Raw genomic sequence first — 111,112 nt, forward strand, 5'->3', positions numbered from 1 at the left:
CCCCGCACTGTATATACCCCGCATTATCCTCTATACCCCCGCACTGTATACACCCCGCGTTATCCTCTATACCCCCTGCACTGTATATACCCCGCGTTATCCTCTATACCCCCCGCACTGTATACACCCCGCGTTATCCTCTATACCCCCTGCTCTGTATATACCCCGCGTTATCCTCTATACCTCCCGCACTGTATATACCCGCGTTATCCTCTATACACTCCGCACTGTATATACCCCGCGTTATCCTCTATACCCCCTGCACTGTATATACCCCGCGTTATCCTCTATACCCCCGCACTGTATATACCCCACGTTATCCTCTATACCCCCCGCACTGTATATACCCCGCGTTATCCTCTATACCCCCCGCACTGTATACACCCCGCGTTATCCTCTATACTCCCCGCACTGTATACACCCCGCGTTATCCTCTATACCCCCCGCACTGTATATACCCCGCATTATCCTCTATACCGCCCGCACTGTATATACCCCGCGTTATCCTCTATACCCCCGCACTGTATACACCCCGCGTTATCCTCTATACCCCCCGCACTGTATATACCCCGCGTTATCCTCTATACCCCCGCACTGTATATACCCCGCGTTATCCTCTATACCCCCCGCACTGTATATACCCAGCATTATCCTCTATACCCCCGCACTGTATACACCCTGCGTTATCCTCCATACCCCCCGCACTGTATACACCCCGCGTTATCCTCTATACCCCCCGCACTGTGTATACCCCCCGCACTGTATATACCCCGCGTTATCCTCTATACCCCCCGCACTGTGTATACCCCCCGCACTGTATATACCCCGCGTTATCCTCTATACCCCCCGCACTGTATACACCCCGCGTTATCCTCTATACCCCCGCACTGTATACACCCCGCGTTATCCTCTATACCCCCCGCACTGTATACAACCCGCGTTATCCTCTATACCCCCCGCACTGTATACACCCCGCGTTATCCTCTATACCCCCCGCACTGTGTATACCCCCCGCACTGTATATACCCCGCATTATCTTCTATACCCCCCGCACTGTGTATACCCCCCGCACTGTGTATACCCCCCGCACTGTATATACCCCGCGTTATCCTCTATACCCCCCGCACTGTGTATACCCCCCGCACTGTATATACCCCGCGTTATCCTCTATACCCCCCGCACTGTATACACCCCGCGTTATCCTCTATACCCCCGCACTGTATATACCCCGCGTTATCCTCTATACCCCCCGCACTGTATACACCCCGCGTTATCCTCTATAACCCCCGCACTGTATACACCCCGCGTTATCCTCTATACCTCCCGCACTGTATACACCCCGCGTTATCCTCTATACCCCCGCACTGTATATACCCCGCGTTATCCTCTATACACCAAGCACTGTATATACCCCGCGTTATCCTCTATATCCCCCGCACTGTATACACCCCGCGTTATCCTCTATACCCCCCGCACTGTATATACCCCGCGTTATCCTCTATACCCCACGCACTGTATATACCCCGCGTTATCCTCTATACCCCCTGCACTGTATACACCCCGCGTTATCCTCTATACCCCCCGCACTGTATATACCCCGCGTTATCCTCTATACCCCCGCACTGTATATACCCCGCGTTATCCTCTATACCCCCCGCACTGTATATACCCCGCGTTATCCTCTATACCCCCTCACTCTATATACCCCGCGTTATGCTCTATACCCCCCGCACTGTATACACCCCGCGTTATCCTCTATACCTCCCGCACTGTATATACCCCGCGTTATCCTCTATACCCCCGCACTGTATATACCCCGCGTTATCCTCTATACCTCCCGCACTGTATATACCCCGCGTTATCCTCTATACCCCCCGCACTGTATACACCCCGCGTTATCCTCTATACCCCCCGCACTGTATATACCCAGCGTTATCCTCTATACCCCCCGCACTGTGTATACCCCGCGTTATCCTCTATACCCCCCGCACTGTATATACCCCGCGTTATCCTCTATACACCCCGCACTGTATATACCCGCGTTATCCTCTATACCCCCGCACTGTATATACCCCGCGTTATCCTCTATACCCCCCGCACTGTATACACCCCGCGTTATCCTCTATACCCCCCGCACTGTATATACCCCGCGTTATCCTCTATACCCCCGCACTGTATATACCCCGCGTTATCCTCTATACCCCCCGCACTGTATATATCCCGCGTTATCCTCTATACCCCCCGCACTGTATATACCCCGCGTTATCCTCTATACCCCCCGCACTGTGTATACCCCGCGTTATCCTCTATACCCCCCGCACTGTATATACCCCGCGTTATCCTCTATACACCCCGCACTGTATACACCCCGCGTTATCCTCTATACCCCCCGCACTGTATATACCCCGCGTTATCCTCTATACCCCCCGCACTGTGTATACCCCGCGTTATCCTCTATACCCCCGCACTGTATATACCCCGCGTTATCCTCTATACCCCCGCACTGTATACACCCCGCGTTATCTTCTATACCCCCCGCACTGTATATACCCGCGTTATCCTCTATACCCCCGCACTGTATATACCCCGCGTTATCCTCTATACCCCCTGCACTGTATACACCCCGCGTTATGCTCTATACCCCCCGCACTGTATATACCCCGCGTTATCCTCTATACCCCCGCACTGTATACACCCCGCGTTATCCTCTATACCCCCCGCACTGTATATACCCCGCGTTATCCTCTATACCCCCGCACTGTATATACCCCCGCACTGTATATACCCCGCGTTATCCTCTATACCCCCCGCACTGTATATACCCCGCGTTATCCTCTATACCCCCCGCACTGTATATACCCCGCGTTATCCTCTATACCCCCCGCACTATGTATACCCCGCGTTATCCTCTATACCCCCCGCACTGTATATACCCCGCGTTATCCTCTATACACCCCGCACTGTATACACCCCGCGTTATCCTCTATACCCCCCGCACTGTATATACCCCGCGTTATCCTCTATACCCCCCGCACTGTGTATACCCCGCGTTATCCTCTATACCCCCGCACTGTATATACCCCGCGTTATCCTCTATACCCCCCGCACTGTATACACCCCGCGTTATCCTCTATACCCCCCGCACTGTATATACCCCGCGTTATCCTCTATACCCCCCGCACTGTATACACCCCGCGTTATCCTCTATACCCCCCGCACTGTATACACCCCGCGTTATCCTCTATACCCCCCGCAGTGTATACACCCCGCGTTATCTTCTATACCCCCGCACTGTATACACCCCGCGTTATCCTCTATACCCCCCGCAGTGTATACACCCCGCGTTATCTTCTATACCCCCCGCATTGTATATACCCGCGTTATCCTCTATACCCCCGCACTGTATATACCCCGCGTTATCCTCTATACCCCCTGCACTGTATACACCCTGCGTTATCCTCTATACCCCCCGCACTGTATATACCCCGCGTTATCCTCTATACCCCCCGCAGTGTATACACCCCGCGTTATCTTCTATACCCCCGCACTGTATACACCCCGCGTTATCCCCTATACCCCCTGCACTGTATACACCCCGCGTTATCATCTATACCCCCCGCACTGTATATACCCCGCGTTATCCTCTATACCCCCCGCACTGTATACACCCCGCGTTATCCTCTATACCCCCCGCAGTGTATACACCCCGCGTTATCTTCTATACCCCCGCACTGTATACACCCCGCGTTATCCTCTATACCCCCCGCACTGTATATACCCCGCGTTATCCTCTATACCCCCCGCACTGTATACACCCCGCGTCATCCTCTATACCCCCGCACTGTATATACCCCGCGTTATCCTCTATACACCCCGCAGTGTATACACCCCGCGTTATCTTCTATACCCCCGCACTGTATACACCCCGCGTTATCCTCTATACCCCCCGCACTGTATATACTCCGCGTTATCCTCTATACCCCCCGCACTGTATACACCCCGCGTTATCCTCTATACTCCCCGCACTGTATATACCCCGCGTTATCCTCTATACCCCCCGCACTGTATACACCCCGCGTTATCCTCTATACCCCCAGCACTGTATATACCCCGCGTTATCCTCTATACCCCCTCACTGTATATACCCCGCGTTATCCTCTATACCCCCGCACTGTATACACCCCACGTTATCCTCTATACCCCCCGCACTGTATATACCCCGCGTTATCCTCTATACCCCCGCACTGTATATACCCCGCGTTATCTTCTATACCCCCGCACTGTATACACCCCGCGTTATCCTCTATACCCCCCGCACTGTATATACCCCGCGTTATCCTCTATACCCCCGCACTGTATATACCCCGCGTTATCCTCTATACCCCCGTACTGTATATACCCCGCGTTATCCTCTATACCCCCCGCAGTGTATACACCCCGCGTTATCTTCTATACCCCCGCACTGTATACACCCCGCGTTATCCTCTATACCCCCCGCACTGTATATACCCCGCGTTATCCTCTATACCCCCGCACTGTATATACCCCGCGTTATCCTCTATACCCCCGCACTGTATATACCCCGCGTTATCCTCTATACCCCCCGCACTGTATATACCCCGCGTTATCCTCTATACCCCCCGCACTGTATATACCCCGCATTATCCTCTATACCCCCGCACTGTATATACCCCGCGTTATCCTCTATACCCCTCCGCACTGTATATACCCCGCGTTATCCTCTATACCCCCCGCACTGTATACACCCCGCGTTATCCTCTATACCCCCAGCACTGTATATACCCCGCGTTATCCTCTATACCCCCCGCAGTGTATACACCCCGCGTTATCTTCTATACCCCCGCACTGTATACACCCCGCGTTATCCTCTATACCCCCCGCACTGTATATACCCCGCGTTATCCTCTATACCCCCCACACTGTATACACCCCGCGTTATCCTCTATACCCCCCGCACTGTATACACCCCGCGTTATCCTCTATACCCCCCGCACTGTACATACCCCGCATTATCCTCTATACCCCCGCACTGTATATACCCCGCGTTATCCTCTATACCCCCCGCACTGTATATACCCAGCGTTATCCTCTATACCCCCGCACTGTATATACCCCGCGTTATCCTCTATACCCCCCGCACTGTATATACCCCGCGTTATCCTCTATACCCCCCGCAGTGTATACACCCCGCGTTATCCTCTATACCCCCCCCGCACTGTATACACCCTGCGTTATCCTCTATACCCCCCGCACTGTATACACCCCGCGTTATCCTCTATACCCCCCCGCACTGTATACACCCCGCGTTATCCTCTATACCCCCCGCACTGTATATACCCCGCGTTATCCTCTATACCCCCCGCAGTGTATACACCCCGCGTTATCCTCTATACCCCCCCCGCACTGTATACACCCCGCGTTATCCTCTATACCCCCCGCACTGTATACACCCCGCGTTATCCTCTATACCCCCGCACTGTATATACCTCGCGTTATCCTCTATACCCCCCGCACTGTATATACCCCGCGTTATCCTCTATACCCCCCGCACTGTATACACCCCGCGTTATCCTCTATACCCCCCGCACTGTATATACCCCGCGTTATCCTCTATACCCCCCGCACTGTATATACCCCACGTTATCCTCTATACCCCCGCACTGTATATACCCCGCGTTATCCTCTATACACCCGCACTGTATATACCCCGCGTTATCCTCTATACCCCCCCGCACTGTATACACCCCGCGTTATCCTCTATACCCCCCGCACTGTATATACCCCGCGTTATCCTCTATACTCCCCGCACTGTATATACCCCGCGTTATCCTCTATACCCCCCGCACTGTATATACCCCGCGTTATCCTCTATACCCCCCGCACTGTATACACCCCGCGTTATCCTCTATACCCCCGCACTGTATATACCCCGTGTTATCCTCTATACCCCCCGCACTGTATACACCCCACATTATCCTCTATACCCCCCGCACTGTAAACACCCCGCGTTATCCTCTATACCCCCCGCACTGTATACACCCCGCGTTATCCTCTATACCCCCCGCACTGTATACACCCCGCGTTATCCTCTATACCCCCCGCACTGTATATACCCCGCGTTATCCTCTATACTCCCCGCACTGTATACACCCCGCGTTATCCTCTATACCCCCCGCACTGTATACACCCCGCGTTATCCTCTATACTCCCCGCACTGTATATACCCCGCGTTATCCTCTATACCCCCGCACTGTATATACCCCGCGTTATCCTCTATACCCCCCGCACTGTATACACCCCACATTATCCTCTATACCCCCCGCACTGTAAACACCCCGCGTTATCCTCTATACCCCCCGCACTGTATACACCCCGCGTTATCCTCTATACCCCCCGCACTGTATATACCCCGCGTTATCCTCTATACTCCCCGCACTGTATACACCCCGCGTTATCCTCTATACCCCCCGCACTGTATACACCCCGCGTTATCCTCTATACTCCCCGCACTGTATATACCCCGCGTTATCCTCTATACTCCCCGCACTGTATACACCCCGCGTTATCCTCTATACCCCCCGCACTGTATACACCCCGCAGTGTCGGAGGATGGTAAGAGGTGACGTCATGAATTAGTGGGCGTGGTCAGACAGCGACGCGCTGGTTACTATAGAAACAAGACAGCATCTCCGGAGCACAGGACCCCGGAACCGGCTTGTATTACCGGGGGACGCGGGTAACGACTGACTGAGCCGACGGCGACCGGGAGCCACAGTCACCCCCCCTCCTGAGCTGTGGTAATTACCCCTCCCCCCTCCTGAGCTGTGGTAATTACCCCTCCACCCTCCTGAGCTGTGGTAATTACCCCTCCCCCTCCTGTGCTGTGGTAATTACCCCTCCCCCTCCTGTGCTGTGGTAATTACCCCTCCTGAGCTGTGGTAATTACCCCTCCCCCTCCTGTGCTGTGGTAATTACCCCTCCTGAGCTGTGGTAATTACCCCTCCCCCCTCCTGTGCTGTGGTAATTACCCCTCCCCCCTCCTGAGCTGTGGTAATTACCCCTCCCCCCTCCTGAGCTGTGGTAATTACCCCTCCCCCCTCCTGAGCTGTGGTAATTACCCCTCCCCCCTCCTGTGCTGTGGTAATTACCCCTCCCCCCTCCTGAGCTGTGGTAATTACCCCTCCCCCCTCCTGAGCTGTGGTAATTACCCCTCCCCCTCCTGTGCTGTGGTAATTACCCCTCCCCCCTCCTGAGCTGTGGTAATTACCCCTCCCCCCTCCTGAGCTGTGGTAATTACCTCTCCCCCCTCCTGAGCTGTGGTAATTACCCCTCCCCCCTCCTGAGCTGTGGTAATTACCCCTCCCCCCTCCTGAGCTGTGGTAATTACCCCTCCCCCCTCCTGTGCTGTGGTAATTACCCCTCCTGAGCTGTGGTAATTACCCCTCCCCCCTCCTGTGCTGTGGTAATTACCCCTCCCTCCTCCTGAGCTGTGGTAATTACCCCTCCCCCCTCCTGAGCTGTGGTAATTACCTCTCCCCCCTCCTGAGCTGTGGTAATTACCTCTCCCCCCTCCTGAGCTGTGGTAATTACCTCTCCCCCCTCCTGAGCTGTGGTAATTACCTCTCCCCCCTCCTGAGCTGTGGTAATTACCCCTCCCCCCCCCTGAGCTCTGGTAATTACCCCTCCTGAGCTGTGGTAATTACCCCTCCCCCCTCCTGAGCTGTGGTAATTACCCCTCCCCCCTCCTGAGCTGTGGTAACTACCCCTCCCCCCTCCTGAGCTGTGGTAATTACCCCTCCTGAGCTGTGGTAATTACCCCTCCCCTCCTGTGCTGTGGTAATTACCCCTCCCCCTCCTGTGCTGTGGTAATTACCCCTCCCCCCTCCTGAGCTGTGGTAATTACCCCTCCCCCCTCCTGTGCTGTCATAATTACCCCTCCCCCCTCCTGAGCTGTGGTAATTACCCCTCCCCCCTCCTGAGCTGTGGTAATTACCCCTACCCCTCCTGTGCTGTGGTAATTACCCCTCCCCCTCCTGTGCTGTGGTAATTTCCCCTCCCCCCTCCTGTGCTGTAGTAATTACCCCTCCCCCTCCTGTGCTGTGGTAATTACCCCTCCCCCTCCTGAGCTGTGGTAATTACCCCTCCCCCCTCCTGAGCTGTGATAATTACCCCTCCTGAGCTGTGGTAATTACCCCTCCCCCTCCTGTGCTGTGGTAATTACCCCCCCCCTCTTGAGCTGTGGTAATGACCTCCCCCCCTCCTGAGCTGTGGTAATTACCCTTCCCCCCTCCTGTGCTGTGGTAATTACCTCCTCCCTTCCTAAGCTGTGGTAATTCCCCCCCTCACCCCTCTCTTGAGCTGTGGTAATTACCCCCTCCCCTCCTGAGCTGTGGTAATTACCCCTCCCCCCTCCTGTGCTGTGGTAATTACCCCTCTCCCCCTCCTGAGCTGTGGTAATGACCTCCCCCCCTTTCCTGAGCTGTGGTAATTACCCCCCTCCCGAGCTGTGGTAATTACCCCCCTCCCTCTCTCTTGAGCTGTGGTAATTACCTCCTCCCTTCCTAAGCTGTGGTAATTACCCCCCTCACCCCTCTCTTGAGCTCTGGTAATTACCTCCTCCCCCCCTGAGCTGTGGTAATTACCCCTCCCCCCTCCTGTGCTGTGGTAATTACCCCTCCCCCCTCCTGAGCTGTTGTAATTACCTCCTCCCCTCCTGAGCTTTTGTAATTACCTCCTCCCCCCTCCTGAGCTGTGGTAATTACCCCTCCCCTCTCCTGAGCTGGGGTAATTACTCCCCCCCCTCCAGAGCTCTGGTAATTACCCCCCCCCCTTTGAGCTGCGGTAATTACCTCCTCCCTTCCTGAGCTGTGGTAATTACCCGCCTCTCTTGAGCTGTGGTAATTACCTCCCTCTCCCCCTTCCTCAGCCGTAGTAATTTTCTCCCCCACACCTTCCTCAGCTATGGTAATTATCCCCCCCCCCTGCTGTGGTAATTACCCCCCCTGCTGTGGTAATCACTCCCCCCCCCCCGTGCTGCGGTAATTACCACTGGGCTGTTGTAATTACCCCCCCCCCTCTTGAGCTGTGGTAATTATCTCCCCCACCGTGATGTGGTAATTACCCCCCCTCCTGAGCTGTGGCGATTACCTCCCCCCTTCCTGAGCTGTGGTAATTACCTCCCTCTCCCTCCTGTGCTGTGGTAATTACCTCCTTCCCCCTCCTGTGCTGTGGTAATTACCTCCCTCCCCCTCATGTGCTGTGGTAATTACCTCCCCCCTCCTGAGCTGTGGTAATTACTCCCCCCTCCTGTGCTGTGGTAATTACCTCCCCCCTCCTGAGCTGTGGTAATTACTCCCCCCTCCTGTGCTGTGGTAATTACCTCCCCCCTCCTGAGCTGTGGTAATTACTCCCCCCTCCTGTGCTGTGGTAATTACCTCCCTCCCCTCCTGAGCTGTGTTAATTGCCTCCCCTTCCTGAACTGTGGTAATTATCTCCCCCTCCTGTGCTGTGGTAATTACCCCTCCCCCTCCTGAGCTGTGGTAATGATCTCCTCCCCCTCCTGAGCTGTGGTAATTACCCCCCCCTTTCCTGAGCTGTGGTAATTATACCCCCCCTCCTTAGCTGTGGTAATTACCTCCCCCCTCCTGAGCTGTGGTAATTACCCCCTCCCCTCCTGAGCTGTGGTAATTGTCTCCCCCCTCCTGAGCTGTGGTAATGACCCCCCCCCCTCCTGAGCTGTGGTAATTACCCTTCCCCCCTCCTGTGCTGTGGTAATTACCTCCTCCCCTCCTGAGCTGTGGTAATTACCCCCCCCCCTCCTGAGCTGTGGTAATTACCCCCCTCTCTCTTGAGCTGTGGTAATTACCCCCCTCTCTTGAGCTGTAGTAATTACCTCCTCCCTTCCTAAGCTGTGGTAATTACCCCCCTCACCCCTCTCTTGAGTTGTGGTAATTACCCCCTCCCCTCCTGAGCTGTGGTAATTACCCCTCCCCCCTCCTGTGCTGTGGTAATTACCCCTCCCCCCTCCTGAGCTGTGGTAATGACCTCCCCCCCTTTCCTGAGCTGTGGTAATTACCCCCCCCTCCTGAGCTGTGGTAATTACCTCCTCCCCTCCTGAGCTGTGGTAATTACCCCCCTCTCTGTTGAGATGTGGTAATTACCCCCCCTCTCTTGAGCTGTGGTAATTAACTCCTCCCTTCCTAAGCTGTGGTAATTACCCCCCTCACCCCTCTCTTGAGCTGTGGTAATTACCCCCTCCCCTCCAGAGCTGTGGTAATTACCCCTCCCCCGTCCTGTGCTGTGGTAATTACCCCTCCCCCCCTCCTGAGCTGTGGTAATGACCCCCCCCTTTCCTGAGCTGTGGTAATTACCCCCCCCTCCTGAGCTGTGGTAATTACCTCCTCCCCTCCTGTGCTGTGGTAATTACCCCTCCCCCCCTCCTGTGCTGTGGTAATTACCCCTCCCCCCCTCCTGAGCTGTGGTAATGACCTCCCCCCCTTTCCTGAGCTGTGGTAATTACTCCCCTCCCTCTCTCTTGAGCTGTGGTAATTACCTCCTCCCTTCCTAAGCTGTGGTAATTACCCCCCTCACCCCTCTCGAGCTGTGGTAATTACCTCCTCCCCTCCTGAGCTGTGGTAATTACCCCCCTCACCCCTCTCTTGAGCTCTGGTAATTACCTCCTCCCCTCCTGAGCTGTTGTAATTACCTCCTCCCCCCTCCTGTGCTGTGGTAATTACCCCTCCCCCCCTCCTGAGCTGTGGTAATTACCCCTCCCCCCCTCCTGAGCTGTGGTAATTACCCCTCCCCCTCCTGAGCTGTGGTAATTACCCCTCCCCCCTCCTGAGCTGTGGTAATTACCCCCCCTTCCTGAGCTGTGGTAATTACTTCCCCCCTCCAGAGCTGTGGTAATCCTCCCCCTCCTGAGCTGTGGTAATTACCCCTCCCCCCCTTTAGCTGTGGTAATTACCTCCTCCCTTCCTGAGCTGTGGTAATTACCCCCCTCCCCCCTCTCTTGAGCTGTGATAATTACCTTCTCCTCTCCTGAGCTGTTGTAATTACCCCCCCCCTCTCTTGAGCTGTGGTAATTACCCCCCTCCGCCCTCTCTTGAGCTGTGGTAATTACCCCCCTCCGCCCTCTCTTGAGCTGTGGTAATTAGCTCCTCCTCCTCTTGAGCTGTGGTAATTACCCCCCTCCCTCCTGTGCTGTGGTAATTACCTCCCACCTCTCTTGAGCTGTGGTAATTACCTCCCACCTCTCTTGAGCTGTGGTAATTACCTCCCCCCTCTCTTGAGCTGTGGTAATTACCCCCCCCCCTTGAGCTGTGGTAATTACCTCCCACCTCTCTTGAGCTGTGGTAATTAGCCCCCCCCCTCTTGAGCTGTGGTAATTAGCTCCTCCTCCTCTTGAGCTGTGGTAATTACCCCCCTCCCTCCTGAGCTGTGGTATCTTCCTCCTTCTCTTCTCTTTGTCGCCTCTGTCCAGATGTCACGTTCTTGGCATGCAGTTATACAGTCGTGGCCGAAAGTGTTGGCACCCCCAATATTTGGTTGCACAGCCTTTGGAATAAATAACTGCAATCAGTGACTTCCTATAACCATCAGCTTCTTACTCCTCTCAGCTGGGATCTTGGACTCTTCTTACAAACGTCTCCAGGTCTCTCACATATGAAGGCGACTGTCACGCTGGGAATGGGGAGAACCCAGCGTATAACGACAGGAAGAGGGAAGGGTGGAGTGGAGACCCCTAAACAGCTCAAGCGACAAACCCTGATTCCCCTATTGACCCTATATAGGTTCTGCACCTATCGCCGAGCAGGAAACCCGGCCCTAGCTGACCCTAAAGCAAGACCCTAGATGGGGAGGGGTGAGCACTAGTCAGCCCCACTTCAAACTAAAGTACACACAAAGGAAACAAGGGAATACACTTAGCTTTAAGATGACACCGGAGAGAACACGACAACAATCCACAAAGGAACTCCAAGGAAATTCTAGCAGACTACTAGAATTCCAGGCCTGAATAGAAGAAGAACAATCTATCACCAGCAACTCTCTGGAGAAACTGAGTGTATTTAAGGATACAGCAAGGGTGTGGTAATTAGCAGCAGAAGGTGAGGATCACCACAGGGTCCTAAAGGTATAATACCCAAGCAAGGTGAGGATCACCACTGGGTCATAGAGAGAGGGCTCATGAAAGGATTAGGAAGATGTTTGCAAGGCCATACGCAGCGACCTTCTACTGCCGGACCCCATATGCCCGTCTATCAAACCTGACACACCCGTGACAGTAATACCCCTTCTATGAGTGGTCTCCGGACACTCAGGACCAGGTTTCTCTGGATGAGAGGCATGGAATGAACAAACCAACCTAGGGGCATTCACCTCCGATGCTGAAACCCACATCCTTTCCTCTGAACTATAACCCCTCCAGTGCACTATGTACAGAAGAGAACGACGCTGAAGACAAGAATCCACAAACTTAAAATTTAAAACTCTAAATTGCCATCAACCATGATTGCGGGCGGCAGCAAGATGGAAGACTCAAGAGTTACCACATGCTTCTTGAGCAGAGACCTGTGAAGCACATTGTGGATCCTAAGAGCCTGAAGTAACTTCAGACGAAACGCTGCTGAGTTAATGACACAAAGTCATTCACACTTAGGTCCGGACCTGGCGAGCATTTCCGGTCAGCCATACGTTTCTACCTGTCTCCCATGATCTTCAAATAACCTTGAACCCCCGGCCACACCGAGGAGAGCAACGAAGCAATACATTCCTCCTCAGGAACTCCCGAAGCCCCTTCACCACTAAAGATACCAAACAGTGGATGAAAACCGTACGCACCAAAGAAAAGTGACCTGCCAGTAGACTATAGGCGATGATGGTTTATAGCAAACTCAGCCAACAGTAAGTAAGATGCCCAATCCTCCTGGTTCTCGGAGACAAAATACCTGAGGTAAGTTTTCAAATTCTGATTAGTTCGCTCAGTCTGTCCATTCGACTGAGGATGAAAGCCAGAAGAAAAAGACAACTGCACCCCAGGTTGAGAACAGAAAGCGGTCCAGAATTTAGAAACTAACTGGTTCCCCCGATCTGACACCACATCGGAAGGAACCCCGCAAAGCTTCACGATCTCATTAATGAATACCTGAGCAAGAGTCTTGGCATTTGGAAATGCCGGTAATGCGATGAAATGTACCATCTTACTGAACCTATCTACAACCACCAGAACCACAGTCTTGCTTGCAGATACCGTTAGGTCAGTAATAAAATCCATGGACAAGTGTGTCCATGGTCTTCTAGAAATAGGCAGCGGCAGAAGAGAACCAGAGGGACAGGTATGCAATACTTTACAACGCGCGCAAATACATGTTCAACCACATCCTGATGCAACCCCGGACACCAAAAAACGATGGGAAAGGAGGTCCGCGGTTGTCTTACTACCTGGATGACCAGCAAGCACAGAGTTGTGATGTTCCCTACTTTACAGCGCAGATTAGATGGTACAAATAACCTCCCTGAAGGGCAGGAGACAGGAGTGTCCCCCTGAGCCTCCAACACCTCCCCCTCCAGGTCAGGGCACAAGGCCGAAATGACTACCCCATTCTGCAAAATAGGGGCAGGGTTCTCATGGTCACTACCACCAGGGAAGCACCGGGATAAAGCATCAGCCTTAATGTTTTTCCTGGACGGAAAGTGACAACAAAATTGAACCTAGTAAAAAAACAGAGTCCACCTAGCCTGCTTAGGGTTTGAGACGTTTAGCAGACTGACGATAGGACAGGTTCTTATGGTCTTATGGTCCATGATAACAGCAATAGGATGGACAGCCTCCTCCAACCAATGTCACCATTCCTCGAAAACCAATTTAATCGCCAAAAGCTCCCATGTCATAATTTCTCTCGTCCGAAGACACCTTTTTGGAAAAGAAAGAGCATGGACTCCATTTACCTGGGGATGGACCCTGAGACAACACAGCCCCAACCCCCACCTCCGACGCATCAACTTCTACGATAAAAGGTTCAGAAACATCGGGTTGACTGAGTATAGGTGCTGTGGCAAAACATCTCTTTATAGAGGAGAAAGCCTGCTGGGCGGCATTTGACCATTTAGGGAAATCTGACCTCTTTCTTGTCATGTCAGTGAGGGGTTTCACAATTACTGAATAATTTTGGATAAATTTCCGGTAAAAATTTGTAAAGCCCAGAAAGCGCTGTAATTCCTTCAGGTTCTCGGGACGGTCCCAATCAAGTACAGCACGGATCTTCTCTGGATCCATCTGAAAACCCGAAGATGACAACAGGTACCCCAAAAACTGCACCTCCTGAACAGGAAAATAGATTTCTCTAGTTTAGCATATAGTTTCTCTTACAATTTTTAGTACCTGTTTAACATGACCCTGATGTGTCTCTAAATCAGGTGAGTAAACCAAAATATCATCCAGATAGACCACCACAAACCTCCCCACTAAATGGTGGAAAATATAGTTTATGAAATGCTAGAAAACCACAGGTGCATTGATGAGACCAAAAGGCATAACCAGACTCTCGAAATGCTCCTCAGGAGTATTGAAAGCTGTTTTCCATTCATCCCCCTCTCTGATTCTAACCAGATTATAGGTGTTACGAAACTGCAACTCCACACTAGGGCAGAAGAGGGAAAAGCTGTCCCTGCACTAGGTCTAGACTGAAGCCCTACGGTGGAGTGGGCAACTTATTCCTAGCGAATAGACCCACCGACGTTTCCTAGACGAAACTAAAAAGAAGACCTAAAGGAAGAGGGGAAGGAGACCCGGAAAGAACTAAGGACTGGGAAAAAAAAACAAACAGGATACCTCCTAACAGGAAACTAGAGGAAGCTGCAGAAACAAAATAGGGAATACAGGAATCTCAGCAGGCAGAACTAGAGGATCCAAGAACTGCACAAAACTAAGAACAGAAAGTACTACTACCAAACCTCCTAGCCAGAACTCTCGCGGATTAACACTGATGTCCGGCAAGGACTAGGAGGCAGGTGCTGGGTAATAAAGGGTGATACAATCACCTGACCTTAGTCCAAACCAACACCAGGGGAAAAAGACTAACAGCCAGAAAACCACAACAAAATGGTGGGTGGTTCCAAAGAAACAGATTCTAACAATAGGCTCCGCTTAAATCCAACTTGGAGAATACTTTAGCTCCCACAACCTGGTTGAATAAATCCGGAATCAGAGGAAGAGGATAAGGATCTCGGACGGTAATTTGATTCAATTCCTGGAAATCTGGACAGGGACGGAGACCCCCATCATTTTTCTTAACGAAGAAGAACCCTGCTCCACGTGCGAAGAGGAGGGTCTGATATGTCCATTCTCCAGACTCTCAGCAATGAAATCCTTCATGGCTTGTCTCTCAGGGCTAGAAAGATTATACAGTCTGGACTTGGGTAGTTTAGCTTCGAGAATCAGGTTAACAGGACAGTCATAAGCACAATGAGGAGGCAAATCCTGACACCCATTCTCAGAAAATACGTCCTCAAAACGAGACAAAAATGCAGGAAAGGTCTCTGTAGAGACAGCAGCAATGGGAAATCTTTAAGCAGTTTTCATGACAGTAATCTCCCCATTCCACAACTTCCCTTCATTTCCAATCCACTACCAGATTATGTTTCACCAAACAGGGTAGACCCAGTACAACCGGAGTGGGAAGGCCCTCCAGGACATAAAAAGGAATTACTTCATAATGAAAAGGCCCCACCCTCAGTCTTATATTATGTACAATCTGAGTCAGAGATCTCTGTGAAAGTGGCGCTGAGTCGATGGCATAAATAGGGATGGGCTTAGTTAACGTACAGCAAGCAAGCCCATGAGTTCTCACAAACCCAGCATCAACCATGCTGACTCCAGCTCCCCTGTCCAAAAACATAGAAATATTCTCAGTCCTCCTCTCTAGCACCACCTCTGCCATCAGGACAAACTGAGAACTTCATGTTGAAGACAAACACACACCCTGATTATCCAACCCCACCCTACCAAGGGTCAATCGATTTCCAGATGTTCCTTTTTTCTTAGGGACAGACCTCAATAAAATGTCCTTTTTACCACAAAAAAAACATACCCCTTTTCTCTTGTGGATTTCAGGGGAAATATGCTCCCCCTAACTACATGGGTTCCTCAGAATCCATAAGTATAGGTTCACCCCCAGACTGAGATGTTGCCCTGGAGAAGGTGGTCACACCCACCTATCCCGCGTATAGCTAATAACATGGCAGCCTCCAAGGACCCAGGGGTTTCGTAAACTGCCAAGGCATCTTTCAACCTTTCTGAAAGATCTTGACAAAATTGGCTTCTAAGAGCCGGGTCATTCCACTTGGTATCGGTTGCCCATCTACGGAATTTTGGAACTATAAGTCTCCACTGACTGATCACCCTGCTGAAGGCGACGCAGCCTGGATTCAGCCAAGGAGATTCGGTCAGGATCATCATAGATGAGGGTCAGAGCCCTGAAAAATCCTTCAACTGATCAGAGGCAAGCAGAGCCCTGTGGCAAAGAGAGAGCCCAGGATTGAGGCTCTCCTTGTAACAGTGAGATGACAATCCCCACTCGCTGCTCCTCATCTCCAGAGGAGTCGGGTTGAAGCTTAAAGTACAATTTACAAGATTCTTTAAACACAAAAAACTTGTCTACCTCCTGAAAACCTGTCTGGAGGGCAATTTTGGGCTCAAGCTGGACCGGCCTACCGCAGAGTCCCCGACATTAGGAGTCTGCGGCCGCTACAATTGCTGCTGAACAGCTGATCGAAGGTCAGTCACCTTCAGTGATAAAAAAACACACAAAAAATAAACAAAAGTTTTTTTGTTTTTTTTTAAACCAGTGGTGATAATGGCTCACTGGGTATGGGAAAAACCCAGCGTATAACGACAGGAAAAGGGAAGGGTGCGCTACAAGTATGGAAAGGAGGAGTTAATACCCCTAAACAGCTCAAACGACAAACCCTGACTCTCCTATGGACCCTAAATAGGTTCTGCACCTATCGCCAAGCAGGAAACCTGACCCTAGCTAACCCTAAAGCAAGGCCCTAGATGGGGAGGGGTGAGCACTAGTCAGCCCCACTGCAAACTAAAGTACACACAAGGGAAACAAATAAGGGAATACACTTAGCTTTAAGATGACACCGGAGAGAACACGGCAACAAAGGAACTCCAAGGAAATTCTAGCCGACTACTAGAATTCCAGGCCTAGAATAGAAGGCCTATTCCAGGAATAGAAGAACAACTGTCTTCCAGTAACTGTCTAGAAAAACTGAGTGTATTTAAGGATACAGCAAGGGTGTGGTAATTAGCAGCAGAAGGTGAGGATCACCGCTGGGTCATAGAGAAAAGGGATCATGGAAGGATCAGGAAGATGTTTGCAAGGCAAAACGCAGCGACCTTCTACAGCCAGACCCCGTAAGACTCTCTGTCAAACCTCACACACCCGTGACAATCTCTCCACAGGTGATCAATAGGATTTAGAACCGGACTCATTGCTGCCACTTCAGGACTCTCCAGCGCTTTGTTTCCATTTCAGGGGGCTTCTTGAAGTCTGTTTGGAGTCATTGTCCTGCTGGAAGACCCATGACCTGGGACACAAACCCAGCTTTCTGACACTGGGCACTACATTGCCACCCAAAATCCTTTGGTAATCTTCAGATTTCATGATGCCTTGCACACAGTCAAGGCCCCCAGTGCCAGAGGAAGCAAAACAACTCCAAAGCATCTGTGACCCTCCACCATATTTGCTTGTAGGTCCTGTGTTTTTTTTTTTGTAGGCCTCATTCAATATTCAGTAAAAAGTAGAATGATGTGCTTTACCAAAAAGCTCTATCTTGGTCTCATCTTTCCAAGAAGGATTTGGGTTTTCTCACGTACATTTTAGCAGACTGCAGTCTAGCTTTTTTATGTCTGTGTCAGCAGTGGAGTCCTCCTCAGTCTCCTGCCATAGTGTATGATTTCATTTACATGTGGACAAATAGTTTGCGCTGACACTGATGCACCCTTAGCCTGCAAGACAGCTTGAATTTCTTTGGATCTTTATTGAAGCTGCTTATCCGCCATCTGGACTATCCTGCGTTACAGCCTTTCATCAATTTTTCTCTGCTGTCCACGTCCAGGGAGATTAGCTACAGTACTATGGGTTGTAAACTTCTTGATTGTGTTGCGCAGCGTGGACAAAAGAACATCAAAATCTCTGGAGATGGACTTGTAACCTTGAGATTGCTGATATTGTTCAACAATTTTGGTTCTCAGGTCCTCAGACAGTTCTCTTCTCCTCGTTCTGTTCTCCATGCTTAGTGGGCACACACAGACACACAATGCAAAGATTGAGTCAGCTTCTCCCTTTCTGGTTTCAGGTGTGATTTTCATATTGCCCACACCTGTTACTTGCCACAGGTGAGTGTGAACGAGCATCACATGCTGGAAACAAAGTTGTTTACCCAATAATTTTGTTCAACATATTTGGGGTTTTGTGTGAAATGTCCAGTTTGCCTTTTTTTTCCAGTTTTTTTGTGTTGTTCCAATACACACAGAGGAAATAAAAATGTGTATAACAAAACATGTGGAATTGTGATAATGTTCTGGTACAAATACTTCATTTTCTGGAACAATTTAAAGGGTAACACTTTTGGCTATGACTGTATTTGTGCAGAGGTCATACATCCTCCGTGTCATCCCTGGAGTGCCGTTGTACGTGTGCAGAAGTCACAGATCCTCCGTGTGGTTGTCCTGGGAGTGTGGTTGTATCTGTGTAGGGGACACACATACTATGTGACTTTCTCGTAGTGTGGTTGTATCTGTGTAGGGGACACACATCCTATGTGACTTTCTTGTAGTCTGGTTGTATCTGTGGAGAGGTCACCATCCTCTGTGACTTTCTCTTAGTGTGGTTGTATCTGTGGAGAGGTCACCATCCTCTGTGACTTTCTCTTAGTGTGGTTGTATCTGTGCAGGGGACACGCATCCTACGTGACTTTCTTGTAGTGTGGTTGTATCTGTGGAGAGGTCACCATCCTCTGTGACTTTCTCTTAGTGTGGTTGTATCTGTGGAGAGGTCACCATCCTCTGTGACTTTCTCTTAGTGTGGTTGTATCTGTGCAGGGGACACGCATCCTATGTGACTTTCTCGTAGTGTGGTTGTATCTGTGTAGGGGACACACATCCTCCGTGACTTTCTCGTAGTGTGATTATAGCTGTGCAGAGGTCACCATCCTCTGTGATTTTCTCGTAGTGTGGTTGTATCTGTGCAGGGGACACACATCCTCCGTGACTTTCTCTTAGTGTGGTTGTATCTGTGAAGAGGTCACACATCCTCTGTGATTTTCTCGTAGTGTGGTTGTATCTGTGCAGAGGTCACACATCCTCTGTGACTTTCTCGTAATGTGGTTGTATCTGTGCAGGGGACACGCATCCTACGTGACTTTCTCGTAGTGTGGTTGTATCTGTGGAGAGGTCACCATCCTCTGTGACTTTCTCTTAGTGTGGTTGTATCTGTGGAGAGGTCACACATCCTCTGTGACTTTCTCGTGGTGTGGTTGTATCTGTGCAGGGGACACACATCCTCTGTGAGTTTCTCTTAGTGTGATTGTATCTGTGTAGGGGAGACACATCCTCTGTGACTTTCTCGTAGTGTGGTTGTATCTGTGCAGAGGTCACCATCCCCTGTGACTTTCTCGTAGTGTGGTTGTATCTGTGCAGGGGACACACATCCTCTGTGACTTTCTCTTAGTGTGATTGTATCTGTGTAGGGGACACACATCCTACGTGACTTTCTTGTAGTGTGGTTGTATCTGTGGAGAGGTCACACATCCTATGTGACTTTCTCGTAGTGGTTGTATCTGTGTAGGGGACACACATCCTACGTGACTTTCTTGTAGTGTGGTTGTATCTGTGGAGAGGTCACACATCCTCTGTGACTTTCTCGTAGTGTGATTGTATCTGTGCAGAGATCACACATCCTCTGTAACTTTCTCGTAGTGGTTGAATCTGTGTAGGGGACACACATCCTATGTGACTTTCTCGTAGTGTGGTTGTATCTGTGCAGAGGTCACACATCCTCTGTGACTTTCTTGTAGTGTGGTTATATCTGTGGAGAGGTCACCATCCTCTGTGACTTTCTCGTATTGTGGTTGTATCTGTGGAGAGGTCACCATCCTCTGTGACTTTCTTGTAGTGTGGTTGTATCTGTGCAGAGGTCACCATCCTCTATGACTTTCTCGTAGTGTGGTTGTATCTGTGGAGAGGTCACCATCCTCTGTGACTTTCTCGTTGTGTGGTTGTATCTGTGGAGAGGTCACCATCCTCTGTGACTTTCTCGTAGTGTGGTTGTATCTGTGCAGGGGACACACATCCTCTGTGACTTTCTCTTAGTGTGATTGTATCTGTGCAGAGGTCACACATCCTCTGTGACTTTCTCGTAGTGTGGTTGTATCTGTGCAGGGGACACACATCCTACGTGACTTTCTTGTAGTGTGGTTGTATCTGTGGAGAGGTCACCATCCTCTGTGACTTTCTCGTAGTGTGGTTGTATCTGTGCAGAGGTCACACATCCTCCGTGACTTTCTCGTAGTGTGGTTGTATCTGTGCAGAGGTCACACATCCTCCGTGACTTTCTTGTAGTGTGGTTGTATCGATGGAGAGGTCACACATCCTCTGTGACTTTCTCGTAGTGTGGTTGTATCTGTTCAGAGGTCACACATCCTCTGTGACTTTCTCGTAGTGTGGTTGTATCTGTGCAGAGATCACACATCCTCTGTGACTTTCTCATAGTGTGGTTGTATCTGTGGAGAGGTCACACATCCTCTGTGACTTTCTCGTAGTGTGGTTGTATCTGTGCAGAGGTCACACATCCTCTGTGACTTTCTCATAGTGTGGTTGTATGTGTGCTGAGGTCACACATCCTCTGTAACTTTCTTGTAGTGTGGTTGTATCTGTGCAGGGGACACACATCCTCTGTGACTTTCTTGTAGTGTGGTTGTATCTGTGCAGAGGTCACACATCCTCTGTGACTTTCTCGTGTGGTTGTATCTGTGCAGGGGACACGCATCCTCCGTGACTTTCTCTTAGTGTGGTTGTATCTGTGCAGAGGTCACACATCCTCTGTGACTTTCTCTTAGTGTGGTTGTATCTGTGCAGGGGACACACATCCTCCGTGACTTTCTCTTAGTGTGGTTGTATCTGTGCAAAGGTCACACATCCTCTGTGACTTTCTCGTAGTGTGGTTGTATCTGTGCAGAGGTCACACATCCTACGTGACTTTCTCGTAGTGTGGTTGTATCTGTGCAGAGGTCACACATCCTCTGTGACTTTCTCGTAGTGTGGTTGTATCTGTGCAGAGGTCACCATTCTCTGTGACTTTTTCGTAGTGTGGTTGTATCTGTGCAGAGGTCACCATCCTCTGTGACTTTCTCTTAGTGTGGTTGTATCTGTGCAGAGGTCACACATCCTCTGTGACTTTCTTGTAGTGTGGTTGTATCTGTGCAGAGGTCACCATCCTCTGTGACTTTCTCTTAGTGTGGTTGTATCTGTGTAGGGGACACACATCCTCTGTGACTTTCTTGTAGTGTGGTTGTATCTGTGCAGAGGTTACACATCCTCTGTGACTTTCTCTTAGTGTGGTTGTATCTGTGCAGAGGTCACACATCCTCTGTGACTTTCTCGTAGTGTAGTTGTATCTGTGCAGAGGTCACCATCCTCTGTGACTTTCTCGTAGTGTGGTTGTATCTGTGCAGAGATCACACATCCTCTGTGACTTTCTCATAGTGTGGTTGTATCTGTGGAGAGGTCACACATCCTCTGTGACTTTCTCGTAGTGTGGTTGTATCTGTGCAGAGGTCACATATCCTCTGTGACTTTCTCGTAGTGTGGTTGTATCTGTGCTGAGGTCACACATCCTCTGTGACTTTCTTGTAGTGTGGTTGTATCTGTGCTGAGGTCACACATCCTCTGTGACTTTCTTGTAGTGTGGTTGTATCTGTGCAGGGGACACACATCCTCTGTGACTTTCTTGTAGTGTGGTTGTATCTGTGCAGAGGTCACACATCCTCTGTGACTTTCTCGTAGTGTGGTTGTATCTGTGCAGGGGACACGCATCCTACGTGACTTTCTTGTAGTGTGGTTGTATCTGTGGAGAGGTCACCATCCTCTGTGACTTTCTCGTAGTGTGGTTGTATCTGTGCAGAGGTCACACATCCTCCGTGACTTTCTCGTAGTGTGGTTGTATCTGTGCAGAGGTCACACATCCTCCGTGACTTTCTTGTAGTGTGGTTGTATTGATGGAGAGGTCACACATCCTCTGTGACTTTCTCGTAGTGTGGTTGTATCTGTGCAGAGATCACACATCCTCTGTGACTTTCTCATAGTGTGGTTGTATCTGTGGAGAGGTCACACATCCTCTGTGACTTTCTCGTAGTGTGGTTGTATCTGTGCAGAGGTCACACATCCTCTGTGACTTTCTCATAGTGTGGTTGTATGTGTGCTGAGGTCACACATCCTCTGTAACTTTCTTGTAGTGTGGTTGTATCTGTGCAGGGGACACACATCCTCTGTGACTTTCTTGTAGTGTGGTTGTATCTGTGCAGAGGTCACACATCCTCTGTGACTTTCTCGTAGTGTGGTTGTATCTGTGCAGGGGACACGCATCCTCCGTGACTTTCTCTTAGTGTGGTTGTATCTGTGCAGAGGTCACACATCCTCTGTGACTTTCTCTTAGTGTGGTTGTATCTGTGCAGGGGACACACATCCTCCGTGACTTTCTCTTAGTGTGGTTGTATCTGTCCAAAGGTCACACATCCTCTGTGACTTTCTCGTAGTGTGGTTGTATCTGTGCAGAGGTCACACATCCTCTGTGACTTTCTCGTAGTGTGGTTGTATCTGTGCAGAGGTCACCATTCTCTGTGACTTTTTCGTAGTGTGGTTGTATCTGTGCAGAGGTCACCATCCTCTGTGACTTTCTCTTAGTGTGGTTGTATCTGTGCAGAGGTCACACATCCTCTGTGACTTTCTTGTAGTGTGGTTGTATCTGTGCAGAGGTCACCATCCTCTGTGACTTTCTCTTAGTGTGGTTGTATCTGTGTAGGGGACACACATCCTCTGTGACTTTCTTGTAGTGTGGTTGTATCTGTGCAGAGGTTACACATCCTCTGTGACTTTCTCTTAGTGTGGTTGTATCTGTGCAGAGGTCACACATCCTCTGTGACTTTCTCGTAGTGTACTTGTATCTGTGCAGAGGTCACCATCCTCTGTGACTTTCTCGTAGTGTGGTTGTATCTGTGCAGAGGTCACACATCCTCTGTGACTTTCTTGTAGTGTGGTTGTATCTGTGCAGAGATCACACATCCTCTGTGACTTTCTCATAGTGTGGTTGTATCTGTGGAGAGGTCACACATCCTCTGTGACTTTCTCGTAGTGTGGTTGTATCTGTGCAGAGGTCACACATCCTCTGTGACTTTCTCGTAGTGTGGTTGTATCTGTGCTGAGGTCACACATCCTCTGTGACTTTCTTGTAGTGTGGTTGTATCTGTGCAGGGGACACACATCCTCTGTGACTTTCTTGTAGTGTGGTTGTATCTGTGCAGAGGTCACACATCCTCTGTGACTTTCTCGTAGTGTGGTTGTATCTGTGCAGGGGACACGCATCCTCCGTGACTTTCTCTTAGTGTGGTTGTATCTGTGCAGAGGTCACACATCCTCTGTGACTTTCTCTTAGTGTGGTTGTATCTGTGCAGGGGACACACATCCTCCGTGACTTTCTCTTAGTGTGGTTGTATCTGTGCAGAGGTCACACATCCTCTGTGACTTTCTCGTAGTGTGGTTGTATCTGTGTAGAGGTCACACATCCTACGTGACTTTCTCGTAGTGTGGTTGTATCTGTGCAGAGGTCACACATCCTCTGTGACTTTCTCGTAGTGTGGTTGTATCTGTGCAGAGGTCACCATTCTCTGTGACTTTTTCGTAGTGTGGTTGTATCTGTGCAGAGGTCACCATCCTCTGTGACTTTCTCTTAGTGTGGTTGTATCTGTGCAGAGGTCACACATCCTCTGTGACTTTCTTGTAGTGTGGTTGTATCTGTGCAGAGGTCACCATCCTCTGTGACTTTCTCTTAGTGTGGTTGTATCTGTGTAGGGGACACACATCCTCTGTGACTTTCTTGTAGTGTGGTTGTATCTGTGCAGAGGTTACACATCCTCTGTGACTTTCTCTTAGTGTGGTTGTATCTCTGCAGAGGTCACACATCCTCTGTGACTTTCTCGTAGTGTAGTTGTATCTGTGCAGAGGTCACCATCCTCTGTGACTTTCTCGTAGTGTGGTTGTATCTGTGCAGAGGTCACCATCCTCTGTGACTTTCTCGTAGTGTGGTTGTATCTGTGCAGAGGTCACACATCCTCTGTGACTTTCTCGTAGTGTGGTTGTATCTGTGCAGAGGTCACCATCCTCTGTGACTTTCTCATAGTGTGGTTGTATCTGTGCGCAGGTCACACATCCTCTGTGACTTTCTTGTAGTGTGGTTGTATCTGTGCAGAGGTCACACATCCTCTGTGACTTTTTCGTAGTGTGGTTGTATCTGTGCAGGGGACACACATCCTCTGTGACTTTCTCTTAGTGTGGTTGTATCTGTGGAGAGGTCACCATCCTACGTGACTTTCCTGTAGTGTGGTTGTATCTGTGGAGAGGTCACCATCCTCTGTGACTTTCTCTTAGTGTGATTGTATCTGTGCAGAGGTCACACATCCTCCGTGACTTTCTCGTAGTGTGATTATAGCTGTGCAGAGGTCACACATCCTCTGTGACTTTCTTTTAGTGTGGTTGTATCTGTGCAGAGGTCACACATCCTTTGTGACTTTCTTGTAGTGTGGTTGTATCTGTGCAGAGGTCACACATCCTCTGTGACTTTCTCGTAATGTGGTTGTATCTGTGCAGGGGACACGCATCCTACGTGACTTTCTCGTAGTGTGGTTGTATCTGTGGAGAGGTCACCATCCTCTGTGACTTTCTCTTAGTGTGGTTGTATCTGTGGAGAGGTCACACATCCTCTGTGACTTTCTCGTGGTGTGGTTGTATCTGTGCAGGGGACACACATCCTCTGTGAGTTTCTCTTAGTGTGATTGTATCTGTGTAGGGGACACACATCCTCTGTGACTTTCTCGTAGTGTGGTTGTATCTGTGCAGAGGTCACCATCCCCTGTGACTTTCTCGTAGTGTGGTTGTATCTGTGCAGGGGACACACATCCTCTGTGACTTTCTCTTAGTGTGATTGTATCTGTGTAGGGGACACACATCCTACGTGACTTTCTTGTAGTGTGGTTGTATCTGTGGAGAGGTCACACATCCTATGTGACTTTCTCGTAGTGGTTGTATCTGTGTAGGGGACACACATCCTACGTGACTTTCTTGTAGTGTGGTTGTATCTGTGGAGAGGTCACACATCCTCTGTGACTTTCTCGTAGTGTGATTGTATCTGTGCAGAGATCACACATCCTCTGTAACTTTCTCGTAGTGGTTGAATCTGTGTAGGGGACACACATCCTATGTGACTTTCTCGTAGTGTGGTTGTATCTGTGCAGAGGTCACACATCCTCTGTGACTTTCTTGTAGTGTGGTTGTATCTGTGGAGAGGTCACCATCCTCTGTGACTTTCCCGTATTGTGGTTGTATCTGTGGAGAGGTCACCATCCTCTGTGACTTTCTTGTAGTGTGGTTGTATCTGTGCAGAGGTCACCATCCTCTGTGACTTTCTCGTAGTGTGGTTGTATCTGTGGAGAGGTCACCATCCTCTGTGACTTTCTCGTTGTGTGGTTGTATCTGTGGAGAGGTCACCATCCTCTGTGACTTTCTCGTAGTGTGGTTGTATCTGTGCAGGGGACACACATCCTCTGTGACTTTCTCTTAGTGTGATTGAATCTGTGCAGAGGTCACACATCCTCTGTGACTTTCTCGTAGTGTGGTTGTATCTGTGCAGGGGACACACATCCTACGTGACTTTCTTGTAGTGTGGTTGTATCTGTGGAGAGGTCACCATCCTCTGTGACTTTCTCGTAGTGTGGTTGTATCTGTGCAGAGGTCACACATCCTCCGTGACTTTCTCGTAGTGTGGTTGTATCTGTGCAGAGGTCACACATCCTCCGTGACTTTCTTGTAGTGTGGTTGTATCGATGGAGAGGTCACACATCCTCTGTGACTTTCTCGTAGTGTGGTTGTATCTGTGCAGAGGTCACACATCCTCTGTGACTTTCTCGTAGTGTGGTTGTATCTGTGCAGAGATCACACATCCTCTGTGACTTTCTCATAGTGTGGTTGTATCTGTGGAGAGGTCACACATCCTCTGTGACTTTCTCGTAGTGTGGTTGTATCTGTGCAGAGGTCACACATCCTCTGTGACTTTCTAATAGTGTGGTTGTATGTGTGCTGAGGTCACACATCCTCTGTGACTTTCTTGTAGTGTGGTTGTATCTGTGCAGGGGACACACATCCTCTCTGACTTTCTTGTAGTGTGGTTGTATCTGTGCAGAGGTCACACATCCTCTGTGACTTTCTCTTAGTGTGGTTGTATCTGTGCAGGGGACACACATCCTCCGTGACTTTCTCTTAGTGTGGTTTATCTGTGCAGAGGTCACACATCCTCTGTGACTTTCTCGTAGTGTGGTTGTATCTGTGCAGAGGTCACACATCCTCTGTGACTTTCTCGTAGTGTGGTTGTATCTGTGCAGAGGTCACCATTCTCTGTGACTTTTTCGTAGTGTGGTTGTATCTGTGCAGAGGTCACCATCCTCTGTGACTTTCTTATAGTGTGGTTCTATCTGTGCAGAGGTCACCATCCTCTGTGACTTTCTCGTTGTGTGGTTGTATCTGTGGAGAGGTCACCATCCTCTGTGACTTTCTCGTAGTGTGGTTGTATCTGTGCAGGGGACACACATCCTCTGTGACTTTCTCTTAGTGTGACTTTATCTGTGCAGAGGTCACACATCCTTTGTGACTTTCTCGTAGTGTGGTTGTATCTGTGCAGGGGACACACATCCTACGTGACTTTCTTGTAGTGTGGTTGTATCTGTGGAGAGGTCACCATCCTCTGTGAATTTCTCTTAGTGTGATTGTATCTGTGCAGAGATCACACATCCCCCATGACTTTCTCGTAGTGTGGTTGTATCTGTGGAGAGGTCACCATCCTCTGTGACTTTCTCGTAGTGTGGTTGTATCTGTGCAGAGGTCACACATCCTCCGTGACTTTCTCGTAGTGTGGTTGTATCTGTGCAGAGGTCACACATCCTCCGTGACTTTCTTGTAGTGTGGTTGTATCAATGGAGAGGTCACACATCCTCTGTGACTTTCTCGTAGTGTGGTTGTATCTGTGCAGAGGTCACACATCCTCTGTGACTTTCTTGTAGTGTGGTTGTATCTGTGCAGAGATCACACATCCTCTGTGACTTTCTCGTAGTGTGGTTGTATCTGTGCAGAGGTCACACATCCTCTGTGACTTTCTCGTAGTGTGGTTGTATCTGTGCTGAGGTCACACATCCTCTGTGACTTTCTTGTAGTGTGGTTGTATCTGTGCAGGGGACACACATCCTCTGTGACTTTCTTGTAGTGTGGTTGTATCTGTGCAGAGGTCACCATCCTCTGTGACTTTCTCGTAGTGTGGTTGTATCTGTGCAGGGGACACGCATCCTCCGTGACTTTCTCTTAGTGTGGTTGTATCTGTGCAGAGGTCACACATCCTCTGTGACTTTCTCTTAGTGTGGTTGTATCTGTGCAGGGGACACACATCCTCCGTGACTTTCTCTTAGTGTGGTTGTATCTGTGCAGAGGTCACACATTCTCTGTGACTTTCTCGTAGTGTGGTTGTATCTGTGCAGAGGTCACACATCCTACGTGACTTTCTCGTAGTGTGGTTGTATCTGTGCAGAGGTCACACATCCTCTGTGACTTTCTCGTAGTGTGGTTGTATCTGTGCAGAGGTCACCATTCTCTGTGACTTTTTCGTAGTGTGGTTGTATCTGTGCAGAGGTCACCATCCTCTGTGACTTTCTCTTAGTGTGGTTGTATCTGTGCAGAGGTCACACATCCTCTGTGACTTTCTTGTAGTGTGGTTGTATCTGTGCAGAGGTCACCATCCTCTGTGACTTTCTCTTAGTGTGGTTGTATCTGTGTAGGGGACACACATCCTCTGTGACTTTCTTGTAGTGTGGTTGTATCTGTGCAGAGGTTACACATCCTCTGTGACTTTCTCTTAGTGTGGTTGTATCTGTGCAGAGGTCACACATCCTCTGTGACTTTCTCGTAGTGTGGTTGTATCTGTGCAGAGGTCACACATCCTCTGTGACTTTCTCGTAGTGTGGTGGTATCTGTGCTGAGGTCACACATCCTCTGTGACTTTCTTGTAGTGTGGTTGTATCTGTGCAGGGGACACACATCCTCTGTGACTTTCTTGTAGTGTGGTTGTATCTGTGCAGAGGTCACACATCCTCTGTGACTTTCTCGTAGTGTGGTTGTATCTGTGCAGGGGACACGCATCCTCCGTGACTTTCTCTTAGTGTGGTTGTATCTGTGCAGAGGTCACACATCCTCTGTGACTTTCTCTTAGTGTGGTTGTATCTGTGCAGGGGACACACATCCTCCGTGACTTTCTCTTAGTGTGGTTGTATCTGTGCAGAGGTCACACATCCTCTGTGACTTTCTCGTAGTGTGGTTGTATCTGTGTAGAGGTCACACATCCTACGTGACTTTCTCGTAGTGTGGTTGTATCTGTGCAGAGGTCACACATCCTCTGTGACTTTCTCGTAGTGTGGTTGTATCTGTGCAGAGGTCACCATCCTCTGTGACTTTCTCTTAGTGTGGTTGTATCTGTGCAGAGGTCACACATCCTCTGTGACTTTCTTGTAGTGTGGTTGTATCTGTGCAGAGGTCACCATCCTCTGTGACTTTCTCTTAGTGTGGTTGTATCTGTGTAGGGGACACACATCCTCTGTGACTTTCTTGTAGTGTGGTTGTATCTGTGCAGAGGTTACACATCCTCTGTGACTTTCTCTTAGTGTGGTTGTATCTGTGCAGAGGTCACACATCCTCTGTGACTTTCTCGTAGTGTAGTTGTATCTGTGCAGAGGTCACCATCCTCTGTGACTTTCTCGTAGTGTGGTTGTATCTGTGCAGAGGTCACCATCCTCTGTGACTTTCTCGTAGTGTGGTTGTATCTGTGCAGAGGTCACACATCCTCTGTGACTTTCTCGTAGTGTGGTTGTATCTGTGCAGAGGTCACCATCCTCTGTGACTTTCTCATAGTGTGGTTGTATCTGTGCGCAGGTCACACATCCTCTGTGACTTTCTTGTAGTGTGGTTGTATCTGTGCAGAGGTCACACATCCTCTGTGACTTTTTCGTAGTGTGGTTGTATCTGTGCAGGGGACACACATCCTCTGTGACTTTCTCTTAGTGTGGTTGTATCTGTGGAGAGGTCACCATCCTACGTGACTTTCCTGTAGTGTGGTTGTATCTGTGGAGAGGTCACCATCCTCTGTGACTTTCTCTTAGTGTGATTGTATCTGTGCAGAGGTCACACATCCTCCGTGACTTTCTCGTAGTGTGATTATAGTTGTGCAGAGGTCACACATCCTCTGTGACTTTCTTTTAGTGTGGTTGTATCTGTGCAGAGGTCACACATCCTCTGTGACTTTCTCGTAGTGTAGTTGTATCTGTGCAGAGGTCACCATCCTCTGTGACTTTCTCGTAGTGTGGTTGTATCTGTGCAGAGGTCACCATCCTCTGTGACTTTCTCGTAGTGTGGTTGTATCTGTGCAGAGGTCACCATCCTCTGTGACTTTCTCATAGTGTGGTTGTATCTGTGCGCAGGTCACACATCCTCTGTGACTTTCTTGTAGTGTGGTTGTATCTGTGCAGAGGTCACACATCCTCTGTGACTTTTTCGTAGTGTGGTTGTATCTGTGCAGGGGACACACATCCTCTGTGACTTTCTCTTAATGTGGTTGTATCTGTGGAGAGGTCACCATCCTACGTGACTTTCCTGTAGTGTGGTTGTATCTGTGGAGAGGTCACCATCCTCTGTGACTTTCTCTTAGTGTGATTGTATCTGTGCAGAGGTCACACATCCTCCGTGACTTTCTCGTAGTGTGATTATAGCTGTGCAGAGGTCACACATCCTCTGTGACTTTCTTTTAGTGTGGTTGTATCTGTGCAGAGGTCACACATCCTTTGTGACTTTCTTGTAGTGTGGTTGTATCTGTGCAGAGGTCACACATCCTCCGTGACTTTCACTTAGTGTGGTTGTATCTGTGCAGAGGTCACACATCCTCTGTGACTTTCTCTTAGTGTGGTTGTATCTGTGCAGAGGTCACACATCCTCTGTGACTTTCTTGTAGTGTGGTTGTATCTGTGGAGAGGTCACACATCCTCTGTGACTTTCTTGTAGTGTGGTTGTATCTGTGCAGAGGTCACCATCCTCTGTGACTTTCTCGTAGTGTGGTTGTATCTGTGCAGAGGTCACACATCCTCTGTGACTTTCTCGTAGTGTGGTTGTATCTGTGCAGAGGTCACACATCCTCTGTGACTTTCTCGTAGTGTGGTTGTATCTGTGGAGAGGTCACACATCCTCTGTGACTTTCTCGTAGTGTGGTTGTATCTGTGCAGGGGACACACATCCTCTGTGACTTTCTCATAGTGTGGTTGTATCTGTGCAGAGGTCACACATCCTCTGTGACTTTCTCGTAGTGTGGTTGTATCTGTGCAGGGGACACGCATCCTCCGTGACTTTCTCTTAGTGTGGTTGTATCTGTGCAGAGGTCACACATCCTCTGTGACTTTCTCTTAGTGTGGTTGTATCTGTGCAGGGGACACACATCCTCCGTGACTTTCTCTTAGTGTGGTTGTATCTGTGCAGAGGTCACACATCCTCTGTGACTTTCTCGTAGTGTGGTTGTATCTGTGTAGAGGTCACACATCCTACGTGACTTTCTCGTAGTGTGGTTGTATCTGTGCAGAGGTCACACATCCTCTGTGACTTTCTCGTAGTGTGGTTGTATCTGTGCAGAGGTCACCATCCTCTGTGACTTTCTCTTAGTGTGGTTGTATCTGTGCAGAGGTCACACATCCTCTGTGACTTTCTTGTAGTGTGGTTGTATCTGTGCAGAGGTCACCATCCTCTGTGACTTTCTCTTAGTGTGGTTTTATCTGTGTAGGGGACACACATCCTCTGTGACTTTCTTGTAGTGTGGTTGTATCTGTGCAGAGGTTACACATCCTCTGTGACTTTCTCTTAGTGTGGTTGTATCTGTGCAGAGGTCACACATCCTCTGTGACTTTCTCGTAGTGTAGTTGTATCTGTGCAGAGGTCACCATCCTCTGTGACTTTCTCTTAGTGTGATTGTATCTGTGCAGAGGTCACACATCCTCCGTGACTTTCTCGTAGTGTGATTATAGTTGTGCAGAGGTCACACATCCTCTGTAACTTTCTTTTAGTGTGGTTGTATCTGTGCAGAGGTCACACATCCTCTGTGACTTTCTCGTAGTGTAGTTGTATCTGTGCAGAGGTCACCATCCTCTGTGACTTTCTCGTAGTGTGGTTGTATCTGTGCAGAGGTCACCATCCTCTGTGACTTTCTCGTAGTGTGGTTGTATCTGTGCAGAGGTCACACATCCTCTGTGACTTTCTCGTAGTGTGGTTGTATCTGTGCAGAGGTCACCATCCTCTGTGACTTTCTCATAGTGTGGTTGTATCTGTGCGCAGGTCACACATCCTCTGTGACTTTCTTGTAGTGTGGTTGTATCTGTGCAGAGGTCACACATCCTCTGTGACTTTTTCGTAGTGTGGTTGTATCTGTGCAGGGGACACACATCCTCTGTGACTTTCTCTTAATGTGGTTGTATCTGTGGAGAGGTCACCATCCTACGTGACTTTCCTGTAGTGTGGTTGTATCTGTGGAGAGGTCACCATCCTCTGTGACTTTCTCTTAGTGTGATTGTATCTGTGCAGAGGTCACACATCCTTCGTGACTTTCTCGTAGTGTGATTATAGCTGTGCAGAGGTCACACATCCTCTGTGACTTTCTTTTAGTGTGGTTGTATCTGTGCAGAGGTCACACATCCTTTGTGACTTTCTTGTAGTGTGGTTGTATCTGTGCAGAGGTCACACATCCTCCGTGACTTTCACTTAGTGTGGTTGTATCTGTGCAGAGGTCACACATCCTCTGTGACTTTCTCTTAGTGTGGTTGTATCTGTGTAGGGGACACACATCCTCTGTGACTTTCTTGTAGTGTGGTTGTATCTGTGCAGAGGTTACACATCCTCTGTGACTTTCTCTTAGTGTGGTTGTATCTGTGCAGAGGTCACACATCCTCTGTGACTTTCTCGTAGTGTAGTTGTATCTGTGCAGAGGTCACCATCCTCTGTGACTTTCTCGTAGTGTGGTTGTATCTGTGCAGAGGTCACCATCCTCTGTGACTTTCTCGTAGTGTGGTTGTATCTGTGCAGAGGTCACACATCCTCTGTGACTTTCTCGTAGTGTGGTTGTATCTGTGCAGAGGTCACCATCCTCTGTGACTTTCTCATAGTGTGGTTGTATCTGTGCGCAGGTCACACATCCTCTGTGACTTTCTTGTAGTGTGGTTGTATCTGTGCAGAGGTCACACATCCTCTGTGACTTTTTCGTAGTGTGGTTGTATCTGTGCAGGGGACACACATCCTCTGTGACTTTCTCTTAGTGTGGTTGTATCTGTGGAGAGGTCACCATCCTACGTGACTTTCCTGTAGTGTGGTTGTATCTGTGGAGAGGTCACCATCCTCTGTGACTTTCTCTTAGTGTGATTGTATCTGTGCAGAGGTCACACATCCTCCGTGACTTTCTCGTAGTGTGATTATAGTTGTGCAGAGGTCACACATCCTCTGTGACTTTCTTTTAGTGTGGTTGTATCTGTGCAGAGGTCACACATCCTCTGTGACTTTCTCGTAGTGTAGTTGTATCTGTGCAGAGGTCACCATCCTCTGTGACTTTCTCGTAGTGTGGTTGTATCTGTGCAGAGGTCACCATCCTCTGTGACTTTCTCGTAGTGTGGTTGTATCTGTGCAGAGGTCACCATCCTCTGTGACTTTCTCATAGTGTGGTTGTATCTGTGCGCAGGTCACACATCCTCTGTGACTTTCTTGTAGTGTGGTTGTATCTGTGCAGAGGTCACACATCCTCTGTGACTTTTTCGTAGTGTGGTTGTATCTGTGCAGGGGACACACATCCTCTGTGACTTTCTCTTAATGTGGTTGTATCTGTGGAGAGGTCACCATCCTACGTGACTTTCCTGTAGTGTGGTTGTATCTGTGGAGAGGTCACCATCCTCTGTGACTTTCTCTTAGTGTGATTGTATCTGTGCAGAGGTCACACATCCTCCGTGACTTTCTCGTAGTGTGATTATAGCTGTGCAGAGGTCACACATCCTCTGTGACTTTCTTTTAGTGTGGTTGTATCTGTGCAGAGGTCACACATCCTTTGTGACTTTCTTGTAGTGTGGTTGTATCTGTGCAGAGGTCACACATCCTCCGTGACTTTCACTTAGTGTGGTTGTATCTGTGCAGAGGTCACACATCCTCTGTGACTTTCTCTTAGTGTGGTTGTATCTGTGCAGAGGTCACACATCCTCTGTGACTTTCTTGTAGTGTGGTTGTATCTGTGGAGAGGTCACACATCCTCTGTGACTTTCTTGTAGTGTGGTTGTATCTGTGCAGAGGTCACCATCCTCTGTGACTTTCTCGTAGTGTGGTTGTATCTGTGCAGAGGTCACACATCCTCTGTGACTTTCTCGTAGTGTGGTTGTATCTGTGCAGAGGTCACACATCCTCTGTGACTTTCTCGTAGTGTGGTTGTATCTGTGGAGAGGTCACACATCCTCTGTGACTTTCTCGTAGTGTGGTTGTATCTGTGCAGGGGACACACATCCTCTGTGACTTTCTCATAGTGTGGTTGTATCTGTGCAGAGGTCACACATCCTCTGTGACTTTCTCGTAGTGTGGTTGTATCTGTGCAGGGGACACGCATCCTCCGTGACTTTCTCTTAGTGTGGTTGTATCTGTGCAGAGGTCACACATCCTCTGTGACTTTCTCTTAGTGTGGTTGTATCTGTGCAGGGGACACACATCCTCCGTGACTTTCTCTTAGTGTGGTTGTATCTGTGCAGAGGTCACACATCCTCTGTGACTTTCTCGTAGTGTGGTTGTATCTGTGTAGAGGTCACACATCCTACGTGACTTTCTCGTAGTGTGGTTGTATCTGTGCAGAGGTCACACATCCTCTGTGACTTTCTCGTAGTGTGGTTGTATCTGTGCAGAGGTCACCATCCTCTGTGACTTTCTCTTAGTGTGGTTGTATCTGTGCAGAGGTCACACATCCTCTGTGACTTTCTTGTAGTGTGGTTGTATCTGTGCAGAGGTCACCATCCTCTGTGACTTTCTCTTAGTGTGGTTTTATCTGTGTAGGGGACACACATCCTCTGTGACTTTCTTGTAGTGTGGTTGTATCTGTGCAGAGGTTACACATCCTCTGTGACTTTCTCTTAGTGTGGTTGTATCTGTGCAGAGGTCACACATCCTCTGTGACTTTCTCGTAGTGTAGTTGTATCTGTGCAGAGGTCACCATCCTCTGTGACTTTCTCTTAGTGTGATTGTATCTGTGCAGAGGTCACACATCCTCCGTGACTTTCTCGTAGTGTGATTATAGTTGTGCAGAGGTCACACATCCTCTGTAACTTTCTTTTAGTGTGGTTGTATCTGTGCAGAGGTCACACATCCTCTGTGACTTTCTCGTAGTGTAGTTGTATCTGTGCAGAGGTCACCATCCTCTGTGACTTTCTCGTAGTGTGGTTGTATCTGTGCAGAGGTCACCATCCTCTGTGACTTTCTCGTAGTGTGGTTGTATCTGTGCAGAGGTCACACATCCTCTGTGACTTTCTCGTAGTGTGGTTGTATCTGTGCAGAGGTCACCATCCTCTGTGACTTTCTCATAGTGTGGTTGTATCTGTGCGCAGGTCACACATCCTCTGTGACTTTCTTGTAGTGTGGTTGTATCTGTGCAGAGGTCACACATCCTCTGTGACTTTTTCGTAGTGTGGTTGTATCTGTGCAGGGGACACACATCCTCTGTGACTTTCTCTTAATGTGGTTGTATCTGTGGAGAGGTCACCATCCTACGTGACTTTCCTGTAGTGTGGTTGTATCTGTGGAGAGGTCACCATCCTCTGTGACTTTCTCTTAGTGTGATTGTATCTGTGCAGAGGTCACACATCCTTCGTGACTTTCTCGTAGTGTGATTATAGCTGTGCAGAGGTCACACATCCTCTGTGACTTTCTTTTAGTGTGGTTGTATCTGTGCAGAGGTCACACATCCTTTGTGACTTTCTTGTAGTGTGGTTGTATCTGTGCAGAGGTCACACATCCTCCGTGACTTTCACTTAGTGTGGTTGTATCTGTGCAGAGGTCACACATCCTCTGTGACTTTCTCTTAGTGTGGTTGTATCTGTGCAGAGGTCACACATCCTCTGTGACTTTCTTGTAGTGTGGTTGTATCTGTGGAGAGGTCACACATCCTCTGTGACTTTCTTGTAGTGTGGTTGTATCTGTGCAGAGGTCACCATCCTCTGTGACTTTGTCGTAGTGTGGTTGTATCTGTGCAGAGGTCACACATCCTCTGTGACTTTCTCGTAGTGTGGTTGTATCTGTGCAGAGGTCACACATCCTCTGTGACTTTCTCGTAGTGTGGTTGTATCTGTGGAGAGGTCACACATCCTCTGTGACTTTCTCGTAGTGTGGTTGTATCTGTGCAGGGGACACACATCCTCTGTGACTTTCTCATAGTGTGGTTGTATCTGTGCAGAGGTCACACATCCTCTGTGACTTTCTCTTAGTGTGGTTGTATCTGTGCAGGGGACACACATCCTCCGTGACTTTCTCTTAGTGTGGTTGTATCTGTGCAGAGGTCACACATCCTCTGTGACTTTCTCGTAGTGTGGTTGTATCTGTGTAGAGGTCACACATCCTACGTGACTTTCTCGTAGTGTGGTTGTATCTGTGCAGAGGTCACACATCCTCTGTGACTTTCTCGTAGTGTGGTTGTATCTGTGTAGAGGTCACACATCCTACGTGACTTTCTCGTAGTGTGGTTGTATCTGTGCAGAGGTCACACATCCTCTGTGACTTTCTCGTAGTGTGGTTGTATCTGTGCAGAGGTCACCATCCTCTGTGACTTTCTCTTAGTGTGGTTGTATCTGTGCAGAGGTCACACATCCTCTGTGACTTTCTTGTAGTGTGGTTGTATCTGTGCAGAGGTCACCATCCTCTGTGACTTTCTCTTAGTGTGGTTGTATCTGTGTAGGGGACACACATCCTCTGTGACTTTCTTGTAGTGTGGTTGTATCTGTGCAGAGGTTACACATCCTCTGTGACTTTCTCTTAGTGTGGTTGTATCTGTGCAGAGGTCACACATCCTCTGTGACTTTCTCGTAGTGTAGTTGTATCTGTGCAGAGGTCACCATCCTCTGTGACTTTCTCGTAGTGTGGTTGTATCTGTGCAGAGGTCACCATCCTCTGTGACTTTCTCGTAGTGTGGTTGTATCTGTGCAGAGGTCACACATCCTCTGTGACTTTCTCGTAGTGTGGTTGTATCTGTGCAGAGGTCACCATCCTCTGTGACTTTCTCATAGTGTGGTTGTATCTGTGCGCAGGTCACACATCCTCTGTGACTTTCTTGTAGTGTGGTTGTATCTGTGCAGAGGTCACACATCCTCTGTGACTTTTTCGTAGTGTGGTTGTATCTGTGCAGGGGACACACATCCTCTGTGACTTTCTCTTAATGTGGTTGTATCTGTGGAGAGGTCACCATCCTACGTGACTTTCCTGTAGTGTGGTTGTATCTGTGGAGAGGTCACCATCCTCTGTGACTTTCTCTTAGTGTGATTGTATCTGTGCAGAGGTCACACATCCTTCGTGACTTTCTCGTAGTGTGATTATAGCTGTGCAGAGGTCACACATCCTCTGTGACTTTCTTTTAGTGTGGTTGTATCTGTGCAGAGGTCACACATCCTTTGTGACTTTCTTGTAGTGTGGTTGTATCTGTGCAGAGGTCACACATCCTCCGTGACTTTCACTTAGTGTGGTTGTATCTGTGCAGAGGTCACACATCCTCTGTGACTTTCTCTTAGTGTGGTTGTATCTGTGCAGAGGTCACACATCCTCTGTGACTTTCTTGTAGTGTGGTTGTATCTGTGGAGAGGTCACACATCCTCTGTGACTTTCTTGTAGTGTGGTTGTATCTGTGCAGAGGTCACCATCCTCTGTGACTTTGTCGTAGTGTGGTTGTATCTGTGCAGAGGTCACACATCCTCTGTGACTTTCTCGTAGTGTGGTTGTATCTGTGCAGAGGTCACACATCCTCTGTGACTTTCTCGTAGTGTGGTTGTATCTGTGGAGAGGTCACACATCCTCTGTGACTTTCTCGTAGTGTGGTTGTATCTGTGCAGGGGACACACATCCTCTGTGACTTTCTCATAGTGTGGTTGTATCTGTGCAGAGGTCACACATCCTCTGTGACTTTCTCTTAGTGTGGTTGTATCTGTGCAGGGGACACACATCCTCCGTGACTTTCTCTTAGTGTGGTTGTATCTGTGCAGAGGTCACACATCCTCTGTGACTTTCTCGTAGTGTGGTTGTATCTGTGTAGAGGTCACACATCCTACGTGACTTTCTCGTAGTGTGGTTGTATCTGTGCAGAGGTCACACATCCTCTGTGACTTTCTCGTAGTGTGGTTGTATCTGTGTAGAGGTCACACATCCTACGTGACTTTCTCGTAGTGTGGTTGTATCTGTGCAGAGGTCACACATCCTCTGTGACTTTCTCGTAGTGTGGTTGTATCTGTGCAGAGGTCACCATCCTCTGTGACTTTCTCTTAGTGTGGTTGTATCTGTGCAGAGGTCACACATCCTCTGTGACTTTCTTGTAGTGTGGTTGTATCTGTGCAGAGGTCACCATCCTCTGTGACTTTCTCTTAGTGTGGTTGTATCTGTGTAGGGGACACACATCCTCTGTGACTTTCTTGTAGTGTGGTTGTATCTGTGCAGAGGTTACACATCCTCTGTGACTTTCTCTTAGTGTGGTTGTATCTGTGCAGAGGTCACACATCCTCTGTGACTTTCTCGTAGTGTAGTTGTATCTGTGCAGAGGTCACCATCCTCTGTGACTTTCTCGTAGTGTGGTTGTATCTGTGCAGAGGTCACCATCCTCTGTGACTTTCTCGTAGTGTGGTTGTATCTGTGCAGAGGTCACACATCCTCTGTGACTTTCTCGTAGTGTGGTTGTATCTGTGCAGAGGTCACCATCCTCTGTGACTTTCTCATAGTGTGGTTGTATCTGTGCGCAGGTCACACATCCTCTGTGACTTTCTTGTAGTGTGGTTGTATCTGTGCAGAGGTCACACATCCTCTGTGACTTTTTCGTAGTGTGGTTGTATCTGTGCAGGGGACACACATCCTCTGTGACTTTCTCTTAGTGTGGTTGTATCTGTGGAGAGGTCACCATCCTATGTGACTTTCCTGTAGTGTGGTTGTATCTGTGGAGAGGTCACCATCCTCTGTGACTTTCTCTTAGTGTGATTGTATCTGTGCAGAGGTCACACATCCTCCGTGACTTTCTCGTAGTGTGATTATAGTTGTGCAGAGGTCACACATCCTCTGTGACTTTCTTTTAGTGTGGTTGTATCTGTGCAGAGGTCACACATCCTCTGTGACTTTCTCGTAGTGTAGTTGTATCTGTGCAGAGGTCACCATCCTCTGTGACTTTCTCGTAGTGTGGTTGTATCTGTGCAGAGGTCACCATCCTCTGTGACTTTCTCGTAGTGTGGTTGTATCTGTGCAGAGGTCACCATCCTCTGTGACTTTCTCGTAGTGTGGTTGTATCTGTGCAGAGGTCACCATCCTCTGTGACTTTCTCATAGTGTGGTTGTATCTGTGCAGAGGTCACCATCCTCTGTGACTTTCTCATAGTGTGGTTGTATCTGTGCGCAGGTCACACATCCTCTGTGACTTTCTTGTAGTGTGGTTGTATCTGTGCAGAGGTCACACATCCTCTGTGACTTTTTCGTAGTGTGGTTGTATCTGTGCAGGGGACACACATCCTCTGTGACTTTCTCTTAATGTGGTTGTATCTGTGGAGAGGTCACCATCCTACGTGACTTTCCTGTAGTGTGGTTGTATCTGTGGAGAGGTCACCATCCTCTGTGACTTTCTCTTAGTGTGATTGTATCTGTGCAGAGGTCACACATCCTTCGTGACTTTCTCGTAGTGTGATTATAGCTGTGCAGAGGTCACACATCCTCTGTGACTTTCTTTTAGTGTGGTTGTATCTGTGCAGAGGTCACACATCCTTTGTGACTTTCTTGTAGTGTGGTTGTATCTGTGCAGAGGTCACACATCCTCCGTGACTTTCACTTAGTGTGGTTGTATCTGTGCAGAGGTCACACATCCTCTGTGACTTTCTCTTAGTGTGGTTGTATCTGTGCAGAGGTCACACATCCTCTGTGACTTTCTTGTAGTGTGGTTGTATCTGTGGAGAGGTCACACATCCTCTGTGACTTTCTTGTAGTGTGGTTGTATCTGTGCAGAGGTCACCATCCTCTGCGACTTTGTCGTAGTGTGGTTGTATCTGTGCAGAGGTCACACATCCTCTGTGACTTTCTCGTAGTGTGGTTGTATCTGTGCAGAGGTCACACATCCTCTGTGACTTTCTCGTAGTGTGGTTGTATCTGTGGAGAGGTCACACATCCTCTGTGACTTTCTCGTAGTGTGGTTGTATCTGTGCAGGGGACACACATCCTCTGTGACTTTCTCATAGTGTGGTTGTATCTGTGCAGAGGTCACACATCCTCTGTGACTTTCTCTTAGTGTGGTTGTATCTGTGCAGGGGACACACATCCTCCGTGACTTTCTCTTAGTGTGGTTGTATCTGTGCAGAGGTCACACATCCTCTGTGACTTTCTCGTAGTGTGGTTGTATCTGTGTAGAGGTCACACATCCTACGTGACTTTCTCGTAGTGTGGTTGTATCTGTGCAGAGGTCACACATCCTCTGTGACTTTCTCGTAGTGTGGTTGTATCTGTGTAGAGGTCACACATCCTACGTGACTTTCTCGTAGTGTGGTTGTATCTGTGCAGAGGTCACACATCCTCTGTGACTTTCTCGTAGTGTGGTTGTATCTGTGCAGAGGTCACCATCCTCTGTGACTTTCTCTTAGTGTGGTTGTATCTGTGCAGAGGTCACACATCCTCTGTGACTTTCTTGTAGTGTGGTTGTATCTGTGCAGAGGTCACCATCCTCTGTGACTTTCTCTTAGTGTGGTTGTATCTGTGTAGGGGACACACATCCTCTGTGACTTTCTTGTAGTGTGGTTGTATCTGTGCAGAGGTTACACATCCTCTGTGACTTTCTCTTAGTGTGGTTGTATCTGTGCAGAGGTCACACATCCTCTGTGACTTTCTCGTAGTGTAGTTGTATCTGTGCAGAGGTCACCATCCTCTGTGACTTTCTCGTAGTGTGGTTGTATCTGTGCAGAGGTCACCATCCTCTGTGACTTTCTCGTAGTGTGGTTGTATCTGTGCAGAGGTCACACATCCTCTGTGACTTTCTCGTAGTGTGGTTGTATCTGTGCAGAGGTCACCATCCTCTGTGACTTTCTCATAGTGTGGTTGTATCTGTGCGCAGGTCACACATCCTCTGTGACTTTCTTGTAGTGTGGTTGTATCTGTGCAGAGGTCACACATCCTCTGTGACTTTTTCGTAGTGTGGTTGTATCTGTGCAGGGGACACACATCCTCTGTGACTTTCTCTTAGTGTGGTTGTATCTGTGGAGAGGTCACCATCCTATGTGACTTTCCTGTAGTGTGGTTGTATCTGTGGAGAGGTCACCATCCTCTGTGACTTTCTCTTAGTGTGATTGTATCTGTGCAGAGGTCACACATCCTCCGTGACTTTCTCGTAGTGTGATTATAGTTGTGCAGAGGTCACACATCCTCTGTGACTTTCTTTTAGTGTGGTTGTATCTGTGCAGAGGTCACACATCCTCTGTGACTTTCTCGTAGTGTAGTTGTATCTGTGCAGAGGTCACCATCCTCTGTGACTTTCTCGTAGTGTGGTTGTATCTGTGCAGAGGTCACCATCCTCTGTGACTTTCTCGTAGTGTGGTTGTATCTGTGCAGAGGTCACCATCCTCTGTGACTTTCTCGTAGTGTGGTTGTATCTGTGCAGAGGTCACACATCCTCTGTGACTTTCTCGTAGTGTGGTTGTATCTGTGCAGAGGTCACCATCCTCTGTGACTTTCTCATAGTGTGGTTGTATCTGTGCGCAGGTCACACATCCTCTGTGACTTTCTTGTAGTGTGGTTGTATCTGTGCAGAGGTCACACATCCTCTGTGACTTTTTCGTAGTGTGGTTGTATCTGTGCAGGGGACACACATCCTCTGTGACTTTCTCTTAATGTGGTTGTATCTGTGGAGAGGTCACCATCCTACGTGACTTTCCTGTAGTGTGGTTGTATCTGTGGAGAGGTCACCATCCTCTGTGACTTTCTCTTAGTGTGATTGTATCTGTGCAGAGGTCACACATCCTTCGTGACTTTCTCGTAGTGTGATTATAGCTGTGCAGAGGTCACACATCCTCTGTGACTTTCTTTTAGTGTGTTTGTATCTGTGCAGAGGTCACACATCCTTTGTGACTTTCTTGTAGTGTGGTTGTATCTGTGCAGAGGTCACACATCCTCCGTGACTTTCACTTAGTGTGGTTGTATCTGTGCAGAGGTCACACATCCTCTGTGACTTTCTCTTAGTGTGGTTGTATCTGTGCAGAGGTCACACATCCTCTGTGACTTTCTTGTAGTGTGGTTGTATCTGTGGAGAGGTCACACATCCTCTGTGACTTTCTTGTAGTGTGGTTGTATCTGTGCAGAGGTCACCATCCTCTGTGACTTTGTCGTAGTGTGGTTGTATCTGTGCAGAGGTCACACATCCTCTGTGACTTTCTCGTAGTGTGGTTGTATCTGTGCAGAGGTCACACATCCTCTGTGACTTTCTCGTAGTGTGGTTGTATCTGTGGAGAGGTCACACATCCTCTGTGACTTTCTCGTAGTGTGGTTGTATCTGTGCAGGGGACACACATCCTCTGTGACTTTCTCATAGTGTGGTTGTATCTGTGCAGAGGTCACACATCCTCTGTGACTTTCTCTTAGTGTGGTTGTATCTGTGCAGGGGACACACATCCTCCGTGACTTTCTCTTAGTGTGGTTGTATCTGTGCAGAGGTCACACATCCTCTGTGACTTTCTCGTAGTGTGGTTGTATCTGTGTAGAGGTCACACATCCTACGTGACTTTCTCGTAGTGTGGTTGTATCTGTGCAGAGGTCACACATCCTCTGTGACTTTCTCGTAGTGTGGTTGTATCTGTGTAGAGGTCACACATCCTATGTGACTTTCTCGTAGTGTGGTTGTATCTGTGCAGAGGTCACACATCCTCTGTGACTTTCTCGTAGTGTGGTTGTATCTGTGCAGAGGTCACCATCCTCTGTGACTTTCTCTTAGTGTGGTTGTATCTGTGCAGAGGTCACACATCCTCTGTGACTTTCTTGTAGTGTGGTTGTATCTGTGCAGAGGTCACCATCCTCTGTGACTTTCTCTTAGTGTGGTTGTATCTGTGTAGGGGACACACATCCTCTGTGACTTTCTTGTAGTGTGGTTGTATCTGTGCAGAGGTTACACATCCTCTGTGACTTTCTCTTAGTGTGGTTGTATCTGTGCAGAGGTCACACATCCTCTGTGACTTTCTCGTAGTGTAGTTGTATCTGTGCAGAGGTCACCATCCTCTGTGACTTTCTCGTAGTGTGGTTGTATCTGTGCAGAGGTCACCATCCTCTGTGACTTTCTCGTAGTGTGGTTGTATCTGTGCAGAGGTCACACATCCTCTGTGACTTTCTCGTAGTGTGGTTGTATCTGTGCAGAGGTCACCATCCTCTGTGACTTTCTCATAGTGTGGTTGTATCTGTGCGCAGGTCACACATCCTCTGTGACTTTCTTGTAGTGTGGTTGTATCTGTGCAGAGGTCACACATCCTCTGTGACTTTTTCGTAGTGTGGTTGTATCTGTGCAGGGGACACACATCCTCTGTGACTTTCTCTTAGTGTGGTTGTATCTGTGGAGAGGTCACCATCCTATGTGACTTTCCTGTAGTGTGGTTGTATCTGTGGAGAGGTCACCATCCTCTGTGACTTTCTCTTAGTGTGATTGTATCTGTGCAGAGGTCACACATCCTCCGTGACTTTCTCGTAGTGTGATTATAGTTGTGCAGAGGTCACACATCCTCTGTGACTTTCTTTTAGTGTGGTTGTATCTGTGCAGAGGTCACACATCCTCTGTGACTTTCTCGTAGTGTAGTTGTATCTGTGCAGAGGTCACCATCCTCTGTGACTTTCTCGTAGTGTGGTTGTATCTGTGCAGAGGTCACCATCCTCTGTGACTTTCTCGTAGTGTGGTTGTATCTGTGCAGAGGTCACACATCCTCTGTGACTTTCTCGTAGTGTGGTTGTATCTGTGCAGAGGTCACCATCCTCTGTGACTTTCTCATAGTGTGGTTGTATCTGTGCGCAGGTCACACATCCTCTGTGACTTTCTTGTAGTGTGGTTGTATCTGTGCAGAGGTCACACATCCTCTGTGACTTTTTCGTAGTGTGGTTGTATCTGTGCAGGGGACACACATCCTCTGTGACTTTCTCTTAATGTGGTTGTATCTGTGGAGAGGTCACCATCCTACGTGACTTTCCTGTAGTGTGGTTGTATCTGTGGAGAGGTCACCATCCTCTGTGACTTTCTCTTAGTGTGATTGTATCTGTGCAGAGGTCACACATCCTCCGTGACTTTCTCGTAGTGTGATTATAGCTGTGCAGAGGTCACACATCCTCTGTGACTTTCTTTTAGTGTGGTTGTATCTGTGCAGAGGTCACACATCCTTTGTGACTTTCTTGTAGTGTGGTTGTATCTGTGCAGAGGTCACACATCCTCCGTGACTTTCACTTAGTGTGGTTGTATCTGTGCAGAGGTCACACATCCTCTGTGACTTTCTCTTAGTGTGGTTGTATCTGTGCAGAGGTCACACATCCTCTGTGACTTTCTTGTAGTGTGGTTGTATCTGTGGAGAGGTCACACATCCTCTGTGACTTTCTTGTAGTGTGGTTGTATCTGTGCAGAGGTCACCATCCTCTGTGACTTTCTCGTAGTGTGGTTGTATCTGTGGAGAGGTCACACATCCTCTGTGACTTTCTCGTAGTGTGGTTGTATCTGTGCAGAGGTCACACATCCTCTGTGACTTTCTCGTAGTGTGGTTGTATCTGTGGAGAGGTCACACATCCTCTGTGACTTTCTCGTAGTGTGGTTGTATCTGTGCAGGGGACACACATCCTCTGTGACTTTCTCATAGTGTGGTTGTATCTGTGCAGAGGTCACACATCCTCTGTGACTTTCTCGTAGTGTGGTTGTATCTGTGCAGGGGACACACATCCTCTGTGACTTTCTTTTAGTGTGGTTGTATCTGTGCAGAGGTCACACATCCTCCGTGACTTTCTCGTAGTGTGGTTGTATCTGTGCAGAGGTCACACATCCTCTGTGACTTTCTCTTAGTGTGGTTGTATCTGTGTAGGGGACACACATCCTCTGTGACTTTCTTGTAGTGTGGTTGTATCTGTGCAGAGGTTACACATCCTCTGTGACTTTCTCTTAGTGTGGTTGTATCTGTGCAGAGGTCACACATCCTCTGTGACTTTCTCGTAGTGTAGTTGTATCTGTGCAGAGGTCACCATCCTCTGTGACTTTCTCGTAGTGTGGTTGTATCTGTGCAGAGGTCACCATCCTCTGTGACTTTCTCGTAGTGTGGTTGTATCTGTGCAGAGGTCACACATCCTCTGTGACTTTCTCGTAGTGTGGTTGTATCTGTGCAGAGGTCACCATCCTCTGTGACTTTCTCATAGTGTGGTTGTATCTGTGCGCAGGTCACACATCCTCTGTGACTTTCTCGTAGTGTGGTTGTATCTGTGCAGAGGTCACCATTCTCTGTGACTTTTTCGTAGTGTGGTTGTATCTGTGCAGAGGTCACCATCCTCTGTGACTTTCTCTTAGTGTGGTTGTATCTGTGCAGAGGTCACACATCCTCTGTGACTTTCTTGTAGTGTGGTTGTATCTGTGCAGAGGTCACCATCCTCTGTGACTTTCTCTTAGTGTGGTTGTATCTGTGTAGGGGACACACATCCTCTGTGACTTTCTTGTAGTGTGGTTGTATCTGTGCAGATGTTACACATCCTCTGTGACTTTCTCTTAGTGTGGTTGTATCTGTGCAGAGGTCACACATCCTCTGTGACTTTCTCGTAGTGTAGTTGTATCTGTGCAGAGGTCACCATCCTCTGTGACTTTCTCGTAGTGTGGTTGTATCTGTGCAGAGGTCACCATCCTCTGTGACTTTCTCGTAGTGTGGTTGTATCTGTGCAGAGGTCACTATCCTCTGTGACTTTCTCATAGTGTGGTTGTATCTGTGCGCAGGTCACACATCCTCTGTGACTTTCTTGTAGTGTGGTTGTATCTGTGCAGAGGTCACACATCCTCTGTGACTTTTTCGTAGTGTGGTTGTATCTGTGCAGGGGACACACATCCTCTGTGACTTTCTCTTAGTGTGGTTGTATCTGTGGAGAGGTCACCATCCTACGTGACTTTCCTGTAGTGTGGTTGTATCTGTGGAGAGGTCACCATCCTCTGTGACTTTCTCTTAGTGTGATTGTATCTGTGCAGAGGTCACACATCCTCCGTGACTTTCTCGTAGTGTGATTATAGCTGTGCAGAGGTCACACATCCTCTGTGACTTTCTTTTAGTGTGGTTGTATCTGTGCAGAGGTCACACATCCTTTGTGACTTTCTTGTAGTGTGGTTGTATCTGTGCAGAGGTCACACATCCTCCGTGACTTTCACTTAGTGTGGTTGTATCTGTGCAGAGGTCACACATCCTCTGTGACTTTCTCTTAGTGTGGTTGTATCTGTGCAGAGGTCACACATCCTCTGTGACTTTCTTGTAGTGTGGTTGTATCTGTGGAGAGGTCACACATCCTCTGTGACTTTCTTGTAGTGTGGTTGTATCTGTGCAGAGGTCACCATCCTCTGTGACTTTCTCGTAGTGTGGTTGTATCTGTGCAGAGGTCACACATCCTCTGTGACTCTCTCGTAGTGTAGTTGTATCTGTGCAGAGGTCACCATCCTCTGTGACTTTCTCGTAGTGTGGTTGTATCTGTGCAGAGGTCACCATCCTCTGTGACTTTCTCGTAGTGTGGTTGTATCTGTGCAGAGGTCACTATCCTCTGTGACTTTCTCATAGTGTGGTTGTATCTGTGCGCAGGTCACACATCCTCTGTGACTTTCTTGTAGTGTGGTTGTATCTGTGCAGAGGTCACACATCCTCTGTGACTTTTTCGTAGTGTGGTTGTATCTGTGCAGGGGACACACATCCTCTGTGACTTTATCTTAGTGTGGTTGTATCTGTGGAGAGGTCACCATCCTACGTGACTTTCTTGTAGTGTGGTTGTATCTGTGGAGAGGTCACCATCCTCTGTGACTTTCTCTTAGTGTGATTGTATCTGTGCAGAGGTCACACATCCTCCGTGACTTTCTCGTAGTGTGATTATAGCTGTGCAGAGGTCACACATCCTCTGTGACTTTCTTTTAGTGTGGTTGTATCTGTGCAGAGGTCACACATCCTTTGTGACTTTCTTGTAGTGTGGTTGTATCTGTGCAGAGGTCACACATCCTCCGTGACTTTCACTTAGTGTGGTTGTATCTGTGCAGAGGTCACACATCCTCTGTGACTTTCTCTTAGTGTGGTTGTATCTGTGCAGAGGTCACACATCCTCTGTGACTTTCTTGTAGTGTGGTTGTATCTGTGGAGAGGTCACACATCCTCTGTGACTTTCTTGTAGTGTGGTTGTATCTGTGCAGAGGTCACCATCCTCTGTGACTTTCTCGTAGTGTGGTTGTATCTGTGCAGAGGTTACCATCCTCTGTGACTTTCTCGTAGTGTGGTTGTATCTGTGCAGAGGTCACACATCCTCTGTGACTTTCTCGTAGTGTGGTTGTATCTGTGCAGAGGTCACCATCCTCTGTGACTTTCTCGTAGTGTGGTTGTATCTGTGCGCAGGTCACACATCCTCTGTGACTTTCTCGTAGTGTGGTTGTATCCGTGCAGAGGTCACCATCCTCTGTGACTTTTTCGTAGTGTGGTTGTATCTGTGCAGAGATCACACATCCTCTGTGACTTTTTCTTAGTGTGGTTGTATCTGTGCTGAGGTCACCATCCTCTGTGACTTTCTTGTAGTGTGGTTGTATCTGTGCAGAGGTCACACATCCTCTGTGACTTTCTTGTAGTGTGGTTGTATCTGTGCAGAGGTCACACATCCTCTGTGACTTTCTCATTGTGTGGTTGTATCTGTGGAGAGGTCACCATCCTCTGTGACTTTCTCGTAGTGTGGTTGTATCTGTGCAGGGGACACACATCCTCTGTGACTTTCTCTTAGTGTGATTGTATCTGTGCAGAGGTCACACATCCTCTGTGACTTTCTCGTAGTGTGGTTGTATCTGTGCAGGGGACACACATCCTCTGTGACTTTCTCTTAGTGTGGTTGTATCTGTGGAGAGGTCATCATCCTACGTGACTTTCCTGTAGTGTGGTTGTATCTGTGGAGAGGTCACCATCCTCTGTGACTTTCTCTTAGTGTGATTGTATCTGTGCAGAGGTCACACATCCTCCGTGACTTTCTCGTAGTGTGATTATAGCTGTGCAGAGGTCACACATCCTCTGTGACTTTCTTTTAGTGTGGTTGTATCTGTGCAGAGGTCACACATCCTCTGTGACTTTCTTGTAGTGTGTTTGTATCTGTGCAGAGGTCACACATCCTCCGTGACTTTCACTTAGTGAGGTTGTATCTGTGCAGAGGTCACACATCCTCCGTGACTTTCTCGTAGTGTGATTATAGCTGTGCAGAGGTCACACATCCTCTGTGACTTTCTTGTAGTCTGGTTGTATCTGTGGAGAGGTCACACATCCTCTGTGACTTTCTTGTAGTGTGGTTGTATCTGTGCAGAGGTCACCATCCTCTGTGACTTTCTCGTAGTGTGGTTGTATCTATGCAGAGGTCACACATCCTCTGTGACTTTCTCGTAGTGTGGTTGTATCTGTGCAGGGGACACACATCCTCTGTGACTTTCTCGTAGTGTGGTTGTATCTGTGCAGAGGTCACACATCCTCTGTGACTTTCTCGTAGTGTGGTTGTATCTGTGGAGAGGTCACACATCCTCTGTGACTTTCTCGTATTGTGGTTGTATCTGTGCAGAGGTCACACATCCTCTGTGACTTTCTCGTAGTGTGGTTGTATCTGTGCAGGGGACACACATCCTCTGTGACTTTCTTTTAGTGTGGTTGTATCTGTGCAGAGGTCACACATCCTCCGTGACTTTCTCGTAGTGTGGTTGTATCTGTGCAGAGGTCACACATCCTCTGTGACTTTCTCGTAGTGTGGTTGTATCTGTGGAGAGGTCACCATCCTCTGTGACTTTCTTGTAGTGTGGTTGTATCTGTGCAGGGGACACCCATCCTCTGTGACTTTCTCTTAGTGTGGTTGTATCTGTGCAGGGGACACACATCCTCTGTGACTTTCTCTTAGTGTGGTTGTATCTGTGCAGGGGACACACATCCTCCGTGACTTTCTCGTAGTGTGGTTGTATCTGTGCAGGGGACACACATCCTACGTGACTTTCTCATAGTGTGGTTGTATCTGTGCAGAGGTCACACATCCTCTGTGACTTTCTCGTAGTGTAGTTGTATCTGTGCTGGGGACACACATCCTCCGTGACTTTCTCTTAGTGTGGTTGTATCTGTGCAGAGGTCACACATCCTCTGTGACTTTCTCGTAGTGTGGTTGTATCTGTGCAGAGGTCACACATCCTCCGTGACTTTCTCGTAGTGTGGTTGTATCTGTGCAGGGGACACACATCCTATGTGACTTTCTCATAGTGTGGTTGTATCTGTGCAGGGGACTCACATCCTCCATGACTTTCTCGTAGTGTGATTATAGCTGTGCGGAGGTCACACATCCTCTGTGTCGTCGTCCCCGGAGTGTGGTTCCTTTGTCCCTCCATCCCTGCGCTCTGGCATTTACATCCTGTCTGTTCTCAGAGTTTTTCAGATCTCTGTGCCCATAGTTTGGGGTATGTACAGGTGAATCGCTGGAACATCTACCCCTTTTGGGGCACCTTCTTGTACATAATACTGAATTCAGTGTCATTCTTCTCTTCCTGTAGGGAGTTTGACTCTCTCTTCAGGTACCCCGCAGTCATCGGCCTCGTGGGGTTCCCTTCACCTACCCAAGATGTTACCGGGCTCCATTCAGATGTCAGGAGAGACCCTCTCCAGTGCAGAGGTGAAGGGGGTGTGCGAGGGGCTGGCGGAGGGCACAGTTCGTCTCCTCTCCCTGCGCGGATGTCACCTCTCGGACAGAGACTTTACTCGGCTGTGTCAGGGTGTGTCCGAGTCCCCTTCCCTGGTGCAGCTGAATCTTAACCTCGGGGTGGTGTCCAGCACAGCCCGGGTCCAGCAGCTGGCACAAAGTCTCCAGCGGAATCGTTCCCTGCAGTCCCTCTTGTAAGTATTAGGCTCTAGTAAGGAGTGTCAGGACGCTCGCCTAATAATTATTTCCATTTTCTGTCTTCTCTGTAGCCTGCATGGCAACCCCCTTACAGACACTGGTCTGTGCCTCCTTAACCCTGCTCTGGCCAGCCACCCTGCTCTGTTGTCTTTGGACCTTGGGGATTGCATGCTTGGTGATGAGGGAATCAGCCTGATCTGTGGCCTCCTTCCCCCTGATGGGGCTAAGCCAGGTGAGATGTCCTCTCTCAGTAGATCTTCGGTGGTGCCACAGTCCTATATTATTGCAAGGTTTATAACTGGACATTGATATGACATATTCTGTCCGTGGTTTTAGGTCTTCGGGAGCTGACTCTTTCTGCCAACCCTGGGATTTCATGCACTGGTTGGGCTCGTCTGGCCGTGGCTGTGGCTCACAGTTCACAAGTCCGGACCCTAAATCTGGATTATAATCCACTGGGTGAGAGAGAGAGATGAATCTTGCTGTTCAGTTTTCTGTACGTGGGTCAACTTCCTCTACATCGTCCTCCATGTGTGGTTATATCTGTACGGGCATCCCGTCCTCTACATCGTCCTCCATGTGTGGTTATATCTGTACGGGCATCACGTCCTCTACATCGTCCTCCATGTGTGGTTATATTTGTACGGGCATCACGTCCTCTACATCGTCATCCATGTGTGGTTATATCTGTACGGGCATCACGTCCTCTACATCGTCCTCCATGTGTGGTTATATCTGTACGGGCATCACGTCCTCTACATCGTCCTCCATGTGTGGTTATATCTGTACAGGCATCACGTCCTCTACATCGTCCTCCATGTGTGGTTATATGTGTACGGGCATCACGTCCTCTACATCGTCCTCCATGTGCAGTTACAGTAGCAGTCAAAATAATAGCAGTCCAATATGACTGACCAGATTAATCCCTGTTTTTGGTATAAATTCTATCACCACATGTCAGACAATTTACCAGTTGGTGCAGTAGATTGTAAGAAAACCCCCCAGGCTCCGCATTCATGATCTGCAGGTTTCTAGTCTGTGTATTTGAATAATTAATTGTACAGGGTGTTCAAGATAATAGCAGTGTGGAGGTCAATGAGAAGGTCAATCATTCTGTGAGGAAACAGGTGTGAATCAGGTGGCCCTTATTTAAGGGTGAAGCAGCACATGTTGTACATGCATTTCTCCTTGAAAGCCTGAGAAATATGGGTCGTTCCAGACATTGTTCAGAAGAGCAGCGTACTTAGATTAGTGATGGGAGAGGGTAAAACTTATAAAGAAGTGCAGACAATGATCGGCTGTTCAGCTAAAATGATCTCCAATGCTTTATAATGGAAAGCAAAACCAGAGAGACGTGGAAGAAACCGGAAGACCACCATCCGAATGGATGAAGAATAGCCAGAATGGCAAAAGCTCAGCCGATGATCAGCTCCAGGATGATCACAGACAGTCTCCAGTTACCTGTGAGGACTGTGACAGTTAGAAGACGCCTGTGTGAAGCTAATCTCTTACCAAGAAGCCCCCGCAAAGTCCCACTGTTCAAAAAAAAGGACATGTAGTGAAGCGGATACAATTTGCCAAAGAACACATCAACTGTCCTAAAGAGAAATGGAGAAACATTTTATGGACTTATGACAGTAAAATTGTTCTTTTTAGGTCCAGGGGCTGCAGACAGTTCGTCCCACGATCCCCAAACTCTGTATTCAGCTACAGTACACTCTGCAGACAGTGAAGCATGGTGGAAGCATCATGCTATGGGCATGTTTCTCTTACGGATCAGTTTGCATATATTGCAGAGGTCATTTTGCCTTACGCTGAAGAGGATATGCCCTTGAAATGGGTGTTTCAACAAGACAACCACCCTAAAAACACTAGTAAACAAGCAAACTTTTGGTTCCTGTCCAACAAAATTGATGTTATGGAGTGGCCAGCCCAATCCCTGGACCTTAATCCATTTGTGGGGTGACATCAAAAATGCTGTTTCTGAGGCAAAGCCAACAACTGCCAAAAAATTGTGGGATGTAGTGAAAGCGTCCTGGGCTGGAATAACAGCTGACAGGGGCCTGAAGTTGGTTGACTCTATGCAACATAGGTGTGAAGCAGTTCTAAAAAACTGTGGGTATACAGCTAAATATGAGGTTAGTGATTCACGGGATGCTAAATCCTCAAAAAAAAGTATATATTGTTAGTTTGTAAAGACAAATGCAGACAGTGCTATTTTTTAGAACAGCCCAATGTTAATTTTTTGTTATTTTCTGTAAAGTAGTTAAAAATTATCTACATTTCTCTTCATGTTGTGAATTAGAAAAGAGTCTGCAATGGCCCCAATGCATGGAAATAAGAAGTAGTATAAAGATTGTGTGATGAACTCATGTTTTTGAACACACTGCTATTATTTTGAACACTACTACTGTAAATCTGTACGGGGGTCACACGTCGTCTACATCGTCCTCCATTTGCGGTTGTATCTGTACGGGGGTCACACGTCCTCTACGTCGTCCTCCCTGTGCGGTTATATCTGTCTTGGCATCATGTCCTCTACATCATCATTAGTGTGCAGTTGTATCTGTACGGGGGTCACATGTCCTCTACATCATCATTAGTGTGTGGTTATATCTGTACGGGGGTCACACGTCTTCTACATCTTCCTCCATTTGCGGTTGTATCTGTACGGGGGTCACACGTCCTCTACGTCGTCCTTAGTGTGCGGCAGCAGTTGTATCTGTACGGAGTTCACGTCCTCTATGTCGTCCTCCATGTGCAGTTGTATCTATACGGGGTTCATGTCCTCTACGTCGTCCTCCATGTACGGTTGTATCTATACGGGGTTCACGTCCTCTACATCGTCCTCCATGTGCGGTTGTATCTGTACGGGGTTCACGTCCTCTACGTGATCCTCCATGTGCGGTTGTATCTGCACGGGGTTCACGTCCTCTACGTGATCCTCCATGTGCGGTTGTATCTGTACGAGGTTCACGTCCTCTACATCGTCCTCCATGTGCGGCTGTATCTATATGGGGTTCACGTCCTCTACGTCATCCTCCATGTGCGGTTGTATCTATATGGGGTTCACGTCCTCTACGTCATCCTCCATGTGCGGTTGTATCTATATGGGGTTCACGTCCTCTACGTCATCCTCCATGTGCGGTTGTATCTATATGGGGTTCACGTCCTCTACGTCATCCTCCATGTGCGGCTGTATCTGTACGGGGTTCACGTCCTCTACGTCGTCTTCCATGTGCGGTTGTATCTGTACGGGGTTCACGTCCTCTACGTCGTCCTCCGTGTGCGGTTGTATCTATATGGGGTTCACGTCCTCTACGTCGTCTTCCATGTGCGGTTGTATCTGTACGGGGTTCACGTCCTCTATGTGATCCTCCATGTGCGGTTGTATCTGTACGAGGTTCACATGTTCTACGTCGTCCTCCATGTGCGGCTGTATCTATATGGGGTTCATGTCCTCTACGTCGTCCTCCGTGTGCGGCTGTATCTATATGGGGTTCATGTCCTCTACGTCGTCCTCCGTGTGCGGTTGTATCTATATGGGGTTCACGTCCTCTACGTCGTCCTCCATGTGTGGCTGTATCTATATGGGGTTCATGTCCTCTACGTCGTCCTCCGTGTGCGGTTGTATCTATATGGGGTTCACGTCCTCTACGTCGTCCTCCATGTGCGGTTGTATCTGTACGGGGTTCACGTGTTCTACGTCGTCCTCCATGTGCGGCTGTATCTGTACGGGGTTCACGTCCTTTACGTCGTCTTCTATGTGCGGTTCTATCTGTACAGGGGTTACATTATCCTCTACGTTGTTATCGGTGTGCGGTTGTATTTGTACGGCGGTCACACTTCTTATCTGTTGTCCTCTGTGTGTGGCTGAATCTGAATGAGGTCCTATGTCCTATACTACTTCTTCCTTCATGTGTGGTTGTATCTGTACGGGTGTTGCTTCCTGTTTCATCTTTGGTGTGTGGTTGTATCTATATGGGTGATAAGTCCTCTGTGTCGTCTTCGGTGTGCGGTTGTATTAATACAAGGGATACGAGATGCTATCTGAGGATTACCACCAAACATAGACGGGATCTCCTCACTGCGAACTAAAGAGAACCATGCACAAATCAAGAAAAAGCAGAATGCAAAACAGCAGGGATAAAGTGTAACTGTTTATTAATGGGGTCGGCCGTTGCTTATTGCTGGTGGTCTATCCTTAGGACCCATCAGTATCTGATGGGTGGGGGAGCGACACCCGCTGAGCAGCTGTTACCGGTGGCGGCAGGAAGTTCTCGGATGTTGCGGGAACACAGCCGCTCCGTCATTTCTACCGGTGCCGAGTACGGCCCTGTCCATCTGCATAAGGACTGGATCTGCAGTCCCGGCTGTAGAGATGATGGTGCTGAGGGTGGGGGTGTACTTAATTATCACACACATACATATGTCCTGAGATCAGTCATACACATATATATGTCAGGATATCTCACATGTCAGGAGTTTACACCGCTGATTTTTCAGTTAGGTTTCTGAAGCGAAAGTGTCTGTAGTCCCCGGTGCCGCCGCTGCCGCTGTAGAAATGATGTTCCTGCAGCTTCTGAGAGTGCGGCTGCCGGACGACAGGTCGCGATCATGTGATCCGTGCGTCAGATATGCAGATTGTCTCATCAGAGAGGAAGAGGACTAGAACTCCAGTGCCACCTACTGGCATGCCAGGCTTGGCTTGTCACTCTCCACAAGGAGAAACGTTACCCCTTGGATCCGGGTCAAACGCCTCTCACCCAGCCAAACCACATCTCATACTTTGCACTGATGAGTATCCTGAAACAGTGTCTGAAAATTGAGGATCTGGTTTGTCTTTTATCCTAAGTCGTGTGACAAGGCTCGTTAAAGGGTTGATATTGAATTTTAGGATTACTACTTCCAATAGATGGCGCTAGAGTTCCTCTCTGAAGAGACAATTTGCATATTTAATTTCGTAGATTAGCATCGCAAAGCTTGAATGTCTCCTTACTTTGGCACGCCAGGCTTGGCTCTTCACTCTCCACAAGGAGAATTGTTACCCCTTGGATCCCGTGCATCAAATTCACAGTGATGCCAGCACACAAGTCAGAAAGTGTAAGATATTCAGAGTAGGAAACGGTGGGGAACGAAGGCGAGGCGGGGGACGAAGGCGAGGGCGGGAGATGAAGGATAAGGCGGGGGATGAAGGTGAGGCGGGCGACGAAGGCGAGGTGGGGGACGAAGGCGAGGGCAGGGGATGAGGGCGGAGGCCAAGGCGAGGGCGGGGGATGAAGTTGAGGCGGGGGATGAAGGCGAGGGCGGGGGACGAAGGCGAGGGCATGGGATGAAGGCGGAAGCGAAGGCGAGGGATGAAGGTGAGGGGCGAGGGCGGGGGATGAAGGTGGAGGCGAAGGCGAGGGCGGGGGATGAAGGCGAGGCGGGGGACGAAGGCAAGGGCGGGGGATGAGGGCGGGGGACGAAGGCGGGGGACGAAGGCGAGGGCAGGGGATAAAGGCGAGGGCAGGGGATAAAGGCGAGTGCAGAGCAGTGTTCAGGCCAGAAATCTCTCCAGCTGTGACTTTTATACCCTCATTGCATATGGTCGACCACATGATATCGTGAATAACATTTCCCATCATTTTATAAACAATCATCTGGCTATCTCATGCATAAATTATGCAGCTATTTAGCATATGGTTAGTTATCCAGATTCTTGTCGTGTCTCTGCATTGTTACCGGTTTGCTACTAAAAATTGTCATTTTTATTTTTATTTTGTAAATCCACCTTTGGCTTTTATCACTGCCTGAATGCTTCTGGGCAGCTCTCGATCAGATTCAAGCATGTCTCCACCAAAATCCGATCTACACGTTCCCATAGTTGGTCCATACTGGTCAGTTGGGTTTGTATACAGCTTTTTCTTCACCTCTACCCACAAGTGTTGGATTGGATTGAGATCTGGGGACTGTGGGGCCAATCCAGCTTCTCTACTTCATTGTCATTGAACCATTTCTTCATCAATCTAGACGTACAGTTGAAACCAGAAGTTTCCGTACTCTATATAGAAAGACACATCTCCATGTTTTTCTCGATATCTGACATGAAATCAGAATAAACCTTTTCCGCTTTGGTACAATTAGTTTTACCATAATGTTTAATATTTGCCAAATGCCAGAATAATGAGAGAGAGAGAATGTTTTAAGGCATTTTATTGCTTACTGAAAAGTCAAAAGTTTCCATACAGTAAGATTACTTTGCCTTTAAACAATTCTGGACGGCCCATATGATGATGTCATGTGTTTGGAAGCTTCTGATAGTTTTTTTTTGGCAGTTAATTAGAGACACACCTTTGGATGTATTTTAATGCACACCTGAAACACACTGCTTCTTTGTGTAGCATCATGGGAAAGTCTAAAGAAATCAGCCAAGATATCAGGAAAAGAATTGTGGACTTGCACAAGTCTGTCTCACCCTTGGGTACAATTTCAAGATACCTGAAGGTGCCTCGTTCATCTGTACAAACAATTATACGCAAGTACAAACAAGATGGGAATGTCCAGCCATCATACCGCTCAGGAAGGAGACGGGTTCTGTGTCCCAGAGATGAACGTGCTTTGGTCTGACATGTGCATATCAACCCAAGGACAAAAGCAAAAGACCTTGTGAAGATGATGGCGGAAGCTGGTAAGATTGTGTCAATATCCACAGTGAAACGAGTACTGTATCAACATGGGCTGAAAGGCCACTCTGCCAGGAAGAAGCCATTACTCCAAAAGAAGCATGAAAAAGCCAGATGAATGTTTTCAGATGCACACAGGAACAAGGACCTTAATTCTTGGAGACATGTCCTGTGGTCTGATGAAACTAAAATTGAACTTTTTGGGCATAATGACCATCGTTACGTTTGGAGGAAAAAGGGAGAAGCATGGAAGCCCAAGAACACCATCCCAACTGTGAAACACGGCGGTGGCATATCATGTTGTGGGGTTGTTTTTCTGCAGAGGGACTGGTGTACTTCACAAAATAGATGGCATCATGAGAAAAGAAGATGATGTGGCAATACTGAAGCAACATCTCAAGACATCAGCCAGGAAGTTAAAGCTTGGGAGGAAATGGGTCTTCCAAATGGACAATGACCAGAAGGATACTGCCAAAATGGTAACAAAGTGGCTTAAGGATAACAAAGTCAATGTTTTGGAGCGGCCATCACAAAGCCCTGATCTCGATCCTATTGAAAATTTATGGGCAAAGCTGAAAAGGCTTCGAGCAAGGCAACCTACAAACCTGGATCAGGTACTCCAGTTTATGAGGAGGAATGGACCCAAATTCTGACCAACTATTGTGAGAACCTGTGGAAGGAGATCCCAAACGTTTCACCCAAGTCATTCAGTGTAAGCGCAATGGGACCAAATACTAATGAAATGTATGAAAACTTCTGACTTTTAGGCTCCATATTCCACCATCCACCATTGCTTCTAAAGTGAGACTACCATCATTTTATAAACAATCATCTGGCTATCTCATGCATAAATTATGCAGCTATTTAGCATATGGTTAGTTATCCAGATTCTTGTCGTGTCTCTGCATTGTTACCGGTTTGCTTCTAAAAATCGACATTTTTATTTTTATTTTGTAAATCCACCTTTGGCTTTTATCACTGCCTGAATGCTTCTGGGCAGCTCTCGATCAGATTCAAGCATGTCTCCACCAAAATCCGATCTACCCCTTCCCATAGTTGGTCCATACTGGTCAGTTGGGTTTGTATACAGCTTTTTCTTCACCTCTACCCACAAGTGTTGGATTGGATTGAGGTCTGGGGGCCAATCCAGCTTCTCTACTTCATTGTCATTGAACCATTTCTTCATCAATCTAGACGTACAGTTGAAACCAGAAGTTTCCATACTCTATATAGAAAGACACATCTCCATGTTTTTCTCGATATCTGACATGAAATCAGAATAAACCTTTTCCGCTTTGGTACAATTAGTTTTACCATAATGTTTAATATTTGCCAAATGCCAGAATAATGGGAGAGAGAGAATGTTTTAAGGCATTTTATTGCTTACTGAAAAGTCAAAAGTTTCCATACAGTAAGATTACTTTGCCTTTAAACAATTCTGGACGGCCCATATGATGATGTCATGTGTTTGGAAGCTTCTGATAGTTTTTTTTTGGCAGTTAATTAGAGACACACCTTTGGATGTATTTTAATGCACACCTGAAACACACTGCTTCTTTGTGTAGCATCATGGGAAAGTCTAAAGAAATCAGCCAAGATATCAGGAAAAGAATTGTGGACTTGCACAAGTCTGTCTCACCCTTGGGTACAATTTCAAGATACCTGAAGGTGCCTCGTTCATCTGTACAAACAATTATACGCAAGTACAAACAAGATGGGAATGTCCAGCCATCATACCGCTCAGGAAGGAGACGGGTTCTGTGTCCCAGAGATGAACGTGCTTTGGTCTGACATGTGCATATCAACCCAAGGACAAAAGCAAAAGACCTTGTGAAGATGATGGCGGAAGCTGGTAAGATTGTGTCAATATCCACAGTGAAACGAGTACTGTATCAACATGGGCTGAAAGGCCACTCTGCCAGGAAGAAGCCATTACTCCAAAAGAAGCATGAAAAAGCCAGATTAATGTTTTCAGATGCACACAGGAACAAGGACCTTAATTCTTGGAGACATGTCCTGTGGTCTGATGAAACTAAAATTGAACTTTTTGGGCATAATGACCATCGTTACGTTTGGAGGAAAAAGGGAGAAGCATGGAAGCCTAAGAACACCATCCCAACTGTGAAACACGGCGGTGGCATATCATGTTGTGGGGTTGTTTTTCTGCAGAGGGACTGGTGTACTTCACAAAATAGATGGCATCATGAGAAAAGAAGATGATGTGGCAATACTGAAGCAACATCTCAAGACATCAGCCAGGAAGTTAAAGCTTGGGAGGAAATGGGTCTTCCAAATGGACAATGACCAGAAGGATACTGCCAAAATGGTAACAAAGTGGCTTAAGGATAACAAAGTCAATGTTTTGGAGCGGCCATCACAAAGCCCTGATCTCGATCCTATTGAAAATTTATGGGCAAAGCTGAAAAGGCTTCTAGCAAGGCAACCTACAAACCTGGATCAGGTACTCCAGTTTATGAGGAGGAATGGACCCAAATTCTGACCAACTATTGTGAGAACCTGTGGAAGGAGATCCCAAACGTTTCACCCAAGTCATTCAGTGTAAGCGCAATGGGTCCAAATACTAATGAAATGTATGAAAACTTCTGACTTTTAGGCTCCATATTCCACCATTCACCATTGCTTCTAAAGTGAGACTACCATCATTTTATAAACAATCATCTGGCTATCTCATGCATAAATTATGCAGCTATTTAGCATATGGTTAGTTATCCAGATTCTTGTCGTGTCTCTGCATTGTTACCGGTTTGCTCCTAAAAATCGACATTTTTATTTTTATTTTGTAAATCCACCTTTGGCTTTTATCACTGCCTGAATGCTTCTGGGCAGCTCTCGATCAGATTCAAGCATGTCTCCACCAAAATCCGATCTACCCCTTCCCATAGTTGATCCATACTGGTCAGTTGGGTTTGTATACAGCTTTTTCTTCACCTCTACCCACAAGTGTTGGATTGGATTGAGGTCTGGGGGCCAATCCAGCTTCTCTACTTCATTGTCATTGAACCATTTCTTCATCAATCTAGACGTACAGTTGAAACCAGAAGTTTCCATACTCTATATAGAAAGACACATCTCCATGTTTTTCTCGATATCTGACATGAAATCAGAATAAACCTTTCCCGCTTTGGGACAATTAGTTTTACCATAATGTTTAATATTTGCCAAATGCCAGAATAATGAGAGAGAGAGAGAACGTTTTAAGGCATTTTTATTACTTACTGCAAAGTCAGAAGTTTCCATACACTAAGATTACTTTACCTTTAAACAATCCTGGACGGCGCATATGATGAGGTCATGTGTTTGGAAGCTTCTGTTTTTTTTGGCAGTTAATTAGAGACACACCTTTGGATGTATTTTAATGCACACCTGAAACACACTGCTTCTTTGTGTAGCATCATGGGAAAGTCTAAAGAAATCAGCCAAGATATCAGGAAAAGAATTGTGGACTTGCACAAGTCTGGCTCATCTTTGAGTACAATTTCAAGATACCTGAAGATGCCTCGTTCATCTGTACAAACAATTATACGCAAGTACAAACAAGATGGGAATGTCCAGCCATCATACCGCTCAGGAAGGAGACGGGTTCTGTGTCCCAGAGATGAACGTGCTTTGGTCCGACATGTGCATATCAACCCAAGGACAAAAGCAAAAGACCTTGTGAAGATGATGGTGGAAGCTGGTAAGATTGTGTCAATATCCACAGTGAAACGAGTACTGTATCAGCAAGGGCTGAAAGGCCACTCTGCCAGGAAGAAGCCATTACTCCAAAAGAAGCATGAAAAAGCCAGATTAATGTTTTCAGATGCACACAGGAACATAGACCTTAATTTTTGGAGACATGCCCTGTGGTCTGATGAAACTAAAATTGAACTTTTTGGGCATAATAACCATCGTTACGTTTGGAGGAAAAAGGGAGAAGCTTGGAAGCCTAAGAACACCATCCCAACTGTGAAACACGCGGGTGGCAGCATCATGTTGTGGGGTTGTTTTGCTGCAGGACTGGTGTACTTCACAAAATAGATGGCATCCTGAGAAAAGAAGATTATGTGGCAATACTGAAGCAACATCTCAAGACATCAGCCAGGAAGTTAAAGCTTGGGCGGAAATGGGTCTTCCAAATGGACAATGACCAGAAGCATACTGCCAAAATGGTAACAAAGTGGCTTAAGAATAACAAAGTCCATGTTTTGGAGCGGCCATCACAAAGCCCTGATCTCGATCCTATTGAAAATTTATGGGCAAATCTGAAAAGGCTGCGAGCGAGGCGACCTACAAACCTGGATCAGGTACTCCAGTTTATGAGGAGGAATGGACCCAAATTCTGACCAACTATTGTGAGAAGCTTGTGGAAGGAGATCCCAAACGTTTCACCCAAGTCATTCAGATTAAGCGCAATGGGACCAAATACTAATGAAATGGATGGAAACTTGTGACTTTGCAGTAAGTAATAAAAATGCCTTAAAACATTCTCTCTCTCTCATTATTCTGGCATTTGGCAAATATTAAACATTATGGTAATTGACCTAAAACGGGAAAGGTTTATTCTGACTTCATGCCTGATATTGAGAAAAACATGAATATGTGTCTTTATATAGTGTATGGAAACTTCTGGTTTCAGCCGTATGCTTTGGGTGGTTGTCCTGCTGGGACACTATGTCGTCCTTTTCATTGCCATAGTACTCGAGTGTACGAAGTAACTCGTCTTGTAGGATACTCGCATATAGCTCAGCATTGAAACCACCATTAATCCCGGTCAAGTATCCGACTCCTTTGGCTGTGAATCAACCCCATGTCATCAGGCTTCCTCCACTGAATTTCAGAGTTCCTTCAGTTTCTCAATCCGTTAGTCCCTTTTCCCTTGTTTCTTCCAGACGAATTTGCACCCATCAGAGCCTCGTCTATTGACTTTCATCTCAGCGCTCTATATCACCTGTTTCCAAACTTCTGCCCACTTTTTGACATTTTTTTACAAACTCGAGCCGAGGCTTCTTTACCTTTTTTCGAGTCACAATTCCAGACTTATGTATAGTGCGTCGCCCGGTGCTTGCATGGACGTCTGTGATCTCACTATTACGACGCATACGAGCCTCCTCCACTGCCGTGTTTGTTGCCCCAGAACTGATGGACCTTGTGATGAGCCGACATGTTGACTCTGATATTTTACCTGGACGTCCACCTCTTGGCTTCTGAATGGATGAACGGACTTCATTTCGTATTCTCCCAGCTGTCATGGCGCTCACATGATGCAGTTTGGCAATTTTCTTGGCCGAGAGACCGCTATCGATGAGCTGGATGATGCGGTTTCTCTTTTCTTGGGAAATCTTCATGGCGGCTCCTCGATTCAAACCAGTGACTTTTCCTTTGGGAATCAACCTAATAACACATTGAGCTCTTAGGGAAAGTGAGAGCAGGTTGTGATTTATAGTATCCAGGAACCACCAGGAGCAAAACGGTAACGAGAACCTGCAGACTAATCATCTGCTAAATAGCTGCAAGTGACATTTATGCATGAGAAGCCAAGATGAAGGTCTATAAAGTGATGGGAGTCTCCGGTTCTGCAGTAGAGGATGATGAGATATGGAGCCTGAGGGTCAGAGGATTGTTCCCTTCTGCTCGTCCGTGTACTTTGTGAACACTGAATACACGGATTTACAAAACGCATCTGTCTGATTCTCGCAGTGAGAACATTGTTCTTCTCCCGCTGACCGCGGTGTGGGGCTCGCGGTGTGGAGCTCGCGGTGTGGAGCTTGCAGTGTGGGGCTCGCGGTGTGGAGCTCGCGGTGTGGGGCTCGCGGTGTGGAGCTCGCGGTGTGGAGCTTGCAGTGTGGGGCTCGCGGTGTGGAGCTCACGGTGTGGGGCTCGCAGTGTGGGGCTCGCGGTGTGGAGCTTGCGGTGTGGAGCTCGCGGTGTGGGGCTCGCGGTGTGGAGCTCGCGGTGTGGGGCTCGCGGTGTGGGACTCGCGGTGTGGAGCTCGCGGTGTGGGGCTCGCGGTGTGGAGCTCGCGGTGTGGGGCTCGCGGTGTGGAGCTCGCGGTGTGGAGCTCGCGGTGTGGAGCTTGCGGTGTGGGGCTCGCGGTGTGGGGCTCGCGGTGTAGGGCTCACGTTGTCGATCTCGCGGTGTGGGGCTCACTGTTGAGGTGTAGTTGTTGTTGGTGCCATTTTGGTCAAAACATTTTTGTATCACTTTTTCTCCCCCAGTTTTTCGTTCACCATGCTGTAAAAGAGATCAGAAAACATTATTCTTCAGGTCGGAGCGATCAGATATAAAACTTATATCGGGGTTTTTTATGTTTTATTTCTTTTTCACACTAAAAACTATTTTTTACAAACAATGATTTGTTTTTTTCCATTGTTATATTCTGAGAGCTGTACCTTTTTTTTTTTTTTTTTTCGGTGACAGACATATAGGGGCTTTTTTTTTATCACTTTATGTTTTGGTGTCAGTATGATGAATTAGCTATATTTTGTCATGTTTTTTTTTTTTTTTTTTTTTTTACATTGTTCATCAAACAGGATAAATAATAAGATGGTTTTATAGATTGAGTTGTTCCAGATGTGACAATGGCAAATATGTGAACTTTTTTTTTTCTTAAAACACTCATTTTTTACTTAAAAATGTTTTTTTCCCCACTTTTTTTTGTACTTTCTGTCTTCATATTTTTACAAATGTTATTTTATTTTTTTTTTTACTTGGTGTCAGCGCGGGACGTCTACTTATACTGGTCTGATCGATGGTGTGATACTCTGCAGTGCTTCTGCGTATTAGACCTGTCTTAAACTGACCCTTCACCTGTTAGACCCCTGCTTCTGGCTGGAACTTACAGGCCACCATAGCTGGGTGACCCCTTGGCCATTACTCGACCTGGGGTCATCATGGCGACTATCGGCACCTTGTGATGACAATCTCAGGATGGCAGGGGGGACAAAGAGGGAGCCCCCTCCATCAAATACGCAGATAACAGCGACAGCGGCATCAGTGGAGTTCAACAACCGCCACCATGCTCGCAATAATGACAGCACGGTGTCAGCTACGATCTACAGGCGCTTCTCACAAAATTAGAATATCATCAAAAAGTAAACTTATTTCAGTTCTTCAATACAAAAAGTAACGCTCCTATATTATATAGAGTCATTATACACAGAGGGATCTATTATATAGAGTCATTACACACAGAGGGATCTATTATATAGAGTCATTACACACAGAGGGATCTATTATATAGAGTCATTACACACAGAGGATCTATTATATAGAGTCATTACACACAGAGAGATCTATTATATAGAGTCATTGTAGTGCCGGCGTCCCTGCCCTCTGCTAGGCAGGGACGCTGTTCCCCTCACCGCTCTGCTCCGTGCCCGGCGTCCCTCTCCCGCTCTGCTGGCAGCGCGCGCTCCTTCCCGGCCACTGTGCTTAGGGCGCGCGCGCGCGCGCCCTCCCTCCCTCTTAAAGGGGCCGCGCGCGCCGTCCTAAGGAGTCCCCGGCCAATGGCCGGAGGACTTTACCATATATAAGGCACCTCCTCCAAAATGGAGGTGCCCGAGCAATGTTGTTGCACCGTTCTACTCTGCTTCAGCCCTCAGGTCCCGTTGCCAGTTACCTGCCAGTTACCTGCCAGATTCCTGCCAGCTTGCTGTCCTAATCCTGCCTGATTTCCTGTTACCTGCCTGCCTGCCTGAGGTCCGACGGTCTGCCTTACAACTCCGGTCAGTCTGTCTAAGGACCAACTTGCCCGCTCACCTGGGAGCGCACATCAGCTACCTGCCTGCTTGCCTGAGGTCCGACGGTCTGCCTTACAACTCCGGTCAGTCTGTCTATGGACCAGCTTGCCCGCTCACCTGGGAGCGCTTCTCCGCTACCTGCCTGCTTGCCTGCCCGGAGGCTCCGCTGTCACGTGCTGTGACCACCAGCTATTCCAGACTCTTGCCCGCTCACCTGGGAGCGCTTCTCCGCTACCTGCCTGCTTGCCTGCCCGGAGGCTCCGCTGTCACGTGCTGTGACCACCAGCTATTCCAGACTCTTGCCCGCTCACCTGGGAGCGCTTCTCCGCTACCTGCCTGCTTGCCTGCCCGGAGGCTCCGCTGTCACGTGCTGGGACCACCAGCTATTCCAGAGACTCTTGCCCGCTCACCTGGGAGCGCTTCTCCGCTACCTGCCTGCTTGCCTACCTGGAGGCTCCGCCGTCACGTGTTGTGACCACCTGCTATTCCAGAGACTCTCGCTTGCTCACCTGGGAGCACACATCCTCCATCTGCCTTGCTAGCCTACCTGGAGGTTCAGCCATCACTGGTCGTACCTACCCTTTACCTAGAGACTGCCCCGGTCACTTGCCGTGACCTCCAGCCCGTTCTTCCAGAGACTGCCCCGGTCACTTGCCGTGACCTCCAGCCCGTTCTTCCAGAGACCGCCCTGATCACTTGCCGTGACCTCCTGCCCGTACACCCAGAGACTGTCCCGGTCACCTGCTGTGACTGCCTGCCTGGTCGCCACCCGCTCCCTTACAAGGACCGTTCCCTTGTATAGTAGCCCAGAGGTTCCGCCTCCCAGACCCGTTACAGTTTGCTCGGGCCATGGAACCCGGTGGCACCCAAGCTCCCTCGCTCTCGGACCTGTGTCATGAACTGTCCCGTCAAAGGTCCCAACAGGAGTCCATCCTGGGTCACCTGCGGAATGTCAATACTCGCCTGGACACTCTGACTGCTCCACCAACAACCTCCGCCAGTGCCATGTCTCGCAATCCGGCAGCTCCGCTGTCCACTAACACCTTGATATCCTACCCCGGACCTCGGCTTTCTGCACCTCCTCGCTTCGGAGGCGACTCAGCCCAGGCTCGGGGCTTCATAAATCAGTGCACCCTGCACTTTGAACTATTGTCCCACCAGTTTAACTCCGACCGAGCCAAAATTGCATTCATCATGTCCCATCTCACCGGGGAGGCCCTGGCCTGGCTAAATCCTCTATGGGAGAGAGGAGACCCCCTGGTGTCCAACTTGCCTGCTTTTCTCACGGCTTTCCGGAAAGTCTTCGACGAACGCGGACGGAAGACCTCATCCGCATCATCGTTGCTACGCCTCCGTCAGGAAAGTCTCACCGTGGGCCAATATGCCATACGGTTCCGTACCCTTGCCTCGGAGCTGGCCTGGGATAACGACGCTCTGGTTTCCGTCTTCTGGGAGGGTCTGTCCGGCCGTATTAAAGATGAACTTGCCGGTCGGGACATTCCTACCACTCTCGATGACTTAATAACTCTTGCTACCCGGATTGACCTACGGTTCCAGGAGCGTGCCAGAGAGGTCACCCGTGAGAGGAGGTTACCACGTCTAGCTCCTACTTTTCAGAAACCCGTCACTCCTTCTGTCTCTAACCAGGTACACCCTCCTGAGCCTATGCAGGTCGACCAGACCAAGATGGTCAAGACCCGTCAGGACTTACGCCGTGCCGAGGGGACCTGCTTCTACTGTGGCAGTAAGGAGCACCGGATCCGTGCCTGCCCGGAGAGGTCGGGAAACGCCTGTGTCTAGGTTCGCTCAGAGAGGTCCACCTAGACAAGAATAAATCCTCTCCATCCCTGCTGTTGTCAGTTTCAATCGTCTACGGGGAGAACCGTTATTTCGAACTAGCCCAACTGGACTCTGGAGCAGCCGGGAATCTTATTTCACAGTCCCTGGTAGAGAAATACCGCATCCCCACCAAACCTCTGGCTGTACCCTTGTCTGTTGCTGCCGTGGATGGGGGGCTCTTACCTCGCCCCATCCAACTCATCACCGAATCCATTACTCTGCAGGTGGGAATGCTGCATTCTGAAAGTATCTCCTTCCATGTTCTGCCTGGACTCTCTCACGCCCTCTTGCTAGGCCTACCTTGGCTCCAGAAACATGCACCCATTCTTGACTGGCAGACCGGAGAAGTCCTTCGCTGGGGACAGGGCTGCCATAAGACCTGTCTGGTTCCCGTTCATCCCGTCCGTCCTTCTCCTACCCCAGCTAATCTACCTGGACTTCCGATTCCTTATTGGTCTTATGCTGATGTCTTTAATAAAAAGGAGGCAGAGACACTACCCCCTCATAGACCATACGACTGCCCTATCGACCTGTTACCTGGTACTTCTCCTCCCCGTGGGCGTATTTATCCATTATCCGCTGCTGAGACCCGGTCGATGTCCGAATATATTGAGGAGAATCTGGCCAGGGGATTCATCCGGAAATCTACCTCCCCGGCGGGAGCAGGCTTCTTTTTCGTCAAAAAGAAGGACGGCTCTCTCCGTCCCTGTATAGACTATAGAGGCCTTAACCAGATCACGGTGAAGAATAAGTACCCCCTTCCGCTCATTCCGGAGTTATTTGATCGTCTGAGGGGGGCTAGAATCTTCACCAAACTGGACCTCCGTGGGGCGTACAACCTGGTTCGTATCCGTCAGGGGGATGAATGGAAGACGGCATTCAACACCCGGGACGGCCACTATGAATATCTGGTAATGCCCTTTGGCCTCTGTAACACTCCTGCCGTCTTTCAAGAGTTGGTCAATGACATCTTCCGGGACCTTCTCTACTCCTGCGTAGTGGTGTACCTGGACGACATCTTGGTCTTCTCTCCGGATCTCCAGACTCACCGGAGGGATGTTCGTCAGGTCCTGCTCAGGCTCAGGCAGAACCATCTCTACGCTAAATATGAGAAGTGCCTCTTTGAGCAGACCTCGCTTCCGTTTCTGGGCTACATTATCTCTCAGACCGGCCTACAAATGGATCCTGAGAAACTGTCTGCCATCGAGAAATGGCCCCGACCAGAGGGGTTGAAGGCTATTCAACGGTTCCTGGGCTTCGCCAACTATTACCGCCTCTTCATCCCGCACTTCTCTTCCCGGACTGCCCCAATTTCCGCGCTCACCCGTAAGGGTACTAATCCCAAAGAGTGGCCGCCCGAAGCAGAGGAGGCCTTTCTTTCCCTAAAACAGGCCTTCTCTTCCGCCCCGGTGCTGCATCGCCCGGACGGCAACAAGCAGTTCTTCCTGGAAGTTGACGCCTCCTCCTCTGGAGCCGGAGCGGTACTTACTCAAAAATCATCTTCCGGGAGAATGGTAACTTGTGGCTTCTTCTCCAAACTCTTCTCCTCTTCTGAGCGCAACTATTCCATAGGAGACCGAGAGTTATTGGCCATCAAGCTGGCGTTGGAGGAGTGGCGTTACCTACTCGAGGGGGCTCTTCATCCGGTAATAATTTACACTGACCACAAGAACTTTGCTTACCTCCAGCATGCCCAGAGACTTAACCCGCGCCAAGCCCGGTGGTCCTTGTTTTTTGCTCGCTTTGATTTTGTTCTTCATTTTCGCCCGGCTGACAAAAACGTCAAAGCAGACGCCTTGTCCCGATCCTTTCTGGTGTCCGATCTCGAGGAAGAACCTAAACATATCATCGATCCCGCCAGAGTAATGCAGGTGGCTCCCGTGAGTCTAAATCGTCTCCCTCCCGGTAAGACGTTTGTTTCAGTACCTGATCGGGAGAAGATCCTACACTGGGGCCATTCGTCTAAACTAGCTGGCCACGCCGGTCAGAAAAAGACCCTCCAGCTTATTGCCCGGCACTATTGGTGGCCTACCCTGCACAAGGACATAATAGACTTTGTTTCTGCCTGTGTGTCCTGCGCCCGCAACAAAGTCCCGAGACATCTGCCAGCCGGACGCCTCCTTCCGCTTCCTGTACCTGCTGCCCCCTGGCAGCATATAGCAATGGACTTTATAACTGATCTCCCCGTCTCTGCCGGTTGTAAGGTCATTTGGGTGGTCGCTGACCGCTTTTCCAAGATGGCTCACTTTATTCCCCTGCCAGGCCTTCCGTCTGCACCCGAGCTGGCTAAAGACTTTATCCGCCACATCTTCCGTCTTCATGGCCTGCCCCTCCACATCGTGTCGGATCGTGGGGTACAGTTCACCTCACGTTTCTGGAGAGCCACTTGTAAACTACTAGACGTCACCCTGGACTTCTCTTCCGCTTACCACCCACAGTCCAATGGTCAAGTGGAGCGGATCAATCAGAACCTGACCAGTTACCTCCGCCACTTCGTTAATGCCCACCATTCTGACTGGGTGGATCTCCTACCATGGGCCGAGTTCTCTTATAATAATCACGAGAGCGAATCCTCCTCCAAATCCCCGTTTTTTGTAGTCTTTGGTCAGCATCCTCGGATTCCTTTTCCTGTCTCCACCTCTGTGGACAACCCGGCTGCGGAATCTCTCGTTAGCAAATTTTCCTCCATATGGGAGAGTACCCGGTCCGCACTCCTTCTGTCATCCGAGCGTATGAAAAGACACGCTGACAAAAAACGCCTGGATCCTCCACAATTTCGTCCAGGAGATAAAGTCTGGCTCTCATCTAAATATGTTCGACTCAAGATACCTTCTTACAAGTTAGGGCCTCGGTTCATCGGTCCTCTGGAGGTCATCAGTCAGATCAACCCGGTGGCCTATAAATTGAAACTCCCGGCCAACTTACGGATCCCTAACTCCTTCCATGTATCTCTCCTCAAACCCGTGGTGCTTAACTCTTTTTCCAAGTCTACAGGTACGCCTCCTGCTCCGGTTTCTGCTGAGGACGAGTTTGAGGTAGAGAACATTCTTGCCACCAAAAGGGTAAGAGGAAAGACCTTTTTTCTGGTAGATTGGAAGGGGTTTGGTCCTGAGGAGAGAACGTGGGAGCCCCGGGAGAACATCCATGCCCCTCTCATCCTAGCTAAATTTCTATCTGGCCTAAAAAAGGGGGGGCCTAAAGGGGGGGGTACTGTAGGGCCGGCGTCCCTGCCCTCTGCTAGGCAGGGACGCTGTTCCCCTCACCGCTCTGCTCCGTGCCCGGCGTCCCTCTCCCGCTCTGCTGGCAGCGCGCGCTCCTTCCCGGTCACTGTGCTTAGGGCGCGCGCGCGCGCCCTCCCTCCCTCTTAAAGGGGCCGCGCGCGCCGTCCTAAGGAGTCCCCGGCCAATGGCCGGAGGACTTTACCATATATAAGGCACCTCCTCCAAAATGGAGGTGCCCAAGCAATGTTGTTGCACCGTTCTACTCTGCTTCAGCCCTCAGGTCCCGTTGCCAGTTACCTGCCAGTTACCTGCCAGATTCCTGCCAGCTTGCTGTCCTAATCCTGCCTGATTTCCTGTTACCTGCCTGCCTGCCTGAGGTCCGACGGTCTGCCTTACAACTCCGGTCAGTCTGTCTAAGGACCAACTTGCCCGCTCACCTGGGAGCGCACATCAGCTACCTGCCTGCTTGCCTGAGGTCCGACGGTCTGCCTTACAACTCCGGTCAGTCTGTCTATGGACCAGCTTGCCCGCTCACCTGGGAGCACTTCTCCGCTACCTGCCTGCTTGCCTGCCCGGAGGCTCCGCTGTCACGTCCTGTGACCACCAGCTATTCCAGACTCTTGCCCGCTCACCTGGGAGCGCTTCTCCGCTACCTGCCTGCTTGCCTGCCCGGAGGCTCCGCTGTCACGTGCTGTGACCACCAGCTATTCCAGACTCTTGCCCGCTCACCTGGGAGCGCTTCTCCGCTACCTGCCTGCTTGCCTACCCGGAGGCTCCGCTGTCACGTGCTGGGACCACCAGCTATTCCAGAGACTCTTGCCCGCTCACCTGGGAGCGCTTCTCCGCTACCTGCCTGCTTGCCTACCTGGAGGCTCCGCCGTCACGTGTTGTGACCACCTGCTATTCCAGAGACTCTCGCTTGCTCACCTGGGAGCACACATCCTCCATCTGCCTTGCTAGCCTACCTGGAGGTTCAGCCATCACTGGTCGTACCTACCCTTTACCTAGAGACTGCCCCGGTCACTTGCCGTGACCTCCAGCCCGTTCTTCCAGAGACTGCCCCGGTCACTTGCCGTGACCTCCAGCCCGTTCTTCCAGAGACCGCCCTGATCACTTGCCGTGACCTCCTGCCCGTACACCCAGAGACTGTCCCGGCCACCTGCTGTGACTGCCTGCCTGGTCGCCACCCGCTCCCTTACAAGGACCGTTCCCTTGTATAGTAGCCCAGAGGTTCCGCCTCCCAGACCCGTTACAGTCATTACACACAGAGGGATCTATTACATAGAGTCATTACACACAGAGCGATCTATTATATAGAGTCATTACACACAGAGGGATCTATTATATATAGAGTCATTACACACAGAGGGATCTATTATATAGAGTCATTACACACAGAGGGATCTATTCTATAGAGTCATTACACAGAGGGATCTATTATATAGAGTCATTACACACAGAGGGATCTATTATATAGAGTCATTACACACAGAGTGATCTATTCTATAGAGTCATTACACACAGAGTGATCTATTCTATAGAGTCATTACACACAGAGGGATCTATTCTATAGAGTCATTACACACAGAGGGATCTATTATATAGAGTCATTACACACAGAGGGATCTATTATATAGAGTCATTACACACAGAGCGATCTATTATATAGAGTCATTACACACAGGGATCTATTATATAGAGTCATTACACACAGAGGGATCTATTATATAGAGTCATTACACACAGAGGGATCTATTATATAGAGTCATTACACGCAGAGTGATCTATTTCACGTGTTTATTTCTGTTAATGTTGATGATTATGGCTTACAGCCAATGAAAACACAAAAGTAATTATCTCAGTAAATTATAATAATTAACAAAAAACACCTGCAAAGGCTTCCTAGGCATTTAATAATGTTCCTTAGTCTGTTTCAGTAAGCTCCACAATCATGGGAAAGACTGCTGACTTGACAGATGTCCAGAAGGCAGTCACTGACACACTCCACAAGGAGGGTAAGTCACAAAAGGTCATTGCTAAAGAAGCTGGCTGTTCAGAGTGCTGTATCCAAGCATATTAATGAAAAGTGAAGTGGAAGGAAAAAGTGTGGTAGAAAAAGGTGCACGAGCAGTAGGGATAACCGCAGCCTTGAGAGGATTGTTAAGAAAAGGCCATTCCAATATTTGGGGGAGATTCACAAGGAGTGGACGGCTGCTGGAGTCATTGCTTCAAGAGCCGCCACCACACACAGACGTATCCAGGACATGGGCTACAAGTGTCAGGCTGTGTGTCCACAATGCGTTTTTTAAGCGTTTCCGCAGCGGCAAAAACGCTGCAGAAACGCTTAAAAAACGCTTGGTAGAAGGTCTGCCATGTCCTCCAATGATAATTCGCGTGTGCTGTGCACATGCTGTGGACATTTCCGCTGCGGATTATCATTGCGGAAAAAAACGCAGCACTACCAATTATTTTTCGGAAGCACTGCGTTTTTGCCACCATTGACTTGCATTGGAAAGCATGGAAACCGCATCACTGTATATGTAGATGTGGATAACATGCGATTCAGTGTGCGAATGGTACCCGGATGTGGAGGGCAGGAGACTCTCCTCCGGACACGGGTACCAGAGAACCTGTAAAAAAAAGAATAAAATAAAAAATAAATATTATACTTACCTTCTGACGGACCCCGGTATCCTTGTCTTCACTTGCCGGCAGATCGCGGTGGACTGAAGGACCTGCGGTGACATCAGAGTCATGTGACGGCAGGTGTCACGAAAAACACTTGGTCAGACCTTGCAGCCCTCTGGCGCCCCCTTATCCTGCTGGTCAAACACGGTATTGACCAAGGATAAGCACGGGCGCAGCTGCTCTAATTTATGTCGACTATTGTGGCACGTGATGTGACAGGACGTATATATACCACCAGTTCCTTCCAGGAACGTATATATATATATATATATATATATACCTCCCTCCAGCCACCCTCAAACCACAATATCACATAAATACTGGTATACTGCAACCACCGATCGCTTAACAGGTGGATCGGGTACCCGTTAGGTAACGTGAATTAGCGGGTGAGGAATGTGTTTGCTCGACATAGGACAAGAAGAACGAAGCTGGTAAATAATAATGATTTACTCCCAAAAGTGGGCAGTGTTTACAAAAGATATACAAGATATTATAAAAGAGACAATTTACATATATGCATAAAACAGTTATTAAAATAAAAGGGGTAAAAATAGCAAAACCTGCGCCACGAGGTGATGGTCTCAGATTCTGTGGGGGGGACGGCTCCCCGGAAATTAGGTGTGATTCCTCCACGCAGCGAGGAGTGCATGCGTCTGACGTCCCGGGGTAAGAATGAATTAAAATGTCCGTTCTGGTTTTTAGTAAGGGGCCAAAACCCTAGGAGACACCCATGTTGTTTACCTCACACGGGGGCTCGGTTTTGTGAACCCACCCAGCTGCACAAGACATAAAAATCCTTCAGATTTCATATCTTGGTATGGGGGGGGTCCAACATCCAAGATGGAGACATCATGTTTGCCGTCACCAATATTCATGAGGATGGATATCAAATATGGTATCTCTATGACGCTCAGAAGCTCAGAATCCATTTTCCGGGTTTCCGGTGGTTTCTCAGTTATGCAAGATATACTATTATAATTGGAAAAGGGTGAGCATTCCAAAAATGTGGTCCCTGTGTTTGTGACAGTCATGTGCACTATTAAACTCGACATTAAAAGTTTGTACAGTTAGACAATATAATTTTGGAGGGAGTTCCAGTTTAGACCAGAATGCTTGTTCTTTGGGCTGAGGTTTTATGGCGGTAATAAAAATTCCTGGTTTGGGGGAAAGCAAGAGTGAGTTCTATGTAGGACCCTTCTAAATGGACCGGGGGTGGAGATTTAAGACATCTCTCATTTTTAAAACTCGTGCAAAAATACATTTTGCCTGACACCTCCCCCTTTTTAGACTGCGCTATGGAGGTAGGACCTTCTGGTACTCCTCCAGGCGTATCTCTGGAGGCTCCCCTCGCCGGGACAACCCATCGGCATTGCCATGCTCGCTGCCCTTGCAGTGTTGAACGGTAAAGTCGTACTGTTGGTGGGTGAGGCTCCAGCGTAACAACCTTCCTTTGACACGGAACATGGTGTGCAGCCAACTCAGGGGGTTGTGGTCAGTCACGACAGTGAAGGGGCACCCGTACAAGTAAGGCTATAAGCGGTGCAGGGCCCATACAATGGCCAGGCACTCCTTCTCTATGGTGGAATAGGCCACTTCCCTCGGCAGCAGTTTCCGGCTTAGGTACAACACGGGGTGTTCTTGGTTCCCCGAGTCAACCTGGCTGAGTACAGCACCGAGGCCAAACTCACTGGCGTCGGTCTGTACAAAGAGTGGCCGTGTGCCGTCGACCGCCTTTAGCACAGGAGAGCTGCTCAGGGCAGTCTTCAAAGCCCGAAAGGCCACCTCACATTCCTCTGTCCATTTGACTGAATGGGGTAGGTTCCTCCTTGTGAGGTCTGTCAAGGGCTTCGCCAGGCTACTATAGTCTTGTACAAAGCGTCTATAGTACCCTGCGGTGCCCAAGAAGGACTGCACCTGCTTCTTGGTCCTGGGGGTGGGCCAGGACACGATAGCGTCCACCTTCCCAGGCTCTGGCTTCAGAGTACCCCCACCTACCCGGTGCCCCAGGTAGTGGACCTCGTTCATGCCCATCTGGCACTTTCCTGGCTTGATGGTCAAGCCTGCCTGGTGAATGTGACTCGCCCCCTGGGCCGTGGGGCACTCGGATCCGGGCAGTAGGGGAACGATGGGAGTAGTAGTGGCAACCCGGTTCCGTGGCTCAGGGTGGTCAGGCAAGTGGTAGTCCGTTATGCGCTGATGATTATGTCCGACTACGCCACCCGTGGATTGCTTTTATTAGGAACCGCCGCTGCATGCAGACCGCTGGGGCTGATGAGGTGTGCAGCTAGGGTAGTGTGACTCCCCACGGGAAGAGTGCGGCCCCAGGGCAGTATAATGGATGGTGGGAGTGATGGTGGTGAGAGTCCCAGTACCGGTAGTGCTGGAGGCGCGAAGGAGCACACAGACAACAGGTTGCAGTCCAGGGCCTTTACTAAAACAGGTAAACTGACCCATAAACAGTCCCGGCTAGGAGGGGACCTGGATGTCTGAGAGCAATGGGGAAATTGGCCCTGGTCAGGGTGAGGGTGTAGGCCTACCGTGCTTTCTGTGCTCCTTCTGGCTATCTCCTCCTTATAGGGTAACAGCCCACGTTTCCGAGCTTTCCGTGTACTCTCGCCTGTATGGCCTGCGACGTGGGTTCCTTTCTGCTCCCGGCCTGGTACAGCTTTACTGGTCCCTTCTGTTGTGGCAGGGCCTCCAGGTTTCTTAGGCCAAGGAACATACAGTCCCCTGCGGACTGGTTATCTGCTGTGGGATGTGGAATCCTCCCAGCCTCAGACACCAAAGTCTGGTAAATTAAGTCCTTTATCTGCTAAGACAGGCTCACTTCGCCTCTTGTCTCTGGCTTGTGGCTCTCCTCCTGCCACACTTCCTCTTAGGTGCAATCCAACTTTCTGTCCCTGCTCTGCTCCGGGACAAGTCTCAGTACTGAGACAGGTCGTCCAGGTCTCTCTAACCCTGCCCCCAGCACCAGCTTTTATAGGGGCAGCCTGCTCCCCCTACTGGCCTGAGACAGGAGGTACTGCATGCTAATGTTCCCCTGACTAGAGAACCTCCCCCTTGCTCTCAGACACAGCTTTATTAGATTTTGTGGCATCCAGGCCAGGGTGACACAAATGCGCCCGAGCACCTGCTGGAGATGCTCGAGGTGATCCTCCCAGGTGGGACTGAAGACGGCAATGTCATCCAGGTACGCTACTGCGTACCTCTCCAGTCCCTGGAGCAGGTGGTTGACCATTCGCTGGAAAGTGGCAGGGGCATTTTTCATGCCAAAAGGCATGACCGTGGATTCATACTGTTAGAACCTTGCTCTTAGGTTTTTTCCTTTGCTGGTCACATGACCTTGTTGGCCTATTTAATCCTGCTCCGCCCTTCTGGCTTTGCTGGACTCCATTGTATAACTACTTTCTAGCTAGCCTGTGCTCTGTATCTAACTCTGTTAGTTTGCTTGGTCTACGGACCTCTATGTTCTATATATTTTGTTTGTTCGTCTGTCTGCTACTATTTCTGTTAGGAGTAGAGATGAGCGTTGTTCTACTCGAACTGTTCGCCAATCTCAAATTCGAGCTGTTTTGGGCGGTGTTCGAGCTGGTCGGCGAACACGAACAATTTGAGAAAAATTCGGCTGTTCGAGGTTATGTTCGATAACTGTTCGTGCACCAAAATCATAACTGGATTTTTTCTCAGTAATGATGAAAATTAATGTTAATCCGCAGTTTGAGTGTACAGCGGGGTGGGGTGAGGGGCAGGGGATGGATCTCTGCAGGAACAATGAAGATCTCCATTTTTTTTTCTCTTTCCCGCATTTGCAGTGGGGAGGTGCAATCTGTCAGCCTATCAGCAGCGCACACACGGAGCGAAGTGCTTTTTTTCACACAAGCAAGGGCATGTGTCATTGGCAGTGTATGTCACATGTCCTTGCCCTATAAGACCAAGCCATTTTCCCCGTCGCCACCATTTTCTCACTGCTGCAGCTGCGTGTTAGACGGCACCGCTGTTGCTGTGTGCGCTATACCTTGTTAATTTCAAGCCAATTTTCGCACAAATATACAGATAGCTTGGGAGTAGGGAATAGTTGTGATTGCAGTCCTTTTAAGGACTAGGTTACAGCATTTCCTACGACTTTTATCAGGCAGGTCTGTGCTCTTAAATAGATAGATTGTGGGAGTAAAGACTAATTGTAATTGGAGTCCTTTTCAGGACTAGGTTACATCAGTTCCTATCAGTTTTTGCCAGGCAGGTCTGTGCCAGTGCTGTGCAAGTTTTTTTCACAGCATTTGGCTGAATCTAGCAAAGCTAATCCTTTTTGGCCTATTGCAGAGTGTGTTAGTCAGTGGAGTAGCCTATCTGTGCTGCAAGATATACCACCTGTGTATAGAATACCAATTTTTTTACTGCACCTAGTGAAGTAAAATCTTTTGGGCATAGCATCATTCTATTAGTCCATCTATACTGACCTCCATCAGGTTGCAAACTGAATATAATTTTTTTCTGCATCTAGCTCTGAAAAAATATTTGGGCTTCTAGCAGTGTGTGGGACTTGGTCTATTAGTCCATCTATACTGACCTCCATCAGGTTGCAAATTAAAAATAATTTTTTTCTTCATTTAGCTCTGAAAAAATATTTGGGCTTCTAGCAGTGTGTGGGACTTGTTCTATTAGTCCTTCTATACTGACCTCCAGCAGGTTGCAAATTGAATATAATTTTTTTCTGCATCTAGCTCTGAAAAAATATTTGGGCTTCTAGCGGTGTGTGGGACTTGGTCTATTAGTCCATCTATACTGACCTCCATCAGGTTGCAAATTAAAAATATTTTTTTTCTGCATCTAGCTCTGAAAAAATATTTGGGCTTCTAGCAGTGTGTGGGACTTGGTCTATTAGTCCATCTATACTGACCTCCATCAGGTTGCAAATTGAATAAAAAAAATTTCTGCATCTAGCTCTGAAAAAATATTTGGGCTTCTAGCGGTGTGTGGGACTTGGTCTATTAGTCCATCTATACTGACCTCCATCAGGTTGCAAATTAAAAATAATTTTTTTCTGCATCTAACCCAGCCAATAGTTTTGGCCTAATACCACAGTTTGGCCACTCAGCTCTGCTCGGTTACCATCCATTGTTTTTTTGTGCAAACAACTCCAGAGTTGTGAATTAGTTAACCACCAAAATGAGTGGAAAAAGGCCTGCTGCTGGTGGAAAGGGGAATAGGCGTGTTGGGAAGGGGAAAAAAGGTTGTGTCCGTGGGGTAGGTGCAGAAGAAAGACCATCTTCCAGCCAAACTAAAATGTCTACTTCTTTTAGCGGACAATGTGATAAGATCCCTTTCTTACGGCCACGCCAATCGCTACAAATTCCAGATGAGGCACAAAAACAGCAGGTGCTTCAACGGATATCAAGTGCTCCTTTAAGTGGGCTCTCCTCCACATCAACTTCAACATCACAAATACTCCAGTCCTCAAAGGTGTCACCCAAATCGCACTTGCTTCCTCACAGCTCCCAAATCTCCAGCTGCCCGTCTGAGTATGAGGTAGAACAGATGGTTGAGTCTGCAGAGCTGTTTACTCATACTATAGCCTGGGAATCAGAGGTCGACTCCAGCGCTTCTGTGAATCCAGACGAGGAAATGATCTGCACTGATGCCCAGAATCTTTATGAGTCGGATCCAGGACCAGACGCAGAAGGTTCTGACCATAATGTAGACCCTCATTCCCAAACTGTAACTCCTGTTGGTGGAGACAATGAGGAAGACGATGATAAGACTCAAATACCTGATTGGAGCGACAACTTTAGTTTTTTGTCAGGGCAGGAACAGGTTGGCTCTGAGAACGACGGGTGTGATAACGCACAGGGTGATGATGATGAGGTCGGAGATCCCACTTACTGTCAACCCACAGTCAGCCAAGAGATGAGGTCAGCAGAGGAGGTGGAGGAAGATGCTAGTGACGACGAGGTCAGGTTGCGCCTTCCTGGACAGAGACGTAGTACTGGAAGCACGTCAACAACTGCATCCTCAAACACAACTCTGCCTCTCACCACAAGTCGTGGTGGCTCTTCAGGTCGCATGGGTGCTAAGCCTTGCATAGCCTGGGCATTTTTTCAGATCGATAAAGATGACCCAACTCGTGTTATCTGTAACATTTGTCAGCAAAAGCTAAGTAGAGGCCAAAAAATACATAGTTTGAGTACTTCATGCATGAACCGGCACATGGACATGAAGCATAAGTTGCAGTGGGAAGCTCAGTGTGCTACAATGCGGTCTAGCCGGCCGGGCCAACCACCGTCTGCCATATCTTGTGCATCCGCGGCCTCTTCATCCTCTGTGACTGGGGGGACAGCAGTCACACCTGTTTTGGGGCGCAGACCTGCCACCTCTTTACCCGCAACAGCCAGCGTGATTGGCAGGTCATCATTTTCTTTGGAGGTGGTAACACCAGCTGGTCTTGAGCGCTGTCCGACATCGATAGCGCCACCTTTGGATCAAGGCAACCTAACATGTCCGCCTGCATCTTCCTCACAGACCGGCAGTTTGCCGGGGACACCCTTATCAACCCCGTCTAAGCACAATAGCCAGCCCTCGGTCCCTCAGATGTGGACAAGTAAAAGACCATTTCCTCCTAGCCATGAGAAAACTAAGAGGTTGAATTTCACCATCTGCAAGCTCTTGGCTACAGAAATGCTGCCTTTCCGCCTGGTGGACACAGAGGATTTTCGAGACCTTATGTCCGTCGCAGTGCCCCAGTACCAGATGCCCAGTCGGCACTACTTCTCAAAGAAAGGTGTGCCTGCGCTCCACCAGCATGTCGCACACAACATCACCGCTTCTTTGAGAAACTCTGTGTGTGACAGGGTGCATTTCACCACAGACACTTGGACGAGTAGGCATGGACAGGGGCGTTACATGTCGCTGACTGGGCACTGGGTAACTATGGTGACAGAAGGACAAGGGGCTGCTGTCCAAGTCTTGCCGTCCCCACGAGTTGTGCGTCAATCCTCTTTATGTCATTTTTCCTCCACTGCTTCTGCCTCCTCAACCTCCTCTCGGTCTTCCACCTGCACCCAAAGCCTGTCTGGTCATGCCACAAGCTTTCTAACTGCGCAGAAGGGATCCTGCACACCTCCTTACTATGCTGGCAGTAGGGCTCAACGTCATCAGGCGGTTTTTACATTGAAATGTCTGGGAAATGTGAGTCACACAGCTGAGGAGTTGTGGTCAGCTCTGGAGAACCAATTTCATGAATGGTTGTCTCCACTGGACCTGAAACCAGGGAAGGCCGTGTGCGACAATGCTGCAAACCTGGGTGCGGCCCTTCGCCGGGGCAATGTCACACACGTGCCTTGTATGGCTCACGTGTTGAACCTGGTTGTCCAGCAATTTTTAGCCCACTATCCCAGACTAGATGGCCTTCTGCAGAGGGCACGGTCGCTGTGTGCTCACTTCCGCCGTTCGCATCCCGCAGCTCAGCGACTTACATCTCTACAGAAGTCGTTGGGCCTGCCACTTCACCGGCTAAAATGCGATGTGCCTACCCGGTGGAATTCAACTCTGCACATGTTGCAGCGACTGTGGCAGCACCGACAAGCCCTGGTGCAATACGTTCTGACGTATAGCCTGGGCCAACGAGATTCAGAGGTGGGGCAAATCACGCTGGAGGAGTGGTCTCAGATCAGGGACCTATGCACCCTTCTGCACAGTTTTGAAATGGCGACGAAGATGTTTAGTGCTGACGATGCCATTATCAGCATGACTATTCCGGTGATTTACATGCTGGAGCACATGTTAAACAGAATTCGGAGTCAGGTGGTGGCACAAGAGGAGGTGGAGGAAGTAGAGGAGGAGGAGTTGTATGCGGGAGGGCTAACATCTGCAAGGTCCAGACGGTCGGCAGCACCAGGGCGGAAGGCATGTGAGGGTGGGGGAGATGATTTTACCAGGGCGCATGGTAGCAGCCAAACTAGTGAGGAAGGTGCAGGAGCCCAGGAAGAAGTGGAGGACGAACTGATGGAAGACTCATCAGATGAGGGAGACCTTGATCACATTTCTGTTGTGCGAGGTTGGGGGGAGAGGACAGAGGAAGGAAGCATGATTGTTACCTCGCCACCAACACAACAGGGACTTGGTGCTCCTGGATGCGCAACACACATGAGTGCCTTCTTGCTGCACTACCTGCAACATGACCCTCGAATTGTGAGAATTAGAAATAATCCTGACTACTGGGTTGCCACACTGTTAGATCCCCGGTACAAAAGTAAATTTGCAGAAATTATTCCTGCCATAGAAAGGGATGCATGCATGCAGGAGTATCAGCAGAGACTGTTGCAGAATCTTACATGTGCTTTTCCACAAAACACCAGTGGTGCACGTAGTGAATCTCACAGTTCCAACTTGCCAACCGTGGGACCGTCAAGTGTTCAGCACTCAAACCGTAACAGAACCACAGTATCTGCTGGTAACATCAATTTTGCGGAATCATTTCACCACTTTTTTAGCCCATCCTTTGCAAGGCCACAGGAGACAAGAAGTCTGACACATAGTCAACGCCTAGAGACGATGGTACAGGAGTATCTCCAAGTAAACATTGAAGCCACGACTGTGTCACTGGACCCTTGCTCTTTTTGGGCTTCCAATCTGGATAAATGGCCGGAGCTAGCCACTTACGCCTTGGAGATCTTGTCATGCCCCGCAGCCAGCGTTCTGTCTGAACGTGTGTTCAGCGCTGCTGGTGGTATGCTGACAGATAAGCGCACGCGGCTCTCCACTGATAATGTAGACAGACTCACGTTCATAAAGATGAACAAATCATGGATCCGAAACGACTTTTCTACCCCTGTGTCATCCTGGGGAGAGTAAAAGCTTGATGATTGGTTAAAATCACCCTACCAACCGTTTTAAGCTTTCAAATTACTAATCATGTTTATCTGTATCTTGACTGGAAAATAATTTGGGCTTTGTAGCAGTGTGCAGCACTGATCCTATTAGCCCATCTATACTAAGCTTCACCAGATTTAAAATTAAAAATAATTTTTAGCTGCATCTAGCCCGGAAAATAATTTTGGGGCTCCGAGATGCGCAAGACACATAAGTGCCTTCTTGCTGCACTACCTGCAGCATGACCCTCATATTGTCAGAATTCGAAGTAATCATGACTACTGGGTTGCCACACTCTTAGATCCCCCAAACTTTTCGATCAACCTTTTCATTTTAATAAAGACCAAAAAAATGGTCATTTTTGAAATTATAAGCATTAGCAGGTTGTTAGAAACTGAAATCAAACAGTTTTCAACTCAAAACTTTATTCTAGGTGATGTTACATTTTCACATAGGACCCCTTGTTCGAAAGGAGCTTCTGAACTCTCTCGTCCATTGAATTTGTCAGGTTTTGGATGGTTTCTGCTTCAATTGTTTTGCATGAGGACAGAATACCCTCCCAGAGCTGTTGCTTAGATGTGAACTGCCTCCCGCCATCATAGACACTCCTTTTAATGATGCTCCAAAGGTTCTGAATGGGGTAGAGGTCAGGGGAGCATGGGGGTCACACCATAAGTTTGTCCCCTTTTATGCCCATATCAGCCAGAGATGCAGATGTTTTATGTGCAGCATGAGATGGTGCATTATCATGCAGAAAAATGATCTTGCTGTGAAATACACGGTTCTTCTTCTTGAACCATGGCAGGAAGTGCTGTTTGAGAAAATCCACATACATTATGGAGTTCATCTTTAGCGCCTTCAGGGATCCTAAAGGGGCCGACAATCTCTCTCCCCATGATTCCAGCCCAAAACATTACTCCACCTCCTCCTTGTTGGCGCTGTAGCCGTGTTTGCGTGGGGTGTCCATCAACCAGCCATCCTCCACTCCATTCATCTGGACCATCGAGCGCTGCACGGCACTCATCCGTGAACAAAACAGTTTTGAAATCAGTCTTCATGTAATGTTTGGCCCACTGGAGCCGTTTCTGCTTGTGTGAAGTGGATAGAGGAGGTCGACAGGATGGCGTATGCACAGCTGCAAACCTCTGAAGGACCCTGCATCTTGTTGTTCGGGGGACGTTGGAGGCACAAGCAGCTTCAAAAACTTGTCTGCTGCTATGACAAGGCTTTTTTGCCGCTGCTCTTTCAACCTGACGTAATTGCCTGTAGGAAAGAGTCCTCAATTTGCCCTTATCAGCACGCACACGTGTGTACTGTGAATCAGCTACATACTTCTTGATTGCCAAGACACTTCATCCTGATCATCGCACAATGTTGATTGTAGTCATGCCTTGACCTAAACACTCCACAATTTGTTGCTTCTCAGCAGCCGACACATCCTTTTTCTTTCCCATTTTGGCAGAAAATGTAGGCTGCTTAATAATGTGAGACAGCCTTCTTAAGTAGTCTTGCCTTTCATTGGACACACCTGCCAAACTAATTAGCACAGGTGTCTGCAATTGCTTACAGTGATATAAAGAGCCCTGACACACATCACCATCAATGAGTTTAACTGACAAACAAACAAATTCTTCCCTTATCACTCCTAAACACTTTTTGTATAATAATTTGGAACGCGGTGTACATGTGCTTTTCCACAAAACACCAGTGGTTCACGTAGTGAATCTTACAGTTCTAACTTGCCAACCGTGGTCTGTATGGAATTGTTCAATAAAGGGCCCAAAATTAAGATAACATAGATGGGAGAGGTCTCTATGAATAGGAATTCCTAAGTATTTGATACCCTGTGAGGGCCAGGCAAAGGGAAAGTTGGACTGGATGGAATCCTATATGGATTTGGGGAGGGAGACATCGAGGGCCTCAGACTTCGCTGCATTGATTTTAAAATTTTACCATGTAACAAAGTGATCTATTTCAGCCATAACAGCAGGGATGGATATATGTGATTGAGTGATATATACTAGGACATCATCAGCAAATAGAGAGCACTTGTACTCGGTGCCTCCCACCTCAATCCACCTAATATTGGGGTTATGGCGAATTGATGAGAGCAGGTGCTCCGTCACTAGGATGTATAAGAGAGGGGACAGAGGACATCCCTGCCTTGTCCCATTGGTGATTGTGAAAAGTGATGAAAATGTTCTGACGCACCCCCTGGGCCTTGGGACACCCGGAGCCGGACCCTTTTTGGTGGATGCTGGTGGTTGTAGTCTTCGTGGCGGCGATCCGGTTCCGTGGCTCAGGGCGGTCAAACCAGTGGCGGAACTATTTATGTGGTTTTGATGTTTAAATGTCCGACTACGCCACCCGTGGATTGCGGTCAGAGTGAACCGCCGCTACAGGGCAGACCGCTAAGGCTGGTGTTGTGGGTGCAGCAGAGCGTAGCATAACTCCCCACGGGAGGAGTATAGCCTCAGGGCAGTGTATGCGGAGGATGGGGGTGATGGTGCAGGGCAGCAGCAGTAACGACACGGAGTCAGTGATGCAGTTCAGGGCCTTTACTCACAGTTCTTATTATCCAGACCACGTCTGCAGGTAACGGCTGCCCACGTCGTACTGTGCTCACCAGGTGAGGGGCTCAGACAACTCCCAGATAACTTTGGAGCGCTTCACAGGACCCCCTTTGTGTGTCCTTTGTCTGGCCTTTCTTACCAACACTTCTGTCCGGCTGCCTCGGGCCTCCTCTTGGTAAACTTGGCGCCAGTTTCCCTGACCCTATGTGGTGCCTTCCTAGCGGGTGGAGCAAGGGGCTGCGCCACATTAAATGTCAGAGCCTCCGGTTTCTAGCTGAGGGTCGTTTCCTGCCTCCACTAGTTTGGGGACCGGTCTCCCCCTTTGGCCTGACCCCTCCACGCAGGTGGATTCGGGCGTGCGGTGGCGACTCGCCCGTCCGCACCCCTGGGATCCCTTCATTCCTCGTTCCTGGAGCCTTCTCCGCTCCTCTTCCTTCCTTCTCCCTCTTGCAGGCCTGGGCCTCTGTTACTAGGCCCGCCTCCGGAGCAGAGCTCATGCAGAGCCCCTGCTCCCTGCCACTTCTGCTCAGACTTCTCTGCACTGAACTAAGATGGTGCCCACCTTTTATACTCCCTTCTCAATGCACCCAGGAACTGCTTCCTCCCTGCTCCTGCACTGCAGGGTTCCCCTTCCTCAGTGTTCCCTCCCCCCACTCCAGCCAGGGACAGGGACTGTCGTGCCCATCTCAGGGGCATATTGGTCGCCCTGCCCCACGGCAATGTGGTGTAATGCATGCAGGTGTCGGGTCCTGATCCACACTCCATCCTTATCTGAGAGTGAGATATCACACCTCTGGGTGAGGTGCAATACGTCTGTAGCAACCGAGCCCTCGGTGCTACAGTTCCATTTATCTTCAGCCTAGGTGACGTATTGTGATACAGGGCCGTGATTTTGGCTATAAAAGGGTCCCCTAGACCCCTACCCCAAGCTTTTTAAGAGAATCATATATGGCGTGCCAGGAGACTCTATGGAATGCTTTCTCAGCATCCAACGAGAGTATCTACTTACAAATTTTTAACTGCATCTAGCCCAGGAAATACTTTGTGCCTAGTAGCAGTGTCTGCTAGTCAGCGGATTATCCCGGCTGTTAAGCAAGCTACACCACCTGTAGTTTGGACACTTAATTTTTTCAAAGGAAATGCTTCGGGACCACGGGATACTTAGTGAAGAGCATCAGGAGGCACCCCAAGGCATAGGGGCTGGGACTGACACTAGGATGCCTTGCGGTGGACAGCCGAGCTCGATCCTTATAAAAGCTTTTTAACTGCAGCAGCTTTAGTGGACGCTACTGGAGCTGGAATTACGCGGCTGCTGGCATGAGACTTGCCCTCCAATAGATCCTTGTAAATGGATTTAAAGTGTATTCATTCAAATTAGAGGGACAATTTAAATTAAAAAGCTTAGAGCTGCCTCCACCACAGGGGGGCTCTCTCGACCCACCAGCGGACAGGCACCAGTATTGGGAGAGGGGGGCTGGCCGTCAGGGTTCACCGCGGCTCTAGCACAAACCCGGCGACACGGAGGTGGCACGGGCAGGAGCGGACTGGCCGTCTCGGCTTCTCACTTTTTGGATTTTAGAAGGGCATGACATGCCTATATCTGTGTCTCCCCCTCCTTTTACTCCTCCACCTCTTTTCTTTTCGCATGACTATATGTACTTGTCACTTTTCCATGTGTTAGTTGTGTCTTCTGAGCAGTTTGTCAGCTTTTGGACACCTTTGAAGGTGTTTTCTATGTGTTTCTATGTGTTTTTGTTTGCCTGCCATTGGTTTTAACGGTGTTCGAAGGTGTTCGACGAACAGTTCGACGAACAGTTCGGCGAACACACGGGTGTTCGACGAACCGAACCGAACTCGAACACTACGGGGGTGGCTCAACACTAGTTAGGAGGTGTCCCATTTTCCTCCCAGTCCTTAGTACTTGTAGGGATTCCTTCCCCACATCTATAGGTCTCCGTACAGACTAGCTTAGGACTTTAGCAGGTCTGATCGCAGGATCAGGTTCCCTGTTACATCGTAGGGATTCAGCTGAGTTCTATCGTAGGGACAGATCTCCTCTCTTTCCTTAGCTCTGGTAGCAGAACATAACAGTAAGTCCAGCCTGCAAATTCTCTAAGGAAAGATTTTTCTGTTCCATCATGGTGTCGGTTCAGGATTTGGCTCATCGCCTGCAGGGACTCTCTCTGGAGGTGGCCGAGCTCCGTCAGCACGTGAGTAGCTGTCCTGGAGCACATTTCTTGGAGCCTAAGGTATGTTTGCCGGATTTATTTTTTGGTGAACACTGAGAATTTTTTTCATTTAAAAATGCTTGCTTATTGTATTTTCGTTTGAGACCCAAGTCCTCTGGGGATGAATCCCAGCGCATAGGGTTCATAATGTCACTTTTGCGCAAAGAGCCTCAGGAGTGGGCCTTTTCTTTGCAACCTAGTGATACATGCTTCAGATCAGTGGATAGTTTTTTTTCTGCTTTGGGGCTATTATATGATGATCCTGACCGTGTCGCATCAGCTGAGACTGAGTTGAGACGTTTGAAACAGGGATCAGGTAATGTGGAAAAATATTGTACTCATTTCCGTCGATGGTCTACTCAAACAGGGTGGAACGATTCTGCTCTGAAAAGTCTATTTCTTGCTGGGCTCAATGAAAGGGTTAAAGACCTGCTAATTGCTTATCCTACACCTGAAGATTTGCAACAGGCTATGCAATTAGCTATACGGGTGGATAGGAGACTGCGTGCAAGGGTTAATGAGAGCAAATCCTCTGCTATGTCAGTTTCTGGTTATGAGAATGTGTGTACTAACAGTGGTGAACCGATGGAGATTGGATCGGTGGCACCTCGCTCTCAAGAAAAAGACCGTCGATTTTCTGAAGGCTTGTGTTTCTATTGCGGAAAATCTGGTCATTTGATTAAAGGCTGTGAGCTTCGTATGAAGAAAGAAAAAAAAATGGTCAGTCATGCCCGTATTGCCTGTTTAAATTCCAAGGGTGTATTTTTAGCTGCTTCCACGATTGCTCAGGAAAAATTAATGGAATTTCGGGTGTTTGTTGATTGTGGGTCTACTCTGAATGTAATTGATGGGGGATTCGTGGAAAGACTCAATTTAAAACCTGAACCTTTATCATCCCCCATTGCTGTGGTTTCTGTGGATGGCTCCCCTTTGAAGAATATTACTCTGAAGGTCAGTGAATTTCCTCTCACTATTAATGGTGTTCACCATGAGAAATTGGATTTGGTAGTTTTGAATAACTTGCCTTCTCCAGTAATATTGGGATTGCCCTGGTTAAAATTTCACAATCCTGTACTGGATTGGTCTACCAGTGAAATTAAATCCTGGAGCCATAAATGTTATGACAAGTGTTGTAACGGGCGTATTGCAGCTTTGGATAGGGGGGAATTGCCTGTTCCTATTCAGGATTTTTGGAGAGTTTTTTCTGAGAAGGAATCGCAGGTTTTGCCTCCCCATAGAGACTATGATTGTTCTATTGAATTTGTCCCTGGAGCGACTCTTCCTAAAAGTCGTTTATTTAACCTTACTATTCCTGAGAGGAAGGCTTTGGAGGAATACATACAGACAAGTTTGGCCGCCGGTCACATTAGGCCCTCTAAGTCTCCTGTGGCGGTTGGATTTTTTTTTGTAAAAAAAAAGGACGGCGGTTTACGTCCTTGTCTGGATTTTCGTGAGATTAACAAAATTACTGTACGCAATCCTTACCCACTGCCATTGATTCCTGATCTGTTTAACCAGTTAATGGGGGCCAAGTGGTTCTCTAAAATTGACCTTAAGGGGGCATACAATCTGTTGCGCATGAAGGAGGGTGATGAATGGAAGACTGCTTTTAACACTCCTGTGGGTCATTTTGAGAATCTGGTTATGCCTTTTGGTCTTACTAATGCTCCTGCATTTTTTCAGAATCTTATTAATGACATCCTTAGACCTTTGATCGGCAAAAATGTGGTTGTGTATTTGGATGACATTTTGATTTATTCGCCGGATCTGGAGTCTCATTGGCGGAGCGTACGTGAGGTATTACAGTTATTAATGGACAATTCGCTTTTTGCTAAGCTGGAGAAATGTGAGTTCGCTGTACAGAGAATTAGTTTTTTGGGTTACATTATCTCCAGCGAAGGTTTTGAGATGGACCCGGTTAAAGTTCAAGCTGTACAGGAATGGCCTAGGCCTATTGGTTTGAAATCGATACAGAGGCTTTTGGGTTTCGCCAATTATTACAGAAAATTCATAAAAAATTTTTCTAGTATTGTCAAACCTCTGACCGATCTCACCAGGAAAGGTGCTGATGCGGTTCAGTGGTCTTCTGAGGCCATTGAAGCTTTTGTGTATCTCAAGGAGAGGTTCACCTCTGCTCCCATCCTTATGCAGCCTGATGTGACTAAGCCGTTTTTGGTTGAGGTTGATGCTTCCTCTGTGGGGGTTGGCGCAGTATTGTCTCAGGATAACGGGGATGGATTACATCCCTGTGCCTTTTTTTCAAAAAAATTTTCGGAGACTGAACTGAATTACGATATTGGTAATCGGGAATTATTGGCTATTAAACTCGCATTTGAACACTGGCGCCACTTCTTGGAAGGTGCGGAATTTCCCGTTCAGGTTCTTACGGATCATAAAAATCTGATATATCTTGATGCTGCCAAGCGCCTGAATGCCCGTCAGGCTAGGTGGGCACTGTTTTTCTCGCGGTTTAATTTCTCCGTTACTTACATCCCTGGTACTAAGAATGTTAAGGCGGATGCCTTGTCTCGCAGTTTTTCTCCCATAGTCGGTGCTGAGAAAGAGGAGAACATTTTACAAGAAGGTGTTGTGATAGCTGCTTTGGACTCCGTTTTGGAAGATGAGATTCTTAAAGCACAGGAGAATGCCCCATCTAACACTCCTCATGGGAGGTTGTTTGTGCCTGGGACCTTTAGGAGAGATTTGTTTGTTGAGTGTCACGAATCTCGGTTGGCAGGTCATCCCGGAATCTCTGAGACCAAGAGACTGGTGGGTCGCAGTTTTTGGTGGCCTGGATGGCAGAAGGAAGTCATTAAGTGGGTGCGTCAATGTACTATATGTGCTAGATCTAAGTCCTCACATACTCCTGCTGCGGGGTTGCTTTGTCCTTTGGAGGTTCCCAGTGCTCCTTGGACACATTTGGCTATGGACTTTATAACTGACCTTCCCCCCTCTGAGGGTTTTACTGTCATCTGGGTGGTCGTGGACCGTTTTAGCAAGATGTGTCACTTGGTTCCCTTCGTCAAACTGCCCTGCGCTAAAACTCTCGCTAAGGCCTTTGTCAAGGAAATTGTCAGACTTCATGGCGTTCCTACTGACATTGTTTCTGATAGGGGTCCTCAGTTCGTGGCTCGTTTTTGGCGTGCCTTTTGTGACAGGTTGGGAGTTCATTTGTCGTTCTCGTCCGGATATCATCCTGAATCTAATGGCCAGACAGAAAGGAAAAACCAGGATGTTGAGCAGTTCTTGCGTTGTTTTGTGGCAGACAATCAAGAGGGGTGGTCTGAGTTTCTGCCACTTGCTGAATTTGCTCTGAACAATCATACATCTTCTTCTGCTGGTTGTTCGCCTTTTTTTTGTTGTTCTGGGAGACATCCGTCGTTTGGGTCGTTCTCCAAGTTGGGATCTGCCGTGCCTGAGGAGGAGAATTTTTCCGGTGATTTGGAGAGAGTTTGGACGGATGTGCGTGGTAATCTTCAGGAGGCCAACAGAAAATCTAAAGACTACTTTGATAGGAAACGACAGGAGGTTTTGTTCGCTGTTGGTGACATGGTCTGGTTGTCCTCTAGGAATCTGCGGTTGAGGATTCCTTCTAAGAAATTGGGTCCCAAGTTTGTAGGGCCCTTTAAGGTGCTTCAGGTTGTCAACCAATCTGCTGTTAGGTTGGAGGTTCCTACCTCCTGGAGAATTAATCCGGTATTTCATGTCTCTCTGTTAAAAAAAGCTGTTGTGTCGGATGGTGACGCCTCTGCCTCTGTTCCTCCGGTGGTGGAGGACGGGGAATATGAAATTTCTCGCATCCTTAACTCTAGACGGTATAGAGGTAGTTTGCAGTATCTTGTGGCCTGGAAAGGTTTCGGACCCGAGGATAACTCTTGGGTGAGGTCAGATGATGTTTCCGCGTCCAGACTTATCAGAGCGTTTCACAGGAGATTTCCTGATAAGCCTGGTCCTAGGGGATCTGGAGGATCCTCTTAGAAGGGGGGGTACTGTTAGAACCTTGCTCTTAGGTTTTTTCCTTTGCTGGTCACATGACCTTGTTGGCCTATTTAATCCTGCTCCGCCCTTCTGGCTTTGCTGGACTCCATTGTATAACTACTTTCTAGCTAGCCTGTGCTCTGTATCTAACTCTGTTAGTTTGCTTGGTCTACGGACCTCTATGTTCTATATATTTTGTTTGTTCGTCTGTCTGCTACTATTTCTGTTAGGAGGTGTCCCATTTTCCTCCCAGTCCTTAGTACTTGTAGGGATTCCTTCCCCACATCTATAGGTCTCCGTACAGACTAGCTTAGGACTTTAGCAGGTCTGATCGCAGGATCAGGTTCCCTGTTACATCGTAGGGATTCAGCTGAGTTCTATCGTAGGGACAGATCTCCTCTCTTTCCTTAGCTCTGGTAGCAGAACATAACACATACAATCCGAAGGGGGTGATAAAGGCGGACTTCTACTGGGCCCCGGGGCTCAAGGGAATCTGCCAATATCCCCGACTCAGATCCATAATGGAGAGATAGCTCGCGCTGGCTAACCGCTCAAGCCGCTCCTCAATGCGTGGCATTGGTTGTGCATCAGAGGCTGTGATAGCGTTGAGCCCCCTGTAGTCCACACAGAACCGGGTGGTCCGGTCCTGCTTTGGCACCAGGACTACAGGTGAGGCCCACGCGCTCTTGGACCGCTTAATCACCCCCTACTTCAGCATCTCCTCGACCTCTTGGCGCATGACATGCTGCACCTCGTCGGAGATTCGATAGGCTGTCCGCCGGAGTGGGGCATGATTCCTGGTGTCCACTTCATGGACCGCCACTTCAGTCCTGCCAGGCAGGTTGGTGAACACTGCTTGGAAGGGTTTCAGCACTGCTCGCATCTGAGACCTCTGGTCTGCGGATAGGAAGGCGCTTATCTCTACATCCCCTAGGGACCCGCTGGCCTTCGCTTGGGCCAGCATGTCCAAGAGGGGGTCGTCCTCCCCATCCTCGGGCAGGCTGCAGACTGGTAGGACGCAGGCTCCACGTTCTTGATGAGCCTTCATCATATTAACGTGAAAAGCCTTCCGCCTACCCCGCTCGTGGTCAAGTGTGATCACGTAGGTGACCGGGTTGAGCTGTTGGTGAATGACGTACGGGCCTTCCCAGGCCGCCTGAAGCTTGTCCTTTGGTACGGGGACCAGCACCCACACCTTCTGACCCACCTGATAGGTCCGCTCTCAGGCATTCTGGTCGTACCAATGCTTCTGGTCAGCCTGTGCTTGCGCCATTTTGTCATGCACCAACTGCGTCAAGGTCTGCATCTTGTCACGGAAGCACATGACATACTCCACGATGGACACTCCTGGGGAGCTCGGCTCTTCTTCCCAGAATTCCCTTATCAACCCAAGGGGTCCTCGGACATGCCTGCCGTACAGGAGCTCAAAGGGGGAGAACCCCGTCGAGGCCTGTGGAACCTCTCTGTAAGCAAATAGCAGATGTGGGAGGTAACGCTCCCAGTCGCGTCCCTGGGTCTCAACCAGCATTTTTAACATCTGTTTGAGGGTACCGTTGAATCGCTCACACAAACCATTGGTTTGGGGATGATACGCGCTCGATACCAGATGCTGCACCTGCATTTTCTTACATAGGGCCTCCATTAAGTGAGACATGAACTGGATCCCCTGGTCGGTAAGCATCTCCCTGGGATATCCTACTCGCGAAAAGATGGCCAAGAGGGCGTCCGCCACCTTATCCGCCCTAATTGAGGACAGGGCTACTGCACAGGGCTACTGCCTCCGGATACCGGGTAGCATAGTCTACCACGGTAAGGATGAAACGTTTTCCAGAGCTGCTGGGTATGGCGAGTGGTCCCACAATGTCCACAGCAATCCTCTGGAAAGGCTCCTCTATCACTGGCAAAGAGATCAGGGGGGCTTTGGGAGCCGGCCCTGACTTTCCCACTCTTTGACACGTGGTACAGGAGCGACAGTAGTTCACCACATCCGTCCCCATTTTGGGCCAATAAAAGTGAGACAGCCGGGCAGCGAGTGGAATTTCATGGGTGATCCGCAACAACTCATCCCTGAATTGGTAGGGGACGACCAGCTGTCTTTCCCTCAGCCACTCCTGTTGGGGTGTACAGGGAACTGTCTCCCGGTACAACCTCCCTTGGTCCCAGAATACCCTCTCCTTATCCGACTCGGAGGTGGGCTTCTCAGCGAGGCTCCTTAACGTCTCCAGGCTAGCATCTGAGTGCACAGCTGCCTGAAACTCCTGGCTGGAGGAAGCCAGAAGTGAGGTTAAGGCCACGTCCTCACTGGGACCCTCTGGGACCGGGTCTGGGTCCATACCTGATTCTGTTATTCCTCTGTCCGAGGAGGGTCCAGAAGGCAGGGCGTTACTTGCGTTCTGGGCACTCTGACTGCGGGTAACAGCGGCTATATAGGCTGTCTCCCCGGGGAATAACACCGTCCCATCAGCCTTCTCGGCTATGAGTACTACTTCCCCATCCTCCTCCATTACCTTAGAGTGCTACGTATGGGGCAGCTACCATCCGCCAGGTCACCATCTGTTGTGACACTGGTCGCTGGCACAGCACCACCTGCTTCATGGTCCCTGTGCCTCTCCCCATTACCCTTAGCACTGACATTTGTTCCTGCTAGGGGATCCTCAGCAATATCACCCCGCAGCGTGACATGGCTGAGTTCTCCTGTACCTTCCAGTACATCATCATCATCATCATCATCAGCAGCAGCAGCAGCAGCAGCAGGTAAAGCATTGACATTCACAGTATCAGCATTAACCTTACCAACCGTATCAGATCGGGAGGGATGTCAGGGACATAATAAGCAAAAATCCTCCCCAAATCAGTTCCCAACTAAACATTTACAGGTAGATTTTCAGATACTCCCACTTCCTTCACCCCACTCCCCTAATCAATAAAAACCTGGGCCATGGGCAAGGGGCATCGGACGCCCCCACCATGACAGACTGCAAGTTTTCACAGGCCCTCCCAGCCGGCCCACCCACCAAAAGAACTGAGGCATTAGGCCCTAGGGCCTTGCATGGGGGGTTCTTCCTCTGCTTCTCTGGGCAAGTGGCGCTGAGATGACCAGTCTGGTTGCAGAAATAACACCTGCGGGCATCAGATGCAGGCCGGGCATTGGTAACGGGGAAAAGGCCTCCGGAAGGTCGGCTGGCAGGGGCAGGGATGGTGGTTGATGGCTTACCCCCTTTCCAGCTGGCGACGACCGGCTTCCACACCTCCGGTCTCCGGTTGGCCTCGTAGATGTCTGCGATCTGCGCCGCTTTATTGGCATCTGGTGGCTCTCGATCCATCACGAACTGCCATACCTCAGTCGGACACAGATGCAGGAACTGGTCTTTCACCATCAGGTCCTTTAGCTGCTCAAAGATGGTTTCTGACAGTCCTTGGATCCACTGCTCAAAGTTGGTTCGGAGCCCATGCACCACATCGCTGTAACTGTCATGTTGTCCACTTTGGAGGTTCCGGAACTTTTTACGGTACACCTCAGGAGTCAGTTGGAACCTCTGGATTAGGGCCTGCTTAATGGCATCATAGTTCCCATCGAGGCTCGGAGGAAGAGCCACAAACACATCCAGCGCTTTGCCTCGCAGCCCTGTAGTTAAGTATCGCGCCCACTGTTCCTCAGGCAGCTGGTATTGTCTACAAGTCTTTTCAAAACCCCTCAGAAAGGCTCGGCCTCTCGCTCGGCCCTCTCGGCCTCCTGGTGCTGCCGAATTACTTTCAGCCGTCCTTCATGATCCTCTGCAGGAAGTTGCTGTAGAGCCATCTGCAGATAGGGGTTCATGCTGCCCTGGTCGCTGACGCGCCGTGCGTCTACAGGTGGGACCCCTGCAGCAGTACTGTCCATATCTCGGCTGACCCCTGGCCCTGCTGAGGTCTGGAGAAGGGCTTGCTCTGCCTCCAGTTGCGCCCGTGCAGCAACCATTTGTTCTTTGTTTTTGCCGAGGGGGTCAATGCCTCTGGTTATACATATTCCAATAAGAGTGTCCTTTTTCTGCTGGCTGTACCAGCGCTCCCCAACGATGACCATGATCACCAAAATACAGATAGAAAAGAAAAAAAATGAAGAAGGGTAGGGGTAACTGCTACACATACAGTATTGTCTCAGATCTAATAAACACTGAGTTCGATCTTCAAAACTTTTGTGCAGGGTCCAGGTAAGAACCGTGCAAGTTTTTAGTGAGAGGAATGATTGCTCAAACCAGATCACTAATGTCCTATGATCCCACCGCTGCCACCAATTGTCACGAAAAACACTTGGTCAGACCTTGCAGCCCTCTGGTGCCCCCTTATCCTGCTGGTCAAACACGGTATTGACCGAGGATAAGCACGGGCGCAGCTGCTCTACTTTATGTCGACTATTGTGGCACGTGATGTGACAGGACGTATATATACCACCAGTTCCTTCCAGGAACGTATATATACCTCCGTCCAGCCACCCTCAAACCACAATATCACATAAATACTGGTATACTGCCACCACCGATCGCTTAACAGGTGGGTACCCGTTAGGTAACGTGAATTAGCGGGTGAGGAACGTGTTTGCTCGACATAGGACAAGAAGAACGAAGCTGGTAAATAATAATGATTTACTCCCGAAAGTGGGCAGTGTTTACAAAAGATATACAAGATATTATAAAAGAGACAATTTACATATATGCATAAAACAGTTATTAAAATAAAAGGGGTAACTAATAGCGAAACCTGCGCCACGAGGTGATGGTCTCAGATTCTGTGGGGGGGACGGCTCCCCGGAAATTAGGTGTGATTCCTCCACGCAGCGAGGAGTGCATGTGTCTGACGTCCCGGGGTAAGAATGAATTAAAATGTCCGTTCTGGTTTTTAGTAAGGGGCCAAACCCCTAGGATACACCCATGTTGTTTACCTCACACGGGGGCTCGGTTTTGTGAACCCACCCAGCTGCACAAGACATAAAAATCCTTCAGATTTCATATCTTGGTATGAGAGAGTCCCACATCCAAGATGGAGACATCATGTTTGCCGTCACCAGTATTCATGAGGATGGATATCAAATATGATATCTCTATGACGCTAAGAAGCTCAGAATCCATTTCCCGCGTTTCCGGTGGTTTCTCAGTTATGCAAGATATACTATTATAATTGGAAAAAGGTGAGCATTCCAAAAATGTGGTCCCTGTGTTTGTGACAGTCATGTGCACTATTAAACTCGACATTAAAAGTTTGTACAGTTAGACAATAGGATTTTGGAGGGAGTTCCAGTTTAGACCAGAATGCTTGTTCTTTGGGCTGAGGTTTTATGGCGGTAATAAAAATTCCTGGTTTGGGGGAAAGCAAGAGTGAGTTCTATGTAGGACCCTTCTAAATGGACCGGGGGTGGAGATTTAAGACATCTCTCATTTTTAAAACTCGGACAAAAATACATTTTGCCTGACAGCAGGTTCTTCAGTGTAGTGTACTGCGAGCTGCCGCCAGCCAGGACGGAGCGAATAAAGACTGCGAGGGCCATCAGAATTTAAGTATAGATTTATTATTTTATTTTTTACCATTATTTTACGGTCACACTATATATGCCGGTTACATGGATTTATAGAGTGTGACCAAGTTGTCAAGCACTTTTCCAAGTGATGATAAAATTGCTTGTCAACCCACATGCGGAAATGCAAGTGAAGAACGCTTCACATCCACATGCCCCTGGCAGGAAAAACACATGTACAATCCGCATGCACAATCCGCATGCGTTTTTTCTGCCAGGGAGATGCCGAAACGCTCAGGAAAAAATCCTGAGAATTTCTGCATCGTGGGCACTTAGCCTTACATTCCTTGTGTCAAGCCACTCATGATCAATAGACAACGCCAGAAGCTTCTTACCTGGGCCAAGGAGAAGAAGACCTGGACTGTTCTCAGTGCTCCAAGGTGTTTTTTGAGATGAAAGTAAATTTTGAATTTCATTTGGAAATCAAGGTCCCAGAGTCTGGAGGAAGAGTGGAGAGGCCACAATCCAAGCTTCTGGAGGTCTAGTGTGAAGTCTCCACAATCAGTGATGGTTTGGGGGGCCATGTCATCTGCTGGTGGAGGTCCACTGTGTTTTATCAAGACCAAAGACAGCGCAGCCGTCTACCAGGACATTTTACAGCCCTTCATGCTTCCCTCTGCCGACAAGCTGATGGAGATGGAAATGTTATTCTCCAGCAGGACTTGGCCCCTGTTCACACGGCCAAAAGTACCAATACCTGGTTTACACACAACAGGATCACTGTGCTTGATTGGCCGCAAACTCACCTGACCTTAACCCCATAGAGGATCTATTATAGAGAATCTATGGGGTATTGTCAAGAGGAAGATGAGAGACCCCAGACCCCACAATGCAGACGAGCTGAAGGCTGCTATCAAAGCCACCTGGGCTTCCATAACACCTCAGCAGGGCCACAGGCTGATCCCTCCATGCCACAGGCTGATCCCTCCATGCCACAGGCTGATCCCTCCATGCCACAGGCTGATCCCTCCATGACACAGGCTGATCGCCTCCATGCCGCATTGATGCAGTAATTGATGCACAAGGAGCCCGACCAAGTATTGAGGGCATTTACTGAACAGACATTTCAGTAGAACAACATTGTAGATTGTAAAAACATTTTTAAAGCTGTTGTTATAAAGTATTCTAATTTACTGAGATAATGACTTTTGTGTCGTCATTGGCTGTAAGCCATAATCATCAACATTACCAGAAATAACCACGTGAAATAGATCCCTCTGTGTGTAATGACTCTATATAATAGATCCCTCTGTGTGTAATGACTCTATATAATATATTCCTCTGTGTGTAATGACTCTATATAATAGATCCCTCTGTGTGTAATGACTCTATATAATAGATCGCTCTGTGTAATGACTCTATATAATAGATCCCTCTGTGTGTAATGACTCTATATAATAGATCCCTCTGTGTAATGACTATATAATAGATCCCTCTGCGTGTAATGACTCTATATAATAGATCCCTCTGTGTGTAATGACTCTATATAATAGATCGCTCTGTGTGTAATGACTCTATATAATAGATCCCTCTGTGTGTAATGACTCTATATAATAGATCCCTCTGCGTGTAATGACTCTATATAATAGATCGCTCTGTGTGTAATGACTCTATATAATAGATCCCTCTGCGTGTAATGACTCTATATAATAGATCCCTCTGTGTGTAATGACTCTATATAATAGATCACTCTGTGTGTAATTACTATATAATAGATCCCTCTGTGTGTAATGACTCTATATAATAGATCCCTCTGTGTGTAATGACTCTATATAATAGATCCCTCTGTGTGTAATGACTCTATAATAGATCCCTCTGTGTGTAATGACTCTATATAATAGATCCCTCTGTGTGTAATGACTCTATATAAGAGATCCCTCTGTGTGTAATGACTCTATATAATATATGAGTTTCAGTTTTTGTATTGAAGAACTGAAATAAATTAACTTTTTGATGATATTCTTATTTTGTGAGAAGCGCGTGTATATCTGACGCTTGCTGATGATTTTGCCCGTTCTGCGTGTGGGTCAGTGCTGTACATGTGTAGTGGTTTACAGGAACGCACTTTTTGCTGGGCCATACTTGTATGTCGGATGTCAGGAAGGGGTTAATCGCTAAGTATAAAGTGACAGATGAAACGTGAGACGACCATCAGATCTGGGAGGCATGAGGGCCCGAGTGGAGGCAAGGACCGAGCAGGCGTATCGCCCCTGGTGTAGCGGCTTCCTCAGAGGTCGGTTACTAATGAGTTAACAGCTCTCCATATATCAGATAAGCAATAAGTGGATTACAGAAACCTGTGTAAGGGATCTACGAGGGGTTGCTAGCCTGTGTGAACTGAAACTTGCAAAATTTCTGCCAGCATGCTATATGCTGGGGGTTAACTCACTAAAGGGTGTGGCTGAGCAAGGTTTAAATGCTCAGTCACCATTCTTCTTTCTGTTGTGGAGTTTGGAGAGGCAAGGACTCCAGACTGGAAGGGCATACTGATGGAGGGTGCTAGATATAGCCCATTCACATGTTCTCGGGGGACACCTAGGGGTCGAGAAAACTCAGGAGAGGATGTTAAGAAGGTTTTATTGGCCAGGGTGTTACCGAGAAATTATGAACTATTGTAGGTCCTGCCCCGCCTGCCAAATAACCGCTCCCTCTTCCCACTTCCATAGTCTGTTAGTTCCACTACCAGTAATAGAAATCCCCTTTGAGAGTATTGCTATGAACCTAGGAGGGCCCTTAGTCAAATCAACCCGAGCTTACCAATACATTCTGGTGATCATGGACTGTGCGACCCGGTATCCAGAAGCAGTACCGCTAAGGAACTCTTCGAGTAAGTGCATAGCCAGGGAACTGGTCCATATATTTGCCAGGACCGGTCTGCCAAAGGAAATCCTAATGGATCAAGGGACCCTGTTCATGAGCAAGGTAATGAAGGAGCTCTGCAAGGTCCTCCAGATTACCCAGCTGCGAACCTTTGTGTACCATCTGCAGACAGACGGCTTTGTAGAGCGTTATAAGACCCTGAAAGCGATGCTCAAGAAAGTCGTAGAGAAAGATGGACATCACTGGGACTACCTGCTGCCATCCCTGCTCTTCTCAGTAAGGGAGGTTCCACAAGCCTCTACCGGCTTTTCTCCGTTTGAGCTGGTCTACGGTCGACATCCGCTAGGGCTCCTGGATATCGCAAAGGAAACCTGGGAAGCAGAGGTTACGCTACACCAGAGCGTCACTGAACATGTCGCCCAGTTGCAGGAAAAAAGAGCAAAAGTGATGCCGGTCGTAAAGGTGCACCTCCTCCAGGCGCAGGAAGCCTAGGCAAGGGTCTATAACCAATCGGTGAGGCTGAGGCAGTTTCAGCCCAGGGACCGTGTTTGGGTGCTAATTCCCACAGTCGAGAGCAAGTTCCTGGCCAAATGGCAAGGTCCGTACGAAGTGGTGGAGAAAGTTAGCAAGGTTAATTATAAAGTCCACCAGCCTGGCTGAAGAAAGCCGCACCAAGTATACCATGTGAACGTGCTCAAACCATGGTGGGACCAGGAACCCGTGGAAACTCCTTAAATCCTTGCCTGGGAGCCGCTCCCGAAGGCAAGGTGGAGGAGGTCACTACAGCAGAGACTATCGCCGGCCCAGAAGCAACAGTGTCAAGAACTACTACAGCGGAATCAATAGCTGTTCTCAGAGTTGCCGGGGCATACTCAGGTGGTAGAGCATGACGTGCTAACAGAGCCGCATATAAGAGTGAATCTGAAGCCGTATCGGATACCGGAAGCAAGCCGGGAGGTGATCTCGGCCGAGGTGAAGAGGATGTTAGACCTCAGTGTGATAGAGAAGTCAAAGAGTGGGTGTTTGAGCCCAATCGTCCTTGTGCCAATACCCAACAGAGAGTGGAGGTGTTGTAATGACTACCGCCAGCTGAATGAGGTGTCCAAGTGTGATGCATACCCAATGACCCGCATCAACGAACTCATCGAGAGGCTTGGACCGGCGAGATACATCACCACTCTTGACCTGACGAAGGGCTATTGGCAGTTCCCCATGTCCCAGACTGTCAAGGAGAAGACTTCTTTCTCGACACCTGATGGGTGCTTTCAATACACTTGGATGCAGTTTGGGCTACAGGGGGTCCCAGCCACCTTCCAGAGGGCTATGGATTGGATCCTAGCCCCACATAAGAAGTATGTCGCAGCCTACCTTGATGACATTGTAGTCTCTAGCCCAGACTGGGCTTATTATCTACCTAAACTACAGGCCGTTCTGGATGCTCTAAGGAAGGCGGGATTTACAATAAATCTGAAAAAATGCGCCGTTGGAAAAGAGGAGGCCGACTACTTGGGTTATGTCGTTTGGAGAGGCAAAATAAAGCCACAAGTTAATAAAGTGGAGGACCTGGCCGCAACCGCTCTCCAAGAAGCAAGTGAGAGCGTTCCTGGGAATGGTGGGATATTACCGGCGGTTTATCCCAAATTTTGCCATGATGGCCGCGCCACTGATGGATCTCCTAAAAGGCACCAGATCAACCATAGTGAAGTGGACGGAGGAAACAGAGACCGTGTTTCAACAGTTGAAGTTAGCACTGTGTAAGCAGCTGGTCCTGGTCGCACCAGACTTTAAGAAAGAGTTTGTGGTCCAGACAGACGCTTCATAGGTTGGTCTAGGAGCCGTACACTCTCAAGAGATAAATGGGGAAGAACATCCTATTCTCTATCTGAGCCGGAAGCTTTCGTCCTGCAAGAAGAACTATGCAATAATAGAAAAAGAGTGTCAGACCATGCCCCTTTCAGATGGTTGAGGGAAAAGAGGGGTAAAAATGCCAGGGTAACTAGATGATTCCTAGCTCTTCAGGACTTTAACTTTCACGTAGAGCATAGGCCCGTGAAGTTACACAAGAACGCGGATGCACGCTCTAGAATTCCCTGTCTTGTATCGGAAGGTTCCCAAACCCCCAGCTTTGGGCAGAGGGTGGAAATATGTGACAGAGTCACCGGTGTGGTATACGAGGGGAGGTAACTGTCACTCAGGTTGCTAGCCTGTGTGAACTGAAACCTGCAAAATTTCTGCCAGCATGTTATATGCTGGGGGTTAACTGACTAAACGGTGTGTGGTTTTATGTGAATGGCAAAGAGGGTGGGAAGCCTTTCACACTACCTCCCCTCAGGGTGTGGCTAAGCAAGGTTTAAATGCTCAGTCACCATTTTTCTTTCTGTTGTGGAGTTTGGAGAGGCAAGGACTCCAGACTGGAAGGCCACAGCTCACAGAGGAGCTGAAAGCTGGGACTACAACCTGTGTGGGCGAACCCCACACTGCTATGGACTGTGCTATCATTTATCTTTTGTTTTGTTGTTTTGCCAGTAAGGCTGTGTTTATTTTTGCTGGAGCTGTAGAGCTTTATGCCATAAAATAAAGCCTGCAGAGAAAACGTGGTTCCTGAGTCTACTTCCAGATGCGGCCGAATGAGGCGTCTTACACACCAGGCTTCTGTGATCCAGTCATTACTTATTCTATATATATATATATAGAAGTATATATATATATATATATATATATATATATATATAAAATAAGATGACTCCTTAGTAGCCGACCCCTGAGGAAGCCGAGGGGCTATACGCCTGCCTGGTCCTTGCCTCTACTCGGGCCCTCATCTCCCCCACATCTGATGGTCATCTCACGCCTTTAATCTTGGGATTCTGGTTATAAATCTGGATTTTTGATAGTGAGTGACAAGAGCCTTTCACCAGGTTGTAGTATCACGACCGATCTAATCTGTGTGGGGTCACTGTAGTACAGAAACATTGCGTAATTTTGTTTTTTTTTAAATCCTTTATTCCTCTCTCCAGTAATGGCTTTTCCAATTCTTATGTGAATGAGTCACAGTGCAGGGGGCTTGGCGCGGCACTCTCAGCTCTCCGGCCTCTACCTCCATCTGCTGCCAGCCTCCAGTTGCTGACTGACAGGTCACTCTTTTCACAGTGATCTGCTCCCCACCCGAAAACTTGGCTGCCTTAGTAATTCCCTGGAATGGTGCATGCGCAGTCAGGTCCTGAAAAAGTTTTCAAAGCCAGAATGAATCTGCGTGTGCGCCACCCCAGGAACCGCGCAAGATCTAGGGCTGGGTAGCAGATCACTGAGACAAGAGTGAGCTGTCAGTCAATGACCGGAGGCCGGCGGTAGGCAGAGAACGAGGTGAAGAGACCAGAGAGCTGTGAGTGCAACACCGAGCCCTACGCACGCAGCGCCGAGCTCCCTGCACGCAGGTCTGAGCTCCCTGCACGCAGCGCCGAGCTCGCTGCACACAGCGCCGAGCTCCCTGCACGCAGCGCCAAGCTTCCTGCACGCAGCTCATTTACAAAAAAAATGGAAAAGTGACACCTGGGGAACGGAATAAAGGACTGAAAAGCGAATGAGCCATCACAGATTAGATGGGCTGTGGGCACTGAATCTGCTGCCACCATCTGCCTTGCTCAAGTATACATTGGTCATCTAAGCTTCTTTTCTCCCATGTACTGTGTCTTTTGGGCATTACCCAAACATTTCACGCCTTATTGGTGAGAGTATAACCCCGGATCCGTTCTCACAGGACCTGTCTATATAAACTTATTTCTAGTTAGGGCCCCGATTCATCAGAGTGATTATGCCAGGATTTGGCACAAATCACTTTGAAAAGTTGCAACATGAAATCACATAAAATGTTTTGACTTTTGGTGTTTTGATTCCAGTTTTGGTGGAGCAGGGACGGGGGCGGGACACCAATATTGTCTAATTGATGAGGAGCTGTGGCATTCCTTATCCCAGAAATCTTAAGCCAGTCCCTAATTGTGTCTCTGACTGTAGTATGATTTGGGTGGAGGCACATGGAAATGCATGTCCTGAACATCGCCACTCTTTATCATTCGGGGCCTGGATGTTTCCCTGCTTTTCCCATTTTCCCCTCGCTCTTCTCCTCTTTCCCCTCGCTCTTCTCCTCTTTCCCCTCGCTCTTCTTCTTTTTCCCCTCGCTCTTCTCCTCTTTCCCCTCGCTCTTCCTTCTTTTTCTCCTCGCTCTTCTTCTTTTCCCCCTTGCTCTTCTCCTCTTTCCCCTCGCTCTTCTCCTCTTTCCCCTCGCTCTTCTCCTTTCCCCTCACTCTTCTTCTTTTTCCCCTCGCTCTTCTCCTCTTTCCTCTCGCTCTTCTCCTCTTTCCTCTCGCTCTTCTCCTTTTTCCCCTCGCTCTTCTCCTTTTTCCCCTCGCTCTTCTCCTCTTTCCCCTCGCTCTTCTCCTCTTTCCCCTCGCTCTTCTCCTTTCCCCTCACTCTTCTTCTTTTTCCCCTCGCTCTTCTCCTCTTTCCCCTTGCTCTTCTCCTCTTTCCCCTCGCTCTTCTCCTCTTTCCCCTCGCTCTTCTCCTTTCCCCTCACTCTTCTCCTTTTTCCCCTCGCTCTTCTCCTCTTTCCCCTCGCTCTTCTCCTTTTTCCCCTCGCTCTTCTCCTCTTTCCCCTCGCTCTTCTTCTTTTTCCCCTCGCTCTTCTCCTTTTTCCCCTCGCTCTTCTCCTTTTTCCCCCTCACGCTTCTTCTTTTTCCCCTCGCTCTTCTCCTCTTTCCCCTTGCTCTTCTCCTTTTTCCCCCTTGCGCGTCTACTTTTTCCCTCTCGCGCTTCTTTTTCCCCCTCACGCTTCTTCTTTTTCCTCTCGTTATTCTTTTTCCCCTCGTTCTTCTCTTTCCCCTCGCGCTTCTTCTTTTTCCCCTCGCTCTTCTCCTTTTTCCCCTCGCGCTTCTTTTTCCCCTTGTTCTTCTTTTTCCCCTCGCGCTGCTTCTTTTTCCCCTCGCTCTTCTCCTCTTTCCCCTCGCTCTTCTCCTTTTTCCCCCTCACGCTTCTTCTTTTTCCCCTCGCTCTTCTCCTCTTTCCCCTTGCTCTTCTCCTTTTCCCCCCTCACGCTTCTTCTTTTTCCCCCTTGCGCGTCTACTTTTTCCCTCTCGCGCTTCTTTTTCCCCTTGCTCTTCTCCTTTTTCCCCCTCACGCTTCTTCTTTTTCCTCTCGTTATTCTTTTTCCCCTCGTTCTTCTCTTTCCCCTCGCTCTTCTCCTTTTTCCCCTCACGCTTCTTCTTTTTCCCCTTGTTCTTCTTTTTCCCCTCGCGCTGCTTCTTTTTCCCCTCGCTCTTCTTCTTTTCCCCCTTGCTCTTCTCCTCTTTCCCCTCGCTCTTCTCCTTTCCCCTCACTCTTCTTCTTTTTCCCCTCGCTCTTCTCCTCTTTCCTCTCGCTCTTCTCCTCTTTCCTCTCGCTCTTCTCCTTTTTCCCCTCGCTCTTCTTTTTTTTCCCCTCGCTCTTCTCCTTTCCCCTCACTCTTCTTCTTTTTCCCCTCGCTCTTCTCCTCTTTCCTCTCGCTCTTCTCCTCTTTCCTCTCGCTCTTCTCCTTTTTCCCCTCGCTCTTCTTTTTTTTCCCCTCGCTCTTCTCCTCTTTCCCCTCGCTCTTCTCCTCTTTCCCCTCGCTCTTCTCCTTTCCCCTCACTCTTCTTCTTTTTCCCCTCGCTCTTCTCCTCTTTCCCCTTGCTCTTCTCCTCTTTCCCCTCGCTCTTCTCCTCTTTCCCCTCGCTCTTCTCCTTTCCCCTCACTCTTCTCCTTTTTCCCCTCGCTCTTCTCCTCTTTCCCCTCGCTCTTCTCCTTTTTCCCCTCGCTCTTCTCCTCTTTCCCCTCTCTCTTCTCCTCTTTCCCCTCGCTCTTCTTCTTTTTCCCCTCGCTCTTCTCCTTTTTCCCCTCGCTCTTCTCCTTTTTCCCCTCACGCTTCTTCTTTTTCCCCTCGCTCTTCTCCTCTTTCCCCTTGCTCTTCTCCTTTTTCCCCCTTGCGCGTCTACTTTTTCCCTCTCGCGCTTCTTTTTCCCCTTGCTCTTCTCCTTTTTCCCCCTCACGCTTCTTCTTTTTCCTCTCGTTATTCTTTTTCCCCTCGTTCTTCTCTTTCCCCTCGCGCTTCTTCTTTTTCCCCTTGTTCTTCTTTTTCCCCTCGCTCTTCTCCTTTTTCCCCTCGCGCTTCTTCTTTTTCCCCTTGTTCTTCTTTTTCCCCTCGCGCTGCTTCTTTTTCCCCTCGCTCTTCTCCTCTTTCCCCTCGCTCTTCTCCTTTTTCCCCCTCACGCTTCTTCTTTTTCCCCTCGCTCTTCTCCTCTTTCCCCTTGCTCTTCTCCTTTTCCCCCCTCACGCTTCTTCTTTTTCCCCCTTGCGCGTCTACTTTTTCCCTCTCGCGCTTCTTTTTCCCCTTGCTCTTCTCCTTTTTCCCCCTCACGCTTCTTCTTTTTCCTCTCGTTATTCTTTTTCCCCTCGTTCTTCTCTTTCCCCTCGCTCTTCTCCTTTTTCCCCTCACGCTTCTTCTTTTTCCCCTTGTTCTTCTTTTTCCCCTCGCGCTGCTTCTTTTTCCCCTCGCTCTTCTCCTCTTTCCCCTTGCTCTTCTCCTCTTTCCCCTCGCTCTTCTCCTTTCCCCTCACTCTTCTTCTTTTTCCCCTCGCTCTTCTCCTCTTTCCTCTCGCTCTTCTCCTCTTTCCTCTCGCTCTTCTCCTTTTTCCCCTCGCTCTTCTTTTTTTTCCCCTCGCTCTTCTTTTTTTTCCCCTCGCTCTTCTCCTCTTTCCCCTCGCTCTTCTCCTTTCCCCTCACTCTTCTTCTTTTTCCCCTCGCTCTTCTCCTCTTTCCCCTTGCTCTTCTCCTCTTTCCCCTCGCTCTTCTCCTCTTTCCCCTCGCTCTTCTCCTTTCCCCTCACTCTTCTCCTTTTTCCCCTCGCTCTTCTCCTCTTTCCCCTCGCTCTTCTCCTTTTTCCCCTCGCTCTTCTCCTCTTTCCCCTCTCTCTTCTCCTCTTTCCCCTCGCTCTTCTTCTTTTTCCCCTCGCTCTTCTCCTTTTTCCCCTCGCTCTTCTCCTTTTTCCCCCTCACGCTTCTTCTTTTTCCCCTCGCTCTTCTCCTCTTTCCCCTTGCTCTTCTCCTTTTTCCCCCTTGCGCGTCTACTTTTTCCCTCTCGCGCTTCTTTTTCCCCTTGCTCTTCTCCTTTTTCCCCCTCACGCTTCTTCTTTTTCCTCTCGTTATTCTTTTTCCCCTCGTTCTTCTCTTTCCCCTCGCGCTTCTTCTTTTTCCCCTCGCTCTTCTCCTTTTTCCCCTCGCGCTTCTTCTTTTTCCCCTTGTTCTTCTTTTTCCCCTCACGCTGCTTCTTTTTCCCCTCGCTCTTCTCCTCTTTCCCCTCGCTCTTCTCCTTTTTCCCCCTCACGCTTCTTCTTTTTCCCCTCGCTCTTCTCCTCTTTCCCCTTGCTCTTCTCCTTTTCCCCCCTCACGCTTCTTCTTTTTCCCCCTTGCGCGTCTACTTTTTCCCTCTCGCGCTTCTTTTTCCCCTTGCTGTTCTCCTTTTTCCCCCTCACGCTTCTTTTTCCTCTCGTTATTCTTTTTCCCCTCGTTCTTCTCTTTCCCCTCGCTCTTCTCCTTTTTCCCCTCACGCTTCTTCTTTTTCCCCTTGTTCTTCTTTTTCCCCTCGCGCTGCTTCTTTTTCCCCTCGCTCTTCTTCTTTTCCCCCCTCTCTCTTCTTCTTTTCCCCCCTCGCTCTTCTCCTTTTTCCCACTCTTCATGTCTTGCACTTTCCTGCTCGTGTGCTGGTATTGCTGTGCCTGGTGTACGGATATCATCACTACTTTTCGTCAATGCACGTCTCTGTGGGCTTATTCCATTATCGTACAGACCCAGTTGTTCTCGTTTTCAATGTTTTTATTTTATTGTCCTGAAATATTTAATAAGCATTTACATTTTATTGCTGCTTCTTGTTATGTTGCAACTTGTTTTTCTTGATTTATTTGTAAAGGGCTCATGTCCTCCGGGTTCAATTGTACCTGTACACGGGTCATACACTCTCCTGGTGCGGTTGCGTCTGTACACGGGTCATACGCTCTCCGGGTGCGGTTGCGTCTGTACACGGATCATACGCTCTCCGGGTGCGGTTGCGTCTGTACACGGATCATACACTCTCCGGGTGCGGTTGCGTCTGTACACGGGTCATACGCTCTCCGGGTGCGGTTGCGTCTGTACACGGGTCATACGCTCTCCGGGTGCGGTTGCGTCTGTACACGGATCATACGCTCTCCGGGTGCGGTTGCGTCTGTACACGGATCATACGCTCTCCGGGTGCGGTTGCGTCTGTACACGGGTCATACGCTCTCCGGGTGCGGTTGCGTCTGTACACGGATCATACGCTCTCCGGGTGCGGTTGCGTCTGTACACGGGTCATACGCTCTCTGGGTGCGGTTGCGTCTGTACACGGGTCATACGCTCTCCGAGTGCGGTTGCGTCTGTACATGGGTCATACGCTCTCCAAGTGCGGTTGCGTCTGTACACGGGTCATACGCTCTCCGGGTGCGGTTGCGTCTGTACACGGGTCATACGCTTTCCGGGTGCGGTTGCGTCTGTACACGGGTCATATTCTCTCCAAGTGCGGTTGCGTCTGTACACGGGTCATACGCTCTCCGGGTGCGGTTGCGTCTGTACACGGGTCATAGGCTCTCCGGGTGCGGTTGCGTCTGTACACGGGTCATACGCTCTCCGGGTGCGGTTGCGTCTGTACACGGGTCATACGCTGTCCGAGTGCGGTTGCGTCTGTACACGGTTCATACGCTCTCCGAGTGCGGTTGCGTCTGTACACGGGTCATACTCTCTCCGGGTGCGGTTGCGTCTGTACACGGGTCATACGCTCTCTGGACGCGGTTGTATCTGTACACGGGTCATACGCTCTCTGGGCGCGGTTGCGTCTGCACACGGGTCATACGCTCTCAGAGTGCGGTTGCGTCTGTACACGGATCATACGCTCTCTGGGTGCGGTTGCATCTGTACACGGGTCATACGCTCTCTGGGCGCGGTTGTGTCTGTACAGGGGTCATACGCTCTCCGAGTGCGGTTGTGTCTGCACACGGGTCATACGCTCTCCGGGTGCGGTTGCATCTGTATACGGGTCATACTCTCTCCGGGTGCGGTTGCGTCTGTACACGGATCATACGCTCTCTGGGTGCGGTTGCGTCTGTACACGGATCATACGCTCTCCGGGTGCGGTTGCGTCTGTATACGGATCATACGCTCTCTGGGTGCGGTTGCATCTGTACACGGGTCATACGCTCTCCGGGTGCGGTTGCGTCTGCACACGGGTCATACGCTCTCCGGGTGCGGTTGCGTCTGCACACGGGTCATACGCTCTCCGGGTGCGGTTGCGTCTGTACACGGGTCATACGCTCTCCGGGTGCGGTTGCGTCTGTACACGGGTCATACGCTCTCCGGGTGCGGTTGCGTCTGTACATGGGTCATAAGCTCTCGGGGTGCGGTTGCGTCTGCACACGGGTCATACGCTCTCAGAGTGCGGTTGCGTCTGCACACGGGTCATACGCTCCCAGAGTGCGGTTGCGTCTGTACACAGTCTGTTGTCTTCAGGATGCGGTTTTATGTTCAGGGGGTCATACATCCTTCATGCTGTCTTCAGTGTGTGGTTGTATCTGTACAGGGGATCACATTGCCTCCATGTTGGTCGTGTGTGTGGCGTCCAGTCGGACTCTGGAAGTTCTGGACTTGGAAGGGACTGGACTCAGTAATCAGTCGGCTCAGGTACGTTTCTGGGTTTCTTGTGGCCGGTGGAGGATACCCCGGATCCTGCATTATAAGCTGCTTCCCCTACTACAGACATGAGTACACCGCCTAGAGATGTGGTGTGCACGTACCCCCCGGGGCTAAGCTGTAGCTACCATGTTGCCTCCTGGAGGTTTCTTGCCTCTCCCATCTACCTTTGTGGACCTGTGACTGGTCAGAGTAGTCGGCCGATCTAAACGTGTCCTTCCTGCAGATCCTGCTGGAAATGGTGCAGAACTATCCGACCCCGCTGAAGTCTCTGGTGCTGTCTGAGAATAACATCAGCATGGAGCTGCAGCAGCAGATTGCCGACCTTCTTTCAGAGGGTGAGGATGAGGACGAGAGAGAAGAACGCGGCCAGGAACGACCCGTCAGGGAGAAAGAACTGAAGAGCAATATAGGTGAGAAGTGGAATAGTCCAAGAGGCGGAGCATAAAAGTTACTGTCACCTGTCCCTATGTACAGGTGGCGCGTAGGGTGGACAGGGCGGTGTGGAGCTGACTGGGTGTTATGGTGGAAGGCTATACCATGCAGGGATAGGGCGATATGAAAGGGGTGGGTTTCAAGAACATTGTGGGGGATGGAGGGAGGGAAGATGTATGAGATGGAGGGTTAGGACTGTAGTCAGAGGGTGCGTATACGGTAACGGAGGATAGGGCGTAGTGCAGGGGGATAGGATTCTATGGGGTTGTTTTGTACACTCGGAGCAGCTGCCCCTTCCTCACTCTCTTGCCCCCCATTTCTCAGGTCCTGGCCCCCATAGGGTTCTCCTGACCTCTGGCATCGGCGATAATCTCCTGGCGGAGACAGAGATGTAATGGCTCGGATACATCGCACAATTTGTCGTCTGCTCAAGGTAACCCAACTCCTGAAGCCTTGAGAAGTGAGTAATGGCTGCCGCTCTACCTGCACAGCCTCCACCAATGGAGAAGACGGGTGTTCACCGATGGACGAGTCACAAATTTGCACAATTCAGGAGAGCGTTTGTGTTGCACAGAGGGCAGACAGGGTGTCGGGGGTTAATGACGGCTCTACTATTAGCACAGAGAATTTCTATGAATATATTGTGTATCCACATCACCGGTCACCGCCTGCTTCACCACATCTCTACCCCCCCAGGGGACGAAAGCTGCATGGGCCGAGCTCCGGACACTACACTACAACAAGCACAAGCTAATAAAGGTTCCTGCAGAATCTGTGCCCTGTGCGAGGCGTGCGGTGCTGCGCGGGGGTGTGAGAAGTGCAGTGTGAGGAGTGCGGTGCCGCGCGGGGGTGCGAGAAGTGCGGTGTGAGGCGTGCGGTGCCACGCGGGGGTGTGAGAAGTGTGGTGCGAGGAGTGTGGTGCTGTGCAGGGGTGTGAGAAGTGCGGTGCGAGGAGTGTGGTGCTGTGCAGGGGTGTGAGGCGTGCGGTGCTGCACAGGGGTGTGCAGTGCTGCGCGGGGGTGCGAGGAGTGCGGTGGTGTGATAAGTGCAGTGCCGCGCGGGGGTGTGAGAAGTGCGGTGCCGCGCGGGGATGTGAGAAGTGCAGTGCTGCACAGGGGTGTGAGGTGCTGCGCGGGGGTGTGAGGAGTGCGGTGGTGCACGGGTGCTGCCACTCCACGACGAAGAGCAGGAAGATTACATAAGCACACGCCCCTTCTGAAATATACTGCTGCAGTATACAGCGGGTAGGGAAAGTTTTCAGACCCCTTTAAATTTTTCACTCTGTTTCATTGCAGCCATTTGGTAAATTCATGAAAGTCCACTCTGCTCCCCATCTGGACTGAAAAAAACTGAATTTTTTGCAAATTTATTAAAAAAGAAAAACTGAAATCTCACATGGTCATAAGTATTCAGACCCTTTGCTCAGTATTGAGTAGAAGCCCCCTTTTGAGCTAGTACAGCCATGAGTCTTCTTGGGAATGATGCAACAAGTGTTTCACACCTGGATTTGGGGGTCCTCGGCCATTCTTCCTTGCAGATCCTCTCCAGTTCCGTCAGGTTGGATGGTGAACGTTGGTGGACAGCCATTTTCAGGTCTCTCCAGAGATGCTCCATTGGGTTTAGGTCGGGGCTCTGGCTGGGCCAGTCAAGAATGGTCACAGAGTTGTTCTGAAGCCGCTCCTTTGTTATTTTAGCTGTGTGCTTAGGGTCATTGTCTTGTTGGAAGGTGAACCTTCGGCCAAGTCTGAGATCCAGAGCACTCTAGAAGAGATTTTCATCCAGGATATCTCTGTACTTGGCCGCATTTATGTTTCCTTCAATTGCAACCAGTTGTCCTGCCCCAACACCCCCATAGCATGATGCTGCCACCACCATGTTTCACTGTTGGGATTGTATTGGGCAGGTGATGAGCAGTGCCTGGTTTTCTCCACACATACCGCTTAGAATTGTCACCAAAAAGTTCTATCTTCGTCTCATCAGACCAGAGAATCTTATTTCTCACAGTCTGGGAGTCCTTCATGTGTTTTTGAGTAAACTCTCTGCGGGCTTTCATATGTCTTGCACTGAGGAGAGGCTTCCATCAGGCCACTCTGCCATAAAGGCCCGACTGGTGGAGGGCAGCAGTGATAGTTGACTTTGTGGAACTTTCTCCCATCTCCCTACTGCATCTCTGGAGCCTGGAGCTCAGCCACAGTGATCTTGGGGTTCTTCTTTACATCTCTCACCAAGGCTCTTCTCCCACGATTGCTCAGTTTGGCTGGACAGCCAGGTCTAGGAAGACTTCTGGTGGTCCCAAACTTCTTCTATTTAAGGATTATGGAGGCCACTTTGCTCTTAGGAGCCTTGAGTAATGCAGAAATTGTTTTGTAACCTTGGCCAGATCTGTGCCTTGCCACAATTCTGTCTCTGAGCTCCATGGGCAGTTCCTTCGAGCTGATGATTCTCATTTGGTCTGACATGCACTGTGAGCTGTGAGGTCTTATATAGACAGGTGTGCGCCTTTCCAAATCAAGTCCTATCAGTTTAATTAAACACAGCTGGACTCCAATGAAGGAGTAGAACCATCTCAAGGAGGATCACAAGGAAATGGACAGCGTGTGACTTAAATATGAGTGTCTGAGCAAAGGGGCTGAAGACTTATGACCATGTGAGATTTCAGTTTTTCTTTTCTAATAAATTTGCAAAAATTTGTTTTTTCCAGTCAGGATGGGGTGCAGAGTGGACTTTACTGAGAAAAAAATGAACTTTTTAGAATTTACCAAATGGCTGCAATGAAACGAAGAGTGAAAAATGTAAAGGGGTCTGAATACTTTCCGTACCCACTGTATATTATATGATTAACATTTCTTCTTTTCTTGTGTTACTCTCTACAATGACATCACAAATGTCACAGCCACACTACCTGCAGTGACATCACGGCCACTTTCCAAGTCACTTAATTCTTGAACGGCAGTATCTGGAAGAGTGAGTGTAAGCTCCGAAGGT

At 48.9% G+C, this 111,112-nt stretch overlaps 1 protein-coding gene across 1 annotated transcript; it reads left to right on the forward strand.

Moving 5' to 3' along the window:
* The first annotated feature begins 6,670 nt into the window (after nucleotides 1-6,670).
* Nucleotides 6,671-108,898, forward strand: LRRC73 (leucine rich repeat containing 73). The gene is made up of 7 exons (XM_073673274.1): nucleotides 6,671-6,818; nucleotides 49,424-49,763; nucleotides 49,839-49,999; nucleotides 50,104-50,226; nucleotides 107,583-107,683; nucleotides 107,919-108,105; nucleotides 108,452-108,898. The coding sequence occupies exons 2-7, from the start codon at nucleotides 49,492-49,494 to the stop codon at nucleotides 108,520-108,522; spliced, it is 915 nt and encodes a 304-aa protein (XP_073529375.1). The 5' UTR covers nucleotides 6,671-6,818; nucleotides 49,424-49,491; the 3' UTR covers nucleotides 108,523-108,898.
* Nucleotides 108,899-111,112: the final 2,214 nt, after the last annotated feature.

The sequence above is a fragment of the Phyllobates terribilis genome, unplaced genomic scaffold (genome assembly GCF_046119375.1).
Source record: "Phyllobates terribilis strain yellow unplaced genomic scaffold, ASM4611937v1 Scaffold_3__8_contigs__length_932513732, whole genome shotgun sequence".
Classification (NCBI taxonomy): Eukaryota; Metazoa; Chordata; class Amphibia; order Anura; family Dendrobatidae; genus Phyllobates; species Phyllobates terribilis.

What these genes read in the sequence shown, in the direction of transcription:
- LRRC73 (XM_073673274.1), top strand. Translation starts at nt 49,492, where the DNA reads ATGTTACCGGGCTCCATTCAGATGTCAGGAGAGACCCTCTCCAGTGCA. An exon ending in CGTTCCCTGCAGTCCCTCTT is followed by an intron (nt 49,764 to 49,838) that starts GTAAGTATTAGG and finishes TCTTCTCTGTAG; the next exon opens with CCTGCATGGCAACCCCCTTA. An exon ending in CCCTGATGGGGCTAAGCCAG is followed by an intron (nt 50,000 to 50,103) that starts GTGAGATGTCCT and finishes CCGTGGTTTTAG; the next exon opens with GTCTTCGGGAGCTGACTCTT.